The 144179-nt window shown below is 34.4% G+C and overlaps 1 protein-coding gene across 1 annotated transcript; it reads right to left on the bottom strand.

Moving 5' to 3' along the window:
- Positions 1 to 36595: 36595 nt before the first annotated feature.
- Positions 36596 to 37875, bottom strand: LOC110567706 (heterogeneous nuclear ribonucleoprotein F-like). Its single transcript, XM_064372840.1, has one exon. The coding sequence runs from the start codon at positions 37760 to 37762 to the stop codon at positions 36596 to 36598; it is 1167 nt and encodes a 388-aa protein (XP_064228910.1). The 5' UTR covers positions 37763 to 37875.
- Between the last annotated feature and the right edge of the window lie 106304 nt (positions 37876 to 144179).

Below are 144179 nucleotides of genomic sequence, written 5' to 3'. Positions count from 1 at the left end.
TCATGTGAATGTTTGTAACAATCAAGTCAGGTGTATCTTGAGGGTGTATCATTTTTATGTATTGATATATTTCCAGTCCTCTGTTCTTCTTTGAAACTATAGAATGTTATAGCTAAGTATAGTCACCCTCATCTGTTATCAAACATTAGAACTCATTTCTTCTATCTAATATTTGTACCTATAACCAACCTCTCTTCATCCAACCCTCCCTCCACCCGCTCCTCATAGTCTCTGTTATCTATTGCTATATTCTCTATGTCCATGAGATTGAGTATTTTAGCTTCTACATATGAATGAGAACATGCAGTACTTGTCTTTCTGTGCCTGACTTATGACATTTAACATAATGGTGTCCAGTTCCATCCATGTTGCTGCAAATGACATGATTTCATTCTTTTTATGGCTAAATACTCTTTCATTGTGTATACATACCACATTTTCTTTATTCATTCATTTGTTGATGGGAACTTAGGTTGATTCCATATCTTTGCTGTCACGAATAGTGCTGCAATGAACATGCAAGTGCAGGTATCCCTTTGATATACTGATCTATTTTCCTTTGAATAAATGCCCAGTAATGGCATTGCTGGGTCATGTGGTAGTTCTACTTCTAGTTTTTTGAGAAACTTCCACACTGTTTTCCAAAGCAATTGTATCAATTCCCATTCCTACCAACAGCACATAAAGTTTCCCGTTTCTCTGTATCTTTACCAGTATCTTTTTTCTTTTCTTTTCTTTTCAATTTTTCTTCTCTTTTTCTAATAGCCATTGTAACTGGGGTGAGAGGATATCTCATTGTAGTTTGGATTTGCCATTCCCTGATGATGATGAGTAGTGGTGTTGAACATTTTCTATATACCTATTAACTATTTGAGTGTCTTCTTTTGAGAAATGTCTATTTGTGTCCTTTGCCCATTTTTAATGCTATTACTTGTCTTTTTACCCTTGAGATGTTTGAGTTCCTTGCATGTTCTAGATATCAGTCCCCTGTCAGATAAGTAATTTGCAAATATTTTCCCTATTCAAGAGGCTGCTTTGTCATTCTGTTGAGTTTTTCTTTTGTTGTACAGAAGCTTTTTAGTTTAACATAGTCCCATTTGTCTACTTTTGTTCTTGTTGCCTGTGCTTTTCTAATCTTAGTGATAAACTATTCACCTAGATCATGTCCTGAAATGTCTTCCCTGTTTACCTTTAGTACATTTATAGTTTGAGGTCTTATGTTTAAGTCTTTCATCCATCCTGAGATGATTTTTGTGTATAGTGATAGGTAAGGGTTGTTTTATTTTTTTACACATAGTTCTCCAGTTTTCCCAGCAGCATTTACTGAAGAGAGTATCCTTTCCCTAATGCATGCCCTTGGTGACTTCTTCAAAGATCAATTGACTATAAATATGTGAATTTATTATCGTGTCCTCTAGTGTGGTCTAAATGTCTATTTTTATACCAATACCATGGTGTGTTGGTTACTATATTTTTATAGCATGTTTTGAAGTCAGGTGGTATGAAGTCTCCAGCTTTGTTCTTTTTGCTCAGAATAGCTTGAGCTAGTCAGGGTCTTCTATGGTCCAATAGGTATTTTAAGATTATTTTTTCTATTTCTGTGGAAAAGGACATTGGCATTTTCTAATGCATATTTTATTGACATTTTTATTGCTTTTTAAAATACCTATTTCTAATAGGTATTTTAAGATATTTTTTCTATTTCTGTGGAAAAGGACACTGAATCTGTAGACTGCTTTAGGCAGTATAGTCATTTTTCTTTTCTTTTCTTTTTTTTTTTTTTACTTTAGGTTCTGGGGTACATGTGCAGGTCATGCAGGGTTGTTGCATAGGTGCATACTATATCTGGCATTTCTCCCCATGTTATCCCTCCTCACCCTTTCCACCCCCACTGTCCCTCCCTTAGTTCCCCTCCCAACTGTCCCCAGTGCGTGCTGCTTCTCTCCCTGAGTCCACATGTTCTCATTGTTCAACACCTGCCTATAAGTGAGAACATGTGGTGTTTGGTTTTCTGTTCTTGTGTCAGTTTGCTGAGAATGATGGTTTCCGGATTCATCCAAGTCCCTACAAAGGACATGAACTCATTGTTTTTTATGGCTTTGTAGTATTCCGTGGTGTATCTGTGCCACATTTTCTTTGTCCAGTCTATCGTTGATGGGCATTTGGGTTGGTTCCAGGTCTTTGCTATTGTAAACAGTGCCACAGTGAACATATGTGTGCATGTGTCTTTATAGTAAAATGATTTATAGTTCTTTGGGTATATACCCAGTAATGTGATTGCTGGGTCAAATGGAATTTCTATTTCTAGATCCTTGAGAAATTGCCACATTGTCTTCCACAATGGTTGAACTAATTGACACTCTCAACTGTGTAAGAGTGTTCCTATCGAAGTACAGTCATTTTAACAATATTTATTCTTCTGATCCATGACCATGAGATGTCATTCCATTCGTTTGTGTACTCTCTGGTTTATCTGATCAGATAAAGTTTTCCTTACAGAGAACTTTCACCTCTTTGGTTAAATTTATTTTGAAGTATATTATTTTTGTTGCCATTTTAAGTAGATTTCCTTTTTAAATTTCTTTTTCATTTATTTCCTTACTGCTGTATAGAAACATTGCTGATTTTTGTATGTTGATTTTGTATCCTACAAGTTACTGAATTTATTTATCAGTTCTAAGAGTTTTGTGATAAGGTCTTTTGTTTTTTCAAGACATAAGATCATGGAGTTGTTTTTTACTGTTCAGGTGTTTGACTTCCTTGTATATTCTAGATATCAGTCCCCTGTCAGATGATTAATTTGCAAATATTTTCTGCACAAAAGAGAAATCGTGGCTTCCTCTTTTCTGATTTGAACACTTTTTATTTTATTTTTTTCTTGCCCAATTGCTCTGGCTATGACTTCCAGTACTATGTTGAGTAGGAGTAGTGATCGTGGACATTCTTTCTTGTTTCAGTTCTTAGAGGAAAGGGTTTTAAGTTTTATTTATTCATTATGATGTTGTCTGTGGATTTGTCATATATGCTCTTTATTGTTTTAAGGTATTGTCCTTCTATGCCTGTTTCATTGAGAGTTTAGTCACAAAGCATTGTTTTATTTTGTCAAATGGCTTCTCTGCATCTATTGAGATAATCATGCAGTTTTTGTCCTTCTTTTTTTTTTATGAGATGTATCACATCTATTGATTTGCATATGTTGATCCAACTTCCATTCCTGGGATAAATCCCGTTGGTCATGGAGTATTATCTTTCTGATACAGTCTTGGATTTGGTTTCTTTTGTGTGTGTGTCTTTGTCTGGTATTGCTACTAGGGTAATACTGGCCTCATAGGATGAGTCAAGGAGAATTGACCTTGAAGAGGAAAATCTTCCTCTTCAATTTTTTTGGAATTGTTTGAGGAGAATTGATATTAACTCTCCTTCATAAGTTTAGTAAAATTCCACAGTGAATTCACCTATTCCTGGGTTTTCTTTGTTGTTGTTGTTAAGAGACTTTTTGTTACTGAGTCAATCTCACAGCTCAGATTTCCTATTTCTTCCTAATTTCATCACGGTAAGTTTTATGTTTCCAGGAATTTATTTCCTCTAGATTTTCCTTTGTTAACGTACAGTTGTTCATAATAATTTCTAATAATCTTTTATATTTCTGAGGTATCAGCTATATTGTCTTTTTTTAATTTTTATTTTTGTATATTTGGGGTTTTCTCTCTTTTCTTAGTCTAGTTAGTGGGTTATCAATTTTATTTATCTTTTTGAAAAAACAACTTTTAATTTTGTTGATTATATGTCAATATATTTTTTAGTCTTTATTTTGTTTAGTTATACTGACAGGAGACAAATACCTAGGCAGACAGTGACAAGTCCCCAGTGAAACTGGACCTACATGCCAAAGACAGCCTGAAGCCTAAAAGCTGAGCTACCAGTTCCGGGTAGAGCCCGTGAATGAAGTGAGAACTTCCTTGGTGCCTTTTAGCCAATTGAACAGTGCTTTTTTCCAGGCCAGCCCATTGACCAGTCAGCACACACTCCCCTATTCTGAGCCCACAAAAACCCTAGATTCAGCCTTATATATGGCTACTTGCTTTTGGGCCTCCTCTCACACAGAGGGCTACCCACTTCAGGTTTCTGCTCAGTTTTCAAGAGCTTTTCTGTTGCTCAGTAAAATTCTTCTCTGCCTTGCTCACTCTCCAGTGTCCACGTACCTAATTCCTCTTGGTTGCAGAATAAGAATCTGGAACCCACCAAACAATGGTTATGAAAAGTGCTATAACCTGTGAAACTGCTCACCAAGCTATAGGAGTGAAAAAACTGCTGGACACCACACACCCCAGTTCATTGAGCTGCGGGTGGTGGGACATTCTGAATGAGTGTGACACTCCCCCATTTGCCAACCTGCAAATGGCAGGAATGAGACAGAGCTTTAGCATTTCTTGGGATCTCAGATCTTGAGACTCCTGGGGTGAGAGCTGTAACATCCTTGGGGCTCTGCAGTTGCTGGCATCTCCAAATTTCCAGGTGCCGTCGCATTCCCCTCATCCAGACATTGACACTCAAGGCAAGAGGGATTGCAACACTCCTGTTTCAACTGTGGGCTGAGTGCAGATCCCATGGTGGTCTTGGGATCTGGGTTGGGGTGTGAACCTAGTGCAGCCTTGTGGGTGGAGCAGGCAGAATGAGCCTGGTGGACCTGAGCAAGGCCCCAGGCAGAGGTTACAGCAGCCGTAGAGATTTCTGGCATGCAGCACCAAAAGAATCCTGCATCATTAATCTGATCTTTATTATTTCTTTCCTTCTGCTAATTTTGGGTTTGGTTTCTTTTTGCTTTTCTAGCTCTTTGAGATACATCATTAAATTATTTATTTGGAATCTTCCTAGGTTTTCTTTTTGTAGGCTGTTATTGCTATAAACTTCTCTCTTAGCACTGCTTTTGCTGTGCCCTAAAAAGCTGAGTATGTAGTGTTTTCATTTTCTTTTCCTTTTTTTTTTTTTACTTTCAAGTCCTGGGATGCAAGTGCAGAACATGCAGGTTTGTTACATAGGCATACATGTGCTGTAATGGTTTGCTGCACCTATCAACCCATCATCTAGGTTTTAAGCCCCAAATGCATTAGGTATTTGTCCTAATGCTCTCTCTCCACTCAACCCCAACCACTGACTGGCCCCAGCATGTGATGTTCCCCTCCCTGTGTTCATGTGTTTTCATTGTTCAACTCCCACTATGAGTGAGAACATGCAGTGTTTGGTTTTCTGTTCCTGTGTTAGTTGGCTGAAGTGTTTTCATTTTCATTTGTTTCAAGAAACTTTTTTATTTACAACTTAATTTCTTCATTGACTCAATGGTCATTCAGGAGCATGTTGTTTAATTTCCATGTATTGGTATGGTTTCTAATGTTCTTCTAGGTGTTGATTTCTGATATTATTCTATTGTGGTCTAAGAAGAGACTTAATATGATTTTAATTTTTTAAGAAAATGTTAAGACTTGTTTTGTGTCCTACTATATGGTCAATCCTGGAGTGCATTCTATTTGCTGATGAGAAGAATACATATTCTGCAGTCATTGAATAAAATGTTCTATAAATATCTGTCAAATCCATTTTGTTAAAGTCCACTGTAAGTCCAGTATTTCTTTGTGGAATTGCTGTCTAGATGATCAGTCTGTACTGAGGATGGAACATTGCAGTCCCTTACTATCATTGCTTGGAGTATACCTTTTTCTTTAAATCTATTAACATTTGCTTTATGAATTCAGATGCTCCAGCATTAGAAGCATATTTATTTAGAATTGTGTTATCCTTTTGCTGAATTTATCTCTTTATCATTATATTGACCATCTTTTTCTTTATTTACTATTTTTGTCTTGAAATCTAATGCTTAGAGTCAAAATAATTATGTAAGTTTGGCTATTCCTGCTCACTCTGTTTCCATTTGCTTGGAATATCTTTTTTTTTTTTTAATCCCTTAACTTACATCTTATATGTGTCTTTAGAGGCAAATTGCATTTCTTATATATAACTGCATACTGTTGGATCATGTCTTTTTTTTTTTTTTTGAGACGGCGTTTCGCTCTTGTTACCCAGGCTGGAGTGCAATGGACACCTGCGGCCCCATCGTGAATCGTGCAGTCAGAGAGGAAGTTCTGCACGTCTTCAACAGAGCAGGACCAGGGAAGGCCACGGAGCTTGACCACAAAGCCCTCGCCTCCCTCAGGGCCCAGCATCATGGACACTTGACAGGATGGGTGTCAGGTGATCTTGGGTGCGGCTTTTTTGTGGCAGGGAGGCAAGCGGGACTGGTTTCTGTTGCTATCAGGCAAGCGCTGCTGGCAGCTAAGAGCCCCGAAATTCCACCGAAGCTCAACCACGCAGAGGGCTCCGAGGAAAGTCCAGGTGTATCTTTTTGTTCTCAATCTCGGCCTCCGAGTCTCTACGTTCCCGCTCTCACATCAGGAACACCGGTCGTCCCTCGGAGCACCTAGGGGAGGGTGGAACGTGGGGAACTTGGCAGTTATAGCAGAGGCAGTTGAGGCTTGTTGACCATCACCATGGAAACCCCCGGCTGCGAGCACGGGGCGGGGCCCAACAGAGGCGAGGGCAGGAACGCGACCGGCGCCAGTCCTCAGCGCCTGCCAGTCGAGTGCACGCGGCTTTCAATACCTAACTCTCTTACCCAGGCTGGAGTGCAATGGCACGATCTCGGCTCACCGCAACCTCCGCCTCCTGGGTTCAGGCAATTCTCCTGCCTCAGCCTCCTGAGTAGCTGGGATTACAGACACGCGCCACCATGCCCAGCTAATTTTTTGTATTTTTAGTAGAGACGGGGTTTCACCATGTTGACCAGGATGGTCTTGATTTCTTGACCTTGTGATCCACCCGCCTCGGCCTGGATCATGTCTTTTTTGTTGTTGTTTTTTGTCTGTTCAGCCTGTCTAAATCTTTTAAATGAAGTATTTAATACATTTATATTCAAAGTTGTTATTGATATATGAGATTTTGCTCCTGTTGTTGTGTTAATTGCTTTCTTGTTGTTTAATATATTCTTTCTTTCTTTTTCTCTGATAATTTGTCCTTATGGTTTGGTAATTTTCTGTAGTGGTACCAATTTGAGTTTTTCCTCTTTCTCATTTGTGTATTTGCTTTACAATTTAGTTTTAGGCTTTCTTTAATGTGTTTTCATGATGGTAACTGTCATCCTTTCACTTCCTGGTTTAAGATTCCCTTGGGCATTTTTTTGTAGCACCAGTCTAGTGGTGATGATTGCATCAGCGTTTGCTTGTTTGGGAAAGACTTTATTTCTCTTTCATTTCTGAAAAGTGATTTCACTGGATGTAGTTTCTTTTGGTGGCAGCTTTTTTTCTTTTAGCACTTGGAATATATCTTCCCTTTCTCTTCTGTAAAGTTTCTTCTGAGAAGTCCACTGTTAGTCTGTTAAGTGCTCCTTTATAGCTGGGTAGAGGCTTTTCACTTGCTGTTTGTAGAATTTTCTCTTTGTCATTGACTTTAGTAAGTTTGACAATAATGTGCCATGGAGAAGACCTTTTTGTATTCTAAATGATTGAAGATTGCTAGGTCTCCTGTATGTGGGTGTCTAAATCTCTTACAATATGTGAGAAGTTCTTATATGTTATTTCATTAAATAGATTTTCCAATGATTCCATTCCTTCTTCACCTTAAGGGATATTGATAATTCATATGTTTGGTTACTTTATGGTTCCCATATCTTATGAAGACTGTGTTCATTTTTTATAAAACAAAATTTGGCTGACTGTATTATTTCAAAAGACCTGCCTTAAGTTTTGAGATTCTCTCTTCTGCTTGGTCTAGTCTATTGTTGATGTTTCTGAATATATTTTATACTTTATTAAATACATTCTTCAGTTTCAGTAAGTATTTTTGTTTATTTTCTTTAACAAGATCTATCTCTTTGGTACATTTCTTATTCACATCCTGATTTATCTCTTCTCATTTATTTGTATTGTCTTTCAGAATTTTCTTGTATCTTACTGAGATTCTTTGATATTATAATTTTGAATATTTTTTCTGGAATTTTGTGAATTTTCCTTTTGGTTGAAATCTGTTACCGGATTATTATTTTGTTCCTTTAAAGGTATAATATTTCCTTGCTTTTTAATGTTTCTTGTATCCTTACACTGGTATCTGTACATTTGGTTAATAGTCACTTCTTCCTTCCATTTTCTTGGGTTTACTTTTTTTTTTTTTTTTTTCTTTCTTTCTTTCTTTTTTCTTTTTTTTTTTTTTTTGAGATGGAGTCTCTCTCTTTCACCCAGGCTGGAGTCCAATGGCGCAATCTCGGCTCACTGCAACCTCTGCCTCCCAGGTCCAAGAGATTCTCCTGCCTCGGTCTCCTGAGTAGCTGGGACCATGCCTGGCTAATTTTTGTATTTTTAGTAGAGATGGGGTTTACCATATTGCCCAGGCTGGTCTCAAACTGCTGACCTCAAGTGATCCACCGGCCTTGGCCTCCCAAAGTTCTCAGATTACAGCCATGGGCCACTATGCACAGCCTGGATTTACTTTACAGGGGGAGGACGTTTTCCTGAAGATGTATCAGTGGTATTAATTGGGTAGGGCCCTTTAATTTTGATTCTGGGTGCATCATGTTATGTAGTCTTTTTATGATTTCTTCAGTGCTAAACCGTGCTAGTGGCATTTGTTGGTTTAGGTTGTGGTTATTATTAGAGGCTATGATGAAGTTTTGCTGGGCACGAGGATGCCACATTGGCCACTTTTCCAGCCTCAGTGTTGGTAGTGGCGGACTGAGCATTCTTGATATTTGGCCCTAGGGCAGTGCCATTAGTAGGACCAGGCAGGTTGATTCTTGGGCCTCCAGGTAGCTTTCTTGGATCCCCGTTGTGGCAGTGGTGGGCAAGATGAGTGAGCAGATTCTCAGGTGCCTGGACAGCCAGGGTGGTGTGGGCCTTGGCAGTATCAACGATGGCACAACTTTTTGGATCCCAAGTAGTGCACGTTGATATAGGTGGTAGCAATAGTACAAAGTTGCCACCCACAGCTCAAGACATGCAACTCTCTAGTTATCCTGCTTTCTGTAGCAGTGGAAGCACTGTGCAGAATGGAGAGGGATGCTGTCTTCCATGCACAAGCCCAGGCATGGAAACTACACCCCCAGTCCCTACTCAGAGCACCTGACAGAACTCTGGCATTCCCACCGCATCCTCCAGCAGTAGCAGCAGGGGTGTACCCAGAGTGGTGTGTGGAAGAGGAAAAGGGGTTCCACTTAATATATGTGAGCCCAGCATAGAGGCAGCTCCAACAATGAGAGAGGATCTCACTCTGTTTGCTAGGCTGAGCACAGAGTTTATGCCACTACCGAGAGTGGTGTCACTTCTTACAGCCCCAGAAAGGGAGCTCTTGGGCTCCGGGAAGCATGTGATTTGGATTCCCTTGCCCAGGGTCAGTCTTTTTAGTTCACTGTACCATCCTTTTCCCAGGGAGTAGTACTTCATATAAGCTAGCATACTGGAGATTCCACACTATTTTTGGGTCCAGTCAGTACTGTTTTGCCATTGCTTTCCTGGTGGACACTGGGGGGTGACAGTGGAGGTTCCCAAGATGCAAGGATATGTGGACTATGGTTCACAGATATGGTATACAGCAGTCCAGTGACAGCTGTATACTCACAATGGTGCCCAGTTACAGCCAGTTAGGTCAGAGTGACCAAAGCACAAGTTTCCTGTCTGGCGCAGTGCCTTCACAGGGTCTTATATTACTGTCCACATTAGTGTCAAGGTTTCTGTGGGTGCGGGAGCTCTACTGTGCTTTGGATTGCAGCAGTCCACAGTGGATATCTGGACTACTGAAGTTCTCTCACTTACCCTCTCTCCACAATACTGAGACCCTCAAGGCTCCCAACCATCTTGGCCAAGTCGGCTACTCACTTCCTTCTTCTCTGTGCTCACGTGTTTTCCGGGACTTCTCTATTGTTCTCTTAGGTGTTCTGTTTAAGGTATAATTACCTATTCATAATTTCATTTCTTTTTTCTGGTGGCGACAGGTGTCCAATGTCTCTAGTCAGCAATCTTGTAGTAGGACCCTCAATTTATTTTTATACTTGTGTATTTTAGTGTTAGCTTTCCATATTAGTCCATTTTTACACTACTGTAAAGGTACTACTGGGTAATTTATAAATGAAGTAGTTTAATTGACTCACAGCTCTGCATGACTGGGGAGGCCTTGGGAAACTTACAATCACTGTGGAAGGGGAAGCAGGCATATCTTACATGGTGACAGGCAAGAGAGAGCATTTGTGAGTACAGGAAAAACTACCATGATTTATAAAACCATCAGATCTCATGGGAGTTCACTCACTATCAGAAGAACAGCATGGCAGAACTGCTCCCTTAATCAAATCACTTCCTTCCTTTGACACCTGGGGATTATAGGTCCTTCTGTTAATAAGTGGGGATTATGATTTGAGATGAGATTTGTTTGGGGGACATAGTGCCAAATAATGTCACTTTCCCTTTCATATATTTTAAGCATGAAATTAATCCTGTGTATCTGATTCAGCCTAGATGTATGTCTGTGTTGTGTCATGGTTTTTTCTATTGTATCTATTGACTTAAAAGCTTTTTCACACTCCATGAACATAAGAAAGAGGTATGTTAATCACTGTTGGTGGGAAATGGAGTGCTGTGATATTTTGGAGGCATGACTGCAAATACTTACCAAAAGCCTTTTGAATACATACACCCTTTAGCTTAGTAAATCCACTTTTCGATTTACAAAACAAATGACACATTATTTATAATAATAAAAGTTTTTAAAAGCTTTATTATTTTGTAAAGCGAAATGACAAGTAAATAAGATATACTGTATGAGTGACTCATCTAGAATCATTAAAAATAATGTGGTAGAAGAAGTATATCTAACAATATGTAAAAGTATTCTCATTATATTACTTAGCAAATACTAGTTGCTTATAAAAATAAATGACTAATAGTTAAACATTAATGTGGAAGTTTTCATCTAATAAGACAATGCATTCTGTGTTTGGAAGATCCTACTTCTAAAAATTTTTTCTAATGATTAAATCTAGGTCTGTCATATTAATGACCTCCAACAGTATAGACACCAAATCCAATTGTTCTTCCATTTGGTAAGCAATTGTCTTTTCAAGTCTTGTTTTTAATCTTCTTGTTGGAGCATAAGTTTAAAATTCTCATTTATTTAACTTGTATTTTATATAACAAAGTCTTATTTTTAAATTTTGGACAGGCTGAATTTTTGTCTATTCTGTTTTAAAAATCTTACATATAAGCATAAATCTAATCTTAAAATACTTGAATGCAATGCAGTAACTAATGCCTGTAATTCCAACACTTTGGGAGTCTGATGCAGGTGAATTGCTTGAGACCAGGAGTTTGAGACCAGTTTGGGCAACATAGAGAGACCCTGTCTCTACAAATAATTAGAAAATTAGCTGTGCACATTGGCAAACACCTGTGGTCTTAGCTACTCTGGAGGCTCAAGTGGAAGGATAGCCTGAGCCTGGGAGGTAGAGGCTACAGTGAGCCATGATGTCACCAATACAATCCAGCCAGGGCAACAGAGTGAGACCCTGTCTCAAAACATACACACACACACACAGACACACACACACACACACACACACACACACACGACCAGTTGAGATTCATGCAGCAGTATTACCTACATCGTTAATTCAATGCTACATGGTGTTTGATTTTTCTCTTACTTTTTTTTCCTCTTTCCTTCTTTTTATTTCGTATTTCCTATTTCATTTTTTCTGGAGTCACATGACACTACTGATGTTGACTAAATTTCTAATTTCCACCCAACCCCCTCCGGGTGTTTCTAATCTCCATCTTTTCTATTTAGAATTTGTAAATTTAAACATAAAACAAAGCATTACTTTTACCTCAGTTAAACTTTTTATGTCCATGTACTTTCTTATCTCAAAAATATTTTTTGGTTTTGCTCTCCAAAGTATGCTACCCATTTCTCATAGCTTCCAATCATCCACATACTTTTTCAGCTTGCTTCCTCATTTTTCATTAAAAGTATTGATGAACCATTTTCCACTCAATACTATTAATAGGTTTATAGACAATAATTAATACCTGGTCATGTACATAACAACATAACTGTTGGACGCCAACTTGAAACTACCAATAAATTCTGTAAGTCTTTGAATCTATTTTCTTCAGAGGACGGCTTTAACTAGCATTTCTTCGGTAAACAACTCTTTAAATTTTAAATGTAAGCCAGATTCTCTTAGCTCTTATTTTTCTGTAATGACATACAGCAAAAGTATATGTGTATATTCTTATTTTTTAAATTTATCTTTCCTTAGGTAGATTAAAAAATCCATGTGAGCAGAGACAATTAGTGCTTTGATCACCAATATATTTTCAGATTTTATTGGAAGGCTTGAAGTGTATTAAGTATTCAATAATTTTTTAAATTAGTTATTGAATTATTGATTCCATAGGATCCATATCATGATAGTTATATTTTATGGGATATATATACATATATATACATGTATATGTGTGTTTACATTATACATATATAAACATATATATACACACATATATCTATATATATGTATCTATATGTATGTGTGTGTGTGTGGGAGAGAGAGAGACAGAAAGAGAATGAGAGAGATTATTTTCCATAAATGGTAATTTTTCCTGAATTAAAAAAGATGTAGCCTCAAAAATTTTTTTTTAAGTTTCCAGAGTTACGCCTTAATTGCATGGACATAGAAATGCAAAGGGTCATTTCTGAGGAATCTTCCTGGGTTACTTCAGTAAGTCTTTTGGATGTTCAAAAGTCAAGACTTACACTCTTGATTGTGAGTACTTGGAATTAGTGCCAATAGGTTTCCTGTAGGCGGTGCTATTAAGGTGAATCACTGGGACTGAAAAAGAACAAACCATTTTTGCCTTACTGCAATATCATTGCACTGATAGCAACACAACTTTTTGTTACAGTCTTCTCTAGCTACGCTTGGTACTATATGCAATGCCACGTGGAAAGAATTCCAAGACTATCTTCATACCTTTGTCAAACTTTCGGTTGAATACTATCTTTTTTAATGAAAGAAATATAAATATCTGAAACTTTATTTGTGTCTCAGATTACATATGGCTTTGTTATTTCTTTGTTGAATTCCTTTCTTCTTTATTTAATCCAAGAAAATGCAAGCTAGATACATTTATAAACATCATGAAAGTTGCTACATTCATTTTCAGGAATAAAACTCTCCAGTTTACCCAGCAGCTTATTCTTTCCTTACATAAATTTCTCATTGTGACAAGCATTGTCCTCCACTAAGCCAAGTAAATACAACTGTTTTTCTCTCATCAGAGGTACCTGACCCTTCTAATCTCTCATGTTATTTCTTCTTAATCGTGGCCAGAAAGAAGAAGATGTCTTTTATTTCAAATAAATTGTTTTATCTTTAATGTGGAATGCTCTTATTGGTGAGTGCAGTTGTGTGTATGAGTCTGTTTAATCTTTGAAATCACGTCTTTTCCAGATCAGGAGCCTGCAAATTTTTTCCACAAAGCATAAGATAATAAATATTTTATGTCTATAGATATAGTTGCAACTGCTTAATTCTACCCTTCTAGTGGGAAAAGAGCCATAAAAAGGCATAAAAAATGCACATCTTGTATTCCAGTAAGATTTCACTTCCAGCCTGTGATTGTAGTTTTTTAACGCATGCTCTAGTTTCCTGAGAAAATTAATATTTTCTATTTTTGCTTTATTTTATGCTTTTTAACTTTTGACAACAAATATATCCATAGTCTTCAAAAATGATATCAAAATTTTAAAAATTTTTTCTAATATTTAATAAAGAAAACACGTGTAGACTTAGACATTAAGTATACTTACGCATTTTTGCTGTATATAGACTTTCCTTCTTTAATTATTAGGTAAAATTATATTAGAGTTTATATACTATTATTTTGGTTTTCTACATCATATTTATATCTAATTTCAGGATTTGGAAACACTGTAAAAAAGAAAAAAAAACCTTAAATAACCTATTTTGTTAATAGCTTTGTAGTGGCTTATGTTTGATTTCATGAAAATTTTATCTTTATATGTCTACATCCTACAAGTTTATTGGTGTGAAGACCAGTTTACTTCTTGGATTTATGTTATATGTCTTTTGAAGTATGCTAATGTAATGCAATCACCAGTACCTATGCAATTTTCCTTACCTGGTTTCATTAAAGGCAGTGAACAAAATAAATAAAGGGAAAAATCAAACTATTATTATCATGTAGAGTTGTAATTATATCTTTGAAGTTTTCTAAGCATCACCTTTTTAATCAGATATGTAAGTTATCTTGACAGTCAGCATATTAAAGACTGCTGACTGACAGAAATAGATTGAAGAAAAAATTGCAACACACCTTTAGTAGAATAATACTATTAATGTTAAACAATATCCAATATGTTGTTGTTCTGTATGCATATCCATATGCGTTTCTACATATGTTTGTTTCTGTACATGATTGTGTACTTACATATCATGCAGTTAGACAATACATCTTTAAAATTCTGGAAGCAGAAATAACACCATTTTTACATGGATTCAATAAAAACTTATCAAACATATAGAAGCATATTTATAACAACCTATTATGGCTTAATACATTTTAGTAAAAGAACAATTTCAGCTTATTACCTAATTTGATATGACATTTGTAACCTTCTAACAGAGTCAGGTAAACAAATGTATCTCCTCTTTATTAATGAGGATACTGAGTTTACGGTGATTACTCATATTGCTCATGTTTTTATAATACATAAATTCCATTTTTAGAATTAGAGACCATAATTAGAGAATTATGATGCCTGATATACACTCACTTGTCTGTATTAATTTTCCTTCCCTTGCATAGCCATTTAAAAAATCAAATTTTGACTCAATATACAATAGATTGTATAAGACATAACTCAAACTATTTTGTTCTGCCATGCCATAAATAAAATTTCTTTTAAAATTACTTTCTATCTATGTTATATTCTTATGGAATAGGCAGGACAGGACCCTCCCCATTTTTTAAAAATAAAAAGCTAAAGAATAAAGATTGTTACGTGAATTTATTAATATAATACTCCTAGGATCACACAAACATTGTAAGCTTTGGCTTGTTTCTGGGGTAGAAACAGAAAAATTTCATCAAATAGTAACAATGATAACGGTAGAACAATAAAACTTAACAACTAGTACTCATAGGAATTTAGTGTGTCAGGTGTTTTCCTAAATGCTTTGCATATTAACGCCTTTCTAGAGATGAGGAAAGTAAAGACAAAAGCTAGTAAATGATGAACTATGGACTCATTCAGATAATCTTACCACACAGTCTGCGCACTTGACCAGAGCACTCTGCCACCTCTTTTACTAAATTAAGTTCCACTGTTTCCAAGAAAATAAATATTAGTGATTAGCCATTGGTGCAAATAGTTACAAAGTTAAGCAAGGTGATAGCTTAACAGTCATGAAACAGCTATATAAATATGTACAAAACAATACAAAAATACATTTGAACAGTAATTTACATATTGTCGTTTCAGAATGGTTTCATATACATTATTAGTCATGATAATATATCCAAAACTACAGCAGCTAAAAAATGTCAGTTTATGATTTTTATTTATTTTTCTTGATGAATTACAATTTTAAACACTATATGTAAATTTTAATTCTTTATCAATTTAAGACATTACTTTTGACCTATTACCTTTTGCATATGGTATCAGTGCCCCACATTACTCTTTAAATCTTTTCCTATTTCTGCAATTAGGTCTTCCTCATGTTATCTAAGCAATTAATTCTGTATACTTAAAATCTAATAAACAGATGTTATAATTTTATCCTTATATAAATATTATTCACTAAAGAGCCATGTATTATAATTACACGGTGGAGAAAATAAACAATTAAAAGAAATTATTAAATACAAAGGTCAGGTGAATTTTAATCTCTTGGCATTCCATTAAGCTTTACAAAATCATGCTACCAAGGACCATGTTTATCTTCAATGAAACAAAACTCTGTTCCCTGAATCTAAATGAGCATTTTTTCTTTGATAAAAATATGTCAGATGATTGACTTCTGCTGCCTATCATTTAATTACACACTTGTTAAATATCCTAAATTGGCTCAGTTGTTTCGTAGGCACATATATGTCTACCATGATTTCAAAGAATTATTTTATTGTACACCTCTAATTTGAATATATATATTCTTAGATCCCTTGTCTTTCTACTGTTTTTATATTATAAATAAATGAAAATGACATAGAACTGGAAACTCCAATAAAGAATCAAATGAAAATTTTAAAACTAAAAAATTACAATAGCACAAAATAAAGTGTAGACAGGAGAATACACAGAGATGAGAGGAAGATTAGAGAGCAGCACATTGACAAAAAGTACTCACAGCTAAGTTGTGTGAGTTTTCCAAGGAGACCCTGAGACACAGCTTGGCATTCAGAATGTTTATTCCAGCATTCCAACGAGATTCACACTTTTTGGAGGAATGAGGAGGAGGCACTGTAGGGGAAAGGAGGAAGATATGTGTGTTCTTTTGGAACCTTTCCACATCCACGTTTCTGTTCACTGCTGCTGGGATGCTGATCAAGAAAGTGTTTTTATATTTAATCTTCATTGATCTAAGGATATTCTGATCACATGTTAAGTTAATGAAATCACTTTGAAGGAAAGTTACAAGACACAAACATTATTTTTGATGATAATTTCAGTTAAAGGAAGAGTAGAACTGTGGTCAAGAAATAACAAAATCTTGCAGTCATTATTCTATCCAGCTTTTCTGCAGTAAGGATAAGCCACTGATACAAAATGTTTCTGAAACCAATCAGAAATGATGTCCCTGGTGCCCTGGTGATCCATGTTTCTTTGTTAGCATAATAGTGGGATAGTAAAAAATTCACTCCTTGAAAACAGCAAGCACACAGGATTTTACCCATCACAAGAAGAAATCTATACTTAATGCGTGTCTGCTGCATTAGTACATCCTGCCATAGTTATTCCGTCTATGGCATTTTAGATTTCTGTAGGGGTTGTCTCATCAGCTGTAGTTAGTGTCTTTCTTGGGTAATAATGCCAAGGCAATGATGTTTTATTAGCATTATAGACTTGTTCTAGCATCAGATTTTCATCAGTGATACTTTAGCAAATTCATCAGTGAATTTCTCTGGGAAGGATCACTACACACCTTTAAAAATTTTATGCTGTGTCTTTTCTTAAATTACTACAACGAGCCTGTTGAATATTCACAGTACCATCCAATTTTCAGTTCATTGTAATAGATCTTTGCTTGTTTCATGATCAACATACCATTATGTGGTATGTATTCACTACAGTGCTCACAGGTCTACTCTTTCAATACATAATATAAATCTTCATTTTTTTGCTCTATGCAGTGTTTTTCTATTCATCATTAACTGCTGTTCATCACTTTCAACATAAAATTCAACAGTTTGCACTTCTGTTTCTTCAGGATATAGTATGGTGGTTATTTCAGCACCATAGTTTTCTGTAAGATATTTTACATTTACATCACTGTCCAGTTTCTCCAATGGCTTGACTTTCTATGTGATCGATAAACTTAAATGCTTTCTCACATTTTGTCACTGTTATCCATAGGGTTGTATGCAAGACATTTTGACGTTTTCATCAATATCTTTACACCACATAGCAAAGGATAAGCAAAAACAACGCAGTGAGCAATGCACATAGGTCTTGCCCCATTTTGGACACCATCAGGAATCTGCTGTTGATGCATCCAAACTGCATGCATGCCATTGTATTATTCTTTGTAGGTGTGCTTCATTAATATTTATACTTGCACTTTGTAGATGTAAGTTCATTAATTTTTTTCTGAAATATTTAATGTGGCATTAATCACTTCCAGTCTAGTCTTTATATTAAGCTTCTTAGTTTCTATCCCTAGAAGGTTGATTTACATTTTAAAATATATCTAAAATGTCTCTATAAACATATCCAATCTTTCTTCTAGCATTTAAATTATGAAATGCAAGTATAACTATTATTTCAATAGTCTTATCTATGAATTCTAACCTCTATAAATTCTGGGTTGCTTTCAATTGATTGATTTTTTATTATTACAAGTCATATTTTCTTCATTCTTTGCATACCTATGTTTTACTAAAATACCAGAAATTGTGATTTTACCATTTTGGAAACTAAATACATATGTATTCTTAAAAATATTCTTGAGATTTGCTCTTGGATGCAGTTAAGTTATGTGGAAACTGGTTCATTATTTCAACTCCTGCTTTTTCTATTAACAGGGAGGGATCTGTTCAGCATTTAAGCTAGAGCTAATTATTCCTCACTACTGGGTCAAAGCCTTTCTGTATGTTCTGTTCAATGAGTCATAAATATAGATGTTTTTCCCAATCTGATTAGTGGGAATAGAAAAACTTAAGAAATTTACCAGTCTAATTATTATCCAATAAATGTGCATAGTATAAAGAAATGCAATAATATATAGTAAGAAGAATACATGATAATCAAATTGAATTTATTTCAGAAATACAAGGTTAGTTTTCCTCAAGAAATGAGATGAGGCCTTTCAATGTTTTAATGGAACTAAAAATAAATTTATATGATCATCTCCATAGATGCAAAAACAGTATTTAAAAATATTAACACTGAAATAGAACTTCCAGTCTTGGCTATTATAGATTTATAACCTGCTACCCAAAACAATTATAAAAGCAAGACAAACTATGTTAAAAGTTTGTTTACACTATTGGAAAGCAATCAAATAAGGGCAATATTAAGTCCTCATTTAGTTCAGCTTTTACCTTAAAAGCATTTTTCAAAATGCATTGCAGATAAAGAAAATACTTGCAGATAATGGCAGTTTTACTAGATAGAGGAACTAGATTTCAGAATTCTAGGCTGCCAAAACCATTGGGATTTGGGGGGAGGCGAGTTACCTGAAGACATCCCCAATCATCTGTGTAGAAGGTCTCCTAAGTACATGTACGAATAAACTTTTGAGTTTCTGGGAAGCTAGAGTTGAGTAGCTGAAGAGAGATTTCAGAGGCTACACATTGCATATTCCATCAGTAAATGCAAAATTAAAATAGGCAAAGTCTGTAGCCAAGCATTAACAACATCAAGATAGTGGATTGTTAAATTAACTGCCTGCCAGGAAAACAAACAAACAAAAAGGTAACATTCTTTAGAGGAAGATAACATAAACTAGAGCCTTTACATTTATTATCTACAAAGTATATAAAATTAAACATTTCTGAATATGTAAGGAAGTAGGCAACTGACTGATAATCAAGAGAAAAAAATAATCAATGAAACCCTACCTGAAAATGGTCCATATATGTTGCTGATAGCAGAAAAGGACTCAAAGTAACTATCTTTAATGCGGTAAATAAAATAAGAAAAATATGGGATAGATCATTTCAAATAGGAATTCAAATCTATAAAATAACTATAAAACATATAAAATCTATAAAAATAACCAAATAGAAATCTTAAAATTAAAATACTCAAAATCAACATTAAAAGCTCTTTTGACGTATATAGAGGAGTAGAAGATTAATTGAACTATGGATTAATACAAAGTATCCAAGATGAAATACAGGTAAAAATTTAAATAACTGAAATAAAAATGAGAAATATTTGTATTACATGCTGGACACATGTCAAATGTGTAATTTAAGTCCCAGAAGGAGAGAAAAGAGAATGGATCAGAAGAAATATTTGTAGAACAAACAAAACAAATAAATGGTCGAGAATAGTTCCATGGGATCAAAGTGTAACCTTCAGATTCAATAATCTAAATAAATCTCAAGCCTAATAAATAGAAATGAAACTAAACCATGTCATACTCAAATTTCTGAACATTTCTCAAAGACAGAGGAAAAAAAGAGCAAAGGTAAAAGCCATATTACCTTCAAAAGAGCAAATTAAGCTTGCTTGATGATGTTACAAAGTACAAAGCTAGATGGTAATGGAAACATACATTTAAATTGTTTAAGACAAAAACTGTCAACCTAGAATCCTGTAGTTAGTGGATATCGTCTACAAAATAAAAGCAAGACAAGTACATTTTCAGATAAAAGAAAGAGCCGGTCACGGTGACTCACGCCTGTAATCCCAGCATTTTGAGAGGCCAAGGTGGGCGGATCATGAGGTCAAGAGATCAAGAGCATCCTGGCCAACACGGTGAAACCCCATCTCTACTAAGAATACAAAATTAGCTGGGCATGGTGGCAAGCTCTTGTAGTTGCAGCTACTCCAGAGGCTGAGGCAGGAGAATCGCTTGAACCCGCGAAATGGAGGTTGCAGTGAGCCAAGATTGGGCCACTGTACTCCAGCCTGGAGACAGAGCGAGACGCCATCTCAAAAAGAAAGAAAGAAGAAGAAAAAAAAAAGAAACAGAAAAAAATACATATTTTCAGCAAATATGTATTTTTGCTGCACTACTAAAAAAGAAAAATAATTCCCTAGATTGAAACAAAATTCATCAAGAGAGAATTAAAAAATTAAAACTGTGTTAAGAAATGAGGAGTACCAGAAAGGGTAAATACTTTTATAAATGCCTATTGATTGGGAGGCCAAGGTGGGCAGATCACGAGGTCAAGAGATTGAGACCATCCTGGCCAACGTGGTGAAACCCCGTCTCTACTAAAACTGCACTCCAGCCTGGCGCCTGCAGACGGAGTGAGATTCTGTCTCAAAAAAAAAAAAAAAAAAAAAAAAAAAAGTCTATTGACTATTTGAAAGAGCAATAATAACGTTTTATGAGATCTATTAACATTGGTGAAAATATAATACATGATGTTAGTGGCACAAAGTGTGAGAGAAGCCTCAATGGGTATAAACAGAAGATGTTTGTGTTATTTCAAAAGTGAAAGACATCAAATGTATTATTTAAATAAGAATGCATGTTGCAATCTCTAGGCTAACCACTAAAATAATTAGAATATACATCTAAATAGCTGATACTGTAAAGGAAGAAATGGTTTTATAAAATTATTTAATCCAGGAAGCAGACAAAAAGCAGAAGGTGATGAGATAAAGTAAAAAGATAGTGATTTGGTAGATAGAAAACCAATTATATCAGTGATTATGCAAAATGTAAAAGGAATAAACACTTCAAATAACAAATAATAAAACAATTTTAAATCTCCAATTATATTCTCTTGTCTCTTGAAAACCCATAAATTAGAAAGCACATTTTAAATAACTTAGGTGTCAATGGTAAAATCACAGTGTCGGTGAGAAACTATATGAAGCTTGATAATAATAAAAATATATATTATCCAAATTTGTAGGATATAGTTGATATAATGCTTAGGGAGAAATTTGGAGCTTTAAATTACTATATCGAAAAAATGAAAATTGTATAAAGCATGCATCTCACAAAGCTGAAGAAAAATAGTAGTTAAATATAAACAATATTACCCTTTTAATTCCTTGGTAGTGTTTCATAGTATTTCATACTAAATGTCAACATCAACCTTCTATTATACTTAAAACTAAGTCTATGAGTCAGATGTTAGAGGTGAGTTACTGTTTAGCTCTAAAATCTGTTAAAGGATGAGTTTCAAACTTATGGTTTATAAAATGAAGACAAAATATATAATTATTAACAGATTTAAAATTTGAGAGAAGAGCATATATTATTGTAAAATAAAAGCCATTTTAAAAGACAAAAATATAAGAGAAACAATTGAATATACATATTTGTGTATTCCGTGTACTTTTTTATCCATCTAGATAGCTGGTTGTACCTACTATAAGTATAGATACTTGGAATATATTTCCAAAATATTAACCACAGTTATTGTTGGGTTACATGATGACTAGTTTTGTTAATTTTTGCATATTTTCAATATTCTTATAATGAACATTATTATGTAATAAGAATTTTTAAAGAAGCACTAATAAATCCCACTAATTAGGACATATTATTTATTAATTACTTAGATATATTTTCCTAATTCTCAAAAGAATCATAAATAGCTATTGTTTGTACCTCCTATGACAGATTTAAAAAAAATCAGAGTTTTCTACAGAAATTTCAAGGAATATTGATTCAATTATTTAATCAAATTAAATTAATTCTTTATCAATTATATATATATTTTTTTGCATTTGGGAGATGAGTTAAAAGGCAACAGACGTAATTCCATCAGTAAAAATCTATGATTATTAAAACTTTTGTCTTCTCATAATTTCATTTTAGAGAAACACTTTAAATGTTATCCTTTAAATAAGATAGGCTGCATTCAAGTTTCCCCAATGGTCGTAATACAAGAGGGAGATGTATTAAACGGTGTCAGGAATAAAAAGCTGATATACTTGTTATCAAATCATTAACATTAAAATCTAAGAAGAACTTCAAACTAAATGTGATTTTGAATCAAATCACAAAGAACATATTAAAATATATAAATCATTTTATTCACAATTTAATAGTGCACCTACATAAGCAGACCTAATATATTTACTTAGGAATGCATGTGTCAGGGAATGTGTGATACAATATGTTTGATTTTTAAGTGTTCTATATTTCATCTTTAAGTAATTTTAATTGTACCATAGAGTATATGATTAGTGCTCATAAATTATTCAAAAAGTAGATACATAAAATTTAAAAAGCAAAATTACTCCTTAATAGTGTCCTATTTCATATTTGATAGGATTTTTAATAACGTTATACATAGTCTTCCTTATACAATGGTAATTTGCAGTCAAAAAAAAAGAAGAAGAAGAAAAGAAATTAGCAACATAACATTGAACATTATTATAATTTGGAATTACACAGTTTTGTTTTTAACTTCAAAGTTGTACTCTGAACATTGGAACAATTTGGAAAGCCCTGTGACCATTACATCTTTTCTGTGCAGTTCAACCTTGTTAAAAATACTTGCTAATGAATTTGGAACCAAGTGCCTGCAATCACAAAGTGCAAATTAAGACTTCTGTTACCATTAATGAAAGTAAACACCCACAAATCAAGACAAAATGGATCCCTACATTCTAAACTTTGAAGTTTTTATGAGAAATAAATTAACCATAAAATTAGAGTGCAGGCAGTTTTCTAAAGAAAAAAATCTTAAAGGTGCTCTAAAATACTTAAAAGGCAATACTTCCTTCACAAATTTAAGCAGAGACACATAAGTTGAACAAGGCAATTGAAAATTGGGCAAGATTTAGATTCCCATTAAAATTGGCCTTTGCTTAAGTTTTTTGAAAGTGAATTAGATTCACTGTAAGCTGCTGCTGCACTATAATAAAAAATAAATAAATAAAAACAGATGAAATGTTCCCTTATCGCCTTAGAGTCCTCATACCTAGATATTCACAGAAGTTTTTCCAAAATGATGACTGCTTCCAAGATTACTGTTTCAGAGCAGAAGAAATATTTTTTTTGAAGGGCATGAAAAAATATAAAACATTTTAAAAATGCAGACAAATGTGTATGTTAAAGGTTTTTTAATAAGAAGGAATTTGTATTTTTTTAACATGCACTTGTTTTAAACTTTCAATTTAGAGATAAGTGTGTATAAGAACATGTACATTTAAATACTGTGCATCTACAAAGTAATTATAAAATAAGATCATTTAAAGGGATAAGATCTTAAGAATACATGAACACTAATCCTTTTTGGTGTGACAGTGTAAAAATGGAAATTTTATAAATATGAGCCATGAAGCATTCTCATCAGATTTCATTGCAAAACATGAGACCAAGTCCTGAAAGGCTGATTATATTAAATATCTTGACATACGTTGTTTAAGTCATGTTAACTTAAGCTTTATCGCTATTAAAAGTTATAAAAATACTTTAAGACCTTATTATAATTTCTTTCATACATCATTTGAATTTAATGAAAGAAACTAAGGGATATTTCATATTTCAGAACATATATGTTCAGGATTTGTTAGATCTGATTTGAACCACTCAGCTTAACAATGTACCTTTCTTTAAGCTTTGCTTTTATCATTACAATTTCAATTTTAAAACTTAGACAAGATTTTGAAGGATCAAAGATAGGTGTCCTTTATTTAGATGAAGTCAGTCAAGGAGGATTTAGTTAAAACTTTAATGTTAAAACTTTAAAAATTTCCAGAACCTGTTACTATGGCAATACTTATTTTTAAGTCAAAATGGTTGGCATTCAGAATTCAGTTTAGAATAATTTTAAATAACCTTTGTTCTCTAGTCCCTAGTTCCTAACATGTTTGCCTCAGAAATCTCACTGAAGTAAAAAATATATATACAGAGAGAGATCTGATTAGAATTAACAGATATATATATATATATATATATATATATATATATATATTTTTTTTTTAATTTCAATCAGGTATGTGTGTATACACCACACACACACACACACACACACACACACACGCAAATTTTGAGAGAGAGCAAGCGAGAGGCTGAGTTAGAAGCAATCTCTGTTCGTTCATAATTCCATGTTGTTTCCTTATTTTAGACATTTCCATTCTTAAAGAATGGCCATCTGGGATATAATATTCTCTTTTTTGGTGAATTTTAAAAGGACATTATATTTAAATATTTCAGATCTATTTATATGTGTAAGAAAGAATATAATCAAAACCTGTTTACTTATCACCCAAATCAAGTGCAGTTAAACCTGTCTCTGTCTTCCACCTCTTCCCCTTGGTAATTTTATCTCATGCATTTTTTTCTATCTTTATAGACAGATCCTTAAATTATTGATAATATGTTTTCCTGTTTTAAATCTTGACCAAAGTACTTTTATATTGTTTGTATTTTTCTATAATTATAGTTTTGCCTTAAGTTTATATTTGCGATTCTCTTCATTGGCTTATATGCCATGCATTTAACACCAGATTATTCATCTTCGCTTTTGTAGAGTTTTTATTGTTTGAATATATCCCTCATATTTATCATTCCTCCTCTGCTTAATATATTTGTTTCTGTTGTTTTCCAATATAACACATAATATCATTATTCTTAAGCGTTTCTATCTCTAGATGCACACGTAGAATTTTTTTTTTTTTTTTTTTTTTTTTTTCTGGAAGAAGTCAACGGAATTTGAATTGTTGGTTCTTCAACATTCCTAACTTTGCAAAATAACATTTCCCTCAGAACTGGGTTAGAGTTCCTGTTACTTTACATCCTCAACATTTTGTATTTTCAAAATTTTAATCTTTTGTTAATCTGAGGTTATAAAATGATATATTCTTGTTTCTGTAATTTTACATTTCCGTAATTACAAGTGAGGTTGTACATCTTTACATATACGCATTGCCCATTTGGGTTTTCTCATCTGTAAATAGCCTAATAACACTTTTATCTAATTTTATTTTGGTTATTGTACCAGATTGCCTGTTTCTATCTCTTGCTATGTTCTCTATATAGCGGGACCATAAACATAGTCCATTTGGAAACTTTGTCCGTAGTGCATGTTGCAAATGACGTGTGAAAGGAAAGATTGACACCATATTTCTCTTCCACTGCAAGATGTTCACAGATGTACTGGCTTTGGTTGGTTAAGCTTTCTTCCTCCTACTTTTGTTTCCTTGCAAATCAAAGCTTTGATCCTGCTTTAATCAGTATGGTCACTGCCAGTCGTTTCCTGTGACTTTTTGAAATTTTATTATTGTCTGTAAGCTGGGAACACAATTGAGATCACTCAGTGGCCTTCCCTGTCTTTTGCCAGGCTAATACACATATTAAATCTGTTATGTTTGAAATACATAGCTGGTGTTTCTTCTCCTGACTGAACCTTGATTGATAGAGTTATTGCATCATTTTATTGATTTATATAACTTGTGTATCTTCTAGGTACTTATACATTTTTTAGGGTTTATGTGTTGAAAATATCTTTTGCAATCTGTAGTTTATCTCCTTATTTTGTTGATGATGCATGGCAATCAACAAATGTGTTCCATTTTAAACTATTAAAATGGATTAATATTTTACTTTTTAATTTTAATCTTACATAACAAATCCTTTACTTATCCCTAATTTTTTTAAAAAAACTACTCTCCTAACTTTTTATTGAAGTAAAGTTCTTGATGTTATAGTCAAGTATAGTTTTTACATATATTTTTCTTGACAGAGAACAGAAAATCTTAGCTTTATTCTTTGCCACTATTTCTTAATATCAAATTTTGGTATTGTGTCCTTATCCATAAACATGATATATTTCTATTTCTTAAAAATATTATTTGTATCTGTTAATTAAATTCTGTATTTTTCTCAAACAAATGGTATATATATTTTATTATATATATTCTTTGCTACCTTTTAGTTGTGTTACCAATTTTTAATGATAAGTTTTCCGATTAGGAGGTCTATTTATTGATGTTATATAGAAAGATTGCACTGGTTATGTTCATATTATAGTCAGTAAATTTATGTGTTTTATTTAAATGATTTGCTTACTGATTCTCATGCTTTGTTATCAAATGTTTTAGAAATAATGACAGTTTGTTCATTGCCAAATTTAATATTTTTCATTTTTTTCTTTGTGTTCTTATTCTGTTAGCTTAGACCTTGAACACATTGTTGCACAAAAATAGCAAGTGCCAAGAATTTTGTATTTACAAAATTAAAAACATCTTGAATTTTGAAATTTAAGATGTCTTCTGGTAGATAAACTTTATTGGGAAGGAGTTTATGTTCCAGTTATAATTTCATTTTTAAAAATAACATTCACTTTTAGGAATCAAATATTTTTGTAACTAATTTTTAAGTATATATTAAATCTCATATGTGAAAAACCTATAGCCTCTGAGAATTTAAAAAAAAAAAAACAAAAATTAAACTAAACAAAAACAAAGATATTTCTCAATTATAAATATAGGTGATTCAAATATTAGTATACAGCAGTACATACAATCCAGAAATATATTAATTGAATCATGTTTCCCAAAAATATTTTTTTAAAAAATGTAAGACGGTAATTTATTAACATGGAATTGAAAATCCTAAGGAAGATTTTTTTTACAGACAGACATTAATCCTGGTTCTTTCCCTTAATACTGTGTCATTAAGCACACCATTTACTCTCCTTAATACTTTCTTTTGAGTTAATCTAATTCTTGTTATCGATAGTTTAATATTACCCCAGACTTTATATTTTAATGATTTGTGAAATGTTTTTAAATAGCATATATGGATACAACAGAAACATTCATTATTGTTGAAAGTCTTGGCTATTGGATCAATATCATCATTTTGGTTTTAAATAATCAGTTAGACAAGAAAGTAATTACTCAAAGAGAATATGAATTATCATCTTCTGGCTACATTATTTCTTTGAATATGTTTATATTTCAGATATAAGTAACATTTTAAGCTACATTAATTGAGTGTGAAGCTGGCAAAAAAGATATATGGAATAACATGAACTTCACAACCTAAATGAGGTCCCTTAAATTGGTGAAATAGTATGACTATCTCTATAATTAGTGTTCAGAAATCTGGCCACTTGAAGAGTCAAATATATATGAATGGTTATCTTAATGTCAAGTTTTTGGTTGATTTTGTTTTCTTTATGAAATTTTCTTTCTTATAAATCTTACTCAAAGCATACATTAGTTTTATAATACTAAAGAGAACAATATTTTCATAAGAAGCAATGGACTAGAAGTTTCCCCATTATCTTTGATTTTTTTTTTTTTTTTTTTTTTTTTGTAGATTTCAGAATCAGAGCTGAAAACAAGGGATATAGAGTACTTCGTTTCTTAAGGACCCTCATTGACAACTACGGCCGCACATGTTTCCCTGAGAGCCAAACCAAATTGCTGCATGTTCTTACTTACAAGTAGAACTAAACATTAAGTGAACATGGACGTTAAGGAAACTATAAACACTGGGGACTACTAAAGTGAGGAGGGAGGCAGGTGTTTTAAAACGACTTCTTGGTTACTATGCTCACGTTCTAGGTGATGGGATCTTTTGTACTCCAGATCTCAGCATCATGCAATATGCCCATTAACGAATCTGCACGTGCACCCCTGAATCGAAATAAAAGTTAGAGAAAAAAAAGAGGCTGTGGATTCACAGGAGGACAAAATGGAAGAGAGATTAATAGAAAATATACAAACCAAAATGCACAAAGAAAAAGAAACAGAATAGTAAAAAAGAGAGTAGAGGAGACATAGAACACTGGGAAAATTTCTACCGTATAGTTACAGTCCAGAACAAGAGTCAAGAGATGGGGCAGAATTAGTATTTGATAATATAATTCCAAAATATTGTAAAAACTGTTAAAAGACACCAACTCAAGAATCAAGAACATCTGAGAACCCTCAATAAATAAATGAAAAGTGTACCATAGTACAATTATTTTCAATGTTTGGCTGCAGGAATGCCATCATCATCACCAGGGAAATTGTTAGAAATACAAATTCCTGGGCTCCACATCAGGCCAATTAAATCTGAAACTCTGCGAAAAGGACCTGGAAATCTATATTTCAACAGGCCCTTCAAATGAATGCTTTAGAACTACTAAATACATTGATGGGGAAAAAATAAACAAATCTGATTAACAGCAGAAGAAAGTAAGACAAATATAATCACAATGTTGTAAGCTAATATATAGACCCAAAATATAGCAATTTCAATGTATATTATATTTTCTAATTTCTAAGCATGCAATGATCCAGCGAATGGCCATGTAGCTCTAGCAAGTGCATTCATGTGGTAGCAAGAGTTTATGCTAATTTAGTATTATATATAGAACCAGTGTTAGCTCTGATTTTACAAGGCCATTTTTCACTTCAAAGAATGATACATTTTGACTTGTATGTGCAGCCTTCTCTACACTATTTTTGTAAACTGTTTCTTTGATTAGAAAACCTACGTGAAGAGTTTTGGGGAGAGCATGCCATTAAAAAAAATTTTTTTTAATTGTTATATGAGGAGCTTTATTTCTGTGAAAATATTTGAGTGAATATTGATCCTAATCTTCCTGCATCCTGAGCCATTGGATGTCGGACTTTTGAACTTCAGCTTTTATATTATTGGAAATCTTACAGAGTTTATACACTTGTTATCAGAGATTAACTTAAAACATAAGCAAATATGTGCACTGTTTCATAACAAGATGGATACACACTGTTGAAATTTCTATTTTGTGATTTAAAAATAGCAAAAGTATTGTTTAGGCTAAGAACAGTTTTCCAATATGACTTTAAGATAAAAATAGATACAAATCAGGCTTTAAAACATCACTTTCAGTGGAAAATTTATTAGACACAAATAATTCTCTTATTTTACACAAGCTATCTATTTGTAAGTGGAAATTCTGAGCCCTCTGAAGCAGTATGTGAGTTGTCAACATTAAGAGAAGTGTGATTACCTATTGCTTTTGTTGTAAAAGGTAAAGGAAGCCGGCTGTGTCTTGCTTTATTTAACATGACCTCACAGAGAATATCAAGGGCAGTTTACCTTTTGCTAATTTCATATATTCTATGCTGTGAGTAAGAGTTGACCAGCAAAATAAAATTGATATTTGTGGCATTTAATTTACCTAAATTCAATAATGATGTCCTTTAAATAGACTATTTTGTTCAAATAAATGTTTTGAAAGTTATTAAATCTTTAAAATAGTATTGATGTGTATATTTGAATGTGTTTGGAATGGTTGTGAAAAGGCCAAGGTGAAAGAGAAAAAATGAAAAAGTCTGCCCATTATATTTGCTTAATATCTCACTTTTTGGATGAAGGCAGGAAGACTAAGCAGCATCCCTAAATCTAATAGAAGAGGAACACAGTTATGTATGTATTAGGCAGATTATGAATACAATTGTAACTTGTGTTTTTAGAAAGAATGTTACATAAGTAGCATTTGTTGTTGTTGATAAATATGTTTGAATAAATATTCCTTCATCTTACACAGAGTAATATTATTTTAGACATTGAAGGGGTTGAGGTGTATTAGGCCATCTAATCCCATTTATTTCACTGAGTAGAAAAGTAGAGCATAGAGAATTTAAGTGAATCTCTTTAAATGTTTCACTTGAATCCAATGTAAAATGTTAGATTTTATTGTAATATATAATTACCATTGTAATTATTGAGCAGGCAGTTGAGGCAAACTTTAAAAGTTTAAAAGATGTTCTCAAATTCTTTGACTCTCTTTCCATCAAGAGTTGGGGGGTCTATGTACCTTCCCTTTGAATCTGAGAGACTCGTGAGTATGGGAGTGGAGCTCAGCTATCTGTGAATTCCAACTGAATGCTGGAGAAATACTACACACAATATTTTAGTGTCAATCATATAGGATAAAGTGACACCCTGTAGCTTCTAAGGCTATGTCATACAAGTTATTACATCTTCTACTGAAATGTCTTAGAATGTTTGCTCTTTGGACTATTTCTTTGGGATTTTTCTTTTGGAACCCAGTCACCCTGCCATGTGACTGTGATATATTATGGGGTTACAAATAGGTGCTATAGTAGCCAATCTTTGCTAAATTTAGCTTTTGAGTCTTCCTAGTACATGCTCCAGATATGAAGAAGGCTTTAGATATTCTATTACCCAACTGTTCAACCAATCATCAACGGTTCAAGTCTAACTAGCTGAGGCACCAGACATTATTAAGCAGAAATTAGACATCCCAGCTATGGAAATCCCCAAATCCCTGTTTCAAAGAGTATTTGATAATAATAAACTAGTTTTTCTTTTATAACACTCATTTTGGGATGGTTTGTTATATAGTCATAGATCTATGAAACATTAGGCAAAGAAATCATCATATTAATAATTATAGTTTATAATTCTTGAGCATTAATTATGTATCATTACCTTAATAAAAATCATTTCACTTGGTCTATCATCACATTCAGAAAGATAGCAGAAAGCCATAAATATTTAAATAAAACATCTGTGTCTCAAAAAATTCACTATTGTTTTTCCTTTTAAATGTGTACTGCAACCACTCAGAGTTGTGGTCCAATTACTGAGAGAGATAAATGAGAAAAAAATATGTATATGGGTGCTTCTAGCCTAAGAAGAAAAATTAATGATTCCATGGAGTTATAGAATCAAGAAAAATAAAAAATTTACATAATAGAAAAACATGCTTAGTAGATGATGTTAAAAGAGGTGATGTGTTAGGCCATTCTTGCATTACTATAAATACCTGAGGCTGGGTAATTTATAGAAAAAAGAGCTTGAGTTGGCTCACAGCTCTCTTCAGGCTTTATAGGAGTCATGGTGCTGACATCTTCTTGGCTTCAGATGGGGGCCTCAGGAAGCTTGCAATCATGGCAGATGGTGACGAAGGAGACAACATGTCACATGACAAGAGCAGGAGCCAGAGAGGGAGCTGGAGAAAGAGAAAGTGGTGGGTGTGGTCCCAGTGTTTTAAACAACCAGATCTTGCATAACTAACTAAGAACTCACTTCTCACCAAGGGGATGGTACTAAACCAGTAATGAGGTCTGTCTCATGAGCCAATCAGGCCTTATGGGGCTCCACCTCCAATTACATACTTTTAGAAACTTTAGTAACGAGTAGTAAAATTTGTAACAACAACAACAACAACAGTGTTTTTAGAAGAGAAATAAATAATAATAATAATAAATCAGAAGGAATGTCAGACTCACATTTATGAAGAAATAGAAGGAGCCACATAAGGAGAGAAGTAAAAAATTGAACAAAAATATTTTCAATAAAATAAAGTCAAAATATATTTGCTATGAAGTATATATCTAAAAATACCAAGATAATTTAAGTCATCTAGATTAATTTAGATTTATTTTAGGAATAACAGAGAAACTTTTTTTTTTTGACTTCCGTATTCAATATCTAAGACACCAAACTTGTAAAAGACATCTGAAAGCAAGGGAAAGCATTTCATGCCTTGAAACTGAATGCCAGTTTTACTAACTTTGGGGCTACTGGAACTGGACGGGGAAAAAGTCTCAGTTCACTCAAACCAAACCACTTGAAAATTTGTAAAACACTGAAAATGAATTGTCAACTTATAGGTTCATTTTAGATTAAAAATGGATATATTCTCCCTTACTCTGAATAACACAAAATTAAAAGTAAAAACAATATTGTATAATAATGCAAAAAGACAATGTAGCTCAGGATTTCCATGAGTGGAATTAGAAAAAAAGAATGCTTGGATCACAAGCCTTGGACAATGAGCACCTTCCTCCATGAACTGGATGATACCTGTGTTTATAGAAATTTTTTTAAATTATAAAATGAGGTAATATGTGTGAAGCACTTAGTACACTGTCAGACATGTATTAATACTCAGCATACGACAGTCATTATTACTAGTTGTACAGATTGAGCAAGTATGCTTTCACCCCAACGCTTTTTTCCATGCGTTCCTTCCCCTTAATACTCATAAAAATATTGTGATAAAGGCGTTTTTTTTTTTTTTTCTTTTTTGATACGTAGTTTCACTCTTGTTGCCCAGGCTGGAGTGCAATGGCATCATCTCGGCTCACCGAAACCTTTGCCTCTCAGGTTCAAGCAATTCTCCTGCCTCAGCCTCCCGAGTAGTTGGGATTACTGGCACATGCCACCATGCCCAGCTAATTTTGTATTTTTAGTAGAGATGGGGTTTCTCCATGTTGGTCAGGCTGCTCTCAAACTTCTAACCTTAGGTGATCCTTCCACCTCCGCCTCCCAAAGTGCTGGAATTACAGGCGTGAACCACCATGCCCGGCCTGATAAAGGCATTATTTTTATGTCCACTTTAATGACAATTACTTTCATGTGTAGTGAACTTATATATCTATTGACAAGAAAAGCTAAGTTTAGTAAACTTTGATATGTATCTACTGACAAGGAAACTAAAGTATATAGTAAACTCAAATATATACCCCAAAGCTATACAACTGGTATTACTATTATTCCCACTAAGAGGGAAATATTTAGGGATTTGTCTGAAAGGTAAGAACAATAATTTCTTCCTGTTTAGTTGAGAAACAAACAAACAAAAAAACAAATATTTGTGATTTTATCTGTGCTAATTTCAGTATATATTGAAGATTGATGCTATTACGCATATTTTGTTAACAGTATAAAAATTTTAAATCATTAAAATCATTTAACAAATATAATGGATATTGATTGATGTACGGATCAATGGAAACAACTGTATTACTGTTTGAAACCATTTAGGTTTCCAATACTTATAATTATAATTCATTATTAACTAGCTTACTATGTTGCTTTGTATTAGCATATTGTTTTTATTTTAAATATTAATAAAAAAAGCAGATTTTATTAGCTTTGAATGGATTTTTATGTTCATAATACAATGAAGCTATGTTTTACTTTCAAAGTTTGTTTTCAGTTCTTAAAATATCTTTTTATCATTGAGAGATGTGTCATTTCTTATTGTAGATATGCCAAATTCATGGTATATGCCTTAAAAACAATCATATCATTTAAATATTTATGACATTAAATTATTTTCAACCTAATGCCTAATTTTAGTATTTTTTTTTTAGGATACTTTAAAGAGAGTTTATATACCACATTTTTTTTTGGAAATAAAAGCAGTTTTAAAAAAGAATGTTATGGCTGCCTTTGCCTTGTGTGAAAACAATACTACTACAATAGTTTTTTTTTATTTTACCTTCCCAATGATAAGACTTAATTTGAATATTCTAGCTCCATTGATCAACATTAGATGTGTTCTCATTAAATTTTCCTATGTGTTGACAGTTTTTCCTGAAAGTGATTGTTTGCAGAGATATCAGTATTGGAAAGAAGAGGATGAAATTGACTTTTGTTGTTTTGTTAAATATTAATACACAAAGCAGAGTGGTGAGTGGGAAGTGTTGACCAAAAAACACACATTTTCAGTTAAACAGGAGTAAGTTCATGAGATTTAATGTGCATCATGGTAACTGTCTTTGATAACAGTATATTGTATATTTGAAAATTGCCGAGAGAGTAGATTTTAAGTGTTTTTACCACCAGAAAATAACAAGTATGTGAAGCAATACATGTATTAAATAGCTTGATTTAAACATTCAACAATAAATACATATATAAAAAATCATTTTGTACACCGTATTTACAAGTTTCAATTCTTAATTAAAAACCTCAACATACAGAATGCTCCAAATAGTTAACGAAACATTTTTTGTAAGGATTAAATTAAAATTGTTTTAAATTGTGATAAAATGTATTTAACATAAAACTGATCATTTATTTTTAAATTTATAGGTCAGTGGCATCAAGTACATTCATATTATTGTGCAACCATCACCGCTATTCATTTTCAAAATATTTTCCTTCTTGAAAAACTGAAACTTTTACCCATTAAGTAGCAACTTCCTATTATTCTCTCCTCTAAACTTCTCACAATCACCATTCTATCTTTTGTATTTATGATTTTGACTACTCTAAGTACCTGGCATGAGTAGAATCATACAAATTTTGTCTTTTTGTGACAAAGGTGGTTTAATTCACCTAGAATAATTTAAGATTCATCTATTTTGTAGCATATCTTAGAAAATCCTTCCTTTTAAAACCTGAATAATATTACATTGTATGTATATACCATGTTTTCTCTATCCATTAATCTTTCAATGAGCATTTCTACCACTTCCATCTTTGGACTATGATGAATACTGCTGCTATGAACATGGGTGTATATGCATACATTTGTCACTGGCTTCACTTCTTTTGGGTATACACTCAGAAGTGGAATGGCTTGATAATATGGTAATTATATTTTTAGTTTTTTGAGGAAGTGGCATATTGTTTTTAGAGTGGCTATAATATTCTACCTTCCCACCAGCAATACACAAGAAATCCAATTTCTCCATATCTGTCCTGGAAAATGTTGCATGTGCACTTGAGAAGAATGTGTTTTCTAATTTTGTTGACTAGAAAGCTCTGTGTATGTCAGATAAATCTAGTTGCTTTATTTTGTTGTTCAAGTTTTCTATTTATTTTCTTATCTAATGTTTATTATGTGTAAATGCCTGTAATTGTCATATTTTCTTGCCGTATTAAACATTTTTGTTAATATGTAATCACTGATTTGTCTTTTTATTTTTTTCTGCAATACAAACCCATATTTTAAGCAAATCATGGAAATAAGAAAATCAGAATGGATTATTTAAGGCATCAGAAATATTTTACCAACATTTTTGTTTGGTATAACAACAATTTCTATTCGTAAGTATGAATTTGTCAGTCTCATATGAACCACTTGTAATCTTTTCTGACTTAAAGTCAATTTTTTCTGATATTAGTGTAGCCACCCCTGCTGTCTTTTGGTTACTGTAACTTCAATGTGTCCCCAAAAGTTCATGTGTTGGAAACCTAATCCCCAAAGCAACAGTGTTGAGAAAGGGCACCTTTAAGAGATGATTAGATCATGAAGGTTCTGCCCTTGTAAATGAATTAATGCCGCTACTGTGGGAGTAGATTAGCTCTCTTGAGCGTGGGTTACTGATGAAAAGGATGAGTTTGGACCCTCTTACCCTTTCTTTGTCCCTCTACTATGGGTTGACAATACAAAGATTCTTAACAGGTGAAGTCTCCTTTACTTTAACCTTCACCACTTCCAAAACTGTAAGAAATATATTTCTTTTCTTTATAAATTACCCAGTCTGTGGTATTCTGTTAAACAAAAAATTGACTAAGGCAGTTAATATTCACATAGAATATCCTTTTCCACACTTTCATTTTCAAGCTATGTCTTTACATCTACAATGAGCATCTCATATTTAGTGTATCATTGAATCTTTATTGATTTTTATCCATTCTGACAATCTCTGACTTTTGATTGAAGAGTTTAATCCATTTATATTTAAAGTAATTACTTATGAGAAGAGACTTCTGTCATTTTGTTACCTGTATATCTCTATGCCTCCTAGATTTTTGTCTCTCACTTTCTGCATTATTGTCTTCTTTTGTGTTTATTACATTTTTGCAGTGAAATGTTTTAATTCTCATTTCCTTTTATGTATATTCTATAGCTATTTTCTTTGTGGTTGCCATTGGGATTACATTTAACTTTCCAAATATATTTGAATTTGAATTTCTGACAGCTTAAATGAAAATATAAACTAGAATGAACAAACATGAGAAATATTTCTTTGAATCGGGGAGCTAGCACCTTTGAGTTTTCCAAAAAAGCACGTCTCCCCAGTGTGTTCAGTGATGTGGTGTAAAAGGTCCACATTTAACATACTTAAACTACTTAAACTCAGATAACATCACTCTGAAGTATACTACCAAAATGTTAATTGAGAAAAGCTGAAAATAGTTTTAGTTTACTTATTAACACATTCTAGAAGAAAATTTTGCATGAGAAATACTGAAGAGGTAATTTTTTTAATCCAGATTTCACAAACTCATGGTGCAAAATGGGTCCCACAGCTTCCTCTATTATAACTGCTCTTAACTGCTTGTTGACTGCCTGTGTAAAATTTGATTGAAATAATTCAAATGTTCCTAACAAAACTAGTCATATCCACCCATGCTGTTCTGCCCACTGTAGCCGGCCCCATAACAGCCGCTCACTGACTGGCTCTCCAGGCCACTCTAAGTGGCCTGGGCAGCAGACACCCCCATGCCTTGCATCATCTGGCTGCTGTATGCCCCATTGCTGGCCCCTGTTGTCGAATTCAAGTAGAGTTCTATGTATCTGTGTTGCATGTTGGCTCTGTCTTTGGACATGGCTGCAACAGCTTCTTCGTGAGTAGCAAACTGAACATCTGCTTCGCCCGTCACTCTTCCATCTGGGCCGATCTCAATATGGACGCTCACAGGATTGAGAGGAGAGAAGAAGTTGTAAATGTCGTTCTCGTTCGCTTTGTATGGCAGACCCCTCATGTGGACATAGTGGCCTGTGGTGCTCTGCACTGTGAACTCACTGTCGCCGTATCTGTGGTCATACATTCCGGAGAGACAGTAGCTGAGGTCTCTCCCGAACAGGTCGGTGGTGAAGCCATAACCATCGCTGAGGCCACTGTACTCCTCATAGCCCCCATAGCCTGCGCTGTAGGCACCGGGCCGCATCCTCTCCAGGCCTGCCTGCTTCACAATGCCAATATACCTCCTGGTGGTCCCGGGCCGGTCATAGGGCCCTGGCCGCTGCACAGACATGAACTTCAGAGGGGGATCTGAGTATGACCTAACATTCTCCTGGCTGCTCTTAAACACCTCGATGTACCTGTGCCCTATCCTCTCCTTGTGCTTCCCTAGAGCTTTCTCAGCTAACTCCTGGGAGGCAAACTGCACAAATGCTTCCCCTGTAATCTTGCCTTCGGGGTCCACAGGCAATGTGATCCCGTTTGGCACGATTTCCAACCCTGAGAAGAACTGAACAATTTCTTCCTTTGTGCATCCAAATGGGAGTCCTCGAAGCCGCACAAAGCCATCGTTGGCGCTGTCGGCACTGTTGGGACCACTGTGCTTCAACACCCAATCCATCTCGGTTCTGTGGGACTTGAACACCTCAATGTACCGATGACCCATGCTTTCCCTGTCTTTTTTCAAAGCCAGTTTTACATTGTCTTCTGATCCAAGTTCAACAAAAGCCTCACCACTCTGCCTGCCCTCTCTAATGTAGATGAAATGGACACCTGCGGCCCCATCGTGAATCGTGCAGTCAGAGAGGAAGTTCTGCACGTCTTCAACAGAGCAGGACCAGGGAAGGCCACGGAGCTTGACCACAAAGCCCTCACCTCCCTCAGGGCCCAGCATCATGGACACTTGACAGGATGGGTGTCAGGTGATCTTGGGTGCGGCTTTTTTGTGGCAGGGAGGCAAGCGGGACTGGTTTCTGTTGCTATCAGGCAAGTGCTGCTGGCAGCTAAGAGCCCCGAAATTCTACCGAAGCTCAACCACGCAGAGGGCTCCGAGGAAAGTCCAGGTGTATCTTTTTGTTCTCAATCTCGGCCTCCGAGTCTCTACGTTCCCGCTCTCACATCAGGAACACCGGTCGTCCCTCGGAGCACCTAGAGGAGGGTGGAACGTGGGGAACTTGGCAGTTATAGCAGAGGCAGTTGAGGCTTGTTGACCATCACCATGGAAACCCCCGGCTGCGAGCACGGGGCGGGGCCCAACAGAGGCGAGGGCAGGAACGCGACCAGCGCCAGTCCTCAGCGCCTGCCAGTCGAGTGCACGCGGCTTTCAATGCCTAACTCTCTTTTTTTTTTTTTTTTTTTTTTTTGAGACGGGGTTTCGCTCTTGTTACCCAGGCTGGAGTGCAATGGCACGATCTCGGCTCACCACAACCTCCGCCTCCTGGGTTCAGGCAATTCTCCTGCCTCAGCCTCCTGAGTAGCTGGGATTACAGGCACACGCCACCATGCCCAGCTATTTTTTTTTTTTTTTTGTATTAGTAGAGACGGGGTTTCACCATGTTGACCAGGATGGTCTCGATCTCTTGACCTCGTGATCCACCCGCCTCGGCCTCCCAAAGTGCTGGGATTACAGGCTTGAGCCACCGCGCCCGGCCTCAGTACCTAACTCTTTAATGCTCAGATGCCAGTGAACATCGACATGCATCAAGGCATCCAGGAAACATGAACTCACCAAATGAAATAAGTGAGGTACTAGTGATCAATCCTAGAGAGACAGAGATAAGTGACCTTTCAGACAGAGAATGCAAAATAATTGTTTTGAGAAAACTCAATGAAATTCAAGATAACATAGAGAAGGAATTCAGGATCCCATAACATAAATTTAAGAAAGAGACTGAAATATATAAAAAGAATCAGGCAGAAATTCTGGAGTTGAAAAGTGCAACTGACATACTAAAGAATGTATCAGAATCTCTTATCAGCAAAATTGATAGAGCAGAAGAAATAATTATTGAGCTTAGAGATAGGCTATTTGAAAATACATAGTCAAAAAAGAATATAGAATATGAAAGAATAAAGCATGCCTACAAGATCTAGAAAATAATCTCAAAAGGGCAAATCCAGCAGTTGTTGGACTTAAAGAGGATGGAGAGAGAGAGAGACAGAGTGAGAGAGAAAGTTTAATTAAAGGGATAATAACAGAGAACTCTGAAACTTAAGAAGATATCAATATTCAAGAACAAGAAGGGTACGGAACACCAAGAAAGAAGATTTAACCCAAATCAGACTATCTTAAGATGTAGTCAAACACCCAAAGGTCAAGGATAAAAAAATAATTGTATAAGCAGCAAGAGAATATGAGCACATACAGTGAAACTCCAATTATGCCTGCCAGCAGACTTTCAGTGTAAACCTTATAGGCTGAGAGAGAGTTGCATGACATATTTAAAGTGCTGAAGGAGAGAAAAAAAACCTTTTGTCTTAGAATAATATTTCTGGCAAAATATGTCCTTCAAACTTGGTGGAGAAATAAAGACTTTCTCAGACAAACAAAAGCTGAGGGATTTTATAAGCACCAGATGTGTCCTTCAAGAAATGGTAAAGTGACATCTTCGTTTTGAAAGGAAAAGATGTTAACGAGCAATAAGAAATCACCTGAAGGTACAGACTCACTGCTGATAGTAAGTAGACAGAAAAACAGAATATTTTAACACTGTCATTACCATGTATAAACTATTTATATTTTGAGTATGAAGACTAAAAATGAACATATCAAAAATAATAACTACCACAACTTCTAAAGACATAGTACATAAGAAACAAATAGAGACAAAAAATTAAAAAGCAGAGGGATAAATTGTAGAGTTTTATAAGTATTCTCTTTGCATGTTTGTTGGTTTGTTTGTGTATGTGGTGTTGAGTTGTTATCAGTTTGAAATAATGGGTTATAAGATATTATTTATAAGCCTTATGGTTTCTTAAATCAAAAAACATACAAGAGATTACACAAAAAATAAAAAAGCAGGAAACTAAAACTAAGCACTGGAGAAAATTGCTTTCACCAAAAGAAAGGCAGGAAGGAAGGAAAGAAGGAAGAGAAAACCACAAAACAACCAGAAATCAAAAAACAAAATGGAAAGGGTAAGTCTCCTTATAATAATAACATTGAATGTAAATGCACTACACTCTCCAATCAAAAGATACAGAATGACTGATTGGATTAAAAAATAATAATAACGTGACTCAAAGATCTGTCTCCTGTAAGAAACAAACATCACCTATAAAGATCTGCATAGGCTGAAAATAATGGGATGGAAAAAGGTATTTCATGCAAAGAAAGCCAAAAAGAGCAAGAGTAGCTATATTTATATCAGACAAAATAGATTTCAAAATAACTATAAAAGGAGACGAAGAAGACCATTATATAATGATAAAAGGGTCAATTCAGCAAGACTTTATGACAATTGTAAATATATATTATCCCAACACTGGAACACACATAATATTAGACAAATATTATTACAGCTAAAGAGAGAGGTAGACTCCAATACAATAATAACTGGAGACATCAACACCCCACTTTCAGCATTGGACAGATTGTCCAGATAGAAAATTCATGAAGAAAAAGCTGACTTCTTCTGCACTATTGACCAAATGGACTTAATAGATATTTACAGAACATTTCATTCAACTGCTGCCAAAAACACATTTTTCTCCTCAACACGTGGATCATTCTCAAAGAATGACCATATGATAGGCCAGAAAACAAATCTTCAAACATCAAAAAATTTGATATAATTTCAGGCATCTTGTTTGACCACAATGGAGTAAACAGCACAATAGCAAGATAAATTTTGAAAACTATACACATAGAAATTAAACAATATGCTATGAATCATCAGTGGGTTAATGAAGGAATTAAGAAGGAAATTTTAAAGTGTCTTTAGACAAATTAGATAAAGTAAAAAAAAGACTACCGAAAGCTATGGAATACAGAGAAAGCAGTACTAAGAGGATAGTTTATTGCTATAACATGTACTTCAAAAAAGTAGAAAAACCTCAAATAAACAACATAATGATACATTTCATAGAATTAGTGAATCAAGAGGAAACAAAATCCAAAATTAGTAAAACAAAAGAATAAAGATTAAAGCAGAAATAAATAAAATTGAAACGAAGAAAATATGAAAGATCAATGAAATTAAAAGATAAAAAATAGACAAAACTTAAGCCAGACTATCTAAGAAAAAGAGAGAAGACCCAAATAAATAAACTCAGAGATGAAAAAGCAGACATTACAATTGATGTTGCAGAAATTAAAAGGATCATTAGTGACTACGATGAGCAACTGTATTCTATAAATTGGAAAACCTCGAAGAAATGGATAAATTCCTAGATACATACAACCTACCAAAGTTGAACCATGAAGAAATCCAAAACCTGAACAGCCCAATAATAAATAACTAGATTGAAGCTGTAATAAAATATCCCTCAGCGTAGAGAAACCTGGAACCTGGTGGCTTGACCATCGAATTTTACTAAACCCATAAATAAAAACTAATATCATTTCTACCCAAACTATTCCATAGGTGGAAGAGTGGTAGGAAAGCCTATGTATTAGCTAAAAATGAGAAGTGAAAGAATATGCTAGCAGCAGGAATTGCAGGACCTCTTTAATTTCTCATAGATCTTTCGTTTGGATAATCTAGAAGACACTCAATAGGTAGTTCTAGATTTTTTTACATCATTTAAAAATTTTGTCATCCTGCAGAAATAGAAAACTTACTCCTAGGCTAAGCATATTGAAACAATCTATGACAATCAACTTAGTGACATTTCTCTAAAGTTTTTGTTTCACCAGTCATATTTTTATTTTTGAATCAGCTTTTCATATTATGCATCATTCATGTCTTTCTATGCATTCATATTTTCCATAAAAAATTAAATGCCATGCTTCATATCAACATTCCTATGGAAGTGTCAGTGTTATTTAAAGTAATTCAGTGTCATATTTAGTTTGCTGAATTAAGAAATATGATCATTAACTTTGACAAGCCAGAATTTTTGGAAAGAAATTGTCTGGCTTTAAGCAACTAATTAAATTAACAACTACATCATTCTACATACATTTTAGGAACATGTCTGCTGTCAGCAGTTTTCTTTGCCTTGCATTTGCCCAATTTATTATAGTTTCCAGCGTAATGGAAATTAACTGACAGCTCTATACTCTTTCTAAGGCACTCATGCCGATGCTTGACCCTCAAGTTTCCGCCATTTCATGTTTTTTGTTTATATCTTCAGAATCTTTCTGGCAAATCTTCCGCTGACCTTTCCTCTGTGAAAAAAGAAGTGTTATGTCATTTTACTTGAACAATTATGAGATGCTATACTTTTCTTTTTTGCCCCAAAACAGAAATTAATGTTAACCATATCGATGATATTGAATTTATTAATCTAATTCATTCCTCCAAAGGTTGCTTGCCATTATTTTTCAATACATTATTAGTGAGCAAGTGTCACCACCAATTGTTGTTAACGAACTTATTTACAACATATTGTTATACATTTATCACTTACCACCACAACACTGGCAAACAGTCACAAACATACACACACTCACACACACACATAATTTATAATAGCACCAGTTTAAAGCCACATGAGAATATTCTAAAATATTCTCCATTAGCATGAAATATATCTTTATATTTTGTTTAATAGAATATTTTTGGAAAGCATAACTGCACCTTCTGTTTAGAAAAACACACAAACTTTTAAATGTCCAAGTATTATTTTGATACTTTGTACAGGGAATTAATAATTAAAACATTAAAAAAACTGAATTTTTATATATAACTAATGATCAACATTTATTGAATGTCCTTTATATTATATATTTCATGTTACTTAGGGTGGCACTTCTAGGAATTTTGATATTGACAGCAGCTTCAAAGATGACAAAGATGTTACTAAGGTAGTTCTATATTCTGTGAAATAACCATCTGAGTTGGTATTGCTATCAAATGTGCATTGTTTAGATATCTCTCTTCTGAGAGAGAGAGAGAGAGAGAGAGAGAGAGAGAGAGAGAGAGAGAGATGAATTCCCCAGAAACTTTTCTTTTAAGCAATAGACTAATCATCTGCTTGATCCAAAAAATGTGACACCAGTTCCATTTCCCAGTGCTTGTCCTGCTTCCCTCCATTAAAAATAGTAGGTATTTGACATAACTTCTCTGAACATATCATTTTCAGAAATTCTCTGTAAAATGGGAGTGATTTCCCTGTTGACTTTGTAAATTGTGTTTTATTGTTTATTTCCATTTATGTCAAATACATATAATGTGAAACTGTCAAAACTTGCTAAGTGTAATAGATAGATAAATGTTGTTGATTAACTAGAGTCTGCATTGCAAAAATATTAAATAATCAAGTAATTTTGAAATATTCTTTATATAACAACATTATATTGTTTGTGGAAATTGGATAAGAACACTATTAGATGTAAATCTTCTGTTTGTAAACCCATATTTAGTGGGGTAGACAGGCACTTGACTTCAAAGGAAAAAAATATTAGAAACCCATTAGAAAGTCACAAAATAGATAGAATTGCTATAATATTCATATAAACTTTGCGGTGAGTACCTTTTAGCACCACAGTCTCCAATGGGTGTTTCGGATGTAGCGATTCTTGACTGCTCCATTTTTCGTCTACCACACTGCCTCACTTCTCTCCTTCCCAGAGCGGTGGGTTGACGGAACCCACACACTCAAAGGCCAGCCTACCTACTTCTCTCCAGAGTCACATTGAAACTATTGGTGACTTTGCCTTTTAGTTCTTTTTCTGAGTACTTTTTTTTTTTTTTTAATGTATCTCCTTAGGATAAATTACATATATTATTAAACAAAGAGATCTTTCTCTACCTAAAAGAAGAAGAAAAAATGTAAAGAAGGAGGTAAAGGAGAAAGTGGGAAGAACATTCTTGTTGGCCAAATATCTGATTTAATTAGGTTTCCTGGTAACTTCTAAATCTTAACCAGCACTGCACGAAGAGAACTGCTCAGCAGGAAACACATTCTGCACTGTTTCTCCTATTCGTCAGACACTCATCGGCCACTTTCTGTGTATTATTAGTGCAGTACACCACAAATCAACATTTAAGATTGAGTCATTTGTCTTTAGAGGATTATAAGCAGAGCAAACAGTCAAATAAGAAAGTGAAATTCACAGCTTTAAGTGCAAGATATTTTGTTTAAGGATTATATTTCTAAGCCCTAAAACAGAAATTTTTATGCATTCGTATTTCATATTTGTTTCTAAATTCTCCACTTGGCCATCCAAATTTTCTTTCACGGAGGCATGTATAAGAGAGGATTCTGAGGATGATATGTCCAAAATGAGGCCCAAACCCTGCCGAGGTGTAATTCGCATATAATGTTTTAAGATGCATATTGTGCTTGCTATTGCTTTCCCCCAAAAGTACTCATGTCAATATTTGCATGCTATGAAGTTTATCTTTCATGGCTGTCAGACCATTGGCAAAACATTTACTTTTGTCTTAGAAAATAATATTATTTTGCTATGAAACTTTCTTACCCTGAAGATTTTTATGAAATTCTGCAACCAAGAATCGCAGGGGTGGGATGGGAAAAGATGAGTTAGAGAGTGTAGACTGAAACCCTTGAAAGTGTAGCTTAAAGTATCAGCGTAGACAAAGAAGTTTGTTTACTTCTCCAATCATTAGTTCTAGAAAGTTGGGCAAGTTACTTCTCTGTCTTTACATTCTCATCTATAACATGAACACTGAACAAATGCTCAGAGGCAATTATGAAAATTGTATTATTAACTGTTTAAGAGGTGCTTAAAAGAGCATTGGTAAAACATGTGTGTGTGTTACATCAATCATTTATTTTTATTTTATTTTATTTTAGAGATGGTGTCTCATTTTGTTGCCAGGCTGAAGTGCAGTGGCGCAATCTTGGCTCACTGCAATCTCTGCCTCCTGGGTTCAAGTGATTCTCCTGCCTCAGCCCCCCGAGTAGCTGGGATTATAGGTATGCACCACCACACTCAGCTAATTTCTGTATTTTTAGCAGAGACAGGGTTTCACCTGTTGGCCAGGATGGTCTTCATCTTCTGGCCTTAAGATTTGCCTACCTCAGCCTCCCAAAGTACTGGGATTACAGGCACGAACCACTGCACCTAGCCAAGTCAATTTTTTATTATATAAGGCAGTGCAATTCTAAATCAACTGGCTTAGGAAGATTGTCTGAAACAGAAAAATATAGTGCTCAAAAAGCATCATCATCTACATTTGTGTTAATCTTAGAGTTCATCTTAGTGTCTTATAATCTAGGTTAATATTTAAATTTATCTTAGAACATCTGTTGACGTTTAAATATTACAAAGGCATAGTAACTTACCAGTTCAACATGAAAATACTTTTGAAAGTAATGATACATAATGAAGAAGTGCTATTAACATTTTGGAGGAAAGAATTCTATAGTTGGGATAGCTCATTTTTAAATGCTACTTAGCTGTGAAAAAAATCAGTAAATTACTTTCTTGCATTGGACTTCTATTACTTCTACTGTTTACTTATGTATAATACAGACCTGATTAGATGATATTTAAAGTTACCTTTCTTTAAAAAGAGTGTCTAATGTAAGTGTATGCTGATTAATAATTCTAAAATACTGTGACTTCACTCTAGAGAGTATTTTGATAACTGTATATATTTTAACCAGATGGTTATAAGTTATGTTTGGCCTCATTGTAGAATATAGTCTACATAACTCTTAACCAGTTATCTTATTGTGTTAAAAATTATCTCTCACTTAAAAATATAAAGGAAATTTGGGTAAAAAAGAAGGAATGCCGAGAAGAGAGAATCCTATACCATATGTTACATTCTGAATTAAAACTGTATAATAAATGCATTTCTCACCCTCTGTAACAAGTAAATGAGTTAAATAGTATGCATGAAGCCTCGTTGTCTGGGCCTGTTGACATTCTATGCATATTCAATGAATTAAGTGGAAAAGAAGTAAAATCAATGCACCATTATATATGACTTCAACACAAAAACTATATTCACTGATTTCAATACAAGCTTATTGAAACTCTGCTATATGCTAGACAGTGTACATTCCTGAATAAATTTTGCCATGAATGACAAATAAACACATGAACCTCCCTATTTTTGAAAATGCTCTGAAAATTATAAAATTCATATAAAATATGGCACTATTATTACAATGGTAAATATTTCCTCATTGGTATTTTTCATCCCATTGCTATTAATTATGGTGTCTCTCATTTTGAAATTATGGAATATATAGAAACCTAGTAATTAATTGGAGACTATATTTTCAAACAGAATATATATTTTTTTTAATAGTTCTGACCTGCTTTCTTAAATATACAGCAGGGAAGAAACTGTGTCTGCTCTTAAGGAAGAAAATGTGCCTGCCCATGACACTATATGATCCAAAATATTTAGCATGGCATGTACCTTGTACATTTAATACATGCTTATTTTTTATTTTAATTTTTATTTGGTTTTTGGAAGGGTTGGGTAGAGACGAGGTCTCACTAAATTGCCCAGGCTAATCTTGAACTCCTGGCCTCAAGCAATGCTCCTGCATTGGCCTTCCATTTAATTCATGCTTCATACATTTCTCTTATGTTAAAGTTTCTCATATATCATTTTATCTGAATTATGTTTTTACTACCTCCAACACACATGCATGTGCACATACGCACAGACACAAATACATTTTTCAAAATGAGGTGAAGTTAGTAATAGTAATTTATATGGTAAATTTGTAATTACTTCTTATTTAATGAGGATGGCATGGAAAGAGATTATAAAACTAAATTTATCACATTCCACATTCTGACTCTGATATTCTTTTATTATAATTTAAAGGAGATTATTTTTCATACGGGAAAGGCAGTTAAGAGAATGTATTCAACACCAGTGATATATCTGTGTGAAAAAACTGTCTGCAAGAAATTAAAACTATTTGTTTTCCTTCCATCATTTATAAATGGTGATAAAACTGACCTCTTTGTATTGTTTGGTTATTAAAAGAGTTAATATTTGGAAAGCATTGAGAACCGAGCCTGGAACTTATTAGGTACTTTGTAAATGTGCTGTATATAAAAGTCGGTATATTAAAAAAGCATATATTTTGAACTGAGATATAATGATATTTAAGTCTATTTTGTTCACTTAGGTATATTACCTAAGAATGATAAATTACTTTTCTCAATCCTCATGCTTCTCATCTGTCAAAAGAAGATAATATTTCTAAATCTTAAGACTTCTGAAAATACTAAATGAAGACTTCTGTACTGTAAAATTTTGAACTAGATAATTTGGACCTTACCATGAATTATGAGAAACAAAAGATCTGGTTAACAAACATGTCAAACATTTACTTTAAGACATCAGAGAATCAACAAGAAAGTAAATAAGTAGCAGGCCATGAGGTGAAGGAGAATATAGACCAAGGAACGTGAGCTTCATATTTATGGTTGCTTTTTACCTGGAGAAATACGAAAATCTCAGAAGGGATAATTGAGACTCTGAAATAAAGATCAGAATTTTGGCTGTCTTTCCAGGTAGAACAGCATTGATTAAAGCCTAAGACCCACCAAAGGAGAGATCTATCCCTTTCTGTTGAGATCCAAAATGAACTCCCCTCAGTAACCTGGAGCAGAGGGTCTGCTGCAGAAATTGCATGCCAGCTTCAAATTATATCAGCATATGAAATTATGTTTCTCCTCGATGAAAGAAAATAACATCATTCTTGTTCCAAAATTATTTCTCCAAATGTTAAAATATAAAGGAAAAAAAACGGATTAAAACCAGAAAAGAAAGACAATTAAATCAGACCAATTGGAGAACTACAGATTTAAGTAATTAAATAGCACATCTAAAATAAACATGTTTAATCTGTAAAAGATGAAAGATTGATTTTCTAAGGGTTTTGAAACTATCTTTCAATTTGGTATGAGCTTCTGTCTCTCTATTTTTTTCTTTTTATTATTTAAAAAATGTTAAAGCCAGAAGACATTTCTCAAATTATAGTTTTAATATTACCTTGTTCTATGGTTACAGTTTTATTCCTCATGGACTCTTATTATATCTATGTATATCCATAACACAGGAAATCTCATAAAACTTAATTTTTGATTAATTACTCTATTTTTAAAATTTTGGTCCTTTACACCTTTACTGTTTTAAAAATCATTTTCAGGCAGGTGCTATCAGCTTTATGCTTTTACCCATTTATTCCTTATTATGGAAATCAATCTAAAATAACCAGCACTCTTTCTTGGCTTTAAAAGAAAATTAAAATCCTTTGAGTATTTTGGGGTGGAGGAGGAGCTTAAGTTATTTATAATGAGAACAAAATTAGATTATTATTAGACTTTGTAACAGTAGTACTTTATACCAGAAATCAAGGGAGTAATGTAATTAAGATATATAAAGAGAGAAAATTTAGCCAAGGAGTTTAAATCTACTAAAGTGACCTTCAAGTATAGATGTCTCAATCAAATTCTTATGAACATGCAAGGCCTTATGAAATATTGATTCATTGTCCTTCTCACAGAATCTAGAGAACAAACTTAATATGATCAAAGTGACTGAAATGGCAACAACATGAGGATTAATAGTGAGCATAAAATATAGATTTACATGTAGAATTAAGGCCAGATAACAGTTATGAGTAAGAAAGTACAATATTTAATGTCCACATACTCTACTTAGATACATTTTGACTATCAAAAATGCAGCAGCATGTATTTAAAATTCTGACAAAATAAGTTACAAATATGAGAAAAAAATGGAGAGTAATCTTGCTCTTAGCTTTACATGTATTAATTGGAAGTATTTTTTTTTTCAAATTAGATGCTAAAGAAGGGACACAGGAAGAAAGAAGAGCCTCACTAGTTAATCTGATATTGTTTCTAAAGCAAAATCTAAAGATAAGGTCAATTAAAGAGGGAAGATGTATAACATATAGGTAATAGCATAAATATCATTAGAACCGAAATATAAACCTCCTAAATACTAAAAGATAAAATGACAAAGAGAGATAACAAATACATTATATACATAGTAAAATATTCATATATTTATATAATAGCTTTATGGTTTTTAAAAATATGGACAAAAATACAAGTTTTACTAAGCAAGTTTTTACCTATCAGAGAAAAATAAGAAAATGTAGGACTCAGGAATAACTTTCTATAAATAGCTCATGTCTTCTGGAATTTACTTTCAAACTGGAAAATATTTCTATTACTACAAAAAATAAATTTATAAAACAAACTCAGAAGTGAAATAAGAAAAATGAGCCTCTATATTCAGTTAGTGATGTTAGTCTATTAGCACATTGTGGAACATGTAATTCAGTTTTATATTCTTGGCCAGAAATAAGAACAAAGAGAATAACAAAAAACATTTTAAACTCTCTTCAGTAGTCATAATTTATTATTCTCAGACTATTGGGATGAAAATTTGGCATAAATCAGTGCATAATTATTTTGGTGTTATTGAAAAAAACTAAAACGGTTTTTCATCAGGAAGGAATGGCTTTTTCTATCTAGTATCATTTATCTACCTATCTATTCAACTAGTAGAATTAATCATTCTGTGGTTGCGTGTAATTTTTCCTAATTCTCCCCACAGAAAATAACTAGAAACAGTGACCAACTCAATAGCAACAAGCATCACTAATAACCTAATTTGGGGCTTGGCACAGTGGTGCATGCTTGTAGTCCCAATAGAGGCAGTAGAATCACGTGAGTCCAGGAAGTTGAGGCTGCAGTGAGCCATGATCACGCCACTGCACTCCATCCCGGGTGACAGAGCAACATCCTATCATAAAGGATAAAATAAAATAAGCCAATATGGTGTCTAAAACCATATCGTTTCCTCTTGAATGAATCCAGTATTTTTTAGAAATGGCTGATTGCAGCTAATAGTCAAAGCATGTGCAAGATTGTCATGCTAGAATGTCACCCTTTAATTTTAGTTGCCAGGGATGGTGGCCAAAGAAAGTCACTCTAGAAAGTAAGACATTATCAGTTACTTCTAGGGTCATGTCAAATAGTGGAAACATTATAGTATCAAATGCTTACATTAAAAAAGAAAGTATTCAAATTATTAATTTAAAGTTCTTAGGAAAGAAATTAGGAAACAAGGAAAAATGAAAGTAAGAAATTAGGTAAACAAAAAAGAACTTATACCCGATGCAAAAACAGGAAATAAAATATGAGAGATAAGAACAGAAATTGATAATATGACAAAAAATAAGAAACAAGAAATAAAACAAAATTGTTTTGGAAAAAAATCAATAAAATTGACAAATTTCTAATGAGATTGATCCAGAAAAATGGGAGAAGATACAAATCACCAATACTGAGCACGAAAGAGAGGACATCACTGAAGCTTGGACCGATGAAATCATTCTGTGTGGAACCATGATTCTCGATACCTCATACATAGAACTATGAATTTAGATAACACCTGTCGAAATTTATAGAACTGCACACCACAAAGAGTATATCACTCTAAATAAATTTTAAAAAGCAACTAGAATGTGGGAAAGAAAGATCTAAATGAAATGTACATATGAAAAGTAGAAACAAATTGTACTATAAATGAAATATATACACTTAAGAGAAAATGAAAGAGAGAAGTTGACCCAAGTTGCTTTGGGGACAGGAATAAAATGCTTTGAAATGATGCAATGAGGCTAAAGAACACCAACAACTTTACAAACACATTACACTCTAGTTGGTAAGCTTATTCTACACAAGGCTATGGAATATAGATGGCATGTATGCATAGTTAATATACACAGGTTTACCAGCTCTGTACCTTAAGAGAGTATAGATTCAGTTATAATTGTATTTTTACATTTAACAAGATGAAACACAAAAAGTGCAGATAAAAGTAAAAAATAATTTTTCAACAAAACTTACAGTAATACATATTTGAAGGTGCTATTTCAATATAGAAAAGCATGATTCCAAATAGAAGTTCAGAAATGTAGAAAGGAATAACAAATAATGAAAATTATAGGCATATGTATGTTTAAATTATATTTCACCATATTTATGATGCAATAAATCAAATTTTTGTTTTGTCTTGTTTTTGAGATAGAATCTCGCTCTGTCACCAGGTTGGCACCATCTCAGCTCACTGCAACCTCTACCTACCAGGGTCAGGCAATCCTCTTGCCTCAGCCTCCAGAGTAACTGGGAGTACAGGCACATACCACCACATCTGGCTAATTTTTTTGGCACTTTTTTGTAGGAGCAAAAAAGTGTGTCTCACTATGATGCCCAGGCTGGCCTCAAACTCCTGGGCTCAGGCAATCTGCCTGCCTTGGCCTCCTAATGATCTAGAATTACAGGCATGAGCCACCATCCACGGAAAAGAAAATTAAAGGAAATCTAATTCCTTGAGCCTTCCAGGCATCCAAAAGAGATAAAATTGCCAATTAATATTAGAGATTGATAAATAGATTGAATGTTGTGATTTCTAGAGTAATCATCTAAAGAATATCAAAACTGTATGTTATAAACAGCCAATAAAGTATGAAATAGAAAAATCAGATTCACAATCTAAATAAAGAAAAACAAAGAGGAAAAAATAACATTGACCAGAAAGGAAAAATGTACTGAATAAAAGTATGAAGAGAAAAGCCCTAATTATAAGTGAAAGGACTAATAAATACAGGGATATTAAAACTATGGAATTCTATTTATCAAAAGACATACCTGTGGTTAAGTAAGTAGCCTAAATCACTTTGGGAAAGAGCAAAGAGGAGAAATGCTTGGGGTAGTGGGACCTAAAATGTAGATGTTCTGGTCTGGGAGCTTTCGTGAAGTATTTAAAGGAACCAACCTTTAAAACCAACTGGAGCACATGTTGGGCTCCGGTCCACTGTGGGCATACAGTGAAAAAAAGAAAAAGGGAACCTTCCCTTTTTCTGCACAAAAGCAGATGATGTAAACACTTGTGGGGCAGGTGAGAGATTCTCTGGGGACCCCTTTTTATCTCACTAATCATTTGGCTGTCTAATTATCAACTGAAAAGATAAGAAGTGATAGTTGAAGATACTTGAAATTGGAATTTTATTGGTGGCACAGTGATTGGTAATGAAAAAATATTTTGTATGACAACAGGAAATACACATACATGGGTGAAGGCAAGATCATTGCAAGAGGGGTACAAGTATCTTGCATCCTTGCATATTAGGGTCATAATGAGGTCATCTATGAGGATACCAAAGTCACTGAAACTGATGACAGATGTAGTGCTGAGTTCATAACAGTGAGTCTGGGGCAAAAATCTTCAAGGAAAAGAGGGGAATGGCCTGAGACTCCAAATATTGTTGCTAATAGGTGGAATAAGGAGAATGAATTGTAATGTAGGTGTTTATGCTTTTCCCAAATAGTGACATGCTATTTTGGAAAAGCCTTGACAAAATAGAAAATCAGATATAAATTGTGAAAATTTTGGAAGTTTCTGACTAGGCAGGAAGACACCAATATGATATTAGTCAGTGGACATTCATATAACTATAAAGTGTGACAAGCATTTAGTAAACTTAGTTTTTCCCTATCAGGGACATACAACACATTGCCATCTATGAAGGTGACAACTAGATTCATAACTAGATAGCAAAGAGCTATTTCATTATATAAATAAGAATTGAAAGAATCAAAGTAGAGCTGAGTCCATAAAAGGGAAGTAGAAAAAATATATTAATTATACATATTTTTCCATATGGTTTTTTGAGTAAAGCTGTTAGCCCTTAGTGCTTGATTATGGGAAAATAAATTGGTAAGTTCTTTTTTTTATTGTACTTTAGGTTCTGGGGTACATATGCAGAATGTGCAGGATTGTTGCATAGGTACGCACATGGAAATGTGGTTTGCTGCCTCCATCCCCCTGTCACCTACATCTGGCATTTCTCCCCATGTTATCCCTCCCCAACCTCTCCATCCCCCACTGTCCCTCCCTTGGAGCCCCCCAACAGACCCCAGTGTGTGATGCTCCCCTCCATGTGTCCATGTGTTCTCATTGTTCAACACCTGCCTATGAGTGAGAACATGCAGTGTTTGATTTTCTGTTCTTGTGTCAGTTTGCTAAGAACGATGGTTTCCAGATTCATCCATGTCCCTACAAAGGACACAAACTCATCATTTTTTTGTGGCTGTATAGTATTCCATGGTGTATATGTGCCACATTTTCCTTATCCAGTCTATCATTGATGGGCATTTGGGTTGGTTCCAGGTCTTTGCTATTGTAAACAGTGCTGCTATGAACATATGTGTGCATGTGTCTTTATAATAGAATGATTTATAATCCTTTGGGTATATACCCAGTAATGGGATTGCTAGGTCAAATGGAATTTCTATTTCTAGGTCCTTGAGGAAGCACCACACTGTCTTCCACAATGGTTGAACTAGTTTACACTCTCACCAACAGTGTAAAAGTGTTCTTATTTCTTCACATCCTCTTCAGCATCTGTGGTCTCCAGACTTTTTAATGATCGCCATTCCAACTGGTGTGAGGTGGTATCTCAATGTGGTTTTGATTTGCATTTCTCTAATAATCAGTGATGATGAGCATTTTTTCATATGTTTATTGGCCTCATATATGCCTTCTTTTGAAAAGTGTCTGTTCGTATCCTTCACCCACTTTTGGATGGGTTTGTTTGTTTTTTTTCTTGTAAATCTGTTTTAGTTCTTTGTAGATTCTGGATATTAGCCCTTTGTCAGATGGGTAGATTGCAAAAACTTTTTCCCATTCTGTTTGTTGCTAGTTAACTCTAACGATTGTTTCTTTTGCTGTACAGAAGCTCTGGAGTTTAATTAGGTCCCATTTGTCTATTTTGGCTTTTGTTGCCAATGCTTTTGGTATTTTAGTCCTGAAGTTCTTGTCTATGCCTATGTCCTGAATGGTTTTACCTATGTTTTCTTCTAGGATTTTTATGGTGTTAGGTCTTATCTTTAAGTCTTTAATACATCTGGAGTTAATTTTAGTGTAAGGTGTCAGGAAGGGGTCCAGTTTCTTCCTTCTGCACATGGCTAGCCAGTTTTCATAACACCATTTATTAAACAGGGAATCCTTTCCCCATTGCTTAGTTTTGTCAGGTTTGTCAAAGATCAGATGGTTGTAGATGGGTGACATTGCCTCTAAGTCCTCTGTTCTGTTCCATTGGTCTATATCTCTGTTTTGGCACCAGTACCATGCTGTTTTGATTCCTGTAGCCTTGTAGTATTGTTTGAAATCAGGTAGTGTGATGCTTCCAGCTTTCTTCTTTTTGCTTAGGATTGTCTCATCTATGTGGGCTCTCTTTTGGTTCTATGTGAAGTTTAAGGTAACTTTTTCCAGTTCTGTGAAGAGGGTCATTGGTAGCTTGGTGGGGATAGCATTGAATCTATAAATTACTTTGGGCAATATGGCCATTTTCACTATATTGATTCTTCCTAACTATGAGCATGGAATATTTCTCCATCTGTTTGTGTTCTCTCTTATTTTCTTGAGCAGTGGTCTGTAGTTCTCCTTGAAGAGGTCCTTCACATCCTTTGTTAGTTGTATTCCTAAGTATTTTATTCTCTTTGTATCAATTGTGAATGGGAGTTTGCTCATGATTTGGCTCTCTGTTAGTCTGTTATTGGTGTATAGAAATGGTTGTGATTTTTAACACATTGATTTTGTATCCTGAGATTTTGCTGAAGTTGCTTATCAGTTTAAGGAGATTTTGGGCCGAGATTATAGGGTCTTCTCAATACACAATAGTGTCGTCTGCAAATAGAGACAATTTGACTTCCTCTTTTCCTAATTGAATACCTTTTTTTTTTATTGCCTAATTGCTCTGACTAGAACTTCCAATACTATATTGAATACAAGTGGTGAGAGAGGGCATCCTTGTCTAGTGCCAGATTTCAATGGGAATGCTTCCTGTTTTTGCCCATTCAGTATGATATTGGCTGTAGGTTTGGCATAAATAGCTTTTTTTGTTTTGAGATATGTTCCGTCAATACCTAGTTTATTGAGAGTTTTTAGCATAAAAGGCTGTTGAATTTTGTCAAAGGCCTTCTCTGCATCTATTGAGATAATCATGTGGTTTTTGTCTTTGTTTCTGTTTATGTGGTGGATTACATTTACAGACTTGTGTGTGTTGAACCAACCTTGCATCCCTGGAATGAAGCCTACTTGATCGTTATGGATAAGCTTTTTGATGTGCTGTTGCAATTGGTTTGCCAGTATTTTATTGAAGATTTTTGCATCTATGTTCATCATTGATATTGGCCTGAAGTTTTCATTTTTTGTTGAGTCTCTGCTGGGTTTTGGTATAAGGATGATGTTAGCCTCATAAAATGATTTGGGAAGGATTCTCTCCTTTTGTATTGTTTGGAATAGTTTCAGAAGTAATGGTACCAGCTCCTCTTTGTATATCTGGTAGAATTTGGCTGTGAATCCATCTGGACCTGGACTTTTTTTGGTTGGTAGGCTATTAATTGCTGCTTCCATTTCAGCCCTTGTTGTTGGTCTATTCAAGGTTTCAATTTCTTCCTGGTTTAGGCTTGGGAGGGTGCAAGTGTTGAGGAATTTATCCATTTCTTCCATGTTTACTGGTTTATGTGCATAGAGTTTATATAGATCTCTGGTGGTAGTTTTTATTTCTATAGAATCGGTGGTGATATCCCCTTTATCTTTTTCTTTGCATCTGTTTGATTATTCTCCCTTTTCTTTTTTATTAATCTGGCTAGCAGTCTGTATATTTTGTTGATCTATTCAAAAAACCAGCTCTTGGTTTTATTGATTTTTTGAAGGTTTTTTTGTGTCTCTATCTCCTTCAGTTCTGCTCTGATCTTAGTTATTTCTTGTCTTCTGCTAGGTTTTGAGTCTTTTGGATCTTGCTCCACTAGGTTTTTCAATTTTCATGATAGGGTGTCAATTTTAGATCTTTCCTTGCTTCTCATGTGGGCATTTATTGCTATATATTTTCCTCTAGACACTGCTTTAAATGTGTCCCAGAGATTCTGGTATGTTGTGTCTTTGTTCTCCCTGGTTTCAAAGAACATCTTTATTTCTGCCTTCATTCCATTGTTTATCCAGTCGACATTCAGGAACCAGTTGTTCAGTTTCCATGAAGCTGTGTGGTTCTGAGTTAGTTTTTTAATTCTGAGTTCTAATTTGACTGCACTGTAGTCTGAGAGACTATTTGTAATGATTTCCATTATTTTGCATTTGCTGAGGAGTGATTTACTTCCAATTGTGTGGTCAATTTTAGATTTTAGAGTAGGTGCAATGCAGTGCTGAGAAGAATGTATATTCTGTGGATTTGGGGTGGAGATTTCTGTAGATGTCTATTAGGTCCACCTGGTCCAGATCTGAGTTCAAGTCCTGGATATCCTTGTTAGTTTTCTGTCTCATTGATCTGTCTAATATTGACAGTGGAGTGTTAGTCTCCCACTATTATTGTGTGGGAGTCTAAGTCTCTTTGTAGGTCATTAAGAACTTGCTTTATGTACCTGGGTACTCCTTTATTGGGTGTGTATATATATTTAGGATCATTAGTTCTTCTTGATGCATTGATCCTTTTACCATTATGTAATGCCCTTCTTTGTCTCTTTTGATCTTTGTTGGTTTAAAGTCCATTTTATCAGAGACTAAGATTGCAACTCCTGCTTTTTTTTGCTCTCCATTTTCTTGATAAATCTTCCTCCATCCCTTTATTTTGAGCCTATGTGTGCCTTGCACGTGAGATGTGCTTCCTGAATGGAAGCACACCAATGGGTCTTGACTTTTTATCCAATTTGCCAGTCTGTGTGTTTTCATTGGGGCATTTAGCCCATTTACATTTAAGGTTAATATTGTTATGTGTGAATTTAATCCTGCCATTTTGATGCTAACTGTATGTTTTGCCCATTAGGTGACACATTTTCTTCATTTTGTTGATGGTCTCTACAAGTTGATACATTTTTGGAGTGGCTGGTACTGGTTGTTCCTTTCCTTGTTTAGTGCTTCTTTCAGGAGATCTTGTAAAGCAGGCCTGGTGGTAATGAAATCTCTCAGCAATTGCTTGTCCACAAAGGATTTTCTTTCTCCTTCGCTTATGAAGCTTAGTTTGACTGGATATGAAATTCTAGGTTGAAAGTTCTTTTCTTTAAAGTTGTTGAATATTGGCCCCCATGCTCTTCTGGCTTGTAGAGTTTCTGCAGAGAGATCTGCTGTGAGTCTGATAGGCTTCCCTTTGTGGGTAACCTGACCTTTCTTTCTGGCTGCACTTAGCATTTTTTTCTTCATTTCGACCCTGGTGAATCTGACAATTATGTGCCTTGGGGTTGCTCTTCTTGAGGAGTATCTTTGTGGTGTTCTCTGTATTTCCTGGACTTGAATGGTGGCCTGGCCTGCTAGGTTGGGGAAGTTATCCTGGATAATATCCTGAAGAGTGTTTTCCAGGTTGGATTCATTCTCTCTGTCACATTCAGGTACACCTATCAAACGTAGATTAGGTCTTTTCACATAATCCCATATTTCTTGGAGGATTTATTCATTTCTTTTCACTCTTTTTTCTCTATTCTTGCCTTCTCATTCCATTTCATTGAGTTGATCTTCAATCTCTGATATCCTTTCTTTTGCTTGGTCGATTCAGCTATTGAAGCTTGCATATGCTTCGCAAAGTTCTCATGCTGTGTTTTTCAGTTCCATCAAGTCGTTCATATTCTTCGCTTAGCTGTTTATTCTAGTTAGCATCTCATCTAACCTTTTTCTAGGTTCTTAGTTTCTTTGCGTTGGTTTAGCACATGATCTTTTAGCTCTGAGAAGTTTGTTATTACCCATCTTCTGAAGCCTGTTTCTGTCAGTTCATCAGATTCATTCTCCATCTATCTTTGATCCCTAGCTGGTGAGGAGTTGTGGTCCTTTGGAGGAGGAGAGACGTTCTGGTTTTTGATGTTTTCATCCTTTTTTGTGCTGTTTTCTTCCCATCTTAGTGGCTTTATCTACCTGTGGTCTTTGTAGTTGGTGACTTTTGGATGGAGTCTCTGAGTGGATGTCCTTTTTGTTGATGTTGAAGCTATTTGTTTCTGTTTCTTAGTTTTCCTTCTAACAGTCAGGCCCCTCTGCTACAGGACTGCTGGAGTTCCACTCTAGACCCTGCTTGCCTGGGGATCACCTGCGGGGGCTGCAGAACAGTAAGGGTTGTTGCCAGTTTCTTCTTCTGTTATCTTCGTCCCAGAAGGGTACCTGCCAGATGTCAGCCTGAGCTCTCCTTTTTGAGGTGTCTCTTTGGGTATGGGGGGTCGGGGAGCTGCTTGAGGAGACAGGCTGTCCTTTATCAGAGCTCAAGTGCTGTGCTGGGAGTTCTCTTGTTCTGTGCAGAGCTGCTGGGCAGGTACCTTTAAGTCTGCTGCAGTGGAACTCATAACCACCTCTTTTCCCAGGTGCTCTGTCCTAGGAAGGTTGGCTTTATTTATAAGTTCCTGTCATGCTGCTGCCTTTTTTCATAGATGCCCTGCCCCACAGGGAGTAGTCTAGTCACAGTCTGCCAGCAGAGGTATTGCTGAGCTGCTGCAGGCTCTGCCCAGCTGCTGTGTGAACTGTCTTGACAGTGACTGCCTTGGTAGTGGGGGACGCCCTTCCCTGTCATCCTGGGTCCAGCAGTGCTTACTGTGAAACTCTCAATCCAGAGCATTTCAGATTGCTTGTTTTGTGGGGATGGTACCTGCTAAGGCAGATTTCCTGGCTCCCTGTCTCTGCCCCCTCCCTTTCAGTTAATGGGCGGCTCTGTCTCCCAGGCATTCTAGGTGCCAGTTGAAAAGGCCACCCAGATTTGTGTGAGTTTCTGTGTGCCAACTCGGCACTGTCTGAAACTGCTGTGCTGAGAAACTTGTGGCACTTTTCGGTCCGGGAATCTCCTGGTCTGTGGATAGTGAAAATTTGTTTGGAAATGCTGTGGGCACTCATCCTCTGCATTGTTCTTGCTGGGAACTGCACTCCAGAGCTGTTCCTATTCGGCTAAATTGGTGAGTTCTAAAGGACTTCAGCCTTGTATTAAGTGATAACTTTACTGAATACTCATCTTTAATATTTTTAACCTAATAAATGCATCTATTTTATAATAGCTTCTCCTTACTATTTGGTATACACTCTTGCTCTTACCATATTCAGCAGTATCCAATTCTCTTTCAGAAGTACAACTTTACAGGTGAAATTAAAAAGCTGGGAAATGGCTGCTATTTACTATCTCTATCTCATGCAAATTAAGCCATAAAGGAATAGTAAAACAAATGGCAGTTTTACATTGAACAGATCTTGAAGCTAAAGGAAGCTGTGAATAAGAACCATGGAATTTGCTTAGGTGGTTAAAGCGATTAAGGTTAACACCTTCTGTATGCATTGCAAACTCTGTCTAGTGATCTGTGTTTGAGTACACAGTAATCTAATGAATCAATCAGATTCTACATTTCAGCTCAGCTAGTGGAAGGATAACAATAAAACTTGTGGGACAGAATTGTTCTATTGATCCCATCCTAATCTAATCTCCCCTGCAGTGTCTACTCATCACTGGGTGTCTACCCCTGCAGGACTCTTGCCCTAAAGTAATGACAGCTGGGGTTGTTATTAGGTCAACAATGCTTGCTGGCTCTCACATTAAGTCCTGTCATCCATTATCAGAATACAGCCATCAAAAACATGACAGCAAGCACTTCTCATGAGTTTGAACCATTCTGTAAGAATAACATAACTGAACACACACACACACACATGCACGCATGCACACACACCACAAACACACATACACACTTTTCCTAGTCTAGGTTTATTGATAGGAAAAGAGATTTGGTGCCAAATCATGTAAGAAAAAAAGCTTAATTCTCTCTTTCCTGTCGATCAAATTCGAATTGCAGGAGTCAAGTTGAAAATGTAGGTAACTTGTTACTTTCTATTTTTTAAAAAATCACTTTATTCAAGACATTGATTATCATTTTTAAAAGGAAATAGAAACTTATGTCAGTGACAGTATGACCTTCAATAATGCCAGACTCCTGCTGCCTCTAAAATGGCTTTTATGTTTCAAGGGGATTTTTTTTTTTTTCTTTCTTCAACTGAAATTTAAAAATACAGTGGTGAGGTCAGGTGTCTTGTAGAAAGAGATTTGGGGAAGATAGATACAAAGAGAAATATTGTAATAATTCTAGTTAGTAATTTTGAGGAGTAAAATCTAAGCAAATTATTTGCATGTTTATTCAGTGTGTAAATATAATTTCTGAATTCTTTTTAATGAAGAGAACTATTAATCCATATTAGTGGAGAGTAAAGCTATTATTTAATTATAAAGTATAATAAATATATATACATGTTAAAATTTTGGTTTATTCCCCGTTGAGGATTACCTATCATTTTAATGAGGCTTGGAAAAATCCACTCTTTTGATTGGAAATCTACCATGTAATATAAAAATCTTAAAAATGGTATTACTTTGAAATCTTTGAAAATTTAAAAACATTTTTAAACATTGCCTTCTTCATTTGTGTCTAGTTACAAAAAGTGTAATAAATATGTTGAAAAGGGTCTAATGACACCTAGGAATTTAACATTCTCATTTTAAGAATTTTATGAACTACAGTTAGATAATTACTGCTAATTTGTATGCTAGGATAACAGAGCTATTAGTGTATAAGAGAGTTGGCAGTATGCTGAATGTATGGCATTCATCCAGGGATCAGTGGGGCTGATATTTTCTTTGCTCTTTTTGTTAATATTGAATAAAGAATCACTCTTACTCTTCATTGGCTCCAAAGGTGATTTTGCAGTTTATGATTTACACTATTCGTATTTGTGTCTTTGATACATTGCTCTTTTCCACAGTTTAAATGATAATTTGTTTAACAGGAGTTGAATTATTCACTGGGAACTAAAACCTAAAGCTAACCCTGCAAACTAAACTGAGTGGGCTTTTTTGTTGTTTTGAAAGTTCTTTCTCTTCTCTTAAATTGTGGATCTATTTTTGAATATGTTTTTGAAACAAAATCACACTTAAAATCATAAATGTTTCCTAGGAATATGACCATCATGTTAATACTGTCATTATCTCAAATGCAAAGGCAGCCTGAATTATGCGTAAAAAATAGGATAAATAAAACCAGATGTATCCAAATATAGTAATGGACACAAAAATGGAGAAAGATCTATACCAGTAATATTAACTGCTAAAAAGGAGATTAAAATCTCAGTGGCCTCTTCTATATTCTTCTTAATATATAATGTTACTTAGACCATTTAGAAGGAGTTAATTAATATAAATGAATAAATTTCTATCAGCTCTGATTTACAGTTGCAGGGCTAGAAAACTATCTTGAGAGCAAGACCAACTATGAACATATGTACTGTAAGATATTCAAAGATATTGACTTCCTCATGAACAAACCAAATGAAGCAAGTTAGTCCCTAAAAGCAGTAGTAAGAATTGCTAGTTACTATCTGCCATCTGAGCTACAATATTCAATGTTATAATTTCTCTAGAAAAGTTTGCTTTTTTTAATCTTGGTTTCCCTGACACACACACACACACACACACACACACACACACACACCCTTTTCAGAATGAATAGAGTATGATTCTGAGACACAATTTTGCACATAACTCAATACCCAAGAGCACTTCTTCATTCCAATGTTAAAAGACTCATTTTAGGCCAACATTAACATTGCTGCTTTATGCTCTAAAATGTCAAGCATGTGCTGCTTAAGAGTCATCTTAATAGACCTGTCTTCCTGGCTAGTTATTCATGGCTTCTAACACCAATAGAAATGCAATGCCTAAAAGCATAATGGCACGCCTTAAGAAAATATTACTTGTACCATCGTTCATTAATTCATTCAATGACTGATGCACCCATTTATAATGAATTTCACCATAGGTCAATAAGACAGTTATAATCTTTTTGAAATTTTTATTTTCTCACTAATCCAAAGCTGCCACATAATTATTACATTCAAATTGTTCCTTCTTTCTGGATCTGTGTCCATTTGTCTAAATGAACAGTGGTGTTCTCCCACCCCTGACCATGCATAACCTATGTAGCACTTTTTAGAGACAGTTGTTAGAACCCATTTCATTAAATAAAGGGCACCCTGGACTGAAGCCTATATTTCTGTATTTTTTTTTTTTTTAATCCAGAGGTGTTTGCCTTCTCTTTTAATCCACAAAGCCTTATTTTTTTTTTCTTTTTGGATTTGTAGTTTGTTTTTACTACAAACATAGAAAACAAGAAAGGGAGAAAATGTTAAATATTCCACCAAAATTGTTTCCAGTCTTTAGCTACAAAGATTATAGCTCTAAACAATGTGTCATGCATCTTTCTGGGCTATTTCTATATATTCACAGAGTGAAAGATTCAGTGTCTATGAACACAAATACATACAGTCATGAATGTGCACACATAAATATATGAATCCACAAAAGATTACATATGTAAGTATATACACATGCATGCACACAAACACACTTTTAATAATAATTAAAAGGTTATATTTGTCATACAGATTGTTTCTCTTCCTCTCTAATATCTTCCCATTTCTATGTTTCCTTTACTTTTACCTAGGAGTATAAATATAAGTGCCCCCCACTACAGTAAATAAATTGATATATATCAGCAATCTACCATCTCCCTCTAGATACCATTGTGTTTCTTTCCCTCTCAACTGAGCTTCTTCAAAGAGAAATGAACAGTCCTGGTTTCTACTTCCCCGGTACCAATCACTTTTCATTATGATATGCCTCGGGCACATCATTTCACAAGAAACTGCTCTTGACAAAGACACAGATGGCCTCTTTCTGGACAAATCTAATAAACATTAAAAAACAATGGCATATATATAAACCATATTGCAAAATGAGTGTCTCTTGTGTCTTTATTTTTTTTGTTGTTTCTTCATCTTGACACCATTTGCTCACCCCTGTTTATTCTTAGTGTAATACTTGAGTTTCTCATTTGTCTCAAAAGCGTTGGTGCCTTCCATAAATCATTACTCTTTTCTCTCCACATATACTTCTTTGGGTGATTTCGTCTCTCAGCATTTGAACCATCTTTGCACTAATTGGCCCAACTCTAATTTTCTAAACCTAGCTAATTCTGGAGCTATAGATTGTGCATTTAATTTCCAATTATTCTCGTGTCCTGTGGGTTCTTCAAATCCGCCCTATTTCGTACTGAGCTCCTCACCTATCGCTCTATCTCACCCACCTCAACCTTGTGGATTTTTAAAAAATTAATTTATAGTTTTGTATAGTTGTCATTATCAAATCAAATGGATTTGAAGCCTGGAAATCATGCTATTGTTACCTTCTCAAATCAATTACTAGGTTCTGACAGTTTTTACTTCCTAATTGTTTTTTCAAATATCTGCTTATTTTGTCATCTCATCAATTAACAGCCTGTGTTCTCTTGCTTTTATGTGGCAATATTGTCACAAGTGGTCATTCTGATAGAGTCAGGCCCATCTTTAACATGTTTTCCATTTAGCCACTAGTTTATTTAAAATTCAGATATAGCAATATCAATTCCTTCATTTAAAATTTAAACAAATCTTACTACCTTACTGCCTATGGAGTCCTCTCAAGCCACTTAGAACAGCCTGAAAGTCTAAAGTTCCTTCAATCTCAGCTCTTCTTTTGTTTTCTCTTACCTCACCTCAATTTGCACTTCACTATTAGTAATTACTCAAACAACTGTTCTATGCTTCTATGTGCTGTCATACATGTCTTCTTTAGAATGTCCTTCTAAACAGCCTTCATGTCACCGGCCCCTTCCCATTCTCCAGTTTGCAGTTTAATTTTTATATCTATAGGAAACCCTTCCCTGAATCTCAAGTTTAACTGAGATATCCCTCCTATTTACCTTAGCTTTATGTGTCTATTGTTAACTTAGCTTTGCATAATTTTTTGTTGGTATGTTTACTTAGAAAATACCCCAAAATCACTGTCTGTGTCTCAATTATATTTATATTTGCAAAGCTTAGCACAGTGCCTACCTAGTAGTTACTCAGTAAATACCTGTGGAACTTAAGATGAAGTTAATATTGGAATACATGGCAACGTGACTTACAACATACATTTTTTTTTCAAATTATAACATATTATAGATAAAATTACAGTGATAGATAAATCCTAATATATGATTGTCCTATATCGGTGCTTCAGTCAGGTTGAAGGACACTCTATTATCCTCTTTCAATATATTTTTCTGCATTCTTTCATTGTCTGCTTTTTGTTTCGATCACACACAGAACAGTCATAAATACTAGTTAATTGTGGATTCTGCTTGCAACTACAACATTGTTCCCTTGTTTATTAAAAAACAGTATCGTCTAGTAATTAAAAGAGTTTCTGTGGTTAGGTTGCCTGAGTTTGAATCTGGACAATGTTACCAACTAGCTGCAAATTCCTTGACATTAATCAGCTTTAGTTACTTATATAGAAAATATTATCTACCACATGAGTTTATTGTGTAGAATGAATAAAATAATATCTATAAAGAGAGGGGAGATTTGAGAGGAGAGAGAAAAAAAAATAGTGAATTAGTTGCCTGATCACAGGATATTTTAATATAGTGTGTGTGTGTGTGTGTGTGTGTGTGTGTGTGTGTATGTGCACAGACATAATATAAAGTAATGAAATAGAATGGCAATAGCCTAAGTAGATGAGGATATATTTGAAATAAGATTTGAGCTTTCAGAAAAAATAAGAGGCCACTTCTAACTGTGTCTAACTATGTACAAAAGTAATATTGAGTCAGATTATGAAATAGGGCATTGTGGGAAAAATAAATATGAAGATAGTCTTAAAGGCTTGAGGAGTACAGTTTGACACGGGACTAGGGATAGAGAAGGGAGAATTTCAAGTTATCACTGATAGGGCATTTTATGTCACAGAGAGGCTTATGAATGTCAAGCTGTGGAACTTGAATTTTATTTTAGCATATGGTAGTTACTGAAGCATTATTAATAGAAAGGTGACAGGACCATAACTGTGTTTTAGGATTACTAGTCTGACCACATGAATTGGTTGGATTGCAGGAAAAAAATCTGGAAGTAGAAAACCGGGCCGGAGAAGGAGAATTTTCAATAAAATCATGAAAAGTGATAAAGGCATGAATTTGTTGTCAATAAAAGTCAAACAAAGGTACTACATTGAAGAACTTCTTTATGCTTATTTTCATATAAACTGAAGGAGAGTTTATCAAGAATGAAATACCAATTCCTTTTATTAATCATTTAAACATTATTATCATTAGGTAGCATCGCTTTAAAAGAGGGAGAGTTAAGTAAACCATAGTAAAATGTGTAGCTTCTGAAGGCATTGATTTAGTCATTCTGCCTTTTCCTTTATTTATTCGACAAAGGTATATGAAAGGAAATTTAGAAATTTCAAATGCATTAGGAAAACAAATGGAGGTGTTAGCTCTCTGCACACACCATTACATGTTCACCTAGAGTGGACATGAACACACTGCCATCCATCACCTTTGTTTGCCTTGTAAGATACACTCAAAGTATCCAGAAACAGTGGTTTCTTTGCTGTAAATGCTGTTTAATAAAATTGTTACTTCCCTTGCTACACCTGCTATGTTCTGACAGTAAATAGTGCTACCTAACTGGTAAAATCAATGACATTAGGAAGCTTAGCAGATGTTTTAGGGCACAGATCCAAAGCTTATCGTGAGTTAAAAATGAATTTGAACACCAATTTGTCATTTTGCTCATTTAATTTTTTTCTTCTTCATCTATCTTGTAATTAAAGGGACAGAGTGCAATGGTTTGAATATAGAGATACTTCTAAAATATGACAGCTTGGTAAGGGCATTTTGTAGACTGATTCACAGACGCACTTTTTTTACTTCAGCTCTAGAAAATTTGTAATTCAAAAAGCCTCAAGAAAGAGTTCTTCCGCTGTTATATTTTGATACAGATTATCTCCATAAAAATGTCACCGCATGAGACTTTGGAGTGTCCAGAGCAATAACCAAACATAGCACTTTGCATTTCAGCAACAACTGACAGATTCTTCCATCATCCTTTCGAGCAGGAAGACTAGAATTTGTTATTTCTCTGATACAGAAAAAAAAAGTCTTTCAAATGAGACAGATTATCCTATTACATCCTTAATTCTGTAACCACTCTGAACACCCAGAATTTATCATTTCACATATTCAAGAAATACATAAATAAAGGTATGCTGATGAAATACATGAAATTATTTTTACATGACATAGATAGGAAGAAGAGCATGAGATTTTGTATTAGAAAATCAGAATTCAATTCAGTTCTGCCATTTGCTAGTTAGGTTATCTCAGTGGATGGTCAAATGTCTCTGGATGTTTTCCTCATGTAACTAAAAAATTTGTAGAATGCTCTTAGAATGAAATAAGTAGTGCATAGCATGTGACTTAACTTACTCTTCCTAAAAGAGGTGATTCAAAAGTTTCGTATTTAGCAGATAATTGATCACATTCACTTAATATTTTAGGTTACTTACAATCTTGAGGAATTTAATAAAATTATATATGGTATTTATTTAACAAATATTTATTGTGTTTCTATTCTGTGTTATGTACTTTTCTTGGCACTAAGGATAAGGCAGAGAATCAAGTAGGTTATCACCTTTTGTAGAGCTTCTGTTCTAATAAATGCAGACCCACAGTAAGGTAAACTAACAAAATTCAATATTTGAGGTGGTAATAAGTTTTATGAAAAAAGGTTAAGTGGATTAAGGAAAGACGGAGTGACATAAACTAGAGGTAAACATTAATTTAGAATAAACCCGTTAAGAAAAGAAACTCAGATTAGAAAAACAATTGAGCAGAGACCCAAATGAAGCAAGTATTGTAAATATTAGAGATCATTCTTAAACAAAGGAAATGAACATAAACTGGGTCTTAAGTGAAAAAGGCCCCGGCGTGTTTATCTCCCTGGTATTCTATTAAGTACTACATTGTTTGCCCAAAAAGGTCTTAAAGGTATTAATTAAAAAGCAAGCACATGGCAGACAGAAAAAGCGTCAGGATGCAATCATGTAAAAAGTTCTAGGTCCCAGGCTAAAGCACAGGATGAAAAGTCCACACTCATCTCACATACAGAATATTTACGTTCAGTGAATAAATTTAATAGGAGTACACCACTTAAGGTTTTAAATGCTGGAGCACTAAAGAACTTAGAAATTATGGTGAAGGAATTATTAACCCCTAAACTGTAATTAATTTATTGTATATGTATTTAAAATTAATCCTTTTTGATTTCTTCAACTTTTTTATATACTATTTGCCTCTAGTATATTTCCCTTTTTTTGTTTGTGTTTTGCATGTTTGTTTTTTATTTTGGATATTGTTTTTGTTTTAAGTAGTGGAGACATAATGACCTATAAAGTGAAATCTGTGAAATGCATACATACATATAGGTATGCAATTTGTTAGGTAGTGATAAAGTCATACCTTCCCAGACTCTAAACTTTTAAAAGCTCTGATACCATCTTTCTTCTGAAAGAGTCTATTTTGTAGGTGATATTATTTCTGGTCGCATGTTGCTTTAATTTATGGATTTTGGTGTGATACACATAATACACTAGAAATCAGTTCTCCTCAATACATAGCATTGTGTTTAATGTCTTTTTCTTTCTTTTATCACCTATATTTTTATTTTCAGGTATAAGATTTCTGTCTGGTATCAATAAACAAATCACATTTTTTCACTCTTGTCAGAATTAGGCTGATGGAAAAGAGCTTGTATTTCTATGTTTTCAAATTCTGTTTTATGGTAGACCTCATAATATAATCCAGGGAGAGACAGTAAGGTCGTGGAAAGGGCTGTTCTTAAATCCAGGAACCCGAGTGTCACTCGTATGTTTACTGCTGACTAACTTCAGCAAGTCATAACTTTCTGAGCTTCAGTATTCTTATCTAGGATACAAAGTCCCTTGAGTGTTTCTACATTTTATCCCTCTATGATTCTGTAACATTTAAGAGGACTCATAGTTATTAATTCTGCTGTGTTAACTATTACTTGTCTCAAATAATTTCAGAAACCCAAATATAATGTTGAATATCACTTATACCTTGACATTCTCAAGTTCACATCTAGAATGGACTATATCATAAAGTATGAATATGATTTAATTTTTTTCAACTTATCTACTCACAAATGTGGATAGGTGCCCTTCACTCGTATTTTATTTACTTTTGCAGGAACCTAATATGACCTGTTATATTAGTTTGAACTCTTTTTACCCTTAGTTATTAGATTTCTCTATTCATCTACTTTGTCTTCCTTATGAGATTGTAAACTTTATGAAGATAATGAATGTAACATTTTGTTACATCTTGTGATTTTTAGCAGTCACATATTAATAAGTACATGGACAGATGCTTATTTAACCAAGGACAATGAATAACAGAAATTATTCTAAAGCTGGTCTTACTAGGACACTGATTTATTATGGTTGTCAAGTAGAAGGGTCATATACAGAAATCCAACTACAAAATCTAGTGATACATTATCTCAGACATCTTAAATTCAAAATCAATTTGTGTCCTATTAAGGGGAAATAAGTCAGGCAATGTCATGTCATGCAAATACCCGAGCTCACCAATATTTCTATAGAAACTTGATTTAATGTAAATTTGTACAACAAAGCTGGCTTAAAGTAAATAAAAATGGGATAGGAGAGAAAAAGATAATTTTATCTAAACCCACTATTCTATCAGTGTCTTCTTTCACATTTTGTCTAGAATATAAAGAGCACTATTTCAAAAGAGACATAGCATACGAATATATGTCCTTTGCTAGCATAAAATTACATTTACTCATTTATTTAATTATCTATTTTTCTGACACAATCCATTTATAGGCTAGGGTAAGAGTAAACAAAGTTCTTTGTTTTTCTAATATATTTTTTCTTAGAAATTCTGTCCTAGAAACAGAAAGCGGAGCTTATATTAATCTTGACTTGTTTGCATTTTACAAAATTTCAATAAACAAATGTGCAACAATTATAAAAACTAAGTAATAAACAATTCTATTCACTTTTTAATGCCCATGGAAGTTTGGTAGTTGAAATTCATTTTAAACATGATTGTGTTCCAGAGTGCCATTTTAGTTTCATTTTTAGAATACTTCCAGATCAACTTTTGACCACTTTTTCTTTGTGAAAAACAGAAGAAAACAAAACTGCTGGCAATCATTCACACCACTAGACATAACTCATTGTTAACAATAAGAACAAAAAGTCTCAATTTAATCATCTTTTTATACAAATGGATTTTTTGTTTGTTTGTTTTTTGATAATCGTTAGACTACTACTAGCTGGATGTCTTCTTGTGGCTTAGGCAGGTACCGGATATTTGAATTTAATTATCTTCCTGGTACCTATAATTTATTCTCTGTGAGATTTAAGCCTATATAAATTATTCACTTTTTGAACTAGTTATATATTTTCAAAACACACAATATGTGCTTGCTGACCCTTTTAGTTTGAAGAATTGTATGAAAGTTAATTGAGTTAGAATATATTTCTAACATCATAGACCATCATTTAATATATGTGAAAATATTCTGTACTTTCCAGTTTCCTTCAACCTCCTACTCCTTTTTTTCTACCATAGTTTATTAATGGCAAGGAGGAAAAAATGAGCTAAGGATAGAGTGAAAAAATTGAAAGATGTACAATATGTCATTTCCTGAATAATAGTTGGATTATTTGGGGAATATATTCACTCATGCCATTAAGATTTTATCCCCATATTCATCCTCAAAACATGGGTTATCTGTGTATTACCTTCTTCTTTATCAACATAGTGATATGAATACTCTCTGATAGGATAATTTTAAGTATTAGATCATTCTAAAAATAGTACTCAGTAAATAATGCTGTTAGCTAATATATACTATGTTAGCATTATTATTAATATTACTGTGCTTGTTATTATATAGCAAATTAGGCTGTCTACATGAGAATAATTATTTTGGAGATTTTGGAACAATGATTTAAGTAAACGTCTGACTGAAAGAAAAGAGATGGCTCTGACCATCAAATAGTGCAATATCCTATGGTTCATAACATGTACACATATCAGTATTAGGGTGGGCTTTCCTTTTCATTTTAACATATGCCTTTTAGCTTTTTTTGTTTTATAAAATAATTTCTCACTCAAGCATTTTTTGTCATTTATCTTTTTTATCTGTATATTAAAAAAAGAGTTATGTGAGTTAAAGAAATACACATTCCTCTCTGTTCATATCTCTATGGATGACCTTAGCCTCCCCACACCTTAAGCGGGGCAATTCCTGTATGCTTAAGTTTCTAACCAATATATGACACCCTCTCTATCCTGAAACTTTGTAATTTGAAGCTTATTATTATTTTTCTGGGAATATTTTCCCTATCATTATCAGTAACTTAACTTTCCCAAACTAGTTTACTAAGATTACCTAGGCAAATCTATTTTATTTTCCCAAACTAGTTTACTATAATTACCTAGGCAAATCTTTTTTTTTTTTTTTTTAAAGACAGAGTCTTGCTCCATTGCCAGGCTCCAGGCTGGAGTGCAGTGGCGCGATCTCGACTCACTGCAACCTCCGCCTCCTGGGTTCAAGCAATTCTCCTGCCTCAGCCTCCAGAGTAGCTGGTACACCACGCCCAGCTAATTTTTGTATTTTTAGTAGAGACGGGGTTTCACCATGTTGACCAGGATGGTCTCAATCTCTTGACCTCGTGATCCGCCCATCTCGGCCTCCCAAAATGCTGGGATTACAGGCGTGAGCCACCGTGCCTGGCCAGCAAATCTTTTTTATTTTAGTTCTTCCTGAAATAGGCTGTCACTGCAATATGCACTTGTGTGTGTATGTGTGTGTGTATACACACACACACATATATGTACTTCAATAAAATATATATATATTTAGTCATCATCACTACTAGAGAAAAAATATATACATAACAACATATATATAAATATAATAATATATAATAAATATATATACCAATGCTTAGAATATCTACTTATTGATTGCCAATTCTAACTTGTTTATACATATTAAATAATTTATAATTGCAATTAGTCCACAAACAACATTCTACTATCATCCTCATTTTTCAGGAAAATTGAGTCACAGAGTGACTAAGTGAATTCCCTTTGATAAAGGAGGGACAAAGTTGGAAAAAAAATACACTTTAAATTCACTCACTAATAGTATATGATTACAAGATTGTCAAAAGGCTATGACCTAGATTACTATATGTTTATGCTGTACTCTTTATAGCATACATTTTTGTAGCACCCCTTCAATATCTTGAAATATTATATAATCATAGTATAAACTATCTATGTATCAGGTTTAAATAAAATTTATATATTATTCAATCTTTAAAGGAAATATTGAGGGAAGTTAATTTATAATACATATTATTTTAAGTTTTAAATGCTTGCAGTCAAGTACAGGAAAAGATTTAAATAAGTATATCTGATTTTTACATGTATACATACTATACAATCAACATGAATGGGCCAGGCATATTGTATTGCAGAGTGATACAAGTGTGTTCTATTGGTGGTATGATTTTTCAAAGTGATGAACAATTATTGGTAAAAGTCTGATTAAAATAAAGCACAAGTCCTCTAGTGATTTACACAAAAATTACACTGATGAAAATCAGCATATAAAACTGGGCAAAGTTGTCCTTTTAGTTGACATCGAAAATGTAGTTAGTTTCTATATTAGGATAATTACATACGTGTTTCTTATTTCATGAATGACTGGTGGGATATTTAGAAGACATGAGATATAGAGTAACACTTCTCTGGAGGTGACTGACCCACGGGTTTTAGAAAACTTGGTAGTTTGTTCCTATTTCAAAAAATACCAACTGCCCTTCCCTAAATTACTCCTAGACATTTCTAGAACATCAAATCCACAGGATGGTACTACACATGCTGAGAACATCCAAATTGGTTACCTTTTGTCAATGTAACTCGAAACTATGTACATTTTTATAAGACATTTCTCATGTTTTATTTTCCTTGTGAATTTAGAAAGAATATTAATAAAGCACATACACACTCTCAGGTCAAAAGTTCATCCCTTTTATACAATCTTGGGTTACTAGAAAATGAATTCTTCTTATATCTTTAAAAGCAGAACAGTTACTGAAGGGAGAAGGAGTAGTCAATAATTTATTGTGCATTTATTTGAAGTCATGCTTTCAAATGCTAAAGTAGAGCACTGTTCATTTTAAATGCTTTTTGATATTTTTACTTGCTGTCTTCACCTTTGCTTATAAAGTAAAATCTAAGGGAGAAGATAAATAACTAGTTTGCTGTTAGTTTCCTACCAAGGTGATAGTAATAATAGAACAATCAAAGTCATAATAATTTAACAATTAGTACCTAAATTCCTTTTATGGGATAAAATTGTCATTGTTTTGTGAAAATAACTTCTGGAGCCATCCCAAGAGAGAGAAGAATTCAGTAAAAGAAAATAAAATGAAAAAGAGAAAATGTTACATAAAAAAGTTACCCAGTGTGATGGTTAATTTTAGGTGTCAAATTGACTGGATTAAGGAATACCTGGATAGTTGGTAAAGCATTAGTTCTGGATGTGTCTGTGAAGATGTTTTCAGAAGAGATTGGACTGAGTAAAGAAGATCCACCTTCACCCAATGAGTGGGGGCACCATCCAATCAGCTGAGACTTGGAATACAACAAAAAGGCAATTTCACTTTCTTTTCTGGAGCTGGAACACCCATTTTCTTCTGCCCTTGGACATCAGTACTCCAGGTTCTCTGGACTTAAAACTCTGGGACTTGCACCAGCAGTACTCAAGCTTTCCAGACTTCAGCCACAGACTAAGAGTTACATCACTGACTCACCTGGTTCCCAGGTGAGTTGGACTATGACTGATTTATGAAATAGCTTCCCTAATCTCCAGCTTTCAGATGGCCTATCATGGGACCCCTCAGCCTCTGTAATTGCATGAGTCAATTCCCCTTATAAATTCCCTTTCCTGTACACACACACACACACACACACACACACACACACACACATATATATATATCCATATATATGTACGTAACTCCCTTTCATGTACATATATATATGTATGTGTATATATATATGTACATGAAAGGGAATTTATAAGAAGATCTGAAGATCCCCTTATATTTGAATTGTATCTGAATTTAATTTATAAGGGGATCACTGAATTTCTGGATGTCTTATTCAGGATTCTTCTGAAAAACAAAACTACATATCTATACACACACACTATATATACTGTAAACACATGCTATATATACTGTAAACTACATATATACACTAGGCTATATATATAGCATTATACATATATATATATATATATATATATATATATATATATATATAGTTTGTTTTTCTGAAGAATCCTGAGTAAGACATTCAGGAATTTAGTGAATGCGTGGACAGAAAGACTAAGGTGAGAGCGATGGGGACACAGTTGTCACCGGTAGAGAGTTGTGTCTGCAAATTGTACAGGTTCTTTGTGTTTTGAACAAAGAATTGGACAAAACACCCAGCAAAGCAAAGAAAGAATGAAGCAACAAAAGAATGAAAGCAGGGATGTTCTGAAAATGAAAGTACACTCTACAGTGTGGGAGCCAGCTGAGCAGCGGCTCAAGGGCCCAGGTACAGAATCTTCTTGGGTTCAACCACCCCCTAGACGTTTCCCATTGGCCACTTCATGCTCACCTCATGTAAATGAAGGGGTAGCTCACAATCAGTTTGATTGGTTGCAGAAGACAACCAACCAGAAGCTGAAGTGAAGTTACAAAGGTCACACTACTGTGCAAACATCTGATTGGCTGCAAAAAGCAACAAATGAGAGGCTAGGGTGATGCTACAAAGTTGTATGTCTATGCAAATGAAGATTTGGTCTGGAATCAGTTTGATTGGTTGTGGACAGCAACCATTCAGAGGCTAGAGTGAAGATACAAAGTTGTAAACTAAGATTCATTTAGCAATCAGTCTGATTTGTGCAGGACAGTCAATTTCCCACATGCCAGCATAGAAAAGATAGGGGTTTTGCAAAGGCAGTAGCCTCTGGTCCTTTTGTTATTTAGGCATGCAAAGTTGGGTTTTCCTTTCAGTTTAGTTCTAGGAAGTCAGCATAAAACAGCCTTAAGTTCCCTGCCTCCAGACCCTATTCTCTTGCCTCACAGCGGTAGAGAATGTGCAGGAACTGAGAAACCAGGTGTTCCGTGAATAATTTCTGGTGGCCTGTTCATTGTTCTTTTTAAAATGAAATAGCAATAGACATATTTTTTAACAATAAAGATTAATAACTTTATAAAGTAAGCATATACCAATTACAGCATTGTGTTTAAACCTAAGTATTTAATAGTTTCTTTTCATTTTGAGAATTAATAGTTATAAAGTGCTTTAAAATAAGTTTTTTATATTTTTCAGCAATTTATATAAAATGTAACCAAATAAGTTTTTTTTTTATGATGTATTTTCTTTTGTCTGATAGAATATTGAGCCAGATTCTATTTCTTAATCGCATATATAGTTGTATCTACCTCTGGATTCTATTTAAGTGGTTCTTAGCCTCTTCTGTCACCAGTACACAAAGAGCATATCATTGACTTTGATCTGCAAAGTAGGTAAAAAGAATAGATTCTCTGGGCTGAGGGAAGTGGATGTATGTGTATGATTTTTTATTTGGAAATTCTTTTTTCACCCCAGCAATGCATGCTTTCTAGAATGAGAATCATCGAATCTAAATAATTAATTCATTAATTCTATTATTGGTCCTGGTTTACATGGTTCAAAATTGCTGTCTTATAAATGTTAGAAAATGTATTCTGCTATTTGTGTCCTGGTATGTTTCTATCAAATAATGTATTACATTGCAGTGTTTCCTAAAGGATTGCAACAATATCAATCAGTTATTTCAACTTTATTCTAATTTTAAATGTACTAGGTGATTGCAGCTATTCCTTTCATTCTGTGATTTCTCCACTCACTTTTCTTCAACTTAATAGTAAACATTTCAGAAACTCAGAAAGCTGAAAGACTAATACAACAAATGACTTTTTTTTAGACTCCACAAATGATATTATTTTTCCATCTTTGATTTATCTCTCTCAGGAAAATTTAGTTTTTCAGAACTGTTTGAAAGTAAGTAGCATGTATCATGGCAATTCACCTTTAAATACCTCAGTTTGCCTCTCCAAAAAACGCAGTACCTGTAGCACACCTAAGAAGAATAAATGCTCTGTAATATCATCAAAATCACAGTCTATGGTCAATATGACTCAATTTTTTTCCATAATATATTTTATAACTTTCTAACTTTTTTTGGAACCATGATTGAGTTAGACTTCCAACACTAAATTTGTTTTTAATCTCTTGAATAACTTTTATGCTAAAATGTCTCTCCACCTTTTTATTTAGACTAACTTTAGAAGTGTCCTGGTCAGTTATTTTTAGATTGGTGCTGCTAAAATTTTAGTGTGCACATGAATTATCTAAGAGCCTGCTGAAAAGCAGATTCCTACTGACTAAGTCTGGCTTGGGGTCTGAAAGTGTACAATTCTAACGAACTTCCGGGTGATATTGTAGGTCTGAGGACCATGCTTAAGGTTGTAGAATGTCCTACATTCCTAATGTATTTCTCCAATTCTATTTCTTCCTAATAGGTGTTGTTGTTGTCACTGTTTTTTACTAGGATCCCTATTTTTAGTTTAATGTAAACTAGAAAATAAAGTTATGCCTGATTGGATTCATGTTAAATATGTTTGGTCATAATACATACTAAAAGGCATTGTGTCTTCGTATTGCATTATTTGAGGAGATATTTGTCATGATATTCCAAAATCAGAGATGCTGGTTTTATCACTTGTTGAAAGTGATAATTGACAGATCTCTCCACTGTTAAATTATGTTCCTTCCCTATTGCAATTGGCCTGTTAGCTGTGGGGTGCTATTTTAGCTCACGCAGATATCTTGTTTTCCAGCAGTGTTCACTCCGTGTTTGTTTTAATGTGATTACTTTTATTTTCATGATGGTTTAAATTTACACTAAAACACTATATTTAAATACCTCCACCAATAATAATAAATCTGCTACATTGTAAACTTACATATAATTTATTGAGTAAGAGGCTTAAAAGGAAACAATTCATTCAAGACTTTGGAGCTGCATTTAGTTTTAAAACACTCAAACCTTATCAAGCCTAAGTAAAACTTAAAGAGCTATTAAAAACAAATACATTGTTATTTTGGTTACCCTCCCTCCTAAAAGAAGTCTGCCAGATGCAGGCACAACCAGGAGGGGCATGAATACAGCAGCCTTCAGAAGCTGTCATGAAAGCACAGACCCTCATTTTTCCATCCTCAGCCTCCAGCAGGACAACAGGGTGCTTCTTGATGACCATGAGCTTCTCTTGGTTCCTCGTGCTGGTACTTGCTGGGTTTTGCAGTTTAAAGCCACCATTAAGAAAGGACTGTTTGACTGTTGAAACGGTAAACTGCTGTGAACTGCCCTTCAATTCACTTCAGTTGCATGTGAAACAGCAAGGAGATGACCAGGCAGGCCTGTGGCTTCTCCCCAAATTCAAAGCCTTGTGAGAGGAGCACAGGAGCTGTATGGAGACTGGACATCTGCAGCTGGGGACACTAGCTAAGGGGCTGTCTTAGAAGGCCGAATGCTGGACCCTGTAAACTGAACCCCGTAGTAGGCTTCGGACACTGGCAATCATGAAGCTAGACAGCATTCATGGTCCTTTTGATAGTCCACAAACCCCAGCATCATCTTGTACTTTGGTGCAGGAAAGCTTCTCCCTTCCTCTACAGAGTCCAGGAAAGAGTGGCCAAGATCACTGTACCTGTTTTTCAACCAACAGCTCGTCTTCGTCAAGGCCAATGGGGTGTTTCTGCCAGTCCACTCCAGACTTGTCAGAAGACCTGAACTAGAGGGTGCAACTATTCCTTAATACATTCTGGATGAGCAACTCCACCAAAAACCTCAAAGATCTGGGTGGCCTGGTCTGGCATCACACTGTGGGGCTATTTCAATGGTGAAGATTTCTTGGTTTTTATCCGCAGGGGTGAAGAGAGAGACTAAGGAGAGAAGAGGACCAGACTCTTGGAGGTAACTGTTAAAATCTCTTCAAACCCATCAAAGCCATTGCTTTGTTAACTATCTCCTTAGGTCACTATTGTGTCCTTCTTCTGGGACCTGCGAATAGAGACAACCTGATCTCCATTTTACCATAGGAGATGTTGAAAGTTCAAACATACTTTTCTGGAGAATCTCAAGATCCAGGAAGAGTTTGGGCCTCAAATGATTATTTTTTGCCATCTATATGCTGTGTGATTGTGACTCTAACTTCTCATTTTGATTCTCTATGTCCACAAAATGCTTCTACATTCTTTTGCCTAACCCCTCATGCCTGTCTCCAAGGTTTTATTTGTCTATCTGAGTGATTTATTCTCAATCTTACATGTTTTAAAAACCAATTGACTCCCCATCCAGGACTGTCTTCTTTAGTCTAAATTTCTCAATTATACCCTACTGATACTTGAGCTCCAAGATTTCAGTTGCCCCCTCTTGATCTGGATTTTAGGTGTGTTCTCTAAGTCAGCTCTTCCATTTCTTCAAGCTGGTTTTCGGTTTTCCCACCCTGAAGTCCTGCAACTATCACACCCTATGTGTTCAGTAAGTTTATACCATTGTTTTCACCACAAGACACATAACTTCCACACCATCTTCTGCTTGGGCTGCAGTGTTGTAGGCGCCAGAATCTGCAGGCTTCTCCTGATGAAGGCCCTAACTTGCATGGATGGAGGCAGCCATTATACAACATGGACAGAGGTCCTTTGCTCATGTGTACACTAGACTATTGCAGACTTAGCTTCTGTAACTCCATTAATTTGTCGCTAGGACGGACCTTGTAATGGAGCAGAAGTTGTTAGTGTTAAATAGTCCTTGCTGACTGCCATAGCTGCTGAACTCTCTGCTCTCATTTTTGGAGACGATTCATGAGCTGGAGATACAGATCGATGTTCCTAGGGTAAATGGAGCTAGAAAAACAGGGATTCAACCTGGAGAAGCCTGATGGTGCACCCTCCACTCTGGTCTCCCTGAGGGGCTTCATCTCTTCTTGGTACTGCTGCTACCATTTTCCAGGTCAAAGGGACCTGTTTGTATTACAGAGTATGAGCAGCAGTGCTGAGCCCAGGTGAGGGAACAGGTGGGGGCGCTACTCCTGTTGTTTGACCCTGATCAGCTGTAACCATCAGACGAGTCTTATCTGGTAATACCCTGTTGATAACAAAATGTCCAGTTATTTTGCAGGCACAGAGCCAAGAAGTTGTAAAATTATGCCCCAAATGGTTAAAGAAACAAGTGACTAACAGGAATTATTGAGTTTATGGAATGACAAATGAGAAAAAGGGACAGCTTGCAAAAACACTACTTGTAAGATAACAAAACTAGCTGAAATTCGTTGAAACCAATGTGACCAAATGAAGACTGAACAAAACGAACTTGCTGATGTCACATTCTGAATATCCATCACACATAACATACTAACTCTTCCCAGAGTTACACATGAAGAGGTATAAAGAGACAATTGCACATGCCAGGAGACTTTTCAGACCTCCTGTTTTTACCAATCACCTGCTAATCCCAGAATTCATCCCCTAAAACATTTCTAATAAATGTATCGCCTTAAAGCCAGCATGGAGAGATAGATTTGAGCTTCACCTCCTGTCTCTTTGCCAGTCAACTTCACAATAAAGCCTTTATTTTCCCCAAAACCAGAACCATAGTATCAGCTTCTATGTGAATCTGATCAGAAGCCCTTTTGCTTGGTAACGCAGTAACTTACATTTGCTGACTCCTGGGCTCACTCTGAAATGGGCTGTCAGCTAATTGTAGATACATGATTCCTACACCTAACACCTTTGGCTTTACTGATGAATCCCTATTGAATCAATTATCAAATCTGGGCTTATAAAATAATGATTTCTTAATTGGTAAGTGCCATTTTTCTAGAAAGAAGAGCTTTCTATTTCTCCTTTAAGTTTGGTATTTCTATGAGTTCTTTATTTATTTTTAGTTATTTAACATTTTTTACTTATTTGAAGAGTTTTTTCCTCATTGTCACAAGTCAGCCGTTTGGCCAGAGGGAGCCCCTTCAAGTTGGCTTCTAGATTATTTTCATATAACCATAGGTTATTGTTCTTTACGTTTTAGTACTTCCTTACTTTCTAGAACTAATACATCTAACAGGCTTAACTTGTATTTTCCCTGCTTCCAATCAGCCATATTCCCAAGGATCTCTGATTCTTTTAATGGGGAATAATATTTAAAATACAAGACAGGTCACTAGGTGAACTCATTGCTAGTGGGGTTTCATTGCTTCTAGGTTGTTTTAGTGGATCATTTATTTATTTTTATCACATCTTATTTGTCTCATATGAGTCATATTATGTTTGGCTATATTACAACTCCATACATATAAAATTTTGAAGGATATGTGAATAGCACGCTATTCAGGCTGTGATAATATTATGAACCAGAGTATAATAGAAAGGTTTTGAAAATATTTTTCTGTCACTTTGGCTCATGGCTAAATGTCATCAGATATAGAACTCAGGCACCATATCCTTTTCTTTAGTTCAGTGATGTTCGTTATTCTACTTTCTTCTGTTTCTATATTTGATGAAGTATCTGAGGTGAGCCCCTTTTGTGGTTGATTTGTTGTTGGTTATTTTAAAAAACCAACCCAAGTGCCCATCAACAATAGATTGGACAAGGAAAATGTGGCACATGTACATCATGGAATATTATGCAGCCATAAAAAATGATGAGTTTGTGTCCTTTGCAGGGACATGGATGAATCTGGAAACCATCATTCTCAGTAAAATGACACAAGAACAGAAAATCAAACACCGCATGCTCTCACTCATAGGCGGGTGTTCAACAATAAGAACACAGGGACACAGGGAGGGGAGCATCACACACTGGGGTCTGTCAGAGGGGTCCAAGGGAGGGACAGTGGTGGGGGGTGGTGGGGAGGTTGGGGAGGGATAACATGGGGAGAAATGCCAGATGTGAGCGATGGGGGAATAGGGGCAGCAAACCACATCACCATGTATGTACCTATGCAACAGTCCTGCATGATCTGCACATGTACCCCAGAACCTAAAGTACAATAAAGAAAAAGAAAAGAAAAGAAAAAAAACAATGTCTACCCAGAAAATAGAGTTCCTTGAAATCAAATGAATTCATGAAGATTTTTTTTTCGGAGGTGAGGGGATAGGGTCTTGCTCTTGTCCAGTCTGGAGTGCAATGGTACAATCACATTTCACTGCGGCCTCAACTGCCTAGGCTAGAGTGATCCTTTCACTTCAGCTTCTGGAATAGCTGGGACCACAAACACATGCCACTATGCCTGGATAATTATTTTTTGTAGAGACCATGTCTCTCTAGATTGGCAAGCTGTTCTTGAACTCTTACACTAAAGCCTCAACTTCCCAAAGTGCTGAGATTACAGGTGTGAACCACTGTGCCCAGCTCATGAAGAAATTTTGAATTTCAATGGCTTCATTTTCATAATAATGTGGTTATACTTTGATTATCCTCTCTAATAACTTGGAGGAACATTTATAATTTCACTCTAGCACTTGAGCCAGAGAGCTACATTTATACAAGTTTGGGGTAAGGAAGAAAATAGTATCCTAGGCAGCATTAGCTTGTAAGATTTTCTTTGTGATTTCACTCTCAACATATTAAGTATTAATACCTGTTATCACCTTTGAGAGGTAGCCCTTTTGTTTCATCCCACTGCATTCATGAGAGCTAGCTAGCTACATTTTTAATAAATTGGAGAAGACTGGCTCCCCAAATCATAGTGACAAGTTTAGTTTGTACTTTGCCATGCATTTTCATCTCATCATTACTGCTATTACATAGCTGCAAAGTTGACTTCCTTGAAGGTTTTATCTTTCCTAGTTTAGAGAGTTGTGATTCAGGCGTAGAGCAAGGGAGAAAAGGGGACAACATAGCCAAATATTTTCTGAAAATATTTTCTCTAATATCTTCTTTTCTGTTGTGATAATGGAAGGGCCCAAACTGGTAAAGAGTTTTCAGCCTGCTCCCTGACAAGTAGGGGATCATGTTACTAGCTTCCTTCAGACTTCTCTCCAGATTAACCCACAATACTATATGGTTCTTATTTGGGGCCAGATGAGTGCTTGCTACTGATTCATTCAGTGTTTTTTGTTTGTTTGTTTTGTTTTTTTTCCAGATTGAATATTTATCTGGCCGATTTTTTTTTAATTTTCTGTTATTATTAGTTCGAGGCTTTCTTCACTTTGGGTACAGGACATTTTCTTTTGTGGGGGTTTATTTCAGAGGCTACCATGATAGAGGAACAGGTTTTAAATGTTTATTGTGTTGCCACTATCTTCAAGGCCAGAGAAACTTAAAGCTTGATGATTTTATATCTCTAGAAATCAGAATCATTTCAGTGTAATCCTAGGTGCATTCTGGTTTGTCCTTCAATCCTAAAAAGTTCAAAATCCAAGAGCAGTTGGGATGCAAAAGAAAATTGTGCCTTCCTCTTTCCCTGTTTAGGAATCACAACACAAAATACCACTTTCAAGAGTCTTTTTATTGGTAGAGAGATCTATCATATACTAGAAATTTTCAAATTTCCTTTTCAAAACACATGACTATGAATATCAAAGGTAAGCAAATAAAATCATAGTTTGAATCAGCCACATGAGTCAAACCTAAGTAAAGCAATATATTTTTCATATTGTGAAACAATATTCTCACTTCAGAAGTTGGTGACAGGTATTTCTCTTATTGAAACATACTAATTCAGGTTGAATGTCACACTGCAGTCATGTTCTAATCTAGAACCTTATGTAACTGAAACAGTTTATCCCCTTGTGTCTGGCTTTTTTCCATTCTGCATAGTGATTTCAGATCTATTGTGTGTGTGTGTGTGCATGTGCATGTGTGTGTGTGTGTGTGTGTGTGTAAGTAGACCTCTCCTTTTTATCCATGAGTAGAATTCCAGTGGATCAATATGCCACAGTGTATCCAATCTCCTAATGGTGGACATCTGGAGTGCTCCAGCTTTTTGCCATTATCAATAAAGCAGCTCAGTACAGTTCTGTCTGTCTTCTTATATGTCCTCATTTCCACTGGATAAAATCGTAGAAATGATATTGCTCAGTCAGCAGGTAAGTAGGGCATGTTAACAAGATACTGCCTGTTTTTTAAGAGCTTGTGACATTTTACATTTAGCAAAGTATATATGTAAACTTTGATCCGTATCTTTCTAATATCTGGTATTATCAGGTTGTTTTATTGTTTTTTACAAAACTGATAGTCGAATATGAAATCACAAACGGGCCTAATGTAGTTTGTAATTGAAAGAGTTTAGCTATTTATGTAGTAAAAATTTATTTATACTTTTTAAAGGATAATTTCCAACAAATAGGTAAAATATTATGACCTACATGCAAATATAAAATGAACATATCTCAAATATTTTATTTGATTACTGAATCAATAAGATGTTACAACCAGTTCACAGGAAAATTTTAAAAACCATGCACATATATAGGCCAAAAATTTATAAATAAATGCAAAACCGGATTTTTTCATGAGGGGAGGGTAGGAGGAATCTATTGTTTTTCTATTGAACAAAGGTTATTTCTATGACTGTAAATAAAAGTTACTTGCATTGCTATTGTCTATAACTTACAGAGTTGTAAATTGCTTGAAAACAATTATATAGGGTCTTGAAATCAGATAAGCTTTAAGCATGTATTCCAACCAATGCATGTCTTTCTTGTGGTTGTTGAAGACATTCAGTAATTTTTTGATTCATTACAAAGTCTTCCATAATTTTGTCTGCATCCTATTCTTAGCATTAAAATGATCTGTTTTCAATTCAAGAGATAAAAATACCTACTTACCAGTTCCGTGTGTGTGTGTGTGTGTGTGTGTGTGTGTGTGAGAGAGAGAGAGAGAGAGAGAGAGAAAGAGAGAGAGAGAGAGAGAGAGGAGAGAGAGAGAGCATGTAATTAGGAAACATACCTACTATTCTTTTTGAAATGAGGTCTGATATCCTTTGGCTCTGCATCCCCACCCAAATCCCATATTGAATTGTCCTGGTGGGAGGTGGTTGATCCAGGCTTTAGGGCAGGCCTCCCCTTGCTGTTATTATGATAGAGTTCTCATGAGATCTGGTTGTTTGATAAGTGTCTGGCACTTCCTCCTTCTTTCTCTCTCTCTCCTACACCATATAAGAGGAGTCTTGCTTTCTCTTTGCCTTCTGCCGTAATTGTAAGTTCCCTGAGGCCTTCCCAGCCATGAAAAGCTGTGACTCAGTTAAACCTCTTTTGTTTATAAATTACCTAGTCTCAGTAGTTCTTTATAGCAGTGTGAAAATGGACAAATGCAATGTCATACTAATTCCTGTAGAAGTTTGGCACCATATCAGGTAGTATATAAACATTTTTTCTCATATTTTATTAATATTCAGAAAATACTTATGAAGAAATTGTATATCATACTCATGGAGAAGGACTCACATATTCCCTTAACAGAATCAGAACTATTGATTGTTAGGGAATTTTAGCAAAATGCAATAACTATAATTTGACTATTTAGAAAAGTGATTAATTACATACATGACCAGTTCTCATTCATCCTTATCCAGGAACAGTTATGGAACTTTAAGGAGACAGCTACTAGTGACTACATCAGTTTCATGCTCGAAGAAAGTTTTTATTTTTTGGCTTTAAAGACACCATGCTTTTTGGAGAGACTATATCACTATTCCCTGAGTTATCCATATAGATTTAGCCTCCAAATGACAAGATATGGTAAGAGCCTTTTAAATGTGTAGAGAAGGAGAGGAGTTATAATAAATAGACTAATGAAAACTTCAGGCTACCTGAAGTGTTAGTTGTAGTTTGGAGTCCGCTTGGAGAGGAAAGAGACATGCTATGAAGTTAATTATCTTTTGTTTTACCCCTAATTAACTCATCAATGTAATCATTTACTTCTGGTTGTAATAGTGGATGGATAACTTATAATTTACTCAATCATTCAATATAATTTCATTGTGATTCTGCTAAATGCTAGCTATAGCTTTAAGTACTGGGGGAATGAAAAATATAGTGTTCTTAAAAACAGCCTGTCAGAGGAGATGGACAAGTTTAAAATTTTTGCTAAAATGTAATATGAGTTAAAATAAAAATTATTTTCTCAAATAGTGATGTTAGTTTTAAATGAAGTATAAATTATGCGCTTAATTCCCTTTGAAAAACAGGTGGTTTAACTTTGAAAAAAACACTAAGTTTAAATTTAAGTAAATTAATCTATTTAAGTAATACCTTCTTTGGCATGCTAGAATAGACTGAAATTATTATTCAATATTTTTAAAAATAAAATTTTAAATAAAATATTTTGTCATAATGTGGATACAGATGTATTCGTAAAAACGTTACAAGAGATTCTACGCCTTGCCCAGTTTCTCCCAGTGATATAATCTTGAAACCTATACTACAATAGGACAATCAGGATGTTGACATCGATATAGTCAAGATACTGAAGAGTCTATCATCATAAGGATACTTACTGTTGCCCTTTTGAGGGCATACCCACCTCACAATTCCCTATCTCTGACCCCTGGCAACTACTAATCTGTTCTCTATTTCTATAATTGTACCATTTCAAGAATGTTTCATAAGTGGAATCATACAGGATTTGAGCATTTGGGAGTGGCTTTTTTACTCCACACTATTATCTGGAAATTGATCCACTTTGTTGTGTTTATCAATAGTACATTTGTTATTATTGCTGGGTAGTATTCCATAGTATGTATTGTGTAAGCTTTCACCTGTTGAAAGGCATCTGTGTTGTTTCCAATTTGGGGTCAGTATGAATAAAGCTGCTATGAATATTCATGTGCAGATTGTTTGTGTGTAGAAATACATTTTTATTTATCTGAAACAGTGCACAAGAGTACATTTACCTGGGTCATATGGTAGTTGCATGCTTTATTTTATAAGAAACGTTCAAGTTGTTTCTGGAGTGCCCTTATCATCTTACATTCCTTTCGCTAATATGTGAGTACTACGATTTCTCCATCTCGCAACAGCATTTGGTGGTGTTATTATATTTTATTTTAGCTATTTTGATAGGAGTGTAGTGATAGTTCATTATGATTTTTATTTCCATTGCCCTAATAGCTAATGATATTGAATATCTTTTCATGCACGGATTTGCTATCTATATATCTTCTTTGGAAAAAAAAAGTCTGTTCATGTTTTTTGCCTATTTTCTAATTTGATTTTTTTTTTTTACTGTTAAGTTTTGGGAGTTCCTTATGTATTATTGATATGAGCCCTTTCTCAGATAATAGGGTTTGCAAATATTTTCTCTGTAGGTTGCCATTTCATCCTTTAGAATGAAGTTTCTCAGAATAATTTTTAAAAATTTTAATGAGGACCAATTTATTAATTTTTATTTATATGGACTGTACTTTTGGAGTCAAATCTAAGAAATCTTTGCCTGGCACTAGAGCCAAAAGATTTTCTCTAGGCATGAATGATTCAGGAAAATATATTACTCTGGGATCTGTGTCATGTCCTTCTAGTTTTGTAAAGTGTCATGCAAAGTTAAGAATAGTTAGTATTAAAGGTAAATTATGGGGCACCAAAAGCCTACTCCATTCTTTGTTTTTCTGACATTGTTACTTTACTTTAAATGTATATATATTTAAGATGGACAATTTGTATGCTGTTCATAGTATAATGGCACAACTTAAAACTCAAGAACGGATATAGAATATTACTGAATTTTTTTGGAATATATAAACCTGTTTTCTTCATATATAATTTCAAGTAGTATGGCATTTCTAAAACCATGATGACTTTGTAATCATCCTCAAAGTAATCCTCTGGGATAGAATATAATTATTTTAACACAGTGCTTCAGTTTATTTGCTGGTATTTGTTTCATGATTGTTACTTCTATACATGTAACATTAATCTCGTTTCTTTTTCCTCTGCGGTTTTTTTTTTATAGTTTCTGCTGATGGTTTAATTGTAGATTCATAAAATTAATATAAAATGTCTTTATTTTAGATTTTGAAAATAGTTTAGAAGGATAAAAGTTTTGTTTGTTTGTTTGTTTAAACTCTTCAAGGCCCAGATGTAACTTACTCATGAAACCACTCTGGAGATATACTATCTTGATATAAAAATTATAACATATTCTCATTTTTCTTTATGATAACTGATTTATTCAAATATATTAAACATTATATGTTAAATTTTGTTAGTGTTTGACTTTGTGAATTTGAACATTTTAGTGCCAAATTTTACATTTTACATAATTTATTTTATTAATGTATCCTCATAAAACTCTAAATGTAATTTTATAATCATTCTAGATACTATAATTTTTCAAGTGGACTCCACATTCATCATTTTATTATCAAAATATAGCTTATTGCATTACAGAAAAAAAATACTACTGTCATTTATAATGTATTAAGCTTTTGATTTGCCCAGTGCCTAATTTATTTTTAATGTGATTTTTAATTCTCTATAATAAATGAAATGCCCTGTTTACAATGCCCCAAATTTAGTGAATTTTAATTAATAGAATACTCTTATGTATTTAAATTTTAGATAAGTTTTCAGCCTTCTATTGACTATAAATAATACCGATTCTTATCTGTTTTCTAACGTCTCTGTTCTCCTGGATTACAGAGATCATACTTTTGTTTTTGATATTTTCAACTTTAATTATATCTTTATTTTGACTAACATGTCAATAACTTCCATAATTTTTAAAAGTATTTTTCTCTAGGAATCCTACATGAGTGGTGTGGCAAACATTCTTGGTTGCTAATAAGTATCTATACATCCTTACTTCCATCTAAGTAAAGAAAGATTTAGCAGGTAGGTATACTTGGTACTTTGTCCAATTTCCACTTCTCTGAATTTTGGATGTGATGTCTCAAAATAGAATAGCCATCTTGCAACCATAGAGGCTGCAATAGTTTCCACGGATCACATATCTGGAGCATGACTTAATTGGGTACCTAGGTTCAAAATTTCTCATGAAATTGTGGTCACAGAATTAACTTGGACTTCATTCTCATCCAGAGGCTCAAATGAGGGAGGATCCACTTCCGAGTTTACTCATGTTGTTAAACGAAACGAAAGGCCTTAGTTTCTCACTGACTCTTTCTCATGCATGCTTCTCCATCAGAAAACTCTCAGCATGACAGCTGGCTTACTTCAGAGTGAATGAAAGAAAATTTCCAGATGGAAGCCAGTCTCTTCGTAATCTTGTTTCAGAAGTGATGTCACATCATCTCAGTGACATTCCATTCACTATAAGTCAGCAAGCCCAACCTACACACAAGTGGAGGGGATAGAAAAAAGATACAAATTCTAGGGAGCTATCTTAGGAGGTGTCTCCAAAACTTGATACCTCAAGCTTAGAATGACAGAGTGTCATTCCTTTAATCTTAAAGGGAAAACATTTAAAATTACCAATTATCTGTATCATTAGGTTCTCTCATAACTGCCATCAAGAAGTTTATAGATTCATGCTACATAGATCACTTTTCATTGGTCTCTTTGGATCTTTAAGAATGTTTGAAGGATCATTAACTTAGTCCCTGATGGTATCACTGAGCAGCTGCATCAGTTCTGACATCCTACTTCTGGAATTATTGTTATGTGATCCATACTCCTATACTCCTCTGGCCTCCCCAAAAAGAAAAAGACAATTTAATAGGCTTGATTAACCTCTGTAGTCAGCCTGAATGCAATGCTGAAGTGATACACGTGGCGTATTCTCTGAGTTCTTCTACGACTGAGAGAATGATACATTACAATAACTAGATATGCTTCTTTCTTTCTCTTTTCCTCTCTTCCTCTCCTCCATTTTGCTTACTCCATTTTTAATAATAGTCTAATTTATAATTTTGTATAAAGTCTGTAATAATTGCTTAAACAGATTTTATTTTAGTCCATTATTTGGTTTTCTACGGTATTAAAACTGCTGCTTAATATCTCTGCAAATAGTTTGGCTGAATGTGTTTGTATTTTTATCTCTGCAAATGCTTTCTCCAAAGCATTCATCTCAAATTATTTCTTTTTTCACAAATGTGATATATTTTCAAATTTTATGAAGAGTAAAAATTAAAATGTTGATTGTTTTTCCTCATTTTGGGTGTACTGTCTTTCTTAGGGCTCAAATTCCTTTGATTTTTAGGAAGAAAAGACTTGTGAAACATTAATTTATCTTTTTTTGTAAAAAAAGATAGATGTTTTTATTTATTCGTATTAGGGATCAAATGGATTCTTTTAGACACTGTACATGTTTTAGGTACATGAATTGAGGATACTATTGCATATCGGGGAGATTCACTGCTTTTGCAACAGTTTCTTTCTTGTTTCAGTGAGGGCTTTCAGAGTGCTCTTGCACATTGTACTATTTTCCTATGACTGCTGCAACAAATTACCACAAACTTGTTGACTTACAAAACAGACATTTATTCTTTCTCAGTTCTGGAGGCCAGAAACTGTCTGAAGTCAGTGTCACTGGACTGAAGTCAAGGTGTCAGCAGGGCTGCACTTTCTCCAGAGGCTTCAGGGCAGAAACTATTCATTGCTTCTTTCACCTTCACAAAGAAGGAATGCTTGCTGGCATTCCTTGGTTTGTGAGCATATTTCCCCAGTCTCTGCCTCCAAGGTCACATTGCCTTCTCCTCTTGCATGCATTAAATCTCCTTCTGTCACCCTCTTATAAGGACTTGTAATTGCACATAGGCCCACCAATAGTCTAGGAATACTTAACTATCTCAAGTCACTTAATTTAACCACATCTGCAGTCTTTACCATATAAGGTGACATTCACAGGTTTTAGGAATTAGGACGTGAGCATAACTTTGGGAGCCATTATTTATCCTACTGTAGACACTGCAGCCTTTGTCCTAATATGCTCATTAGTACTCTGCTTTATTTACCATGTCATTTCCATTCAAAATAGTTCCCAATTGCAACCACTGGTGGGCTCCTGAAGTTATACGATTCTCCTGCAACCTCCTTTTACTACTGCCTCATAGCCTTTCTTTACTTACCACAAATGCTGTTTTGAGCTTATAGGCTCAAATTATTTTTGGGGAAACCTCATCTGTTTATTTCCCAGTGCAGCCTTCCTTCACTTGGTTTAAATTTCAAGTTGTATAATCACTTATTCATTAAAAAATACACATTGGCACTATCGGCATTATGCTTGTTCTAGATCCTACTCGTTATATTTTACAAAAATTTATCAAGGTTTGTGTGTGCTAATTAAAGCCCCTCAAGGTTTCCACTTATAGAGAGTATACAAAAAAGGCTTACCTCTATTTGAATTATTTTTTGGTCATTTCATTGGTATGTATAAAGAGAAGGAAGCTGAATGCAAAACTATGTATCCTTGAAACAGAAGAATGATCCATTTGTGAAAATTGGAAAACAGAATTCATAAGCATATAAAATATGAGACTAAGCCAACAATACTGACCTGAGAATTTTTGCTTAAGGGAACTGTCAGTCCAATAAATCTCTTTCTTTTGTTAAAGAAAAAAATTTAAGTTAAATTTCTATTTTGAATAATTTTAGATTTACAGAACAGTTACAAAGATAGAACAGAAAGTTTTCATACACCTTTACCCAATTTCCCCGGTTGCTAACATCTTACGTATCCCTGGTACATTTATCAAATTAAGAAACCAGTACTGATATATTACCATTAGCTAAACGTTGGACTTTTTTGGATTTCACGGCTTTTTCATGAATATCCTCTTTCCATTCCAGGGTCCAGTTCGGGTTGCCATATTGCATTGTCTACCTCAACTTCTCTGGTCTGGGACACTTTCTTGTCTTGCATTATTTTGTATAACCTTAATTGTCTTCAGAAGTACTCTGATGCCCAGGCTGGAGCAGTGCCATCTCTGCTCACTGAAATCACTGCCTCCTGGATTCAAGTGGTTCTCCCACCTCAGCCTCCAGAGTAGCTGGAACTACAGGCACACACCACCACGCCTGGTTATTTTTTTGTTTTTGTATTTTTGGTAAAGATAGGGTTTCACCATGTTGGCCAGGCTGGTCTAAAACTCCTGATCACAGGTGGTCCACCGGCCTCAGTCTCCCAAAGTACTGGGATTACAGGTGTGAGCCACCGTACCCGGCCTGGCATTATTTTTTTTAATGATTAGACTGGGTTTATTGTTTTATCTTGGAATATTACCAAGGTAAAGATCCCTTCACATTACGTTATAGCAGACATTCGATAATGTCCACATGACATCACAGATACTGTTCATCTCCTTCGCTAGGTGAAATTGTCAGTCAGATTTCTCTACTGTAAAGTTAGTTACTTTATTCCCTTTTTCTACAAATTTTTCAAAGTAGTAATTGTTTAACCCTAGCCCACATTTGGAGAGAGTTAAGCTCCACTTTCTAGAGCGGAAGAAATCTATGGACGTTATTTAAAATTATTCAGTAAGAAAGACTTTTCTGCCACTAAATTTATGAATTTGTTCAATTATTTATTTATGTCATCCTGAACTCATGCATATTTATCTTTTACTTTGGGTCGTATTTTATTTATATTTGTAATATATTTTAATATTATGTGTTTTTAAAGTATCTTTCTCACATTATTTCCATTTTGGACATTCGAAGCTCTTTCAGGTTGGTTTCTGTGCCCACTTGACATTTCTCTATCCCTTCGCTTTTGAAGAACTGTCTTACTTTCTGGTACTAAAAGATATTCTAGACTCATCTTGTATTTTTTTTCTATTGTAATGCGGTTTGACTGTATCCCCACCCAAATCTTGTCTTGAATTCCCATATGTTGTTGGAAGGACCCGGTGGAAGGTAATTGAATCATGGAGTCAGGTCTTTCTCCTGCTGTTCTTGTGATAGCAAATAAGTCTCAAGAAATCTGATGGTTTTAAAAAGAGAAGTTTTCCTCCATAAGCTGTCTTGTCTGCTGCTATGTGAGATGTGCCTGTCACTTGCCATGATCGTGAGGCCTCTCCAGCCACATGGAGCCGTAAGTCTAACAAACCTCTTTCTTTTGTAAATTGCCCAGTTTCAGGCACGTCTTCATCAGCAGTGTAAAAATGGAGTAATACATACTGCATGGCTAGAATCAACTACTTCTCCAGTGAGTCATGGTTTCTTTTATTGAAGAATGACATTTAGAGATAAAGATGTAGGCAGTGTGCTCACTGCTACTGGGGCATCAATGCTAACCGTGTATACTAGTTTGTCAGCGCTGCCATAACAGAGCACCACAGACTGATGGCTTAAACAACAAAAATTTATTTTCCTACAGTTTTGAGAAAATAAAAGTAAGGCTAAAGGGCCAATATCGACATGTCAGTAGGTTTGGTTTCTCCTGAGAACTCTCTCCTTGGCTTCCAGATGATCGCCTTCTTTACTGTTGCCTCCTATGGTCTTCCCTCTGCATGCACATCCCTGTGGCCCAAATTTCCTCTTCTTATGATGCCATTCAATCGGATTAGGACTTGTTCTGATGGCTTCAGTAAGGTAGTGGAAGTTAGAACTTCAACATATGAACTTCAGGGGAACATAATTCATCCCATAACACTATTTTCATACAGGTATCTATAATTAAATTTGTATCTGTTCATTACTATGCATATTTGTATACTATCTGAACCACCCTGATGCCTTCTTGAGTCCTTCCTTCCCTCATGCAAACTCACATGTCTGAGCTAAAAGTAAAAGTACTCAATAAGTGTCTTAAGTTAGAGTCCATGCTATAGAGTACCTTAAATTTAGTAAATAACTTGATTAAAAGCTTAATGAATAATATTTACTGTCTGTAATTTTGTGATGCAGGGTATTTGGGAAAAATCTTTTTAAAAGTTTACACTTCTTTTTACAAATTTTGTATTGATTATGTATGATTTACTTGTAAGTGCTGAGAACTTGAAATATTTATATTAATGATCCAAAGAGATTTACATAAATATCAGGGTAATTCTTTAAACCTTCCAGAGGCATTTATTTAAAAATCTAAAGAAATAGAAAAACGGTGCTTTTAAAATTTTCTTGCATGTCTACTGAAAGCAGTCATTAGTAAGCTAATACTTTATGGAGTTTGGATAAATATTTTAATCACTATTATTCTAGGCTAGAGAAATGATTTAAAAAATAATTTAACTAAATAAATTTTATATTTTCCAAGGATAGGCATTATGTGCTTATTAAAATAATACCATCGTCTAAATTTGTTTTTGCTGGTAAATAAAAAAAAGTAGCTTAAATTAATTCTCATTTTTGATACAGATAATAACTACATACAAAATCAGGAAGCAGGCCAACATTTGGTGTTTCCATTCCATTTTTGCATTTGCCTCCTTTTATCCCCTTTCAGACTCCCTATCTCCTCTGATAACCAGTGAACTTATATTTGTTCATCTCCACTTGAGAAACATTTCCTAAAGAAATATCTTGATAATGCTTACGACTGAGGAGTACTAGGAACAGCATGTTATTCCCACTGCATTAGAAAACTATGGTTTAAACAAAGAAAAAAATGTTGGAAAGAAGTAGATTTTCATTTTTTCTTTCTTTCTATGGCTGAAGTTGATGAATAGACAGAGAAACATATGTACTAGTTTAGCATATACTGTGATTAGTCACAATACTAGGTATTTTTCATATTCTTTTACATGGTCATGGTGAGTTGAACAGTGCCCGTCACAAATTCATGTCTATCCAAAACCTATCAATGTGACTTTACTTAGAAATAGGGTTTTTGCATATATAATCAAATTAAGGTGAGTTCACACTGGAGTAAGGTGGGCCCTAAATTCAATATGAATTGTGTCCTTATAAAATGAAGGAAATTTAGACAAGGAGAAACAGGTATACAGAGATGAGAATGTCATAAAATTATGGAGACAGAGACTGGAGTTAAACTAGTACAAGCCAAGAAACACCAAAAATTGCCAGCAATCACCAAAAGGTAGAAGAGGCATTTTGGTTATGACGGCTCTAAACAACCAGTACAATGACTGTTTCACCATCCTGACCAAAGGGGATTCAGAGATGGAAAACTTAGTTTTGAGAGATTAAATAATATGTTCTAAATTATATAACTTAGTAAGAAGTGAGACTGTAACTTAAACTGAAACTTAGTTTCAGAACAAATTTCATCTAGTATCACTGTCCAAGCCAGTGGACCTTTTTTAAAATATCCACATTTATGATATAGAGAGAGCTAAATTTATTCCTAGAATTTTTCTGAATTTGCAGTTCACCCGCCATACACATTCACATATATACATACACCCTCAAACATATCACTTTATGTTTAATAGATATAAATAGTTTAGCCTTATTAAAAGGCCAGCATTTATAATCACAAAGCAAATCATTAAGATAACCCAGAATATAAAAAGACTAACAATATATGACATGTGTAATAGATTTTTGGATGGAATAAACAGTTGCTATAAAAAGAAGGTAAGGTTACTGTTAAAATGAAGTTTTAAGTACATGGGAGCAGAGCTAATGTGTCTGATTCATGTTACTGCATAATTGATTTCAGTGTACAGTGGATCAGATGGTATTTCTGACCTTTTTAGGCAACAACTTTCTTGGTAAGAGGAAGAATAAAGAAAGATAAAATGTTTAAGTCAAAATTAAAGCAGTGACAAGCACTTTTGGTAAAATCTTGGTACAATCTGATAATGGTCTCAGAACAGTGCTTCTTATGTGTTAGGTACTCAGTAGGACTGTTTGATAATTTAATGACTGAAGGTCATGTTTCTTATGGAGTATCCAACTCTAAATTTAAAGAGAAGACTTTACTGTTTTATTGTTGGAAATTAATCCATGTATAAGACTTCCACAGACATTTGCCTCCTGGTATGTTGCCTGTTCTTTTTTTGCTCTGATTCGTTCATGATATTTCTATGTATTATATAAAACTACTGATCTGAATGATCTATAGGGTTCATACCATTTAGGCATCACTAAAATAAAAAAGACACTGTTATTTTCTTGTTTAATTCATAATTGATCAAACAGCAGTTAACAATAAATAGTTTCCACTGTATATTGAATTTTTGGATAGATTACAAGCGAAGAATGACATAAAATAAGTTACAGCTACTACATAGATAAGAGATTGCAGAGTATTTCTTACCAGGACAGGTTCCCTGTCTCCTCCTGTCCTTTCTTCATGTGTTCTGGGCCTGCTCCTGCTTGCCTCTCAGCTTTCCTGAGCGTCTCCATGCCTTAGGGTGCAGGACCTGCCCAAAGCCCAAGAGTTGATTGATTGTTTTTATACTCCATTATGAGAGTCTATTATGAGATGTGTCCTTTCTGTCTTTTTTAAGGATGCTCGTGAACATGATTGTCACTATAGAAAACATTATAGCAGACTGATTAAGAACTTAGTCCCTGGAGTCAAACAGGCTGGATGTAAATTCATGCTCTGAAAATTACTGGTTGTTTGCCTTTTCCTTATGTGTCCCCTTTATACTCTATATTTCATTTTCCTTATCTATAATCTAGAATAATATATTCAAGATGACTAAATTTGATGTATTTCTTCAAGTACTTAGTTTAGACGTGTAGTAAGTATGCAAAAATCTTAGCTTTTTTATTCTTTTTCTTTAAAAGTATCTCCACATTCGCCGGGCATGGTGGCTCATGCCAGTAATCCAAGCACTTTGGAGGCCAAGGCAGGCAGATCACCTGAGGTCAGGAGTTCAAGACCAACCTGACCAACATGGTGAAAACCCATCTTAAAAAAAAAAAAAAAAGTATCTCCACATTCTTACACATATAGTCTCTACTATCTATGCAGTAAGACAATTATGCAATAAATTGACAAAACATTGCTCCATGTTTGGGCTGTGAAGTCTAAAATAACATCATAATGTGTCATCACTATGACCACTGGAACTGGACAAATATTAGTTCATTTTCTTTTAAGCTTCGCTCATCAAGTGGCTAAAAATCATGGAATTCAGCATCTGATAAATTCAATTATAGTTGTTTCAGAAAATAAAATAAAACACAAACTCTATAAGATGAGAAGTCAAACAATCACGATTTACTACAATAATGTGACTGAATAACCGTAAATATATCAGAGGTTGCTCAAGGAAAGCATATAAGGGGATTGGCAAGAAATTGATGCAGAGAGTGAAGCTGATGCACATAGGTGTGCAGAGAAAAAGAAAATTAATATTGAATTTTCAGCTATTATTTACATGATGTTTTCACAAACAGTATTTCATATAAATATTACAACAATCTTGTAAATTGGCAAATATAATTTTTCTATGGTAGAGATAGGGAATTTGGCTTAGCAAAGTTGTGCATACCACATAGCTAATAAAGAAAGGATTGTAATTCAAGCATAATTTTCTGTGACGCCAAGACACATGCTGGAAATTTAAAAAGGAAAAAACATTAGTGTAAATAAGGGAGTAAAATGGCTGAGGCTTCTAGAATGACAAAATTTTCCAAAGGCTTAAGTACATAAAATCCCATGGACAGTAAGTACTGAAGATTCCTGTCAATAATATTAGGGAATCTGTCAGTAAAAAGGTAAGGATATTTAGAAGGGGTAAGTATCAATATAATTATTTTTTGGGGGGAGAGATGGGCACAAAAAGAGAAATATTTAAGGATTTTGAGGAAAGAAACAAAGTAAAAAGTTAATGAGTATTGTGGGATTTTGCTGGGATGGCAAAATGGAAATCTCAAAGATCAGTTACAGAAACACTCTCAGTGAAAATAACAGTATATTAAAAGCATGGAATTGTGGAGTGGCATGATATATTCACAGAAGTATAAGAATTTTGCTATTACTGTAATAAAAAAGTGTGAAAAAAACAGTATGACATTGGGGATAGCTTTTAAAGACATTTTAATCCTGAATATAAAAATGTATTTTTCATGTGTTTAGAATGATCATTTGATTTGGGATCATTGATGATTCATCCTTAAATCTATTTATAGAATTAATCAGCTTGTTCTTATTTTTTTGTTTATGAGCAAACAGTAGTTGCTACAGAATTCTGAATGACTCTTTGAGTCATGCTTAAAATAAATAGGCTAGAAATTTAGCAATCAGGTTAGGTAGACAGTTTTATTTCTTTAAGGGAAACTTTTAATCCAAAGTAAATTAACTATTGTAACAAGAAAAGCATCGTGTTTGATGGTACAGAGTTAAAAATACCTGAAATTTTACTTACAGTATCAGAGTGATTTGACTAAAGATGAGATTGAAGGCGATATTGTATTATAGAGCACACATCTAAGATACATGCCAAATCTCTCACCAGTTAAATCCTCTCCTCCCTGTGTCCTGTTTATTGTTCAAAGGGAACAGTGAATTAGTGAAAAAAATATTTCCAGTCCCTTTTTGTGGCAGTAGCAGGTGAGGCAGAGGGCTGGTTTTCATCAAGCCCAAGACCTTTCTACAGCAATGAGAATGGAATAATAAATTGGGATTAGTCCACTAGCATTAGAAGCAGTAGGGAAGTTACTTTTTAGATCTAAAAGTACACACAAAAAAATCAAGATGATCAGAATATGGATTTTCCATATACTAATAATCCAGTGAGACTAAGTATTAAATATAAACAGTTTTTGGCAAAAAAAATCCAGTGCAATCTACTTTTCTTGCTTACAATGGCAAAGCCTTACAAATTCCCTGTAATGGTGGAGGAGAGCTTGCTTCTTTACTCAGACATTTACAGTTGTGTTTTAAAACACATTCATAATGACAAGTATGGCAAATCACTTAAATTTTTTTTGTTTTGTACAGTTCTGTTAGATGTTGTTAAATTAAAATAATTAATATATTCTTCATAAGGACAAATATATTTAAAAAACCACTGAAATGAAAACTTCACATTATGCTATGCTATTAATTCTGTCTATTATTACATAGAATAATAGCTTTAGAAAAAGATTGAAGACAGTATATTACCATGTGTGGTTCAAACTGAATTTTGTGATTCATACTAGATTTTGTTTTAAATTTAAAATCAATAAAAACTAAATTTTTTTTTTTTTAAAAAAGGATAAATGAGGGAGGCCCTTGAATAGACTTAATTCTAGAACAATGTTGTTTAAAAATTACAAAGTGACTGTGTCACATTAATTCTAATTATATCCTTAAAAATGTGATAATTTAAATAGTTAATAGTGACTGGAAGAGTTTTATTTTTAAGCAACATGACTAGACTGATTTTTATAATGAAGATTTGACAGTAGAAATATGTCTGAAGCTACCAGTCTGGGATTTTACTTGCTTTTATCATTAAGGGCATAAATGGCACAAAGTAGGTATGAGTACATCTATCAGTTTTTTAACTTTCCATCTCTATTCATCGTTTTCTCTGAAAATCACAGTCCAGATTACCTATGAGTATTTATGTTATTCTCTCTAATGTTTCTAATAATAAATTAGCTTGATCCCTAAGCCTGAAGACATGCAGGAGCAAATATGGGTACGCAGATTTGGGGAAATCAGAGTATAACCACAACAATTTGTTATATAATCAGAGCCAAGGAGTGGATAGAGATGCTGCTGTGACTTCTAGGAAACATAATTACACTATTTACCTCTAGAATTAAAATGGAACCTGAGAGTATGTAACATATGTAGCTACCAAAGCTATCTTTTACTATGCTATGAGAGTTTGCACAAAAATGGAGTTCTACCTAGAAGAAAAGGAGTTCATATGTGAAGAGAAAGAATTCTGGTTACATTGTTAGATGTCTTGCATCTGATTGTGCATGCAGTCTGCCCTACTGGATTTCAGTTACATTATATTTCTTTCTTAAGTGAGTATGAGTTGGATTTTCTGTTATTAGCATCTTAACTGATAAAAAGTTAAGCAATTCATTTGTATTCAGTGACTGTTGAATTAATAAAAAAATTTGCTTTAGAGGCTGTAGAGTTGTATTCTTAAATTATTAAGTTGTAGGACAGAAATACTTAACTTAGTGTCCATGGGTCTGCATATACTTCTAATAGTTTACTACATGCTCTCCCCCTTCAATTACATGCAAAATTTCAAGAGCCATGATTATTTGCATTTCTCTGGGGTGAGGGACCAACATTATCATCTGGTTCTATGAATTATCTAACTTGTAACTTTGAAAGGAAAATGAAATGCAGAAAGCTATAAATAAGAAATTAACAGCATATTCATGATATGTATTTATATCTAAATGACTGTTAAAAACAATTTTTAAAAAAATTTTGAATTTGATTGCTAGAAGATATACTAAATACCAACTAACATATTTAGCCTAAATTCAAAGTAAGACTTTAAAAAATATGTTGATTTTTATTTTGAGATACAAAATATTCAGACTAAATTGACTTCAGATCATTACAAAATCAATGATCCCTTAGATTAGATACCACTGACACTTATAGTTGTGGTGACATATTGACAACCAGCTTTGGACAGATATAGATATACTTTTTGAAACAGCAACAAATTGAAGATCAAGCTGAAAAGTCTGATATAGTAATAAATTTCAGGAACAAATTTAAGCTTGATCTAAAAATATTTTGTAAAGTTTTAAAATGTTTTTCATTATCGATGTGACTCTGTCTTATTTTCTAACTAAATAATGTTGCCACAGTAATGTTCACATAATTGATATGCCACCTGTTCATCTTAATATGTTAGTTTTCATAGGACTTTTTGAAATTGGATTTTTGTCACTAACCTGATCTTGTTTAATACAAACTGCCACTGGAATATTTACATTGGGATTTTTCTTCATTGCTATATCACAATATCTGTTTTCAGCCCCAAGACAGAGACTTTTTGTATTAGTCTGTTTTCCATACTGCTGATAAAGACATACCAGAGACTTGGTAATTTATACAGAAAAAAAGGGTTTAATGGACTTATAGTTCCACATGGCTGGGGAGGCCACACCATCATGGTGGAAGTCAAGGAGGAGCAAGTCACATCTTACATGGATGGCAGCAGGCAAAGAGAGAACTTGTTCAGGGAAACTCCTGTTTTTAAAACCATCAGATCTCATGAGATTTATTCACTATCACAAGAACAGCACAGGAAAGACCCACCCCCATGATTCAATTACCTGCCACCAGGTCCCTCCCACAACATATAGGAATTCAAGATGAGATTTGGGTGGAGAGACAGTCAAATCACATTACTTTTTAATTGAACAATTTATATATATGTATCTGGAGAAATGCAGTTTAAAAGAGGGAAACCCAAAAAATTCTCAGTAATCATTTGTCCTTTAGTTGAAAACAGATTGTATTACAAATTCTACTCAGACTTAAATGACAAATCATTAAGCCATTGTTTTTTCTGTTTAAATATATTTTTAGAGTATACTTTTTCAGAGACCACGGTTACACCTATAACATGGCATTTTTAATGATATAACTGCAGGAAATTCCTTAGAATCATAATGAGATGTGAGAAACTTATTATCTCAACTTGCCTGGGATCTTGTGAGAGGAAATTTCAGGTTCCCAGAGTCACAGTCAATCCCACACTTTTCAACAGTTAAATTTACCTACGTAATACTGTTATATAGGTAATTTTTCATAAAGTTTATGAGAGTGAACTAATCACTCTTTATACATTCACCTAAAATCTTCTATTTTCTTCTCTGTTATAAGCATACATTTCTCTACTTGGTTTGCATAACCCCCCAAACCTATCAAGACCCCCTGGAAAGTGTCCATTGTACTAGCCAAGCACTTAACTAATATACTCTAAAGGCTTTCTGGACATTTTCATTTATTAGCTCCTTTCCAATTCCCCCATGTGTAACAGCTCAAAATTACTTAAGGTTGGTGGGAGCTAATAAATGAAAATGTCCAGAAAGCCTTTAGAGTATATTAGTTAAGTGCTTGGCTAGTACAATGGACACTTTCCAGGGGGTCTTGATAGGTTTGGGGGGTTATGCAAACCAAGTAGAGAAATGTATGCTTATAACAGAGAAGAAAATAGAAGATTTTAGGTGAATGTATAAAGAGTGATTAGTTCACTCTCATAAACTTTATGAAAAATTACCTATATAACAGTATTACGTAGGTAAATTTAACTGTTGAAAAGTGTGGGATTGTCTGTGGCTCTGGGAACCTGAAATTTCCTCTCACAAGATCCCAGGCAAGTTGAGATAATAAGTTTCTCACATCTCATTATGATTCTAAGGAATTTCCTGCAATTATATCTTTGCTAGGGGATCCTGCCATACTGACTACAGCCTAATGGACCAGAAAATATCACATAGCCCAAGTGAGGACAATCACAAGTGTGTGTAACAAGAGGAATGCTATTAATTTACTGATCCATTTAGATTCTTTCTCAAGAGCTTGAACTAGATAAACACAAAACTGACTAGCTGATTCCAAGTGGAAAAATTAGGTGAGAAAAAAAGAGAAAGATTGTGGGCATATCCGACTTGTGCTAAAAACAGATTACTAGAACAGAGACCAGAGAATTTACATGGCTACATGGTCAGAAATAACTCAGGAGTTAGAAGTGAGAGTCAATTTTTCTAAATCATATTTCAGTTTCCGTAAGCATTGTTTGTCATGGGTTTCCATGATGTCTAACCTTCTATTTATGGAATAGGCAATCTATCACCAATTTCATAGGTACTCTGATCAATCTCCATACCTTGAAATTTAATAAATCCAAATACCATGCATAGCTACCTTCCACTACCCATTATGGTTGTGGAATGACAGCAATGAAGTTTTTCAGAAAGCTGTAAAATCCTCGAGGGAAAATATTGCGCTATCTTCTTGATCTTCTTGTTTAGTACTTGATACATAGTTAATGCCCCATGCATATTTGTAAAATAAATGTAAGAAACAACTGTGCTCTGGATATGGAAGTCGAAATAGAATTTATGAAGCCAAAGAAATGAAAACTTAGTATTCATAATAATGAATCAAATATCATGTCAGGGCAATTTTGAATAAGAGACATGCATTGAACATTTTCTTCCAACTAACATATGTAGATCTCTGATCTCTGGTTGTGTTATGTAATGAAAGAAAATTCAGTATTAAATTGAAAACATTGTTTAGAACTTCCTTAAGATCTATGTATTGAGTATCTTGGAATTAAAGAACAGAATTGTAAAGTTCATGTTTCCTCTCCCTCTATTGATATGTTTTCCTCAATTGCTTTTTTTTTTTTTTTTTTTTTTTTTTTTTTTTTTTTTTTGTCTTGAGTGAATATAAAAGACATGTTTAAAGGATTTTTGGCTGGGTGCAGTGGCTTAGGCCAGTAATCCCAGCACTTTGGGAAGCTGAGGTGGGTGGATCACCGGAGGTCAGGCATTGAGACCAGTCTGATGAACATGGCAAAACCCCATCTCTACTAAAAATACAAAAATTAGCTGGGCATGGTGGTGGGCACCTGAGGCAGAAGGATCTCTTGAACCTGGGAGGTAGGTGTTTTAGTGAGCTGAGATCATGCCATTGCCCTCCAGCCTGGGTGACAAGAGTGAAACTCTGGCTCAAAATAATAAATAAATAAATAAAATAAAATAAAGGATCTTTGTCCTTTCCTTGTGGTCTGGTGTTCGCTTGTGGTTGAAGAATCTGGTATTTTATTTCTAGTCCCCAGAATTCTGAGAATTAAATTTCTGCTCTTTAAGCCACCCAACCTATTGTATTATTACAGCAGTCTAAACTTACTCAATCCATTCACCCCACAGGTAAAATTTATTTTAATAAATAAAATATTTTACTCATTTTGCTTTTGAAATTGTGAAATATGAAGACTATTAGGAAAGTTTGGAAAAATAACCTTATTTAAGATAAATGAATCAGTATTTGTTCAGATATTTTTAATATAGCACAAGTACAAAGAATATATTTATTCATCAAATTGCATATTATAAACTGCAACTTTATTTCTTGTTATAAGTCTAGCTGTGTACCACATATTTGAAAGCTCTTTATTTTTCATGACTATTTTTGGTAATATTAGACAACCTTCTTCCTACCACTGCTAGCAGTGATATTTTAAACTACCAATAATGTTGGTAGGGTTTGTTCTTCTGAGTAGGCTGAGAATTTATCTTCAGCCAAAAGATGGTATTCCTAGAATCTTAATTATTATTATTTTTCTTTGTCTTTGTCTTTGAGACTTCAGGCATAAAAATCTGTATTGGAATTAATTCTTCCCTATGTATTTGGTTTATAATTGTTATATGTATGCAAATTGCTTGCTGTTAGCATCCATTATTTTATTTTCTTTAATTTGTGAAACTAAATTAAATGATCTTCTTTATTGAATGCGTAGATCATAGACTCAGATAGTGCAAATAACCTTCAACGTTTATAACAAGGAAATGGTACGGCTTCAAGCCACTACTACAAATTTACATTTCTTTGTCTCTTTTATCTTCTAAAATAATTGCTATCATACATAGGTATATGATTAAACATCATGAAGGTATCATTTATTATTTATTTTAAAAATATGTTTGCAGTATATTAAAAAGTATGACTAGTCTTTAATCCAAGTTGTGCCATATATTGCACAGCCTCTAGGTATGATGATTCAGGTTTCAGAGTCAACTGCTATGGATCTAATAGCCTTATTCTGAACAATAGATAATAGTGTTGAAAAGGAGAGCAATTCTAGATAGCCTTGACATACATTGAGAGCTTTACAAATACGTTTACCTTGATTTAAGTGAGATACGTCGTTGAAATCTGGTTCAGGGTGAGAGTTTGAGAATATTTTCCTGTCCTCTACTCATCCTATACCACCTATCAAGATCCTGTTGATATAAGTGCTAATTATTATTAAATAGGCTAAAGATTCCCGGGGTTGGGGGGGAAGATGAGGGAAAGAATGTATAATCAGACTAAATGTCTGGAGGAATTCCTATGGGAGATAAAGAAAACAAAATTAAATAGGCTGAGATCTCCATAGCAAACAAACATCAACTCTAAAATGAATTGGCTCTTTTCCAGGCAGCTCTTGAAAAGATCAATTTACAGCCAATAAATACAAAGTGTAAGAATAAGTCATCAGAATAGCATCATTGCCATTAATTTAACACTGCGTTGAAAGCAGGTGGACCAGTTAATACCCTACCTTCTCATCATATTTAATTCCATTACTAATAACAGCTTCCCCTCCCTATTATAATAGCACTCAAACTTCTCTCTAAAATAAGTACATAGTCTACCTGGGCATTTGCCCTTTCAGTGGGATCTGAAAGGCAATTTAAGCACATTTAGAGGTAATCCTGTATCCTCTCATGGAAAGGGAGTGGAGAAAAGGGAAGAAAAGGCAACTTTATGCAAGATGGAAAGATACTAAGCAACTTGAATCCCAAATTAACAAGCTTTTTACCCTGGATATTACATAGACATTCAAACTGTCCAACAGTTTTCTGTCTACATGCCCCAAAGTAAACATGAACATCAATCCTTCATTCAACAGTTGTTGGAGATCAGCTGAACTATGGAAAAAAAGAAAAGTCAGCTCTATCATTAAAATCTAATATGTAAATGGATGATCAGGATCACTAATATGAAATAGGACAAGATGAACTAACAGAAATCTCGACAAAGAAAATGCGAACAATTCAACAAAAAAGAGAAAACTTAAAACTTTAATATTCTTATTACTTGAGAGGCTATTTTAATCTAAATTAAGAAAGTGCTACAAACCAAAAAAAACAATGAAGGAATTTCGAGTTAACACTAAACATCTCTCTTTCTCTCCCTCTGTCTCTCTCTGTCTCTGTCTGTCTCTCTCTCTCTCTCTCTGTGTCTCTCTCTCTCTCTCTCTCTCTCTCTCTCTCTCTCACACACACACACACACACACACACACACACACACACAGACTAGCCCCCTCTTATCTACAGGGGTATGTTTAAAGACATCCACTGGAAAGTTGATGCCTGAAGATGAAGACAGTACTAAACTCTATATATACTATTTTTTTTCTATACATGCATACCTATATGAAAGTTTAATTAATAAATTAGGCATAGTAAGGAATTAATGAGAATTAATAGTAAAATAAGACAATTATAACAAAATGCCAGCATCACTACTCTTATGCTTTGAGTTCATTATTAAGTAAATTAAGGGTTACTTGAATGCAAGCGTTGCAATACGTTGACAGTGGAGCTCATAACCAAGATGGCAACTAAGTGACTTATGAGCAGGTAGCTAGTATACAACCGACCCTTGAGCAACTCAAAAGCTAGGAGTATCAACCTGCTGCACAGTCATAAATTTACACATAAGTTTTGACTTTCCAAAAACATACTTATTATTAGCCTAGTATTGATCATAAGCCTTACAGATAATGTGAGCTGTCTATTAACACATATGTTTAATGTTATATGTATTATATACTGTCTTCTTTCAGTAACATAAGCTAGAGAATCGAAAGCATTGTTAGGAAAATCATAAAGAAGAGAAAATATATTGACTATTCATTAAGTGGAAGTGGATCACGATAAAGTTCTTCATCCTGAGTGGGATGACCAGGTGGATGCAAGGTTTCCTCATGCTACTCACCAAGACATGCAATTTAAAATGTATGGATTGGTAAATTCTGGAATTTCCAATTGAATATTTTTGGACCATAGTTGACTTCAGGTAATCGAAACCATGGAAAACAAAACCACAGATAAGAAGGGATTTCATATACAGCATCGATTCAGGAGCTCGATCTCTGAATAATAGTAATTTCAGAGTAGAAGCATAAACCACGAAGAGAAAAATAATAAATACTTTTTAAGTATAGGGTTGAAATTCTTGACATATCGTGATTTGAAGAAATCCTAAAATCTTCCAGAGAGACAGTTAACATCAACAGCACCAGAATCATAATTGAAGCAACTTGTCATGAGCAGCACTGAATGCTCAAGGCCAAAAGCACTGCCTTCAAAGTTTTATGTGGAAAGTTTTTATGAACATGTTATTATTATCTTATCAATCAAGAGTGAAGGTAAATAAATACACTTTTAGACATTCACATCATTAGAACATTTACCAATGCCCCCACTCTACCCCATGAAAATTGTACAAGGCTTTTTGACAAAGCATAGAAAAAAAAAATCCAAGAAGTAGAAAACATGGTGTCATAGGAGCAATAGAAGCCTGGACTGACCCCAAAGGAACAGAAAAAGCTAAGAGATAACTAAAGCTAAGCAAGTTAACTTTGATATGAGCCATACAAATATATATGTATACATAATATGAATATATTCATATATATATGAGTATATATACAAATTCATCACCTTAAAGAATCTAGTATATTTATCTAAATATATGTATTTTGTATAAATACATATTTAGATAAATATATATTAATATTTATATGTTAGATAATTACATATATATTTAGATATAGATAAATATATATGAGCTATAGATATTTATATAACTAAGTATATATTTAGATTCCTTAAGATGATAAATATATATGCATATTATGTATATATATTAAGATAGATGATTCTTCAAGGTGATAAAGCAAGGGCTCGAGTTTATTATTGCAAATTATAAAAGCAATCCCCAAAAATATTTAAAAATTAATTGTTAATAGTTGTTATTTCTGTAGCATCATACAGAGATAAAGGAGATAGATTTAAGTTTTTCTTTAATATTCTACAGGATTTTAAAAATCTATGAATATCATGAATGATAATATCAGTAATAAAGATTCAAAAGAATTAAATAATTCATGTTTTCTGTTTATTACATTTACTCAATACATATTTACTGAGTGCCTAGATGCTGCTAGGGAGTGAACATATATATTTCTTTGCACTCAAAATGCTAGCATGGTGGTTGAGAATGCAAACTGTAAACTTAAAATGTTTGCATTTTTATTTATATTCGAATAGCTACTCCTTGTGTAACGTTTGGTGTTTTTATTTCTATTCTAATAACTATTCATTGTGTGGCATTAGAGTTGAATAATCTCTTATTCTGGAAAAGAGTAACAGTGGCACCTACTTTCTTAGGGCTGTTGTGACTATCACTTTTGTTCATATATAAAAAGCATTTAGAAGCTTACTTGTCACATGACTGCTGTTACAAAAATGCAAACAATTATTTCTATCATTACTTTCTAATGGGAACAACGTACAATTCTAAAAATCTCTACATCAAAGTGAGATGAGCCTATTACTTTGATATATGGTTTGTCATAAGAACACTTATCAGTGTAACGAAAAGTATGCCTTTAATTTTAAAGCATTGTTTCTAAGGGAGAAAAAATAGCTTCTCTTTTAAAAACTAAATGCTGAGGTGATGAAGAATGCTGTAGAAATACATTCGGAAACATAGACTCCAGGCACCAAACATATTCTATGCAGTCATTTACATGACCCAACTGGATTCTGGCATCTGCATTCCAGATTTATGATTTAGAGCCTTAGGGACTTTTAAAAAAGCTGTAAACCTTCACTTTTTTTTCCACTAAAGTCAACTTATTTTAGGGTGCTATCTTGTGCACTACAGTTATACAGTTGACCCTCCATATCCATGGCTTCTGTATCTATGGAGTCAACCAATTGTGGATGGAAATATCTGGGAAAAACATGTCTGTACTGAAAATGTACAGATATTTTTCTTGTTATCATTTTCTAAGAAATATGGCACAACAAATATTTACATGGAATTTACACTGAATTTATAATTCAATTTACAAATTACATAGTTTACAATAGAAATTTACAATTGTAAATTCTATTTCCATTGTAAATTCTATGCTAAGGGGTAGGTAATCTAGGTATTATAAGTAATCTGCAGATGATTTAAAGTATACAGGAGGATGTGCATAGGTTACATTTCTTTTTTATATAAGAAACTTCAGTGTCCTTGATTTTTGATATCTACGAGGAGTCCTGGAACCAATCTCCCACAGATACAAAAGGATGACTTTATATCTTTATTTTTACTTATTTTTTCCTGAGTAAATTAAATATTTTCTTTTTTTTTTTGGGAGCCAGACCCTGCCAAATAAATAATAAATAAATAAATTTTTTCTTTTTAATTACATAATTATATTTTATGATTGACTTTTGTTCTATACTCTCTCCTAAACATTAAGAATTATAGTGAGTCTTTTATCATTTGTATTTGAGAACTCAGTAGATAGGGTCTTTTCTGTGATGATGTTTGTATTAACTTGGGGCCAGAGAACTGAAGTATTTTTTCATGTCAGCACTTTCGAGTTGGCTTGAACCAGATGACTTCGTTGTTTTTGAGACAGGATCAGTTGCTCAGCCTCTAGAGTAGGTGAGACTACAGGCATGCACCACCACAGTCAACTAATTTTTTTTTTTTTTTTTGAGTCAGGGTTTCACAATGTTGCCCAGGCTGGTCTCCAACTCCCGAACTCAAGTGACTCAACTGCCTTGGCTTCCCAAATTGTTGGGATTACAAGTGTGAGCCACCACACCAGGCCAAGGTTGAATTTTAAAACAGCAAATCCCAAATATATAGCAAAGCAAATGTTGAGCTGAATTCTGAGACTCCATGTAGGACAAAATATGCCCATGTTATCCAGGTATTTCCTTACTTTGTTCTTCAATAACCCGATTTCAATCTCCTCCTAACCTGATCTTCACACTGATGCTAGATTTATATTGATTACACATTACTTTCATTGCATCACTATCATGCAGAAGGACAAATAGTTTTATCTCAAGAGAAAGCTCAGTATACTCTGCTCCTTAATTTGATTATAACTAATGTATGCAACTTTATCCCATTATTGATCAGCAACACTCTACACTATGTAATGCAGAAGTCCAGTTGCTTTCCTGTCTCCAGCATTATGTTCATATTTTATTTCTGAGCCTTTGCTTTTCCTCATATTCTTTGCTGAAATGTTCTCCGTTATGCCTGTCATGTAACCAACTAATGTATATCGCTTCAATGCTTAGATCCTCAATATTCCAGGAAAACTTATTTAACTCTTCTTAACTCTATTACGTAACATCCTCTACTTGATTTATGTCTAAGAACATCTTATTTCCCAACAGAAGTTTACAATCACTGAAACTAAATACTTTGCTCTCATGTGTTTCTTGATAACCCTTATCAAGCATGGTAAACATATAGCATATACTTGTTAACTATCAATTAATATTTGATAATGTAGTAAGTTATATAAGTAAGTTATTAGGCTGCCACACTGCGGAGAAAATATTCTTACTGTTTACTCTTTGGAAAATAAGAAGCCAGTGAACTATATGGTTTTAGTATGGCAAAAGCAGAAGAGAAAGTTGTGCATATAGGAAATATACTTTCATATAAGTTGTAGTAATAAGTATTAATCTCAGTTGCCTTTGGAAATGTACAGTGAAATCTGACTGGAGGTGAGGTCTTCTTGGAAGGCAAAGAGGGTTACTTTTGACACTATCCATGGGAACCAGGACAAAAGAATGAACTCAGAGTGGCTAAGTTCACAAAAATGGAAATAGATAACAGAAGATAAATTAGTTAATGCATAATGAGTCATATCACTGTCACATGGATGAATATCATTAAGGTTTGTATGGTTAGTGAATTTCCTTTTTCTGTCTCTTTACTTGAGAACTCCAATCACAAGCAGAAGTTACATATTAAGAGACATGTTTAAAGCCTATACTAGTAGCACAGCATAATTTATTCATATAGTTGCACCTTTATGGGAAGCAAAAATTATGTAAGTGAGCATGGAATTAGAACCAGGGTAGCTAGATGAATCAATCATTTAATAGAATCAAATATTTACAGTTGTTGATTCTAACTGCTAGATTTAACTCCGTATTAGGGACTGCCTTTATATTAAAATTTTCAAATAGGCAGTTGAATTGATAAGATTCTCTATCCCATGGCAGTGTTTACATATAGACTGATTTCAGTTTGCCTTTTTTCTAGCTAGGCTTTTTTTCATGTCTCTATGACCAAGCAACACCTTTTTTGACAAACAGCATGTTATTTAATGTTTTACTGTAATGACCAACACCTCACCATAATATTGACCTGTAAGAATAATAATGAGCAACTTTTTCTTCTCACTTTAATGAGAATGCCTCCCAAATTTACTATTCATATAATACTTGCTTTTAAAATGCATACCAGTAATATTGCTTTTTATATATATTCAAACTGTATTTGAACTGAAAGTGTAAGTCTCTGGTAACATTGCTTAGTACACTTGTTAAATGTAGATTTTATAGTTTAAATTAAATGGCTCTCCACTAATTTTTATTTCAACAAAGTGCAGAATCACTGTAGAAAAAGATAAAAGATAGGATTGCTAATATAAGAAAAAACTACCATCAAATACATGGGTACTGTACTAAAATCAGGTGCGTTAAATGAGAATATATGTCTAAGGCTTGATATTCCTCATCTTTTTTTGCCTTTTGGCTTTACAGATGTTGGCAGCTAGAGTTACACTCTTCAGGCTGGAAAGGAAAGTGGAAGTGGAAGAGACCTCTCTCAATTTTTTTTTTTTTTTTTTTTTTTTTGAGATGGAGTCTCACTCTGTCACCCAGGCTGTAGTGCAGTAGCACAATCTCAGCTCACTGTGACATCCACCTTCTGGGTTGAAACAATTCTCTTGCCTCAGTCTTCTGAGTAGTTGAAATACAGGCAGGGAACCACCACACCTAGCTAATTTTTGGATTTTTAGTAGAGACGGAGTTTCACCATATTGAGCAGGCTGGTCTCAAACTGCTGACCTCAGGTGATCTGCCCACCTCAGCCTCCCAAAAATTCTGGGATTACAGGTGTGAGCCACTGTGCACAAGCCTCACTAGAAATTTGAATAGCCTAATGAGAAACCTAAAAATAATGAGATGTGCGTGTCCGCAGTGACAAAGCTCAGCCAGGTGACCCCAATGGTAAACCCCATAGTTAAAAAGGTTTAATGGTGGACACAGAATAGAACCTGTAAATAATTATGTTGGCATTTTGACATCTTTTTTTCTTTACAGGAATAAAACGTAGTTAATATTTAATTATCTAAGATCTTGCCATTTAGAAAAATGTCACTCCAAAGCTTTGGTATACATTTTGCTGATTTATAAACTGTAAACATTACATGACATGGATAACAGAATTCCAGAATTTAATAGTTACTTCTTAACTAGTTTTATAAAAATTAGTAGTTTAGATATTTCTGGAAACCTGTTCTACCAAGAAACATTTATGTAATAGAACATTCAGTAAATGTTAAAGAACGTATTTTTCTCAATTATTTTCTCCCACAATTCTTAATAATATTTTTGGACAATATAGTTTCTTTAATTAACTATATCATCTATCATATACATATATACACACACAATTTCCCTTTATATTTTTATATTTCATGCTTCAAAAGATTGAGTGAAAAATATTTAAAATGTCACTCTAATCTTCATAGAAAATATGTGTTGTTCAAAAGAATAGCCAGTTTTCCCATTACAAAATAATACAATTTTATTTAAAAAATAAAAATAAAATAAAATAGTTTTAAAAATTCAATGATTTATCAGTGACGGTAACATCTTAAAGGCCCTCTCCCCATAAAATTGCAATTTTTTCTGTATTAAATGTAATTAAATGTAATATCCTATAGGGTCGTAATTTTTCTCATGCCATGTGAGTGTGATTGGTTTTCACAATCGTGTTTTTCCTTTATGAGGTTTTGACCTATGTATGTTAGGCTTATTAAGTTTACTTAAAGTAAATTATTCTTGGATGTCTAGTTTGTAATTTAGAATGTACACAAAGTGAGTATTAATATAGCTAGATTTATACAGAAGAAACGAAACATCATATTTTTTATAATCATATCTAGTTTTTTCAGTAAATGTCCACATGTTCACCAAAAAGTTTAGGAAAATGATTTAATGTGAGAACATACAGTTCTAAGGATTTAGATCTAGATAACCTCCGGCAGTTCCTTACAGCTGCAGTTTCCCCACACATCCACTCCTCAGGAGGAGAGGGATTTGTTCTCTTCTTAAACTGTTATGGGAAAGCCACATCTGAACCATGAATATTTTTCTACTTAGTATTTCATATGTTCCTTTTTAAAATGCCTGATCAAATCAAAGTTGAATAAGACTAGATTATTCTCTCTCCAAAGAACATTAGGGAATGATACATGTTCCTCATTCAAATTTTAACTCTCCTCATTTCTGAGGTCTCTGAGAGCAATTAATCTTGTATTTCACACTCATAAAAATATTGTTATGTCCCATATAAATTTCACAGTCTACTTGACTCCTTCTCTTCCCCCATGAGAAAAGAATGTCACATTCAAATCTTTAAATTAATAATTGTTAATATATAAATATCTCTAAATTTCTGCTAATGTAGGAACAACACGTCTCACTCTGGAGCAAACATATATGCTAACAGACATTGAGAAGGGGTAATGCACAGAATGGGGAATGCACAGCTTTTTAAAACTTCTTCTACGTGAATTCATTTTTTACTCCAAAAAAATCTACTCCTCATTGTATTGAAAACTATATCAGTGCAAATTTGTTATCACTCTTTAAAAGGAAGTTTTTGAAATGTGTAAAATTTTTAGTAGAAAAAATACAAAATTGAAAAAGCTTTTGTTAAAAATGTTAGGTAAGTGTGTTTCTATATCATATAATGCTATACCTAATATTAGTATGTTATATATTTTCCCATTGTGTCCAACATTGAACACTAAACTATAATTATTTTCATTTTATAAATGAGGATACTAAAGCCCATAGATCCTCAATGAATTGCAAAAATGTCACCCAATTATAACATATTCAATATAGTACTGGAAAGATCAATTTTCCATTCCAGAATTCAGTCACAACTTCCAATACTTGCAAAATATATTTGCTTCTCTCTCTCATTGTGACAATTCTCAACTTGTTAGTCAGAGAACTTACTGTCTATATTTAAAGAGAGAGAGATAGAAAAGCAAACACAAGTATGCAGATGTTATAACTAGCAATTCATACAAACTCAGTAATCTTTAATTTTAGAAAAAAGGACTACAAATGTAATAACTGCTCTTTAATGGTAATAATTAAATTTTAATATAGATAAAAACATAGAAAAACATATTTGTAAAATAGAAAAATACAATTTTTTCTCCTGTCTTCAGTTTTGGAGTTCATTCTGTTTCCCATATCCACTTTCTAAAATAAATGCATTGTGTTATTTGAAGTTTAGAAACTCTGTCGCTGCCCTCTAAAAGCTCAGAATTCTTGATGGGAGGGAAGGGAAATAGCCCAACTATGTACACAAATATGCTCTTTCTACCATCTAATTATCTTGAACATTCATGCATTTTCTTTACCCATCTTTCATTATTAATGCTTTTCTCTAAAACAAACACAGTATATTAATATTGTTTACTTTTCATTGTTTATTAATACAGAAAAAACTATTATATTTATTATTCTAGGTTATTCCAAATGAAATCATTTTAATGAATGGGCTCAAACATTTCTAGTCCTTAACTTATAAACCTTAGTGGTTACTAGATAAGCAGGTTGAAGGTGGGATCTTAGTGCTTGGGAAATCTACAGATAAAATTAAGTTGTCTTTCTCCACAGCACCTCAGCACCAAGTGAAACTCAAAATACCTTTCATTGATGGCATATTTTGAATGCTAGCCATTAATTTAAGTAAAACAATGTCATTTTGATTGGTGTAATGTAAAGTTGGAATATATTTTTCCTGGCAAGTAAATTCGTTATGTTATCAAAGGCCAGCAAATAAGTATGCTTAGGAAGCTTAATTGAAGTCATCCAACATATGAAAATGAAAACACAATTAAGATACAGAAGTGCAGAAAAGCCCATAATGAAAAATTGTGGTGATGAATGTTATAAAACAGAGGGATTTTCCAGGGCCTAATGCTAAATACTGTTAGTTAACATAGTCAAAATTGTTAACCAACTAATTTTTGTGGTAGCATATTTTCTAACACTATCTTTCTATCTATCTATCATCTATCTGTCTATCTCTATCTATCTATCTATCTATCTATCTATCTATCTATCTATCTATCTATCTATCTATCATTTATCTACTCATCCTCTCTCTCAAACTGACAACAATGGAGGAAATACATCTATGCATTTTATCCAGAACTCCATGTCATAAATTTATTTTTCCTGCTCATGATCTTATGGTTCTAAAAAGTATCAAAATTTTGCATAACTGGATAATAGTAAATGGCAGAAATTAGTGTTCTGCAGGCAAAATCACTGGCAAAGCACCTGTAGTAGAACAATGTTGGGTTTTGACTCCTTACAAGGGGTTATCCCTGCCATGGGCACACATAAAATTACTTGGTAAGAATATTCTAGGCGTAGGGCTTGTGTATTCTGATTCTGGGCAGAATTCAAGGAAGCAGGGTTTTGTGTTTCATTGGATGGCATTAAGTGGCAAGGGTAGTTCTATGATTTTCTTCACTCTTGTCTAGAAAGTGGTGTTAATTGAGCAAAGGTAAAATGGCAGTTGTTATTGAAGAAGCAGTCACTCATTTTAGGCAAGACAGAAGACTGTTCAGACATGTCTGTGGTTTGGACAATGAATCGTTTGTCCGTGTAGTCTTCTTTTTTTTGTCTTGTTCCATCATCGTCAGAGAATAATCTTGTCTGGTGGGGTTTTGTGAAATTGTTTCTATTCATCAGGATAAGATCTTTGTCTTGCTGGGAGGACAGCTTGCAGCACAAATGGAGCCCTAGCTATTCAGCATTTTGTAGCCGTCAGAGTCTTCTTTTCTCTTTCTCACAGATTTTCTCAAATTTTACTCTGTCATTGTCTTGTTCAAAACTTCACACAATAAATGGCATTAAATTGCTGATATGAAATGTACACACTGGTGAGTCACTAATCTTCTTCAGAGATAGTGCTCTTCTGAGAGGATTGTGACAAGCATCTGAAAAGAAAAGTAAGATGGAAACATAAAAATAACTATGTCTTGTTGTAAACCATTAAATCTGTAGTAATTTGTTGTGGCAGCAAAAGATAATTAATGCCATGGGTTTTGTACAGTATTATGGAATTGCTTCACACGTTCCTGTAATATGAGTGGTTATTTGTTTTCTGTCAGGAGGAATATGGCTATGGAAAATGTATTGGTCACTTCTTTTAAAATAGTTTGTGCTTTTTTTGAGAACAAAAGCCATATCGTCCATATAACTTGATACAAGGCATTAAACTTGGAAGAAACTCAGTTTATATTAATCAAGTGAAGGAAAACAGAGAGGAGTATGATTATTGGATATAACCTATGTCTACTGTCTTTAATGTATGTCTACTGAAAAGTGAAGAGATGTTTGGGACTTCATTTTGGTGAACAGAAAAATTTGTTTGAGGCATACCTACTCTGATTTATCGACTGGATCAATGCAGTGAACCAGAAAAAGTTCAAGTCTAAATTTTGGTGACACTTATGTATGTATCATGAGTCATGATTAGAAATGCAATGTTGAAAATGTGTTTTTCTACTAATCTTAGCATAATTTACTGAAAGTGCAAACACTAAGTATGTATATGTAGATATATACAGTGAAAAAGTTTAAATATTTCTAAAATCCATAATGAATAAGTTAGTTAATATTTAAGAAGGAATATTCAGTTTTATTGACAGAAAAAATTTTAAGATGAGAAGAAAATCAAAGTGCACTGAGAATAAAGAGAGACTGTGGTCAATGTTTTTTGATTAACATTTCACAGAAAATTAAAGTCAAACATAAGAGAATATGTAGTAGACAGATTACTTGTTGCAAAATTCCAGATGTCTCACAATTTAAAAAATATATACTGGCTTTGAGATCCTTCTCTCTTTGTTTTGTATTCATTTCAAATGTGGAGAGAGTTACTTATTGCTCAAGGATTATGGGTAGCAACTATTGTTTTATTCTAAAAATAAGTATTGGCTAATAAAATACAGATTCAGTTGAAGAAATTGCATTTTAAATTTTATCTTTATATTAGTACTACTGAAATAAGTTTTTGAAAAACAGTATTATTCCATAAGATATAAGCTGGTTGTACTGTTCTTTCTAACTCGAGGGACTAGACTAATCACTATCTAGGTTAATTTACATTGTGAACCTTCAAGTCAGTGCAATTATTCCATTCTTTGAAATTATGTAAGTGCAACTCTGACGTCTCTAAAGGTCATGAAGAACTGGCAATGTAGGTGTCGCCTTGATACTTCTATTTTCTTAGAGATACTTCCTCTAACACATAGAAATGTTGTATAAGATGAAGGAATGACTTTGCTTTGCCCATTTCTCAAGGATAAATTGAAGACAATGCTAAAAAATGGATTGGCATTTGAAGTATATGTCAATTACTGTAAAATTATCATGTAATTCATAATATTCTTTTCAATAATGATCAAATAAGATAAAACAGAATAATGATTAGGTAGGAATAACCTTAATTTCAGTGTGGCCAGATGATTTTCTTTCTTACAAAAATACATACATATTATTTATTTTAATAGTACTTGGGTTGACACCAGCCAAGTGTATTCTAGATAAATTATGCTTTCTTGATTATATGGAAAATAAAAATATTTAATGAGAGTGACCTACTTAATACACTCTAGAACATGGGCTTGAGGTTATTTTTAGGTGGAGATACTATGAAAGATACTGGACCTCTAGTTAACTGGATCAGTGGACAGTTACTTCCTGGTACTTTCTGGCTCATTTTGTAAGTAGTTTTCACTATAGCATCTAAAAGTATTTACTTACTTTTCTGTTCTGTGTCAAAACCCAGTCTTTCTTCCCCATGAAATCTTAACAAGAGAAGGAACTTTTCCATGAGACAAGAGTTGGGCATCACTAACTGTGACAGCCTGGTAAATATCTTGTAAGTTTCATTTTGCTAGTTAGAATCCCAAAGTCATTGGCTAACTAAATGTAGAACGAGAAATATGTTAAGTTTTTAGCCAAGTATGTCTTTCCTAGTAAGCACTTAATCAGTGAAAGGGGCCACAGTTACTATTACTGTGTCAGAATCAATTTTTTGGTTCACTATCATGATAATTTGAAGTTTTTACGTAGGTTCTTCTAAGGTGGTATTATCCTGAATTTCAACTCATAATCAAATTTTTGATAAACCATTGATGTCACTTGTCTGCCATGCTTTGACAGTTTATTGAGTGTCTTCCATGTGCTAGATTGATTTAGATGAATTAATAAAATATCCTTGTAAAACTGAAAAAGATAGGTCTATTTGACAATGTATTGTGTGATCAATAGTCTAAGATAAATTTGTAGAATTATAGCATGGCAATCAGTAACTAACAACGGCCTGTCTTATAGCCCCAGCCTTCCTTCCTGTAACTCTTTTGTTTCTCTGGTGCCTGCTAACCTTTGACCCTTTATCTCTTTTGGTTCATTATTTGTAGTACCAAACATAAAAGTCTACGAGGGTGTACCACCAAATCCTAGTTATTAAATCTATCATAAAATAAGTATGTTTCCATTTATCCTATTAATTCTGAGGTTATTTATACCTTATACATAATTTTAATTTTAAAAAAGCAGTTTAAGCTGGGTACAGTGACTTATGCCTGTAATCCCAGCACTTTGGAAGGCCAAGGCAGGAGAAAGGCTTGAGCCCAGTAGTTTAAGACAAACTTGGGCAACATAGTAAGATCCTATCCTTAAAAAAAAAAACATTAAAAATTAGCTGGGTGTGATGCTGTGGTGGAACACACCTGTAGTCCCAGCTTCTCTAGAGACCAGAGCAGAAGATTATTTGAGCCTAAGAGTTTGGAGGCTGCAGTGAGCCATGATTGCACCACTGCACTCAGCCTGGCAACAGAGTGAGATGCTGTGTCACAAACAAAAACCAAAACCAAGCTTTGTCGTTAACAGACTTACTGAGATCCACATGCCATGTGATAAACTCAAAGTATGCAAATCAATGAATTTTAGCATATTCACAGAGTTATGCTTCCTTAACCATAATAAACTGTAAAACAATTTTATTATCCTGAAAAGAAACCAAGCACTATTTAGACATTATCCCTCAATTTCCCTATTTCTCCCAGCTCTAGGCAACCACTAATCTTTGTGTCTCTGTAGATTTGCCTATATTAGACATTATAAAATAATTCAATATCAGGTCCTCTGTGCCTGGCTTCTTTCACTTAGCATAATTTTTCAAAGTTCCTCCATGTTTTAGCATGTATAAATAGTTCAATTCTTGTTATTGTTGAATAATATCACATTGTTTGGACATACTATGTTTTGTATATTTATTCATCAGTTGCTGGATTTAAGGATGTTTTCATCTTTAGTCTCTTATGAATAATGCTTCTATAAACATTTGTGTAAATGTACTTTTTTGTATTATACATTTTCCTACCCTTAGGTATATACTCAGGAATGGAATTGATGATAATTATGTTTACCTGTTGAAGAAACTTCCAGATGATCTTTCAAAGCAGCTGCATTTATATTACAACCAGGAGTAAATGAAGGTTACAGTTTTTCTACATTCTTACCAAAGTTTATTATCTCTCTTTTTGATTATAGCTATCCTAACAAGTGTGAAGCGCTATTTTTTTTTTGTTGTTTTCATTTTGTTTCTCTTATGACTAATGATGCTGCACATATTTTCTTGTGCTTCGTAGTATATTTTCTTGAAATGTCTATTCATGCATTTGTCCACTTTTTAATTGAGTTATTTGAGTTTTTGAGTGGTAATCATTTTTCATATATCCTAAACGTAAGACACCAGATACATGTTTTGCAAAAATGTTCTACAGTTGTCTTTGTTGCCCTTTCACTTTCTTGATGATGCCTTTTCTAGCATAAAAATTAATTTTGATAATATTCTTTTTTCCTTGGTCACACCTTTGTACTTTGGTGTAGTTGCTTAGTTTTTAATATAAAAGTAATAGGTGATAAGTGTGGAATATTAAGAAATAACATAATTTTAAAGAGAAAGGAAAACAGTTTTGTTAACTTTGCCATTCAAAAGCTACCACTGTCAATATTTTAATATTCTCTTCCCTTTGTTTTTCCATTCATTTATATACATTTTATATTTTTGAATATATTTACTATGACTATTTTTAAAAATTAATGTTATATAAGGTATTATTGAGTCCGAAATTTTCTTTTAAACAATGTCTGTATAATGTGCTGCTGCATCCATTGATCATAACTTAGCCTAATCATTACTCTAATGTAATATTAGACCTTTCAATGATTTCCATCTCAAAATTATTTTTATGCTTAAAATTATTTCATAAATCAAAATTCCTCAAAGTAGAATAATATAATAGAGCTATGAACATGGTTAATGCTCTTGATACAAATTGTCAAGCTGCTTTCCTCCAAAGATACACCAATTTACCCTACACTGGTGGTAACTGTCAGTGCTTTCTCTTTATATTTACCTTTTCTAAGCCTTAGCAGATGAAAGGGTTTTGCACTTAACGTGTGAGAGTAAATTTTTCAACTTTTATTTTGTCATATATTATTACTAAAATAAATCGATTATTTCATAAAAGTAAATATGCTTTCAGAATTTGAACTTGGGCTACTTTAAAGCCTATGTATCTCTCTTCTATACTTAATACGAGACTCTGTCAACTTCTTGAAGAGAGTTTTTTCTTTGCTAGGTTTTGTTTTTTCTAACAGTGTATGATAGAAAAGATGTAGTATTTTCCAATGAAAAGAAAAAACTTTTTTTTTTTTTATCTTCTATACTAGTTCTAATGCCCTCATTAGCACTTTGTTAAAAACAGTAATGACTTAGTAAATTAAATAGAGAAAAATGCAGTGGAATATATTATGATAGCACACTACAAAAGAAGTGGAATGAATGATCCAGAGCTCTGAAATGTGAGTTCTACATTAGGAGATAAAATGACAAGAATGAAAGGCAGGGTGCCCTAGATAATATGCTGTCAAAAATCACTCCCAGATTGCTTCATTTAATACCTTTATAATGTACTGACAAGAATGATGTATTACTTATTATTTCAATAACCAGAAAAGTAATGAACAGATCTTTTGACCCTGGACCCAGAAACAATCATGATTATCTGCGCTATTTACCTTAAAAGAATCAGACATGGTTCGTTGTCTATTACCTTAAGTATAATATTTCGTAATCTATACATACAAATAATCGATGATCATTCAACCTTAGAATGCTTCAAATTGGCTCAGTTATCCCTAAATGAATACTCAAGTATATTGCTACTTTTCTATTATCCACCTGTGTTAAACCTACCTATATATGAATTGCCAAAAGATGAACACATTGATTTTATCTGTTATGAACAATGCATGGAAAAAATTAGTTGTTTTGGACATGTAAATATATTGTATTGAATAGAATATTAGAAAATAAGCTGTGTAAATATCTTACAGTAGAGATGTTTCTGTCAAATACAGCTAGAATCATATTTTATACTTAACTGTTATTTGTTCTATCTTGTTTTGGGCAAACAATTTGCCATATTTATAAAACATAATAGAAATTTTTTTCTGGTTCCCAAGGCAGTAATAGAAATGTTTTTTAAAATTTGAAAAAAAATTTGAAATATATAAATATATACATACATATGAATTTTCAATAGCTATATTATATAACTTTATTAAGCCCTGAAATAATAATACTTTTATTGTACATTTTCAGCTCACAGTTATCTTCACTCCCATAGAGTTTGTTTCTCTATTATTGTTTATATTTCATCCAGTTCCTCACTATTGCCAAAACCATGAAGTTTAAGTATTGCATGTCCAGATTTTGAGGTTACTGCAGAATTTTACACTATGTTTAGTCCACTTTAGTACATTACACCTTTACTTTTTTCAGTTCTAATAGAGGCAAGAATCGTGGTAAATTTCCCATTGTGGATACATTTTAATTGTTATTGGTGGAGAGGGGTGATAGTGAGGGTAATAAAGTCATCCATACATCTAAGCTCAGACAATAATGTCATATAACATTCTCTATGACTAAAATGAAGCAAAAATATTATCCATTAGGAAATTTAAGCTTAAGCATTAAACCATCAAAATTCCCTCATATTCTTTTCTATTTTGTTTAGTAACACATACATGGAAATTTGATAATTTCCCAAATCTTAGTTACCAGTCTGGGCATAATTTAATCAATAGAATGTGAATGGAAAAAGTGGTCTTGAACTAAAAGCCTGTGCTGTTACCTCTAGTTGGATACAAGCTGGGCATGGTGGCTCACACTTTTAATCCCAGCATTTTGGGAGGCCGAGGCAGGTGGATCACCTGAGGTCAGGAGTTCAAGAACAACCTGGCCAACATGGTGAAACCTCATCTCTACAAAATTATAAAATGTAGCCAGGCATGATGGTAAGTGCCTAGATGCAGTACATGGCCAACATGGAGGTTTTTGACCAATTCTATGGTCAGTGTGCAATGTTTAAAGCCATGTAAGGCAATAGTGTGACAGGCTAGCTAGGAGGATAGCCTCTAGCTCACATATATTCTCCCTATTCTCCTGCAGAATGCTAGTCGTGATCAGAGATTAACAGAGTGTTACAGAACACTGACTTGGGGGGATCTGGCAAGAAGACCGAAAAGGGACAGTTCTGGTCTGCAGCTCCCAGCAAGACAAATGCACAAGGTGGGTGATTTCTGCATTTCCAACTGAGGTACCCAGTTCATTTCATTGGGACTGGTTGGGCAGTGGGTGCAGCACATGGAAGGTGAGCAGAAGCAGGGTGGGGTGGTGCCTCACCTGGGACCTTCCTCCTCCAGCCAAGGGAAGGTGTGAGGGACTGTGCTATCTCGCCCGGATGCTACACTTTTCCAACGGTGTTTGCAATCCAGAGATCAAGAGATTTCCTTGTGTGCCTACACCACCAGTGTCCTGGGTTTCAAGCACAAAACTGGGCTGCTGTTTGGGTAGACACTGAGCTAGCTGCAGAAGTTTTTTGTTTTTTTGTTTTTTTTTCTTCATATCCCAGTGGTGCCTGGAGCCCCAGTGAGACAGAACCATTCACTCCTCTGGAAAGGGGCTGAGTCCAGGGAGCTAAGTGGTCTCATTCACTGGTTCTGACTCCCACAGGGCCCAACAAGCTAAGAACCACCGGCTTGAAATACTCACTACCAGCACAGCAGTCTGAAATCGACCTGGAATGATCAAGCTTAGTGGCAGGATGGGTGTCTGCTATTAGTGAGGCTTAGTAGGCAGTTTTCCCATGACAGTGCTAAGGAGCCAGGAGGTTTGGACTGGGCGAAATTCACCACAGTGTGGCAAAGTGACTGTGGCCAGACTGCCTCTCTAGATGCCACCACACTGAGCAGAGCATCTCTGAAAGAAAAGCACTAGCCCCATTCAGGGGCTTATAGAGAAAACTCCCATCTTCCTTGGGAAAGAACACCTGGGGGAAGGAGCACCTATGAGTGCAGCTTCGGCAAACTTAAAAGTTCCTGGCTGCCAGCTCTGAAGAGAGCAGCTGATCCTGACAGGGTGGATTCTCCCAGCACAGTGCTCAAGCTCTGCTAAAGAACAGACTGCATTCTCAAGTGGGTGATGACTGGGATAGACTTTCCAACAGGGGTCAACAGACATCTCATACAGAAGAGCTCCAGCTGACATCAGGCCAGTGTCCTTCTGGGACGAAGCTTCCAGAGGAAGGAACAGGCAGCAATCTTTGCTGTTCTGCAGCCTCCACTGGTGATACCCAGACAAACAGGGTCTGTAGTGGACCTCCAGCAAACTGCAGCAACCTGAAGAAGAGGGGCCTGTTAGAAGGAAAACCAACAAACAGAAAGCGACAATAGCAATATCACCAAAAAGGATGCCCGCACAAAAATTCCATCCAAAAGTAATCAGCCTCAAAAATCAGAGGTAGATAAATCCAAGAAGATGAGGAAAAACCAGTGCAAAAATGCTGAAAATTCCGAAAACCGGAATGTCTCTTCTCCTTTAAACGATTGCCATTCCTCTCTAGTGAGGGCACAAAACTGGATGAAGAATGTCATTGAAGAATTGACAAAAGTAGGCTTCAGAAGGTAGGTAATAACAGGCTCCTCTGAACTAAAGCGGCATGTTCTAACCCAATTCAAAGAAGCTAAGAACCTTGATAAAAGGTTACAGGAAGTGCTAACTAGAATAAGCAGTTTAGAAAGGAACATAAATAACCCAATGGAGCTGAAAAACACAGCACGGGAACTTCACAAAGCATGCACAAGTATCAATAGCCAAATCGATCCAGCAGAAGAAAGGATATCAGAGATTGAAGATCAACTTACTGAATTAAGGTGTAAAGACAAGATTAGAGAAAAAAGAATGCAAAAAACAAACATAGACTCCAAGAAATGTGGGACTATGTGAAAAGACCAAACTACAATTAATTGGTGTACCTGAAAGTGATGGGGAAAATGGAACCGAGTTTGAAAATACACTTCAGAATATTATTTAGGAGAACTTCCCCAACCTAGCGGGACCGGCCAACATTCAAATTCAGGAAATATAGAGAACACCACTAAGATACTCCTTGAGAAAAGCAACCCCAAGACACATAATCATCAGATACTCCAAGGTTTAAAAGCAGGAAAAAATGTTAAGGGCAGCCAGAGAGAAAGGTCAGGTTACCTACAAAGGGAAGCACATCAGACCAACAGAATATCTGTCTGCAGAAACCCTGTAAGTCAGAAGAGAGTGGAGACCAATATTCAACATTCTTAAAGAAAAGAATTTTCAACCCAGGATTTCATATCCAGCCAAACTAAGTTTCATAAGCAAAGGAGAAATAAAATCCTTTCCAGACAAGCAAACACTGAGAGGTTTTGTCACCACCAGGCCTGCCTTACAAGAGTTCCTGAAGGAAGCACTAAATATGAAAAAGAAAAACCAGTACCAGCCACTGCAAAAACATACCAAAATATAAAGACCAATGATACTATGAAGAAATTGCTTTAACTAACATGCAAACAACCAGCTAACATCATGATAACAGTATCAAATTCATGCATAACAATATTAACCTTAAATGTAAATGGGCTAAATGACCCAATTAAGAGACACAGACTGGCAAATTGGATAAAGAGTCAAGACCCATCTGTGTGCTATATTCAGGAGACCCATCTCATGTGCAAAGACACACATAGGCTAAAAATAAAGGAATAATGGAGAAATATTTACCAAGAAAATGGAAAGAAAACAAAAAAGCAGGGGTTGCAATCCTGCTCTCTTATAAAACAGACTTGAAACCAACAAAGATCAAGAAAGACAAAGAAGGGCATTACATGTGGTAAAGGGATCAATGCAACAAGAAGAACTAACTATGCTAAATATATATGCACCCAATACAAGAGCATCCAGATTCATAAAGCAAGTTCTCAGAGACCTACAAAGAGAGTTAGACTCCCACACATAAAAGGAGACTTTAACATCCCACTGTCATTATTAGATCAATGAGACAGAAAATTAACAAGGATATTCAGGACTTGAACTCAACTCTGGACCAAGCAGACCTAATAGACATCTACAGAACTCCCCACCACGAATCAACAGAATATACACTCTTCTCAGCACTACATAGCACTTATTCTAAAATTGACTACATAATCGGAAGTAAAACACTCCTCAGCAAATGCTAAAGAATGGTGCAGCAAACTACCATGGCACATGTATACCTATGTAACAAACCTGCACATTCTGAACATGTATCCCAGAACTTAGCATAAAATAAAATTAAAAAAAAAAAAAGAACGTCGACTTGGAGGTCAGATTTCCTAAGTTTGAATTCTTTTTTTTTGAGTCAGAGTTTCACTCTTGTTACCCAGACTGGAGTGCAATGGTGTAATCTCGGCTCACCGCAACCCCTGCCTCCTGGGTTCAAGCAATTCTCCTACCTCAGCCTCCCGAGTAGCCGGGACTTCAGGCATGAGCCACCATGCCCAGCTAATTTTTGTATTTTTAGTAGAGAACAGGTTTCACCATGTTGACCAGGATGGTCTCGATTTCGTGACCTCATGATCCACCCTCCTCGGCCTCCCAAAGTTCTGGGATTATAGGTGTGAGCCACTGCGCCCAGCCCCTAAGTTTGAATTCTTGCCTTACCACTCACTAACTCTGTGACCTTGGGCAAGTTATTTAACTCACCAGTGTTCCATTTTCTTTATTTTCTAAAATTATTATCTTATTGGCACATTGTGAGGATTAAGTTAGATGGACATGTAAAATACATACAGAAGTTCCTGCCACATAATAAGCTGTCACACATGTTAGCCATTATTCATATATGACTTTTTTGTAGGTTGACTGTTTTCATTACTCTGGGAGTATCAGGTACAATATAAAGTTAAAGATAAGGTTATTGGTAAAAGTGAAAATTTTCTAAACAAGAGGCAAGAATCATGAAAAAAATACTGAGTTAAATTAGAGCCTATTAAACTGAGAAGATTCTGACAAGTACATGGTATGCGGAGCTTTCTAGAGCAAGTTTTTCTAAGTAATAATGGTTTTAAACAAACTCTCCACTTATTGATGGTATCTGTGCAACTTTTGCAAGAACAATGAAGTTAGATTTTTATGACTTCATTTTGAGGTTGAGTAGAGAATGGGAAGGTAGAAAATGTGATATGTGCTATTTGTGATATTTCACTAAAGAAGAATTGTGGTTGACAGATGATGCTATGCCAAGGAATAAAAATTTAAGACAATTAAGGTAAGCACATAAGTGTTATCTTTTAAACTGGAGGTTAAGACTTAGAAAAGCATAGCTTTAGGTACAGTAGGAATTTGGGAACCAATCAAAAGTCATGATTTATGGCATTAGAAAATAAATAGCATGATGAATAAATCAAATAATAAAATATGGAAGAAAAATATCTTTCTGTATCTTCTGGTTTTATTCTTTTAAACTTAATTATATATAAAAATTCAACACACTGTGGGGAAAAACAAAAACTAAGTATTTATTTGAACTGGAGATCTAGGATTGCTATTTTCTGTAGTTAAATCAAAATAAATCAATAAACAATTATTTTTATACAACCCCAACCCTCTTTGAATACCACTATTAATCTTGAATTAATTTTCTCTTACAATTGTTATAACAAATAACAACATTATTGGTTTTTATATCCCAAATCCTATTTTTAAAAATATAAAGGGCAATGAGAAATATATTCTCTACAAATCAATATTAAGGAAACAGATTAAAGCCATATTTCATTTATACAACCAAATAACAAGATTGACTATTCCCTATGAGAGTGCAAACAAATCTTCTATAAAGAGTAACATAAAAATAGTAAATTTTGCTTCTTTGCATTCTGTGGCCGTAACTCCTTTTATTATATGCTTAATCACTAGTTTTTATTCCTAAAAATTGCATATGCATACTGTAAAGTCCTAATGCAATAGGACTATTATCCTACAATGCATTCTGGACAATAAATGCATTTTCCTAAGACTTCACTACTGTGTAATATTCATCCTTCTTTAACCTCTTAAATACACATTAGGTCCTGTGTGCTCTAAACTTATCTCTTTTGTGACTTTATCTTGACTTATTTCACTTATTAGTTTTGTGCCTGTAGACCTAAATTACAAGCTCCAGGTCTTTATCTCCAGTCCAGTGAGAGAGCTAGAGGTCATTTCACTAGAAGATCTTATTGTAACTTCATATTGCATCTGTTCAAAATGAAGCTTATATTCTTCCTTCCATAGTAACATTCACACTTAGTTGAGACCACATGCAAGTTAAACTCCTTACTGCATACATAGTACATTACATTTTTTAGTTGTTTCCTACTACTGTAGGAATATTTAAGATATTTACTTTTGGAATATCAAGATTTTGTTCAGGTTCAGAATCTTTCTTTTGGGGAGTGGATCAGGGATAGAGTTTATATCTTATGTTTGATTATTCACTACTTTCCATTCACTGATATTATTTTTTATCAGAAATGAGTCAATAGATAGTGTATTAGTCTGTTCTCATGCTACTAATAAAGACATACCCAAGATTGGGTAATTTATAAAGGGAAGAGGTTTAATAGATTATAGTTCCATGTGGCTGGGGAGGCCTCACAGTCATGGTGGGAGACAAAGAACGAACAAAGTGATGTCTGATGTGGCAGCAGGCAAGAGAGTGTGCAGAGTAACTCCCATTTATAAAACCATCATATCTCATGAGAAAACTATGGAGAAAACTACCCCCATGATTCAATTATCTCCACCTGGCCTTGCCCTTGACATGTGGGGATTATTACAATTCAAGATGAGATTTGGGTGGGGACGCCGCCAAATCATATCAGATGGATGAGGTAGAATAAGAAATATTGGAGTACGATACTGGTAAGCAGTTCAGGCAGATAACGCATAGACTGGAATTGTTAATTATAAGGATTAGAAGAGAGTATAGTTATTTGGAAGATAGAAAAAGAGATTCAAAGTACAAATAAAAATTCATGGGAAGAAGAAAATGTAGAGTAAGAAATATTAAGGAAATTTCTAAATGTGTTCTAAAAAGTAGCACACATTAAAAATATAATACCTGAAATTTAAATCTAGGTTTTCTTGAGTTCTAAATCCTTATCCTATTTTAAAGTATTACCTCTCATCAAACACAGAAGTGTGTGTTCAATGAATTAGGTAACAAATCCCTCATAAATTAAGACAAATTTAAAATCAGATTTCTAAAGGAGGTTACATATAACATAAACTTTGTTTATGCTTAACGCCTTATTGCCGTATCACCCAATACAGTGGGTTCTGTCTCTTCCCTTGTCCAAATTATGAGTAAAATAAAATATTCTAAAGTATCAAAAACTATGCAAGCAAATATATATATAAAATATTACCATATTTTATTTGCTAAATCACCTGAGGTTCTCACATGTTCTATTACTATTTTTATAGTTATTATTCCTTATCTACTGTTTGCTGGAAACTACTTTCTACAAATAAGAAAAGATTGTTCTTATGACAAAGATCCTGAATCATCACATTTCAAAGTGTTAAATTTTATTCCAAGTGTGGCCATTTTTGCCTAATGGAGAAGCAATGCAAATTAATTATTTTGGCCTCTTTTTCATAGTGCTTATTACAGTACTCTGAATCTTGCCACTTCAATAGTATTAAGGTTAAAAAAGGCCAAAATATGTTTCTACCTCACCAATTTATGCACAAAGTTTCATTAAAAGAGAAGATTTATATTTTATTTTATGTAGATCTTTTTAAAATTCTATTAATCTGTGCAAGGATGTAAGAGAGGGTTCTACCTGAGGGAGACAGTCTCTAGACCCATCCAATAGATAGATTTCCAGGAAAAGACAAACAGAAGAGAGTTTCTGGGGAGTTCTCTGGGAAAATGTTCCAAGCAAGCTAAGATAATTGAACTGTTCTATTTATAATCTCCTTAACTTTGCCTCTAAAAGCTACCTCCTCTAACATGGAAACCCACTTATGTATTTGGCATTGACCTATATCAGCATTCCTGAAGCTTGGGAGTGCTATAAAATATGAATTTCAACAAACGAAATTAAACTTGAGCTCCACACGGAGGATGGATTATGTAATAATTAACACATATTGCTGGCTAGGTTATGGTTGAAAAATAATTCTAGGTGACAAAATGTTATTTATCTCTTTCAAATGCCTCTTCTTTTGATTATGTGAAGACTGTTTTATTAGATAGTTTAATAATATTAGCTGTTTTCAAAGAATTTTCATGAAGAAGTTTTAATATTTGTTGGCATTCAAAAATAAATTTTGGCCTTTTAGATCCTTGGAACTTAAATAAATCATATAATATTTTTTTCTTCTAGAATCTAAATTTCCTTTATGTTTCAATTTTTCTTCTAATTGTTTTTCTTTTGATATAATTAGACATTTGCCAACAGTATTTGAATCAAATTAATATTCAGTACGTAGCCCTCAGTGAATGCATACTTTTCATTTTCCAACCTTAGCATGGCAAATGAGAAATGAAACAAGACAGTAATTAAGACAGACTTTCATTTTACTGTCATTGGCAGTTAAATGTGACAGTTACAGTGAATACTTCATAACAAACCATTCCCTAGACAGTGACATTGACATTTGTAAATAGCTTTAAGATAGTGAGTAGAGATTTTATGATTGGATGACTGATAAAATAGCAATAAAACTTATCCTAATGATACCCTTGTGCCCTCAATGTTATGCACTGTAGCACCACTTCTAATCCTGATAGTAAAAGGCCAGTAAAGTTCATGTCATACTGAAAATGATTCAGTGATACAGCGCCTGAGTATACACACTATACTCTTCAGAACCACTTTATTTCTTTATTTGTTCTTACTATCCTATAAGTGTCTAAGAATAAAAGGAGGCTCAACTACAATTATTTGCCTAAGCCTATTCTTTCTTTATGAGACAGAGAGGAAGGCAGAGGTGGAAGAGAGAGGGCCAGAATATGTAATTATACATGATAAGGAGAAGGAACAAAAGTGCCAGAGAATTTACCATAAGGGATAAAGTTACTTAAAGGGACTATTTGACTCATTAAACTGAAATGAGTTGCAGATAGATTTATTCAACAAATATATATTGAGAGCCCACTCTGTGTCAGGTACTGTTCAGGTGCTGAGAGTACAGAACTAGTTGAACAAACTCTGCCTTCATGGGGTCTATCATCTCATGCAGGAAGACAAGCAATAAACAAACTCAGTGACGTATAATGAGTACATTTGCAGATCATTATAAGGGCTCTATAGAATCATAAAATTCAATACAATAATAAAGGAATGATAGTCTCTTGGAAGGAGTTAAGAAAAAAGTTCTACATCTAGCAGCATTATGAGAGGCCGTCTCCTTGACAACATATGTTTGGGCGGGGAATGAAATTTGAAGAGCATGAAGATCTGTGTAGCCCCCTATTTCAATACTGTGCAACCGTAGACTGAGGTGTTTGCAGGAGTGGTCTTGGCAGAAGCTCCATACCCCCACTCAGTTTAAATCCTATTGAGTCTAGCTTTAAATTTGAAAAACAGCAAATTTGCCAGGAACACAAGTGACTCTGTGCATTCCCTCTCAATCCCCACTCAGCCACACCCCCAACACCTTAAAACTTCTCATGGCAGTTTCCAAGCCCAGGGTAAGTTACCCTCATCAGGAGCACAGTGGGAAAGCAAGTGGTATTAGGCAGAGGGAGAAGTAGGACCATGACTCAGATTTAACCATGTCTCAGCTAGTACCACATTGAATTCTGGAGCAGAGCAGGCCTGTCAGACTTGTCCTGTGGTGGGTCACAATGGGCAGACACTTTTGCCCCATGGAAAAACGTGACCTTTGGCTGCTATCTCAGCAGCAGAGACTTTCCCAAGAACTTTTTAGGAAAAAACGTTCTTCCCTGAAGGGAAAGCTATGCGGTGCAGCTCTGTGTCCACTGCATCAGGAATTTATAGAAAAATCACGAAGTGACATTGCCTTAGTAAATATAAGTAGAATCCCTTTAAAAGCTCCCCTCCAACACTTAAACTATTTTAGTTTAATTATTTTAATTGGAATTTTGCATTAGGGTTTAGATTGCTGTAGAATTATTGAATATTCTCCTTAAAAGGAAGAGGCAGAGGCAGAGGCAAAATTAATATAAAGTAGAGAGTTTCTTTGGGCCAAGCTTGAGGATTGCAACCTGGGAGCAAAGATGCAAGTTGCCCTTAATGAATATACACTCCAATTAGCAACAGTTACAAGTTGATTTTTAAAGGGGGTGGGGGGGATGTGTGGAGGAGGTAGTTCCTGAGTTGTTTACCAACAATTTACATTAAAATAACATAAGATAGCAATTGTCTATACATTGTTCTTTGTATCACAGATTCTAGAACCATGAAGGTTCTAGAATGAATGAGGCAGCTAGTTAGGAACAAAATGATGAAACCATTGCCCTCAGGTGGGGTTTAGTCTCATACTCGTATCTCCCTGGCACTGTGTGCCTCACATACCTCAGACTGCTCTCAGCTATTTTTTTTCTCTTTACATAGGCTTTATTATCTACCTTACTTTGTTTTGTTATGAGTTGCATTATTCATTGTTTTTGATTGAAAATCAAGGGTTTTTTTTTCTCTAATTCCAAAGATATTCTTGTTTAAAAAATTTTGGAAAGACAATAAAATATAAAAGTGGAAATTGTAAGTACCGATAAAGCATCACCTGGATTTGAATGCTATTACTATCTCAATGTATTTTTTCAAATATTTATGTGAGGTGGATATCTTCAATAGGTTAAAGTCAAATCATATTCCATGTACAATTGTTTTATGTTTTCCCTGTTTTTATTGAATATGATCTGATTTGTATTTTCTTATGTCACATAACTGTGAGGGCAGGCAAATTTGCTTATGTTTTCATTGATGAACTCTTTGTTTGTCAATAGTATCTAGTACATATTGCACATTTAAAACATATTGGCCAAATAGGTAAAATACCTAAACTTTTTGAAAATGTAATTTTCATGACCATGTTAAAGATTATATCAAGTTTTTACTTCCCAACAAAATTTGTTCTGTTGAAAAAGAGGAGAAAATTTTCATGGACGAAATCTTTTTAGGAGTATTCTGAAATAATTTACCCCTTACAACTCAATACAAGAGAAGCTTGCCATTTCTAGGGGATAATCTAAACGTCCAGTTCTCTGAACCATTATTGTTTCTCTTGGTGGCAATAGTTCTCTGTTAGGTAATAATATTTCTTAACAATAAGCCCCATAATTAACTTTTGGGGGTAGAAATCAAACTAGTTTGTAGTGTATTATCAGGTTAGCATTAAAAAATGTCACGTCCAGTTCTGTCCCGTAATCCCAGACCCATGAAATGATATGAGAAGTGGTAGTTACATAGTATAGATTTATGTCCATGCCAAAATCCCATGTTGAAATGTAATCACCAGTGTTGGAGTTGTGGCATGCTGGGAGGTTACTGGATCATGGGGCGGATTTCTCATGAATGCTTAAACACTATCCTCTTGGTGCTGCCTTCATTATGGTGCGTGACTTCTTACGAGACCTGGTCATTTGAAAGGGTGAGATACTTTCTCCCTCTCTCTAGCTCCTGCTCCCATCATGTGACATTCCTGCTCCCACTTCGCCTTCCACCATGATTGTAAGCTTCTTGAGATCTCCCCAGAAGCTGATGCCAGAGCTATGCTTCCCTCACAGGCTGCAAAATCATAGGCCAATTAAACTGTTTTTCTTATAAATTACCCAGTCTCATGTGTTTCTTTATAGCAATGTGAGAATGGCCTAATACGGGCACCATAAGTTATTTGGTGATTAGGAACATTACAAGCGATTTGGAGCTCCCCAGTAACTCAAAGATTTATTTCCTAGATCTTCATCTGATAATTCTATCATTCTCCAAAAGCAACTGTTTGCTACATGATGTAATATATGTCAAAATTTAAAAGGGAGTTATCAGCCCCATTGTTTTCACTGTGAAGTAAGATTTTCTACTAAAGTATACGTTTTATGAGAAGTGAAAAGGGCATTCAATGAATAAATGGAAGATGGTGGAGATTTAAGCGTGGTGGGTAAGGGAAAAATCCAGACAAGGACATATCACTATCTTCTCCGTAACACACGCTCTTTGCTGAAACCAACCAGTCTTTGTTAGTTTTGGTAACAAGATTTCTGTGACTGCATTGACATTTTCTTAGCCTTTATCTTGCCATCGAGACCATACTGAGCCTTTTTAGCAAACACTGAGCTGGCTGGTGAAGGATTCTGACTTCTTCTGTAAAGCAGGTTTTATTGACTATCTGTTTCATGAAAACCTCCGTAGATAATTCACCTATCCAAATAAGTCTATTTATAAATTCTGTTCTTGTTTTTCCCTAAATCCCTGACTACCCCAGACTATTAATCTGTCTTTGAGAATCAGCGTAGTATCAGACGGGCTTTCTGTCCAGACTAAATTAATAAAGTGTTCTGCTCTGAGTTGTACACTTGAAGGATTTCCATCTTCTACTTCCATTTTGGGTCAAAACTAAGAGAGCCTGTGATGCTAAAATATTTCCCTAGACTTTCCCATGTGACACAATAGCATTGAAATCAGGCCTGTGTTTTTCATCTTGTGCCAAATAATCATAGGAAACTCTTAGAGGTTACAGTAATAGTTGAAACAAGATTAGCAATTTGGCAAAAGATGCCACATGACTAGTGTGACAAAACTGGTTCATGCAACACACCTGTGCCTTCAAGACCTAATCAGGCCACAAACAAAATTTAATATTATACTAGAGATTGGGCTTTTGAGAATATACAATGATAGGATGAAGTGGATGAGACAGACCAGTAATGGAGGTGAAACTCAGGTTGTGTGGTTGAGTTTCCACTGAAAGTCATGTTATCTTCACTAGATCCTAGCAGCAAAGTGATACCAACTTCTCAAAGAGAGAATAGTTATTTACTGGACTGGACCGATATGTTTTCTAGCTTTGCATCAAAAGCCAGGGGACTCTTATCCTAGTCTCCTATTGAAATTTGCATTTATGAAGTCCTCATACCTGCTGCAGAAATTTTAAATTCCATTGGTTTCTCCTGGTCGTAATAGCCACTGTCAGAGACACTTAAACCATACACTGAACCAGTTGGAGACTGCTCTATTTTGTGTCCCATGAAAATATGACTGTTTTTAAAGTTACCTTGGAAATAGCATGGATCAGAATATTTAAGTGTATAAAGTGTGACTCTCGAATTTGAAGCAGCCCAACAGATAATTTTCCTTCTTAATGGTGGAAGATGCAGGGGACAGCAAAGTGTCTATTACTACCAAGTCATATTTTTCCTCCTGGAATGCTATACACCTCAGTGAATTTCATTTTGTGCCATCCTCTGCCACACATCTCTCTTATTACGTCATGTAAAGGTAAATGTTGCTTTCTTCTTTCCAGGTGTTCTCTGCAAAATGTCATCAATACAAGCATACCTTGGAAACATTTCAGGTTTGGTTTCAGACTACCATTATAAAGCAAATATTGCAATAAACTAAGTCACGTAAAATTTTTGTTTTCCCAGTCCATATAAAAATTATGTTTACACTATACTGTAGTTAAAGTGTGTAATAGCATTATGCCTAAAAATGTCCATACCTTAATTAAAAATACTTTATTACTAAAAAATGCTAATGATCATTTGAGCCATTACTGTGTCATAGTCGTTTTGCTGGTGGGGGGTCTTACCTTCATGTTGATGACTGCTGACTGGAAAGACTGGTAGTTGCTGAAGGTTGGAGTAATTGTAGCAATTTCTTAAAGTAAGACATCAATGAAGTTTGTCACATCAATTGCTTCTTCATTTCACTAATGATTTCTCTGTGGCATGTGATACTGTTTGATAGCATTTTACTCACAGTAAAACTTCTTTCAAAATTGGGAGTCAATCTTCTTAAACCCCGCTGATGTTTTTCAGCTACATTTATTCTAAATCCTTTGTCGTCATTTTAACAATGTTCACAGCATGTTCACAAGGAGTAAATTCCATCTCAAGAAACCCTTTGCTCATCTATAACAAGCAAATCCTCATCTACCAAAGTTTTATTATGTGTCTTAGTCTGTTTTCTGTTGCTTATAACAGAATACCTGAAACTGGGAAATTTATAAAGAAAAGGAACTTATTTCTTAACAGTTATGGAGGATGAGAAGTGTAAGGTTAAGGGGCTGCCTCTGGGGAGGGTCTTCTTTTTGGTGGGGACTCTGCAGAGTCCTGGGGTAGTACAAAACATCACATGGTAAGGGGGATGACAGTGCTAGCTTAGGTCTGTCTTCTGCTTTTATAAAGCCACCAGTTCTATACCCATTAATCCATTAAATCACAAATGAGTTAAATCATTCATGAGGGCAGAGCCCTCACAACTCAATCATCTTGGAAAGGCAACACATCTGGGAATAAATTTCAACATGAGATTAGGAGAGGACAAATATTCCAGTCATAGTATTTGGCTCCAGACCCCCATAATTCATGTCCTTTTCAAATACAAATATATTCATTTCAACCCCAATGGCCCCAAAGTTTTAAACCATTACAGCATCAACTCAAAAGTCCAAAGTTCAAAGTCTCATCTGTGAGCTCGTGAAACCAAAACAAGTTATATACTTTCAAGATACAATGGTGGCTCAGAAATAAGACAGACATTTCCATTCTAAAAGGAAGGAATAGCCAAATATACATTCTTAAAAGCTATAGGATGTTCAGAGTGGTAAATGAGCATTGGCTTCAACTTAGTCTCCAACTGCAATAGCACCTAGCAGGAGAGTCTGCCTGTCCTTGGAAGCTTTGAAACGAGGCATTGACTTCTCTTTTCTAGCAATGAAAGTCCTAGGTGGACTGGGTGCAGTGACTCACGCCTGTAATCCCAGCACTTTGGGAAGCTGAGGTGGGGTGGATCACCTGAGGTCAGGAATTCAAAATCAGCCTGTCCAACATGGCAAAATCTTGTCTCCACTAAAAATACAAAAATTAACTGTATGTGCTAGCCAGCACCTTTAATCCCAGCTACTTGGAAGCCTGAGACAGGAGAGTTGCTTGTACCTGGGAGGTGGAGGTTGCAGTGAGCAGAGACTGTACCACTGCACTCCAGCCTGGGAAACAGAGACTCTGTCTAAAAAAAAAAAAAACCTCTAGGGGACATCTACTTCCAACAGAAGACTCTTTTGCCTACATTGCAAATCTGTTGTTTAAAGCAGCCACCTTCATTATCTTAGCTAGGTCTTCTAGATAAGGTTCAGCACTTGATGCTTCACTGTGCACTGTTATGTTATGGAGATGGCTTCTTTCCTTTAACCTCATGAACCAACCTCTGCTAGCTTCAAACATCTTCTGCAGCTTCTTCACTTCTCTCAGCATTCACAGATTGAAGAGAGTTTTAGGGCCTTGCTTGGATTAGGCTTTGGCTTAAGGGAATGTTGCTGCTGGTTTGATCAAAACTTTCTCCATATCAGCAATAACTCTGTTTTGCTTTCTTATAATTCAGGTGTTCACTGGAGTAGCACTTTTAATTTTCTTCAAGGACTTGTCCTTTGCATTCAGAACTTGACTAACTGTTTAAAGCAAGAAGCCTAACTCTTGGCCTATCTTGGCTTCTGACATGCCTTCTTCACTAAGCTTAATCATATCTAGCTTTTGATTACCTGAGAATCAACTTGTGACTCTTCCTTTCACTTGAATGCTTAAAGACCCTTGTAGGTTATCAGTTTTCCTAATTTCAATATTGACATGTCTTAAGGAGTAGGGAGAAATGAGAAAAAGAGACAGGAAAAAGGCCTTGAAGCAGTGGGAACAAGCATATCTACTGATTATGTTTACAGCTTTATATAGGTGTGGTTTGTGGTGCTTCAAAACAATTACAGTAGTAGCATCGAAGATCATTGATCATAGATCACAGTAGCAAACATAATCAAAATGAAAATGTTTGAAATACTGCTAAAGTTACCAAAATGTGACACAGATATGCAAAGCAAGCACATTCTGTCAGGAAAAAAAGGTGCCAATAGATTCGCTAAAATCTTCACTTTGAAAAAACACAGTATCTGCAAAGCACAAAAAAGGAAAGTGCAATACAATCAAATCTGCCTGTATAGCCACCTGCTATGATGAAATCTGCCTGTATAACCACCTGCTATGATGTCCTTTGAGGCAACTGAAGTCACTGTGGCACGGAGTCAGAGTTGAGATATTCCAAAACAAGGTGGCAAGAATTTGATGTTTTTACCAGGCCACAGGAACTACTTCTGGTAGTCCTTACGTATCAGATGCTAGAAAAATGCATTTGAAAGATAAAATGCATGCAGATATTATTACTTGTAAACCTTTTTCAGCAGGGAGTCTGTAACTGCCACAGTAAGTTCCTATAAGATTCTCTACTTGATTAAATTTAAGTCAGCACTTATAATATCTAGAAATCTTATAATTGTTAATATAAAAACTTTAATGGAAATTTAATGAAATATATCATACACAAGTATGCTAAGTTTTTGATGCTAGCACTAATCTCTACAGTTTCTGAAAGAAAGGAGTGCATTTCACTTTCCAATTTGGTAGTAATTAAGATTTACAGCATTTTTAACTTATTGTAATCACCATAGTTTCTTAAATATGGAAAGAAATAGGGTTAAAGAAGGAAAGTATTCCTGGAAACTCAGGGGAACTAATGAACATTCTGTCTGTGTTTCTACTGTGAAATAATTCACCCCCAACAAACTCTTCAAACTTAGAGTATGTTCTTTTCAATTTTCAAATTCCCAAAGTAGATAATCCCATTGATCCAGATTTGGTTAGTTTTCTCTGCTTGGATCGATTAGCCACAGCCAAGGGGCAAAAGAAATAGGAACGACAAACGCCAGATAAGGGTCATTGTGAGTCGGCAGCCAACCAAATTTAAATCTAAAACTGTAGTTAACTCACTATACTAAAAAAATAAAAGATAGGCTTTCAGCCACTAGGTGCATTTTAGCTGAGAAAGTTAAAACTCTTTCTGAAACAGAGCATTGCTTTGTGTGTGAATGGAAAAGTGATACACACTAAAAAACACAATTATCCTCTCTGTTAAAATTCACCAGATTTTTAGACAACATAGCAGAGTGTTTGGAAATTTGTACTCCAGACTTAGGTCACTTTATTGATCTGGTTCTTAAACCTACCAGCACTTTTCCCTTGCTCTACGTGACATCACTTAGCATTCTGTGCACCAGGTTCTCAACTAAAACTAAAAATAATAATAGCATCTACCTCCCAGAGGTGTTTTGAGAATAAAATGGGTTACTTTTGGAATGTGTTTATGTATTTTGACTGACTCATACTAAGCACCATATAAATGTTTGTTCAGTAAATACATGTAGCCACACTTACTGGGAGAAAAGTGAAAAAATCAGCTAAATGACTTGAAAGGAATCATGTAAGATCTGCATTCACCAAAACCATGTGTGAATATAGAGACATTCTTTTAATGGCCTAATACTTTAAAGTATGGACCAAAAAAAAAACTACAATCAGAATATAATGTAAGTAAAAAGTTCAAACGAAAATATGAACAAAAACAGTTGAATAAATTGCTAAATGGCAAGATAGGCTCCATTAAGGAAAGACTACTGTATATTTAATTAAATGACATGCAAAAACAGTAACTGAGGAAGGATTTAGGGGGCTTAAATAAATGGCAGGTATTTTGCTAAGGAGAATGCACAACTTAGCTTGTTCCCCAATCTCTCTTTAAGATCTTTCCACTTGCAAAGAGCCCACGTATTCTTCTGCTCTCTGACATACAGGAACAGGTGCCTCTGGTTTTTCATAGGTGGGGAAATATATCTGATCCACCTTGCCTGTGTCCACATTGATTCTGACCTCAAGCTGGGGAAAGGTGTGTTGTTTACTTCTCACACATAAAAACAAGAGGGAAAAGATCTTTCCTCCCCAAAAAGATAAATGCCAAAACAAAATCACTGCCCATACTCATGCTATCCCATGTTTATTCCTGAGACTTTGCCGTCAGCAAGTGATTCAGCAATACAGGTAAGGAAGAGTAGAAACATGGCAGTGGTGGTGACCCTCCAGTTCGGGGTGTGTCTGAAAGCTCTGTAAGTATCCGATGCTTGTAGTGATGCGGTTTTGCGGGTGGTCTGCTGCCTAGCCCATCTGGGTTCACATCCTTCCGGATTTGACAGCTCAGCTTTGACATGTTCTCATTCTTTGTTTTCAGTCTCTCCTTGCAGCGATGTTGAGTTTTAAAACACTTTTTGTTCATGAAATAAGGCTAAACCCAAGTGGTTTATAAAGAAAATAATTTCAAAAAAACGTAACTATAGTGTATGGTAGACATATAATAGAGAATATTCACCAACTGGCAATTATTTACAAAATTTCAATTAAAGCAGTTAATCACAGAGAACAAAAGAAATTTAGAAATTAGTGGAATTTTGACCTAATTATCTCTACACCGAAATTAATCTCAAGAAAGCAATAAAACTAGATAAGTAAATTCAATAAATGTACCCTTGAACCAAATTTATTTCTATATATTTTAATGAATTTAGTCATAGAAGTTGGTGACAATTGCTACAAATTTACCTCCAGGCCCTTTATTTATAACAATTTAGCTAGAAAATATAAAAATGGAAATACATCAGGAAAGTATAATTTTACATTGTTTAACTTAATACACGGCTAGCATTTTAACAATTGAGAAGAATATGATCTAGTGTCAGAATGATGTGTCTCTGTTCAATGTCACCTTCAGTATTTGTGAATAAATTGCTTATAATATATCTGGAACTTATTATTTTCATTTATTTTCCACATTTGTACCTTATTAGATTTCTATCACCCTCAACTAATGCAACAGAATATCAAGAAGAGGCATTTCCAAACTCACAATAAATTTTTCAAAAGAAATTGAAATGGTCCCTTGTTTAATTCATAGCTATGAAATATGAGGTGAAGTTTCAAAGGCAGTGGTAAACATAATGCAAGCAAAATATGAGGAATACTCCAAGTTTTGACTTTGAAAATGTTTAAGTAATGCAAAATATTAAATGATTCACAAACAGTACCTTAACTTTCTTGTACCACTCATCAGTAGTGCAATTTAGGGCATGCTGTATTTATTAAAAATACATATATACTGAAGCTTAGCATTTCATTAGTTTTCTATACAATGAATATATACTAAATTTAAACTAAAGATAGAGTATTTTAAACATTGGATAATAAAGAAATGATCATTTCTTAATACAGATAAAAAACATAATTTTAGTATGTATGAAACTTTCATATGCAAGAAAAGTAAAATTTTTAATCAAAGATAAGAAAAATAGCATATCCAGAAACTTTCTCTCCCCCCAAAAGAAACAGAAGGAGGGAAGGAAGGAAGGAGGGAGGAAGGAAGGAAAGAAGGAAGAAAGGAAGGAAAAAAGGAAGGAAAGAAGGAAGGAAGAAAGGAGGGAGGAAGGGAGGGAAGGAAGGAGGCTGAGATGGGAGGATTGCTTGAGCCCAAAAGTATGAGGGTACATTGAGCTATAATTTTCACTGCACTCCAGCCTGGGTGACAATGCAAGAACATGTCTCAATCAATCAATCAATTGCATGTATCATGAATTTTAATTTAACTCTGATATTAGTGCTGTTGATACTAAAATTATTTTTTTCTCACTGAATTGCTTTATGAATTCTGTTAGACTAATTTTTAGATATGCTTCATTATGATGTGGAAAAATTTGTTTATAAACCTCTCCACCCTGTTATATTGTGTGCTTTGAGGTAAGTGTTAATGGCATATACTCACCTGCCTATCACTATACCCTTTAGCAAGGCTCTATGTCTTAATATTTGTTATAGTGTAATAGTATGAATATATTTTTAGTAAGAAAGATGTATGCATAAGTTCTTCTGCCTATATAATCTATCTATCTATCTATCGATCTATCGCCGTAATTTTATCTATCTACAGATAGCTGCAATTTTTTATATTAACATAAAAACAGGTTGGAAAATATGTCCCCATTGGCCACTTTAGAACCCATAAAAAGAGAAGGAGTGATTATTAACTTTATATACCTCAAAATTGCTTGAAATACTGCTGACAAGATTGTCTTTACTAGAAAAAAATATCTCTCTCCTGAGTTGAGAGATTAGAAGCATCTTTTTAACTGATTACTGCTTAGATAAATTTAGGATGGTGTTTTCAATTGCAGAGGAGAAAAGCAGTTCTGTGTTAATCTTTTCAGAGTACAGAAATCTCTGACGTTCAGCCAATATTTTAACCACTAACATGCCAAACAATATCTGAAGTATAATAAGACTAGAAATTTTGGATGCTTTTCTAGCCAAGAGTCTATTATGTCTATATCTTGCAATAATTGTTATTTTTGTATTCATAGACTTCTATAACTCCATATACATATCTGTATTTATCTGTCACAAAAATGCCTTTACTAATGGTTGCTAGTATCTTTCAAGGTAGAAATAGGCAAATGACCAGAAACTAAAACATATTTTTTTATCTAAAACCCTCCATGACCCTTGAAAGGATATTACTCAAGCAGTGATATCAACTCCAGACCATGGCACTGACCTTACAAATCTTTAGCTTAAAAACATTTACATTTCTCCTTTGAGAGTGCTAGGGTGTAAGATCTGTTATTATTTTAATCTAGTTATATATAGCCTATCACATAATTGAATTTTAGGCATTCTTAATGCATATATTCATTTGTAACTATAAAGTTTAGAAGAAAAAGCTGGCAATTGTCTTCTACCCCGACCTGTTACAAGAATGAAAATCTAGGAACTTCAACAAAACTGATGCTATCATCCCTGTGCTCCCGTGGGCAATTGCAGCTCACACATGTAATTGGGTAGGATAGGCGATGAGACCTAGCTATTAGAAATTGAGGTTTTGTTTTGTGATTTCTCTAGTTGAAATTATATAATCTTTAAGAATGGGCAAGCTTGAAAAAAATGGCCCATATATTCCTGGTGAAATTAATCAATACCTAATTATTTAGAAGCTGTAAATGCTATCTTTGGCTGATGTGCTCACAAAATGTGTTTTCTTCTGTCAATAAAGGCCAACGAATCAGAAATCTACCATAAAGAAGGCTATTACAGGGCACAAAAGTCTTACCTTCATTCTTGCATTTAGCTATTTCATCAATTTAATAGTATTCTTGTCCCTTTAATAAGAAAAAAAAAAAGCTTGAGCTTTACAAATATAACTGGAAAATAGTGATACCTAAAACCATAGAAAATACAATACTCTAAAAATAACTTCAGTATTCAGTACATTAGCAAATCACCTCCTGAGATATCAAAAAAATAAATATCACCTATTACCCCTAAGAATATATTTAAAATGTCATGTATTGGTCTGCTTTGATATTTAAGTGTTTGTTTTTAATCTGAAAATCAGGTTTCATTATAGTGGATACTGGTGAGTCTCCTTCATATCCAAGGCTTAGTTCTTCATTTGGCTGCTGATGGCTCACAGCTGAATCTTTCAGACTAAGAAAACCATCTCACTCAATGCTAAATCCTCTCTCTAAGATTAGTTCCTCTGATGGCTGTTCGCTACTAGGATATATAGGTTCTCCCCATCCCCTTTGACTCAAGGACAACTCTGAAGGGCCATTTGAGTTCCAGAGCTCCCTGTGAAATCACCTGCTGTGGAATCCTTTGTTGTGAGTGCATCAAAGATTCACAGATGAACTCCTCGCTCTTCCCAATCATATCGTCTTTATTTCTCTTTGTTTTTTTATTATTATTTTTTGAGATGGAGTCTCGCTCTGTCACCCAGATGGAGTGCAATGGGTGATCTCGGCTCACTGCAACCTCTGCCTCCTGGGTTCAAGCAATTCTTCTGCCTCAGCCTCCCTGGTAGCTAGGATTACAGGTGCCCAGTACCACGCCCAGTTAATTTTTGTATTTATTTCCCTTTAAGTTTTAATTTTAGGATTCTCACCGATTAACCTCTTGCATGAAAATCTTTTATTTAGAGTTTTTCTATGACATCAGATCTAAGATACTGATGAAGCAAAACCATGCACTTAGATTTTAAATTATATCCTACAGGTTTTTTTAATGATGAAATTATAGGGCTGAGTAGCTCTCTTCCTTATACCTATGCTTCTTCCCATTTTCTTTTGTTATGCTTTAAAACATACACACTTTTATACTTAAATGTAAACTTAGACACTTTGTCTTAAATTTCAATTTCTTCCTAACAGTGAAGACCAAACTACTAGTAATTAGCCTGTCACAAATATTTACTGCTTCTAAGGTCACTGAGTTTGTAATTTTTACCATGATTAGGAATTAATCTTTAGTGACTTAGTTGAATTCAAGTTCTACTTGGGAAGAATATCCAGTAAATATAGGTTCACCTTTTATCTATCTAGTAACCAACTATTGAACTATATATCCATTTTTATACATATGAGGATTAAATAAATATTTGCATAGAGTTGCTCTTACAATAAACCTGTTGTGAAGACATAGTTATACATGTATTTCCTCAAATCTTTTCTATCTTACATCTTTCATAATGTTTTTTAGACTCCATTAGTTTTTATACTCCAAACGAACAAAATTGCATTTATACCACTAGAAATTATATGAAGGTTTGCAACTGCAATTAAACCTCATTTACATATCTGATAGTAAAACTAGTTCATTAAACTCCTAAATTATAAACATCATCAGTCCATGAATCACCAGATAAAACAATATAATTCTAACATCATCTTTAAAATACTTTTCATGGCAAACATAATATACAAGCTGAAAAAATGCATAAAACATAAAAATACTTTGCAGCAAACAGCTATAAAGAAAATACCTGCCTAAGCTACAGTGTCAAGAAGTGGAACAATCTGAGAGTCTAAGAAACACCTGTTGGTGTCCCTTCCTGATTTTGCACCCCTTCCTTCCTGCTAAAATGGACCACTACCTTTTGTTTGCTATTTAATTTTACTTCTACAAAGATAATTGGTTAATAGTGTCTTATATACCCCCAAAACCATCATACTGTTTAATTACCTTGAAGATTCTGACTTTTTTTTTTAAATTCAACTGCCCATTGGACATTGACATTTAATGACCTCCTGCAACTAAATCTCAATATGGTTCAACATAACCTTATTACATTCTATGCAGTAAAGACTACCCTCTTATATTTCATTGATAAATCTTATATTTTCATTGATAGCATCTACTCCTACATTTCAAATTCTGAAGTCTAAAATAATCTTTCATTTCTCCCTCTCCCTGATCTACCTCTGTATAAGTTAAAGTTAAATCCTATTCTATTTTCTTCTAAAATATTTTAATAATCTGTCTTTTTCTTTTTTATCTGTTGAACTACCTGATAAAGGCCTTCCTCTTGTCTACTGGACCATTGCTTAAGCCATTCACTGCCTCTCCCTGCTCTACCCTGAACATTTTGTCTCTTCCCTTTCCAGACGTTAAAGTAATTCTATGAATCACAATTCTAATAATATTTTCTCTCTTTAAATCTTTAATGCCCCCCTCTCGCTTGATAGTTAATGTCCCAGACTTTCATTTGTCATACAAATAAATGCATGGGCTTGCCCCATCTGGCCTGTCTCTCCTCATTTCCTGACGTTTCCTCCCCCCGACTTTACACTATAACGTTACCAATGGTATTACACCATATTTATCTGGCCAATCATAGTGTTTGCTGACAACACTTACTTTTTCTCTACACTCTCCCCCACTCCCTTCCCACATATAATCACATTTCTAGAACCTTTATTATTCACCAGGAAAGACTCCCCCTGGGCAGTCTTCATCCAGGAAGAGTTAGTGTTCTCCCCTCCATGCTATCTTTGTACCTTGGATACATACTTCTATTTTTGTAGGTATCACAATGTCGTAACATATTGTAATGCATTTCAGTGACATGTTTGCGACTCCTAACAGCTGTGAACTTGAAATTAGGAGAAAATGTTATGTATCTTTATATATTCAGAGGTAACCATAAGTCCTGGTGTACAGAAGATGTTCTTTCAATTCTTGTTCAACTGAATCTTTTCATAAACTCTGTTTTCGTGTCCTATTAATTCACATTTTAGAATGGCAGGACATAAGTATTTTCCTGAGCTTCATTTCTGCATTATTACGTTGTTTTATTGAAAAACTTAAAGGGGCCCTTACAAGGCTGGAAGTGCTCAGGACTATCAGTCCAAACAACTACTGAATGACCTATAGCAAACCATGTACTTTAATATGGCTAGAGGGATTTAATCCTATATTTATAAACACACTTTATTTTCAAAGTATCTATTATACTGTAAACCATATGGAAACAACAGCCCTTTTCATCAGCTTTAAAATGTGCCTGGAGAATGTTAACCACAGGTTTTATCCAAGAGGTAAATATATGTGGTCTGTGCATATCATTAACATTTGCAAAATTGAGACAGTAAGTCACATTTCCTTTGAACTTTCTCTGTTTTTGTCTAATTTATTTCCACAAATTACTCTTAGAAATGAGCTATTTTAAATAGAAAATTTGAGACATGATGTTCTTTGTGTCTTCATTCTACCATTTTTTTTCTGATGTGAAAGCAAAACAAAACCTTATTTTTCT

This window comes from Aotus nancymaae, unplaced genomic scaffold (assembly GCF_030222135.1).
Source record: "Aotus nancymaae isolate 86718 unplaced genomic scaffold, 86718_ANA_hifiasm-v0.15.2.pri h1tg000008l, whole genome shotgun sequence".
NCBI classification, from domain to species: domain Eukaryota; kingdom Metazoa; phylum Chordata; class Mammalia; order Primates; family Aotidae; genus Aotus; species Aotus nancymaae.
This window is presented reverse-complemented; position numbering and strand designations above follow the sequence as displayed.

What these genes read in the sequence shown, in the direction of transcription:
- LOC110567706 (XM_064372840.1), bottom strand. Translation starts at nt 37,762, where the DNA reads ATGATGCTGGGCCCTGAGGGAGGTGAGGGCTTTGTGGTCAAGCTCCGT.